This window comes from Blennius ocellaris, assembly GCF_963422515.1.
Source record: "Blennius ocellaris genome assembly, chromosome: 21".
Classification (NCBI taxonomy): domain Eukaryota; kingdom Metazoa; phylum Chordata; class Actinopteri; order Blenniiformes; family Blenniidae; genus Blennius; species Blennius ocellaris.
In genome coordinates, this window is record NC_137670.1 from 8,495,552 (window position 1) to 8,639,730 (window position 144,179).

General features: G+C 41.5%; 1 protein-coding gene across 1 annotated transcript; it reads right to left on the reverse strand.

The window, feature by feature from the left end:
• Positions 1-11,266: 11,266 nt before the first annotated feature.
• Positions 11,267-118,774, reverse strand: cacna1g (calcium channel, voltage-dependent, T type, alpha 1G subunit). Its single transcript, XM_080517362.1, has 30 exons — positions 118,620-118,774; positions 117,940-118,032; positions 116,920-117,820; positions 115,758-116,158; positions 98,379-98,530; positions 97,451-97,636; positions 94,929-95,043; positions 93,917-94,072; positions 85,329-85,422; positions 83,044-83,225; positions 82,304-82,642; positions 81,300-81,473; positions 81,036-81,136; positions 76,071-76,194; positions 71,031-71,099; positions 66,771-66,955; positions 57,497-57,623; positions 55,695-55,820; positions 55,513-55,602; positions 55,203-55,395; positions 36,872-37,023; positions 33,909-34,018; positions 31,567-31,700; positions 29,257-29,327; positions 26,304-26,382; positions 25,847-25,968; positions 24,519-24,941; positions 18,672-18,879; positions 17,516-17,685; positions 11,267-13,114 (listed from the first exon to the last, which is right to left on the reverse strand). The coding sequence occupies exons 1-30, from the start codon at positions 118,761-118,763 to the stop codon at positions 12,065-12,067; spliced, it is 6,471 nt and encodes a 2,156-aa protein (XP_080373488.1). The 5' UTR covers positions 118,764-118,774; the 3' UTR covers positions 11,267-12,064.
• Between the last annotated feature and the right edge of the window lie 25,405 nt (positions 118,775-144,179).

Consider the following 144,179-nt stretch of genomic DNA (forward strand, 5'->3'; position numbering starts at 1 on the left):
GGTGAAAGCATATCCATCTATAACATCCGTTTGTAACATTTTATAAACAAAATTAAAAAAAAAAAATTCATACGTGAAGGACCAAAGCAAGAACACACTGCAGCTGCCAGAGAATGCAACTGGCAAAACATTGCAGATTGTGTGGATTTGCTCTTCATCAGATTGACAGGACCCAAAACTGATTATCGTTATCGTCATTTAAATTAACCGATGTGATTGTGAGCATTCAGCTGTAGCTGATATTTACAATTTTTAAATAGTGGCTTTTGGGTTATTTATGACCCATAAGAGTTATTTACCTTTTTTTCCTTTACACGTCCTCCAACCTTGATTAAAAAGTTGCTGAATAGTTTATTCTTGTACTGAAAAAGTACAGATTCTTAAATATTTCCATGCCATTATTATTATTTCATGATATAATCACTGCACTCCCAGCTAACTCTCATTATTTCTCTGTGGGCTTGAGGGAAGATTGTTATCAGGTACAAGTAGAGAAACTGTCTCTGTGTGAGTCTGGCTTTGCACACCTACTTTGCTCTCACACGTGGCTCTGCACTGGTGTCATTGCATGACACGGTAAGAGAAAACATTCTTTTTCCGTCAGCGTCGACCTCCAAATGAAGTCTCTCCTGTGGTACTGTTTTTGTAAAAGCTAATTTAGATCATTCCATTTGCACAACAAAGCAACAAGCTGGTCCAGATTTGCAGAGCTTTGCATTTTTATGTAGATCTCCCTGTTGCTTTCTCCTCATTAAGCACAATGATGAAACATAAGAAGTTTTCCCTCGAATAAACCCCCCAAAAAAACGTTGGTCCAGCATGGAGAACAAAGAACTGATATGGGCTGAAGATAATGTTTTGAAGCTTATATGAAACTGAAAGTCAGAAGGAAGAGATTTGCAGCTTTGTCAATATTGCATAGTACATATTGTCTTTTTCATCACATTTTTTAAAGGAAACAGTTTGACAGAGTGCGGTTTCACTTAGTTCTTATTGTTTGTTCGTTTTTTTTTTGTTTGTTTTTTATCTGCATCCTAATACAGATACTGATAAAATCTCAACCTGACTGAGGCCCAATTAACAGGACACCAAGAATTACTTTACCTGGTGAAGGTATGTCACCATTTTCTGTGAAAAAATATAGACTCAGACTGAATTTGATCCTATTTAGACATTTTTTAATGCATAAATTATGCAATATAATGTAACTTTGGTTAGTTTTACACCATTTAACAGAAACAAATGACTTTTCTTTTTAATGTAAAAAGGAATAAATAGGTCAACATTATATATGCTCCTCTTTTCTTCTCTTCAGGCTTTTGCAACATACCTGTGACATATTTCGATTGGATTCTCTCATCTCCATGACAAAGCAATGCTGCCAAAAACCTATTTGCCTGAAAAGAAGTAAATAGAAAATGCAAGCGAAAGTCTAAATGAACTTAATTGAACTATGTTAAATTGAGTTCGAATGAACACTCCATGAAGGATAAAAAAAGCTATTTTGTGAAGCCAAATATAAAGCTGTTTATTGTTTGTGTCAAACAGCTTGGTGTGTTCCAGGAGTGCAGTTTGAATTACTAGCAACCGACTCGTAATCAAATTCAGTAAATTAGCTTATGCAGAGCAGGAACAGTAGTTTATCAAGTCCATTTACTGTTCTGCCTTTCATTGCCAGATCTATTCGTATTGATCAGGTTTCGTTCCTTTTACTTTTGGCCTGTGCCACCTTGTTATGAATCAATATGACAGAAACAGCTCAGAAACAGTCACCAGTGACTCCACAGAGCATTCAACCACACCGACACCGTCCTGACCCCACAGTGAACCCTCAAAAAGTCAGAGGTTCACATCCATTTCCTCTCTACCTCGAGACTCCGCATGCTCCCACATCAATAATAAACTTATTTCAGATGAAAGATTTCAACAGTTTCCCCCCTGTGAGTTCAAATATGTTCTCCTGTTTGAGAATCGATGGTAAAACAGTACGAGACAAAGGCAAAAAAGTTGATGCTCCTCAGAGAGGAACTGAGAAAGTTTAGCGTGGGGTTTCCTGACACTCAGATTAAATTACAAATAACTGTGAAATGATTCATCATTTAAGATGATCATTATGATCAGATGAGTTATTCCAGATGGAATGAAATGAAATATTTATGTGTAATATTATATTTTCTAAAGAAATTGTGTTTGTGATGTATTATTGGATTATTTGAATTAAATAGTGGAAATCAAAACAAAACTAATGTCTCCTAAAGTTGTATTACTTGTTGTGACATCACTCTATATATAGTATATAATTGATCTGAAATTTTTATTAAATGCTCGTATTGTGGAATTTAGTACTTTTGTGAATGAGTAGGCTTTCTGGCCCTAGCTTTGTGTAAATAGACGCCACTGTATATTTCTAAGTCTTATTTTGACATGGCAAATGCTCTGGTCATGCTCTTTCTGTGGCTCATGTCCCAGAGGGGTTCCCTTCAAAAACAACCACCAATGCCAGTAAACAGGGCCTTCTGTCGATGCCCTTCAGCAATGTGTTTGTCCATGTGTTGATCCATGCGCGTCACTAATTGCCATCCCTCCTGACCAGCAGAGAGACTGTTATCGTAATTGGGTTCTGATGGAGCGTTGTTCTGTGCGTTCACAGGGTGCAGCGCAGGGCTGATTATCTAAAGGGTACATGGAAATGAGACATTCGATGTCGACAAGGAAATTCAGCTCCGGAAGCACCCCAGCAGCATTCAAAAACAAACGTGGTACAAGAGTTGAGAGGATTCCCCACCAGCTTGCGTATCCTGCTGTCAGACAAGAAAGAATGAAATGAGGAAATATAAAAAGATAAAGACAGGTGAAAGAAGACACAGTAGGTGATCCAAAAGCAAGTTAAAATAAAGGTTGGAGCTTAATGGTTTCATCATGTTTGAAAGTATGTGAGACATAAGTGTGTATTTGTCTGGTTTTGTCAATAAATAAAGGTATTTCTTTCAATACACCCGCCTATATTGACTTGTTAGCCAGAATATGCTCTAGTCTTCCCCTCATACATTATCGTACACGTTTCTGGTATTATCACATTTGGAAGATCTGTGTAAGTTTGGTGCATTTTCTAATACCAGGGAGAATTACAACATTCATACCGAATGTCTTGAGGCAATTGTCAACTTACAAGGAACATTATTTGGTTGTTTCATTCACTGATCAACAGCACATCAAAAGGTAAAAAAATTATGTATTGCAATCCCACTAAAAGATTTGATCCGACAAGCATTTGGGTGTACATGATTTCAAAGATCTTGTAGAGCTATCAAGTGCAGAAAAATATTAACTCCTTGTTGTTGGTATTTGCTGAGTACAGGGATTGTACCTGCACATGCTGATTTCAGTGTTCTGCAAGTCTTTGGATGTAAATTCTTGACACTTACTGAAAGAAAAATAATCCCACCGAAATCTTGTGTGTGAACAACAGTAAAACATATTGCTCCTGAAAACGGCTGAAAAACAAAACACGCTGACTAATATTTGGGGCTAAAAAAACACTTTTACCACCCATTCACATGAGCACATCTTCAAAAGATATTCACTGGACAGTCTTGAGTCAGTGTCCAGCATTGTGAGAATGCGCTCCTACTCATTCATATGCAAACACAAATAAAATGGCTGCGACAGTCCTTTTAAGTTCTCGTGCATTTAAACAGGCATCTTTACATGCTTAAATACTTTTGAACATCTCACAGTCTTCCTTTCTATTGTAGATGAGGAACACCCATGCCTCAAAGACGTAGATGTTCTTTGAAAGCCATACAGCTTTACTTGGCCTAAAATGTAGCAGCACTGATGTATTCCAGCTGTTCAGCTCTTTGACCATTCATTTTACTGCAGCAGACAGATGGGCAGCCTTTAATAATGTGACCATGTCCATTCTTTTCTTAGCTTTGGATCAAACTGAAATATCTCTGTAAATGTTTAACAGTTGGCTTGATCTTCTGTGGACTTTTTCATACACATCTTACTTTGTTGATGGCCCCTGCTGCTCAGCAGGGTAAACAACTTTTCACATTTGCTTGTACGCATTGACAAATAGTGTTGCTACAATAATGCCCCAATTATCTTTGACTCACCATCCATATTCTCCTGAGACTTGGTAGTTTGATAACAGAGTCACACGGAATCCAAATTTGTCGTCTCTCCTCACGGATGGCTGCATACTCACAATTCTTAATGTTTATTAATGTATAAAAAAGTATTGTTCTCTGCGTGCATGTGTGTGTGTGTGGTTTTGTTACAAAAAACAAGCAAACAGCATCAACTTGTGGCCTGGCATGCTAACTACATTGTTTTCAATGTTTCTGCCAGTTTGCGTGAAAATGGACATCTTTGTTAAAATGTTAGCCGATTAAACACAAAACGCCTCTGAAAACACAGAAACCCAGGGCCTGGAATTTTTTTCGCTGTTGTTATTGTGGGGAGAAGCATTTCCGCAGCTGGCTACTTTATAGATATATAGAATTCTGTGTTGTGTCTCACATTTTAAAGCAAGACAAACGGCTTCCAGCAGAACTTTCCCGTGTAAAAAAATGCCTCAACATAACATGTGAATACGTCAGGGTTGCTTAGCATGACAGCAGAGGTTCATTCAGGAGGATATTACATAGTCTTCATAAAATTGCAAAGACATTGAATGCAATTTTTTAATCAAATTAACCATCACTCCTACTTGGTCCAGAATGAGTTGCAGTGTTTTTGTATACGTAGTACACGCATAACACACAACATCACAGGTGGAAGTCAGGGGGTGTCTGGACACTTGTTGCTTCAGAAATCAAATCAAGTTTGAAGAGGAAATAAATCTGGATGTGTGGGATTGATGTGATTAGGTAGCGACATGGTCGATGGCCCAGAGGGATCCAGTTCCTCAGCAGGTGAACTGATGAAGTCTGTAATTCAAAGAAAGTAACAAGGCATAGTGAGGAAGAGCAAAAAAAAAAAAACATTTTAAAGATGGGAAAAGAACACAAAATGTGAAGAAGCCAGTGTTTTAACACCAATTTTCCCCCTTAAATTTATGCAACTGCAACCCGCAAAAGGACATTGTGCTTTCTCTTTAAAGGCACATATCAAGGCTCAACATCGCAAGGTGAGGCTGCTTTATTTACAGAGCATGTGTTGCATTACTGAAACTAAATGTACACCACCATTAAAAAGATTCAGTCACTTTGCATTACAGAGATATAAGGAATACACATAGCGAAATTGCAAAAAAATACAAATATACCAGCGACAGACAGATCCGTGTAAACCAAACCCCAAGTTCAGCTTGCAAGGTATAAATGAACTAGAATGTGACAGAGAGCATGTAAACAGAAAATAAACATTCCTCCAATAGATCTTTTATACGAGTTTGTATGAAGCCAAAAGGATGTCTGTGGTGTGGGTCTCATGAGGACGTTGTGTCTGAGTAAAAAAACTCTTCTGAGGAACTGACCTTTCTCGCTTTAAGATAGTAAAATTAGAAAATGATTGTGATTTCTCAGTCAAATGTGAAGCCAGAAGAGTGACTTTGACTACTGTGATTATTCTCCCCTCTATGTATGAGAACTCCATGTTAATGTAACCTTTTTGAAATGCTGTTCTCATGTCAGGGTGTCTGTAATTTATGAGGTGAGATTGAAGACGTAAGTGAATTTTCTTTTCTATGATAACCACGAATGGCCAAATAAGTACTGAAGATTCAAAAAAATTAATTGACTGAGTGAAGAAATGTAGGGGTGCAAGTCCTATGCAATCAAATATTTGGCCAACACTCGCGTTTGAGCAGTGGGCCAAGAAACAACCCCTGTGGGACGCCTACAGATAATTAGTTGAATACAAAGAATAAAACCATTTTTTAATGGTCATATGTGAAAGAAGAGACGATAAATCACCATGAAACATCTGCGGATTAGAAGAACCAAGAGCAGTGGAAACTTATGAATAAATTTGCTCCATGATTCATTGTGTCATTACTTCAACTTGCACTCTTTCAATCATCTATGCTGCTGATTGATGCATTTATGTTGGTTGTTAATGTCACCCTTTTTTTTTCTCAACAGAAAGGCTCCACTATGACGATGTTCACATATCATCAACATACGCATTTAAGGTTTAGGCTCAAAACACCAATAACCATGCAAGTACTATGGCAAATAATCAAATGTCCATGTTCACACAAATATAAGATAACGTTGACCTGTCTTGTGATGTTTACATTTTGTTAATCTTATTTATATTGGAACCTGGTAGATAACAAAGGCTAATTTCCAAGAAAAAAAAAAATCTGTATTGTTTGTATTTTTAGGTAAAAGTGCTATTTCTTTTATGATCCAGCCCAGTCGAGATAGAATTATGACTCAATACTGAGAGCAGCTTGTTCTACAGTCTCACATCTGCAGGGAGGCACTCAGGTATGTATGTGGCCCATGAACTAAAGTGTGTTTGACATCTGCAATTTTCTTCTTTTTATTGTTTAAGCATGTGCAGTCAAAATGTCAAGATCCAAAATGTTTACATGTTTTAATGTACATATGGTGTACTTAAAAAAAGACATGTTGAGAAACGAATGTCAAAGCAAATATACACATGTCAATACGTCAACATTCAAGATGTTTATCCTGATGTAGTTTCAGACATTTTTTGGGCACATTTACACATTTTTGAACCACTTCAACCTTTTGAACCCCGAATAAACCGAAACAAAACTCATGACTTCACGCGTCAAAACGAAAGCTGATCTCAGGTTTTCGGTGAACTGAATGCATGAAGCAGCAGAACGTGGCTCAGTCACTATTTACTGGCTCATTATTCACATTCTCTGTTGGTGTTTGTGTTTGAATATCACTTGAACTAAAAGCAGAAGAGATATTTTAAGCTGCAGCCACATTTGTCTCCTCTTAAATCATGTCGCAGCGCTGGTCTCGGCACACACTGCAAAAGCTCATTGTGTTACATCACCGTTGTTGCTGTACAACTATGCGATTATACAACTGGGCAGTAAATCGGGGAGAAAATAGCAGTTTTTCACCTCAAGGTGAAGATTGAACTCACTTTGAATGTTTTTTTAATCAACTGAACCTCTCTAAGCTCATTTTGATGTCTGCCAAGTGACAAAAGGTGCAGCTAAGTTAGAAATGTCGGAAGTGTGATCCTGAAGTTAGATGATTAATACTCGCGGCGTTCACCTGGCTGACCATGTCGGGCTGTAAAGTACAAATTTAGCGCAGCATTATTATATCACCGTTACGTCACGGTGGACAGAGTCGAATAAAACAAGATCAAATCCTAAGTTTTACATTAGTGACAGTGCAGCACGCTGTTCACAGCTGTTGGGGAGATTCTCATGTGTCACAAGTCTCACTGATCTGCAGCTCCGCCGCCGCTGCTCACTGGAAATCTGTCAGGGCTGATTTATCGACGGCACACTGCCGTGGTAATGGCTGCTGGTCAGCAGCCTGTTCACTGGGAGTGATCATATTTTTGGACATTGGGGAGGTTTCCAACATGCAAAAGACTCGACATAAGGTCCTTAAAGTCGACATGTTTTCCAAGGTTCCTTGAAAAGCGGGAAGGCGACGTTCACACGACATTTTTAACTGAAAATGGCAAACCTTTATTGCATTTTGGCTGATTGTTTACATGCCAACAGCATTTGGAGCCACTGAAAACAGGAACTTTTTGAAACCTGTCGAAATATGCAAATCTTTGGAAAAGAGCAGGAGTGCTGTACACGATCCCTACTGCCCATATATGTTCAAAAAAGATTAAAACCTACCTTTTGCAAAAGCTTTTTCTTAGTGTTGAACTCAACAATCCTTACATTTTTTAAATTTACCTTTAAGATATTGTATCTGTTCATTTGCTTGTAGCACTTTCAGAGTGCATGTTATAAATAAAATATATTATTTTTTTCACTATTATTAGGACTGCTTCTTCAACAAAGTGTACATACATTGCCATCATCGCCAGACACATTTTTCACATCTACCACTGAGTCCAATTCAAAAAAGAAATACATGCATCTAATAACAAACAATACACTTATCCATATTCAGAAATATTTATTCACAGTTTACTGGTTATTTGCATCATTACAAAGACATGTTGAATTTGCACTTTTACTTAGGCATGGTTTTTTAACGCAGATTGTTATATTCTCTTTTTCTGTGTATTTTTTTTTTTTTCATACTTGTGTTTGCACTGTTTCTTATAAATAAATGTTTCTGTTTGATATGTGTCTATCTCTGCGTGTACTGCCACTGACAACACTGACATTCTCCACTGTGGCCATGAATAAAGGCTCAGCTCATCTCATCACAGCACCAACTAGTCCAATGACATATAAACCTTTTTCGATCCCAGAATACACAAAAGTTCTGAGATTTGTGTGCGAGAAATTGTTGCCTGAACAGAAAACTTTTTTGAAATGAAAATGCAATAACAGGATTTTTCATTTGATCATTGTTGTGTAAATGACCCTCAATGTCTCCAGCTTCGTTTTTTTAAGGAAATCAGGCCATTTTACAGTAAAGGAATTAGGTCCCATTAATATGACAGTGATTTTGAGTAAGAACAAAAAAAACTTCACTAGAATTTTGGCAGTCCTTTTACATGACTAATGTAAATGTGAATAATGAAAATGCAAGTTGTTGCAAAAACATAGCTCCCAAGGTGGGACTTTCTGAAAATGCTCTGGAAATGGTCTTTTCTGAAACAGGCATGTCATGACTCCCAGTCCATATTCTCCTGGGACTTACTAGTTTTAGTGTTGAGTCTCTCTCAATAGTAACCCAACTTCGTTGTCTGTCCATACAAACATTTGTGTACTCGCCGTTATTTTTGTCTACAGCATTTTCAATATTTCTTCCGTTTCCATATAAACGGACATCATTTTCCGAATGTTTACGTGTAAATATAGGAATATTAATAAAGGAAGTTCTGGGTGGATATTTTAGACCTATTGGGCTCTCTAAAAGCTTTTTGTTGTACCTGTGGAGTACATTTAGCGCAGCACAACTGCTTCTTCTACCTCAGCCCCAATCCAAGTTTTACCTGCACAAGACAATCACTTTAACTTTTACACTTCTTACAAAATAACAGGTGAACCTTTGGTTGGACTAAAAGCTAAGGAAGTCCATTTATAGACAGAATAAGCCATCAAATGGTTACTTCCATCTTTGGAGCATATTTCCAATCATTTCCTCTTTTTTGTATGAAATACAATGATAAAGGAAGGTGGGCTTTGAAAACACATATATAAGTTATTGCAAAAGTGATTGTTCCATTTCAGAAGTCCTATGGTTTACAATCACTTTCTCACCATGATAGAAATCTGTTATTGTTAGGGGATAAAGGCTTTGCGCTGTATTCTGACTTGTACAATACTGAAAAGATGAGATGCTGTCTTTCTTCACTTACCTGAAGGAAGTCTATCACATGGCGAACAATGCAGAGGCGAGAATGACCAGAGGAAGACCTTTGTGGATGTTTGATATGGAGACCACCCATCTTTATTGTCATTCCAGCCGATTCCAGCTGAAGAAAGGCAGGGAGCACTTTGGACCGGTCAGCAGTCAAAGGCAAACTCAAAAAAACACACATTTCGTAACAATTTAGATTGTTTTTGATCTCTGGGAGTAACGAGAGAACCCAAAGAACAACCAGATAAACTCTACACAGCAAGCTCAACCCAAACCAGACGGAGTAACTCGAACTCCACTGTGTGGCTTTGACAAGGAACACGTCACTGGAACTATGTCTGTTGGAGAAGGTATAAGACTTGGAAGTCTATAGAGCTACCAATTGTAATCATCCTTGTTCATACTGTTAAAATGTAGAATTTTTTTGTTTAGCTTATTTTCTTTTTGAAAAGGTGTTTCATTGTGTGTACTTTAATGTCTTCAAAGATACATATTGTCAGAAATTCTCCAAGAAAGATCTTTGTTTAGTCCTTGAGGATTAAAGATGAAGCCATTATGTAAAACATGTACAGGAATAATAATCCCAGTTATGATGAGGCGGAGGTGTGGCTTCGAGACCTGGAGACAATGCCACCGAACCTGTTGGGAAGGCATACGGGCCCAAAGACATCTTTTTTTTTTAAGGTTGAGAAAGAAAAGAGAACATAGGCAGATTATAATTGTGCTATATTATCCGATTTTCCCACTTTAAAAAATGTAGCCTGAAATGATCCCTACAACAACATATGCCCAGTGAATAGATTAAGATCCAAAGGCACTTATGGTTCAATCCAGCCCCAATCAGTGACACAAATCAAGCATGAGGATTGACACAGCATCTTTAAAAGTTTATCATAGACTATGCAATAAAAACCTTCAAAGAGGCCTGTTTGTATATTAATCTGATTCAAATGTGCTTAAAATGACAACCACTACCATTACCTGGGAAACAAATGTTTAGAAATTGGCTGTCAGGTCCCATGTCTGCTTCAAACGTCCCACTTGGTCTGGGTTGGCTGGTTTTCAGGAAGAAACAACATGCCTGTTATTTTATTTAGAGCAGCCAATGACACACAGGGGCGTTAAACATCAGGCCCGTGGACTAAAACCGACCGGCAAGAGGCTCCAATCTGGTCGACTAAACCACCAAGCAAACTCTAAAAATGTCAATGACACATGGAGTCTCAAAGCCTGCATGCATAATGCAACAGTTACAGCAGAAGCTTTCTTGACATTTCTTTGTATTTTGCTCTATGTTTCATTAAAATTGGCTTTATGTTGAGATTGTAGAGATTGTAGTCATTGTTTGGTTTTGTGAAAATATCTGTATTTTCATCACGTATACTTGGCACCACAACCAAAACAAACTTCAAAGTTGAACTTTTATCGGTCATTATGGCACTGTTTTACTGGTCTGGTCCACTCCAGATGAAATTGAGCCCCTGGAACAAAATGTTTTTGACTATCTGATATAAGGTAATACCCAACATAATCTAAACATTGTTTTCCTCTTTAATCATTTTTCAACATAAATTCTAACAAACCTTTTTTTTTTAAATTGTACTTACCAAAGGTGTTGATGACTTTCTTACTATTAGGCTTTCTTACTGTTTGCCAGATTTAAGATTTAACTTAACACAACGATCATCAATGTGAAACTCAGTTATCTCTTCATCTCATCAAATTGTGTAACATTTGAGTGAACTGAAGCATAGAAATAACATTTCTTCCTTCAAACAATGAAATCACCACAATCTAATGTGTGTGCTTAAAAATCCAAGCTCAGTTTAATGACTCATTTTTTTATATATATATATTTATATATTTATATATTATTCCTACAAATACATGGTTTTCAGCACTTTGAAAAACGTTCACTTTTCTCAGTAAACCAAGAAAGCTAGAAATATCCTACAGTGAAAAAGAAAGACAAAGACAAACCATTTTTGACACAAAAAAAAGTCACAAAAGAGACATGAAAATAACAATTGAATGAAATTAAAAACAACATCCTGTACAAACACTACGGCCCAATAATTTAAGAAAATAGTGTCTCTAAAACGTTCATATTGCTTTTTGCCTCCCACCGACCAGGTCCACCCAGTGCAAGCACCAGTTCCGGTGGTAGCCACAGAGGGCGCCAAATCCCAGGTGCTGATGTTCCCTCCATATGTGTCGGGGGCGGGGAGGCTCGAACCGTAGCCAGTGTCGTGTGGCCGTTGGTGGAAGAAAAATGTTTGTGGGATCACTTCTTCTCTGGTAATTTTGGCAGTAACAATACAAAGACGAGAGATGGTCACACTACTACAGTACTGCACTCCTCATGGAACCAAGGATGTTTTCACTGTTTGTTGTAGTTTTACCATTATTACTTTCTACAGCATTATTACTAGAACTATCACCATCACAGATACACAGAGTGCATCGTGTGTGTGTGTGTGTGTGTGTGTGTGTGTGTGTGTGTGTGTGTGTGTGTGTGTGTGTGTGTGTGTAGGTGTGTGGACGGTTTGTCTAGCTGTTTATGTATGTGTTTGTTTGTGTGTGGGGGGGTTGTGTCCGTCAAGGGTCAGTGTTCAGTGCTCAGAGCTCGTCTTCTCAAAGGAAAAACTGGGAAGAGTCAATAACTTAGGGTTGGCGCCGGAGTTAGGAGAGCCTCCTTCCTGCCCCAATCCCTCACCAACTCCCAGGTCGAATGAGTCCTTGGAGTCACTGGAGGGCGCCCTCCTCCTCAGGCAGGTGTCTCTGCTGGGCAGAGGAGGGGGCATCCCCAATCCTGCCAGCCCCATCCCTCCGAGCCCGCCCAGGCTCGGGTAGAGGCCGGACTGTGGCTCCGTCCCGTCGGGCGGATCCACTGATATGCAGGGCGGGCTCATCTTCTTCTTGCGTCGGGGCGAGGGCAGCGAGGTCTGGGTGGGGATCTGGCCGGAGATCTGCAGGCTGTCGGCCCGGGACACGAATCCAGAGGAGGTGGAGGCGGTGCTGCGCTGGGGGCTGGAGTCCGTTGAGGGGCACACCTCCACGGAGTGGCGCCGTGGGTCGTCCAGCCAGGAGTAAGGGCGGGGACGAGGCAGGAGGGTACTGCGCCCCTGCGTTTCAGCGCTGTGGAACCTCTTCAGCTGCCTCGCGCACGGACTCCGGCTCTCGGGGCAGCCCGCGTAGCTACCGTAGCCCCCATTGCCGCCGCTGCTGCTGCTGTCCTCCGTCGTGATGTCGTCGCTGCCCACCAACCCGGCCCGTGTGATGAGGGACACCTCTCGGTCCTCGCAAGCCTCCTCCTGCTGGTGTGACCTAGCTGGTAATGGCGGAGGGGGCTCGGAGGGGGAGATGAGGCAGTGATGGTCGTGGTGCTGGGTGTGCACGCTGCCGGGGCGCGGGGAGGGTTTCGGGGAGGCGCCGGGTGTGGCGGGGACCAGGCAGAGCGCGGGCTGCTGATGACGGTGGAGGTGGAGGTGGTGGGGGTGATGATGCTGGGAGCTGGAGGGGGAGGGGGAGGCGGAGGAGGAGGAGGAAGAGGAGGAGGTGGGGGACGGAGGGAGGCCCAGAGAGGCCACATTCACAAGTCCTTCAGTGCTCTCCGCTCCGTCCGAACAGAGGGCCTCCTGAGAATCAGTAGACACTGCAGCCTGGAGAAGGGGAGGAGCGGGGGACAGAGGTAGATGAGCAATGGGGAGGAAGGGGAAGGCCGGGGAATCAGAGAAGATGAAAAGGGAGGAGACTAGTTAGTGTGAGGTGATGACGATGAGACGTAGCAGTTTGAGTCAAAGTTCACAGTGGAGCCAGCAAGTTCTCACAGTCGTCTCAATGCGGAGTTGAACTCGGAGCTACTTTCTGAAAACTAAAAGGTAATTCCGGGGCATGCTCAGTATTCAAAACTAAAGTTTGACAGGGAGGGGCTGGGTAATCAACGCCTGCAAGCTCCTTTCAATAAAACAGAGATGGCATTATAAATTCAATTTGGACTAAAATTATTATTGGGCCACAAGCAGATTGATGTTCTCGCAGCATTTGATGTTCTCACATCCGTCAGCTGAAGGGCAAAAGAAAAATAAGATAATGCGAGTCAGTGGGGTTGTCTGAGGTACTGAGAGCTCCCTTTTTTGAGAGAGAGAGTCGGACATATAGTGCAGAGGACTGGGTCAGCTGTATGAACTGATTTTAGCTTCCTTTAAATAAGGCCCACTTCGAAAAATCAGAAAATCAATACCGACCTAAGATGGTCCTCTACAACGGGGAGACACCAAAACAGTCGGGTTGCTCTCTTCAAAGCCGTCAAACTGCAGACCCCTCTGACAAAATCTGTAATTTGACGTGGCAGCACAGAGGAACTGCTGGTCGACCGCTGCTCAATCCGTTTGTTTGCTTTATCGTGTGACTTTGGTGAAGTGACATCAAAGTCAACGGAGCGCGGGAGTTTGGAAAAGAGCAAATACGACAATGCAGCTCTTCACCTGTGACAAAACCGATTGGAGGCAGTGTTCTAAATAAAGCTTCCCCTTAAACTGTTATTGATTCGGTTTTAAAGAGGGCCTTCGGTGGATATAATGCTGACCCACTCCACAACAGTTTCGCTTTTGTGGCTCTCTACATATTCATGCATCTGAATAGATTTCTTTTTTCTTCTTTTAACTTGTTTGGTTAAAAGCTTGTAACTTGTAGTTAGTTACATGTTTTTGAAGTAGTTTTACCATAAAGTTTTTGAGATTTTTTATTAATTTCTTATTTTTTTTCCTATTATTTATTATGAATTGTTAATGAAATTTGTTTTCTTAATAGAATTTGCGTCAAAATGCATATTTCAAAACAAATTTCTGTAAAAATGTCTGGGAATTCAAAACCACAATTGAAAAAAACAACAACAGACAACAACTAATTTGACTTATTGCAGATTTCTGGTTGTAGGTTGCTTAATACTATTACTTTCTCATTGAGTAGTTTCATGTTACATCATCATCTCATTGTATTTCCAAGAGACAAGGGGCATAAAAAGGGAAATTCTCAGCTGATCGACTTCTGGCTGACACAGTAAACTCGGAGTCAGACCACATGACCCTCGGAGCGTCCCCCCCCCCGGAACAGACCAGCGTACAGGGTGTGAGGCCAACAGGCCGAGGGGGAACCATACATGAAGCCACTGTAGGAGAGGAAGGTGTTAGTAAGCACAGTGATCTCTAAGATGAGCACTTTTTCTCATCCCTCACATGAACTCTTTGAGCATTTAGCTGTGTTGGAATCAGGTGTCTGTCGGAATAAGATGTCCAATCGAGGGAGATGAGGAAACGAGGGGGTCATGCATGGTAGAGTTTTGGAGCTTAGAGTGGTGTTTGGATTTATGAGTGAATACTGAGGAGGCAGCCTGGTCGGTGTGACCACAGAGCCCCCTGGTGGCGAGAGACATCCCCAGGCAGTCAGGCAGGCCGGAGGCCAATCACCAGCCACAGCGATTCAACAAGCAGGTAAGAAACCTCAGGAGTGCACACCAGATGGAAGGATACAAAAAAATAACCACCCTGTAGGAGTATCCTGTCTTTGTTATTAAGCAAAACTGACTCAAGTACCTGAAGCACTGTCAGCAGGTTCGCACCGCCTCAGCAAAAAGGTCTCTGGTGCACAAGACAGCATGAGTAGAAAAAAATTGCCAAAATATTAACAATCCCCTGAGTTAAATAGGTTGTTGTATTTATAGATATTGAGTGCAATGCACTGTGGGTAATTGGTGCATTACAGCTACGTACAGCTTTCCATCAGTAGGTAAAAAGTTGGATCGTTAAGAGACTGTCTGTGGCTGATGGTTAGCTGGAGATGGGTGAATGAAGGAAAGATGAAGGAAGTTTGTGTGTGTGTGTGTGTGTGTGTCAGTTTGAAGATGATCACGGAGTCCAGTGGTATCGGGGTGGCTGGTGAGCACTGGTTTCAGAAACAGGAGTGTCTGTGTTTGAGCAGGAGCTCGGGATCGGGCGGCTTTTGGGTGACAAATGTTGTTGCAGCATCGATCAAATCAATGGTAAAGGCAGGAAGAGATGAAGAGAGAAAAGAGGGAGGAGAGCGAAACGGTTTAGGAAGTGCGAGACAAAACACTTCCAACCAATGGTTATGTAAATTCATTATGTAAGTTCAACACTTCTCTTTGGGGGGGAAAAAGGAAAGTGTCACTGCGTTAAAGAGAAATTGTTTCCGGTTGCAAACAGGTGAGGGTAAAAGAAAACCATAGATTGCCTGTAATATTTGTTCAACTCACGGACCTTGATTGGTCCCATTCACATGACAACATTTTTTGTTGCGTTTTGGATGTTCATTCACACAACGGTGCTTGCAGCCACTGAAAATGCAACTTTTAGAAAACGCTACGACTGCATATGACAGCCGTGTATTCACCATTGTTATTGTTTATTTACAGGTTATTGTCCTCTGCACGCATGTGTGCACATGGTTTCATTACAAGAACCAAAAACTGGCCTGGTGTTAAATTCATCGTTTTCAATGTTTATCTTATTTCCGTGTAAACTGATGATGTTTTCAAAACGTTGCCATGTAAACGATGCATTTTCACTTGAAACGTCACGTAAGCAGGGCTTTAGTGGAAAAGAGGCTGTGGAAAACTGCTCAGTGACGGTAGTGTCTGTGATTTTTATTTATGAATTAAACAAAAATCTTCAACAGGCTTAAAAACAATTTGTTGATGTTTCTCTGGCTTTCTCACAGAGTGTCTTATTATTTCTAACATGAGTCACCCACACTAATGTGTCAAAAGTGCTTAATTTGTGCTTCTTACCAAAGTAATAGTAATGGTATTCAGCTGCACCACAACAAGCAAATTTGCATCATTAACTTGACTAGAATTATTTATATATATTGCACTGGATGTCTTTTTTGCTGTTATCAAAACTGCTGCCCACTCATGACCAAGACTTAACTCAATGAGACATGAGTGGGGTGGAATGCAAACTACAACCTGAAAAACTCTCTAATGAGCGAACAAATAGCATGATCACATCTGTCAAGGCAGAATTTATGGCAGCTGTTGTGCGGATCACTTCAAACAGGACATGTGTACCTATTTTATTGGCGGAGGAGTGTAAAACACTCTGCCTGGTGGGGATGACCCTGTAATCATTCTAAATCTAATGTAAGACACATCATAAATTGTCATTTATCTTGGTTAACTCAAGCAGTTGCTCCTATTATATGCAATGAATGCTCTAATATTAAGATTCATAAGTAAGTGAAAAGGCAGCTTGTGGATCCTATAAAAAACAAAAATTCAACTTGAGGCGCCACCTGGTGGATAAAGCCTGTGCATTCAGTTCAGTGACATCTTCATAAACAATAGCTGATCAAAGCTTTTTATACACTTTTTAGGACAATAATACCAACCTCCACCCCCACAGAGTGTAATTCAAAGATATTTCAATAATTTAAGGTGATTGTAAAAATAAAGAATGATATGCTTACACATGATAGAAAAGAAGCTTGTATATGAATTTCTCACTGGCTTTCTGTGCAAGACTCACTACATGCTATTGAGCTATTCAGTCCGACTAAACAATGCTGTATTAACTGGAAAAAAAGAGTATTTTGTTATTAATACTAAAAAGCAATGAGCTTATTTTGTTTTTTGAAGATGTGAAATACACTGTTGAAACAAGCGGAAGGAAAACAGGACAAACTATACCAAATAATGTTTAACAAAATAATGTAGCAATTTTTATATGACTCTCATCAATTTACAAATAAAACTTAAGAAGAAACAACAAGATGGCTATTAGTGGTGGCAATACTGTGCTTGAAAGGACATGAGGAGTCCTTTCAAAGATCAGCATAGCATTTGCCACAAACAAAAAAACATTTCGCCCTCGTTTACGGAGACGGCGTCAGAGCGTTTTAAAAAATCTGAGTCTTCGAGCACCGTTATTGTGTAAACGGACACCAAAAACACTCTCAAACTTTTCAGTTTTCACTTGAAAACGTGAACGTGTGCCTCAGTTCCATGGGAAAAAGGACGAGAAGCATCAGTGTGGGACTGTCACCTGTCTGCGGAGCGTGCGGCTGAACGTGTGCGTGCGTCTCGGTGGCGGCTGCCGAGGTATGCTCTCTGAGTCTGAGTGGCTGTGGGGACTGATGGGTCTGAAGAGGTCTGTGGGGACGGTCAGCTGCTGGGTGAGCTCCTCAGGCTGCGAGCGCACCGAGCTGCTGGAGCCTGAGAAAAGACGAGGAAAACAGAGACGCAACAGAGTTGTTAAACCTCCAACAAACAGAGAGACTGATTGAAATCAGAAGCCTGTTTACTGCTGCTGATGCTTCAGCTCCTCTTACATGACTCTAGAAAAGTTTGAGGCCTCAGGAAACCAGGTTATAAAAGTGAAGTGTGACATGTTATTGTATACTTGTTATTCTTTTATGGGTGTTGTTCCTCTGTCGGATTACAGATGGCAGGTTGCTCCTATTAACACCTGGGTTCTTTTAGTTGAAGGTAAGTTGAAATATGAAATCCGGTAACATGAAACTTCAAGAAGAACACGGATTGCTTTAATGCTGAACCGATGTTGCAATAATGTATTTGTCTCGTTGTATTACATAGAATAATTTACTTTTTTAATATTTTTTTTCCACATGATCCCTTCCTGTATGTTGTTGCTTGTTTGGGTTGTATGTACATCTGCAGTGTTGAACACGTTAACAGACAATGGTTTTCAGAAGTGTCATCGAGTCCATGTTGTTACATGAGTGACAAAAACATACAAACGTTCAAATATTTGGGTGTTTGCGTCCGGATTATTTGTTTTTCAAATCTTAAAACCTCTTTGACAATTAAACCAGTTATTTGTCATCAATCTGTCCATCTTCTATACTTCTTCTTGATTCAATTCATAGTTGTGAGGTGCTTCAATTGATCTCATTTAAGAATGGGTACACCCTGAGATGATTTCCAGTCCATGACAAGGCACCACCTTTTGTATTATGTTGAGAATATTGAGAATACTCATCTTTATGGTACAAGTATAAATATAAATGCTACAACATGAATGCTAAAGTCCATTTTTTTGTTTGGACTTGTGACTTCTTAACCCCTGAGAGTTACATGACTACATTTAAATAAAAAGATCTTCACAGTTCCTGCTCTGACATTAGCAGTTTGGGATTGTAACAGAAGATAGGTATTAAAAACCAAATGTCCGTTGTTACCTGACGGGGCCCTGTGGGTACCAAGTATGTGCTGGGGCCCCTGTGACTGTGCTAAAAGCTGAGTTGGAGCCGCACACATGGGGCCGAATGGCTGCGGCGGAAGAAACATGTAGCTGTCGTTGGGTAGGGAGTGCGTGCGTCCCACTGCGGGCTTCCTGACGGTCAGCAGGTTGACCTCCAGTGGCTCCTCGGGGCCGAGCTGCTCTGGCTGCAGGTTGAGGTGGTGGGAGGAAGAGAGGAGCGTGAGGGTCCCATTGGAACAGTAAGGTCCTGGGCCGATGTTTTAAAAACACAGTCACTGTCACACTCTATCTGACACACATCTCTCAAACGTGAACAAAGAGGCAGTGATCATCAGCATACATAGACGGGATCTTTGCACGTTGACTGGTACAGAGCTGCCACAGATCACGGAAAGCTGTCCAATTCCCCCCCCCCCCCCCCCCCCCCCCCAATTTTTTTATTGTAACCCTGCCCCCTCCCACAATCTTGAAACTTGCTCCGTGATTGTGTATCAGTGAGGACAGTGTCCTGCAGCTGGACCCCGCCCACTACAAAACCACTCATCACCGAGCTGCTAGAGCTCTTAAACACACTTCAACAACCAACCTCCAAACACATCACATATCTGAGTCGAGCCAAAACTACGACACACTGGAGGACGGACTGGACACAGAGGAAGACTTGACAGGAAAGGACTGTCAAAAAGAGACGCGGACCCACGTGTAAAGCACAAAGGTAAAACAACAGAAAACTTAAGAGAAAGAAGAAGGAGAAAGAAGTACAGGAAGAGAGTAGTAAAAAAAGGGGAGAAGACTGCAAACTGGCAGGCGAGGAGGCGCACTACTCTACTGGACTGGACTGGAAAGTTACACACACCAGGCTGGAAAGGTGGAATGAGAAGAAAAATTGGGTGGACACATAGTTAGATTCACCAGGGCCTTTTAAAGCCACTTGCACACCTCTGCCTCTTCACTCCATGTCTTTCAGTTCTTTCAAGCACAAAGCTTTTTGTTGGCCTCCATGCAAAGAAATCACCGATCCAACCGGCTAGAAGTTGTTTCAAATCCCGAGGTAACATTGACTCCTTTTGATGAGGATTCTTACAAGCAGTAATGAGCCAAACTGGTGGTTAATCATCGTATGACAAGAAGTTGACGTTCAATTTATTTTCACATTGACGTCAGAGCCTCATTGACGTAGGAGGCTCATTGTCATATAGATTAAAAGTCACAGTGCGCGATGACAAAGAACACCAAAGTCTTGAGTCATTGATTTCCTTGTTGCAAGTAAAAAATATCTTTGACATTCATATTGCATCACTGTGTACATGCTCGGATCACTCAAACCAACTGGTTAACTTAGTTTTCTCAAGAGAAGACAGATCAATGAGACACACATTTGAGTCAAGTAAATATTCACTTAAATCAAGTATACTTTGAGGGGACGAGTTCACAGTTCACTGCTTTTCACTGCACATTATCACTGGGCCTACTAATAAGTCACAGTTTGAGCGTAGCAGAGGTGAAGGGGTGCCGGTGGCTTTAGAAGTGCCCAGGGAAAACGACAGTACGCACTACTGCAGGGGGGGGGGGGGGGAGGTAGAGAGATGGAGAAAGAGAAAGTGAGCAACTGTCAGTACATTGCATTCCAGGCTGCTTAGAAAGAGGGGGTTAAAATCGTCGGGGGCCGAGTCGTCTGTCAGAGCTAGGGACCAGGATTTCTCAGAGGCCAGAGACAGAGCTTCCATCTCCGCTAGAGGGATCTAGGCAGGAAGAGACAAGCGCTGGTGAGCAGAGAAAACACAAGCACTCCGTGCAGCACACAAACAAGAGGACGTTGCACAAAAACCCTGTGGTTCACAGGAAAATATATGTTGGAAACAACAAGTATAAACTGGAAGTATGGAACAAAGAAAAACACCAACAAGAATACAACATGTTGGACAACTTTTCCCGTCTCATTTACACTCTTGAATCTGCATTGATATTTAATTTTACAGTGAAAGTGTGACCACAAACACAGACACACACATAAAGTGCATACAGGCACATTATTCTAAGCAGAAGCTAGAAATGATGAGATTATCACACTCAGATTCACAGAAACAAACAAGAACACGGAAAGGACATAAGTTGAATTTTAATACTATAAGTTTAATATTTTAATACTACTTGGTTCAGTTGGTGGGGGGGGGGTTTTCTTCTAATTTTGAGGTTTTGACCTTGAGATTGAACAATAAAAGGTGCTATGAAAGTAAAACAGAACTAGAATTCAGACTGCTTTGACTTTCTTTTACTGGGCAGTCGATAATATCGAACAAATTTTAAAGTAATAGTTTTTATGTGGATCCAATCATAGCTGCTGCGCTTTTACTGATTTCAAACTGATGTTATCAGAGTTTTACTGTTCCGTGCGATTTCTGGTTAAATACCAGTTAACCATGGACATGCATGTGTAAAGCACATTCTTGTGGTTTGGTAAGCAGTCCTCCCAACTAAGGCCAAAAATGTATGTGACGACTTTTTAAGTGAAAAAGCATAATTTTTCCGTTTTTGTTTCAGAAAAGGTTTCGCTGTGACACTTAACATTTTTGAAAACACATTTACATTTACACAGAAACAGCAGAAATGCTAAAAAAAATTATGCAGTTTTCATGTTGGGCCATTAGTGGGACATCGTTGTGATTGTCCATTTGCGCTTGTTCAGAAGACCTATTAAGTACAACCATGGTGCGCATGTACAGCAGCAGTATTTCAGAAAAGTTGCTTATTGGAGTGTTTTCAAAAAGTTGTGTTTCCCCCCATTTCTATGGAGACAGAGCATTTCAAAAGGTTCAAAAACTTTCCAAAATGTGCATATTTAGTGGCTCCAGCATTATTGTTGTGTAAACTGACCCCAAAATGCAATTAAAGTTTTCTGTTTTCACTTGTAAATGGGGCCATAATTAGGCATAGCATAAGGTGATACTATGGTGACAATAAATCCACTCTGTGGATGTGCGACTACATTCAGATTATTTTGTATTTTTTCGTGCTCCCAGCCATGTCTACCTGCTGCATCTAGATCTTTGTATAAACAGGGCCTAAATTAAAACAACAAATACAACTACGGCAATATAGCTTTAAACCATGTAATGTGTTATTGAAGAAGGTTTACTATTAGCATAAGTGTTATCATGGCGTCAGAGTCTTGCTGTAATCTTGAAGTTTGTTTTTTTAAGCTGTTTTGCTGGTACACATTCAGCCTAGCAGTGGTATAAAAGGGGAAACTCATCCTGACATCCGAGTGCATTAAAATACAGGGATTAAAACCCCTTTGACATTATTTCTGCTAATGCATGAGAATAAGAGAGGTGGCCCATGGTGTCTGCCACTGACATCTCCAGCACATTTAAAGCTTTTAGAAGATGTTTTCTTTTTTTTTTGCAATGCTAATGTAATTGTGCAAACTTTTCCTTCCGCTGCAATTATCCAGTGATTCAGAGATCTATAGCTTAATAGATTTAGCTGTTCCCTCCAGCAGACTCATGTGCAGAGGCGTGATGTGCATGCTTCAGGAACGCTTTAGGTGGATTATCACTCTTCTGGGGGTGCCAGGCAGAGTACGTAATCATCCAATACATGAACACACGGATGTACCACACGCCCACGTACAGACACACAAACACTGACAGCGATTTGTGCAGGGGGAATGGAGCGAAACTCTAAACAGTGTCTGCTTAATCAGACTAACAAAACAAACCTGCAGAGCATGAATGAGTTTAAATGAATGAAAGAGGTGGGATGCGATTTACTGCACTGGGGTGTGCTGCAGTGCTGGTTAAAAGGTGAAAAATGTTCAATGTGGGGGGGAATGCCAATATAGAAATGGCCATGGCTGTAGGGCTGCTCTATATTTATTTGCTGCACATCACACCCGCATGCCTTTAGATGTAATTAAAAAGCTTTGCAGACATTTTGTTCGCAATGCAGGCCTGAAATTACATGTGCCGATTCAAACTCTTTTGCCATTCAAATAGCTTGTAACATCATTCTACTGTTGAAGCGGTCTTCTTTCTACCTACACCTACTTCAGTGATTATTTCCACAATCTATAATCAGGTAGTACAATTTTGGTCAAAATTCTTTTCCTGTCCTATTAAAATGCAGGTTAACTGAGTTATATCCATTATAAATGCCAAAGTGGGTGACCTGAGCCTTTCAAAAACCTGCTGGGACATAGAAAAGAATAACAATTATTCCTTGTTTGGAAAAGGTTGTTATTGCAGCCCTACATGATAAAAACCACTGGGAGGCATGAAATGGAAGTGAACCAACAGCAGGTGTTTCTGCAGATTATTGACCTTCTTGTCGGTGCTTGTGCTTGCTGGGCTTGGGGGGCAGCGCGTAGTAGTGGCAGATAGAGCCGGACAGGTTGTCCATCAAACTCAACTCCCCCTCCATTGAACCCTGGATGACCAGGGACACCGAGTCAAACAGAGCTCTTCGCTGACAAACTTGGATGATTTGGAGAAAAAAAGATAAAGAAAGAGATGGGAAGAGCAAAATAAAAAAGGGGGCGGGGGTGGGAGGCAAGGACAAAGGAAAAGGACAGGAAAAAGTTAAAACAAAGAGACAAAAAGATGTGGAAAGGATGAATCAGAAAAGAAAGAAGGGGGGGAAAAACACAGTCGATAAGGTAGACCCAAACAGATATGCGTTACAGATCCAAATTAATCGACCATTCAACTCCAAAGCTCAAAATTTGTTTCCGTTTTTGCCCACAAGGGGGCACTACAGCACTTCAGCACATCCATGTAGTTGGTGAAGAGCTTGGTTTGAACGTCCCATGTTTTTTGAAAGACGGATAACATTTTAGCGGGGAAAAGGAACGATAGGGAGACCTCTATTTCCTATCCCCCGAAAGTTCCCCGCCGTCTGGAAATAGCTGTCTGAGTGAACAACAAGACCCCGCTGTCCAGCTTTCCCATGGCACTGTGACCTGTCTATGACTGGCATGTCCTCTACAGGGACCAGCCACGCACACAGATGCACACACATAGATACACACACAAGCACAGGGCCACAAATGCATACCGACTGTAAACCATCCTAATGTGGGTCAGTATGGGTCTCAGAGGATAAAGAATTACCATAAAGTATTTTTGAAGGGATAGATTTTCTGTATCATGACCTGGAAGTTTATATAATGATACTACTTACAAACCTTCCTAACTTAAATGCAACCACATATACAGTATATATACTGCATTTATGCCAGACTGTCTTGTGAATACAGCCTAATATAGTCATGTCTGGGTTAGTTTATTTACATATGGACTGCAGTTATTATAGAGGGACAGTGCAGGAAGGAAGAAATCTATTATTTTGGATATCATCTGGTGCGCTCCGCAATCCTCAGCATGAACTGGAGAGCTAAGTAATAGCTTAGACTGGAGTCTGGACTAATGACTAGAGACATCGGGGTCATCCGAGTGGCATCACAGCTTGACCCCTTGCCAGACAGGACCTTGGAACATCTGTCATGTCATCCAGGAGGCCACTCGGACCCCCGAGAGTTTAACAATCTGACCTAGACATTAACCTGTTGTTCTGTGCAGTAATATGAATGTGAACCTCACAACAATGTGATTATGGTCTTTCTCAGGGACTATTAAGTCATATATATGGTACGTGAAGTGATTGGAAGTATCAAGAGGTCAGTAAAATCCCTCAGTCCTACCATTATTCACAAACACAAACAGCTTAGTGACAAAACTTTGGCTAGAAATAAAAACTCACTAACAGAAATCCCCTTCTGACATGAAACCCACACACATGCCGTAGAAGCTATGAGATGATTTACCTCCAGCTGTGGCTCCAAATACGAGGGGGGTTCTGCTCTGATGTTTACAGAGTCTCTTGTGATGTCAGCAGTGGGCGAGTCCATAGGACCACCCCTTTCCTGCTCAATGTCCCCTCCGCCAGTGGACCTCCAAGGGGACCCCCCTGAACTTGATCGGTCCATGCCCAGCGCCAGAGGGTTTAGCTGGGGCGACCTGGCTGCCAAGTCCCCGGCATCCATCTGCAGCTCCAGTTGTAACTCCGCCTCCAACTCTGCCTCCTCCTTGGCCTCCTTGTTGCTTTCCTCCAGGTGCTTCATCAGGACAGCGATCACCACGTTGACCAGGACAAACTGGGCAGTCAAGACGAAGGATACAAAGTAGATGGGGGAAACCACAGTGTTGTAGCAGGTGCTGGTGTCTTGGGCGCAGTCCCGCAGTGTGTCCTGGAGAGACAACGAGAGGCCAATTTTAGCATGTCAGTTGAAGCTTTAGCTGATCTGGGTAAGACCATGAGTAGCAGTACTCTCTTTTAAGCACTTCTAACTTGTTCTTTTGTGGCAAAATCTGATATGTACTGATTGTTTCCCACTACATCAAAGGGGGAAAGCTGCAGCTTACACAGCTTGTTCAGGAAAGAAACAAGGAGCTTGATGCAGCAGGTAGATGTGGGACAAAAAAAAAAAACGTGTCTTCAGTGTACAATGACTGCAGGTATTGTCATAATTACAAATCCAATTATCATTCTTTCACAATTGAAGTCAATGCCATTTGCTTTGCATTTTGTACCTCACAGGTCCACAGAAGAACTCAGCAGGCATTTTTTAGGGGGAAAAAAAAGGAACGATTTCAGTCAGAACTTTCACGAGCTGTGCTTTATCAATGTCCCATTTACCCAAAGTTCTCAAGTGAAAATTGGAAGAATTTTGTTGCGCTTTGTGTTTCTGTTTCCAAGGCAACAGTGCTCGGAGCAGCTAAAAACGTATATTTTTTAAAACCATGTCAACAAGGGAAAACGCAACTTTGCTGCAATGCTTCTTCTTGTCCATGGACAATAACAACAATTGCGGCCTCGAGAGTGTCATGATGCCAAGTAAATATTGTTAAAGATACAATTGTAGGCCTAAGTTTTTAACATCAGTAGTTCTTCCAACAAAAACCTCCTGACTTGTATTATTTTATTGTTCTCAAACGCTCACACAACAACTGCGTGGGCTTCACATTTACATTTAATGTCTGATGATCTGATACAAACAGGCTTAAAAGGCATACTGGGTGAACTTGAACCCAGAGACAACAGAGAAGCATCTCTTGTGCATGTTTGGGATCTCGTCTACAGAGCGAGATTCACCTTCATTATACCGTTCCAGTTGTCGCCGGTAGAAACCCTGAAGAGCAGCAGAAACGCCATCCCAAAGTTTCTGAATGTAGCATAACGACCCAGACCTTCGCACGGGTGGAGCTCGTCGCAAACTGATTAGACAACGGGGGGGGGGGGGGGTAGAAGGGATAGCCAGACAGCGAAAGAGAGATATTAAAATAGAAAGATAGCAACACTGGTGGCTTTTCGTCTGGCTGCACAATAAAACGATTATTACTGTGATACATTTCTATCACTCTGAAAGCTGTAAGACACAATTAGACAGATCAATACAGCTTTTTAACAAAGCATTCTAGAAAACAATTAGGATCAGCTAGACAGAATCCACAGAGGGGAGAATTAAACACTTGTTGCATGGCCAAGCTTGGCCAGAACTCCATGTGCAACTACGGATCTCTGCCTGTTTACACAGTGGAGCAGTTCTTACTCAGGTCGCCAAATAGTTCCACTCCAAGCGCTGCAAAGATGAAGAAGAGGAGCATGAAGAGAAGACCCAGATTGCCCACCTGCAGAGAGGAAAGAGAAGGGGATTAGTGGGAACAGAGCCAGTCCCAGGCAAAAAATAATCCCGTGAGGGGGAAACAACAAACAGATAACTCCAGGGAAAGGAAAAACAAATAGACAGTTGAGAGACAGTAGAAAGTGCAAGCTGTGGCAAATGACCGCAGAACCACTCCAGTACCAGGTTAGTCCACTTTTGGATAGTGCAGATCGAGAAATAGGATGCACAATTTATAATAGTTACCTGTGCATTTGTCTATTTAAAAACCAAATACTGACAAATTGTGTTCAGTCTTTTTTGCTGAACAATGTCGAAGCCAAACTTTTACTTATTCATATTCTTTACATCAGTCATTAAAGGACAAGCACAAATGTCATGTGATGACTTTAAAATGTTCTAGGCATTAAGCTTTAAACTAGTCTAAATCTACCCTAAAACTAGTCTTACATTACATTAGTCCCGACTTATTATTAAACATGAATGCAGCAAAGTAATTACCATGTTCACAATCCCATGGAAAAAAAAAAAAAACTTGAAAGAGGATTTCTTAACTGGCAAAGTTGACAAACATGCTCTAGTTATATACCCACGGTTCCTCTTTTCATGTTTCCATATGACAATTTACGGACATGTAAATAACAGACTGGAGGCACAAGTTTAACAAGAAGAAACTCTTCAAAAAAACATATTTTGTATACTTGCATTGAGTTACATCATTTCAGAGCACCCTTTGGTAGTGGGAATGCAGAAACAGAACTGTCACATAAACTTTTATTCCTGAGGGAACCCTCTAGAAGCAGTTAACCTTAACCAAATCCCTGGAGTCCAGTACAAGCACTGTGTCAAGCATCCCAGACTCTGGTTCAAATTTGAAACAGAATTCTTGTTTCAAAGAAAAGAAATGTTGTATCCACTCTATTGCGTATGCAATAGTGGATATACAGTGCAATTTAATGCAACATCCGTTGGGCCAAGTCACAGAAGGCGATACATTGGTACTTGGCACCTTCAACCATCTTTTGTACAGTTTTTTCCATGCAGATTATAACGCAAGAAAGCAAAAACCAGAGATATGAAAGGACTTCGTGCATAGAGGTGGGTTTTGGTCATGATAAATCGTCGGGTTTTCGGCACTCAATGCTAATCAACGTGTTGCAACCTGCTCACACCCCCGAGAGCACTTGTGACAAGCTGGAGGAGAGATTACCATGCAATACCATGGATACCGCCCAAGCAACAACAGAGGTGTCGTCAAATAATATGAGAGAACATAGGAGATTGCATTTCATCAAGAGTCTATTCAAACATTTTAGAATTTATTGAAATTCTATCACCCACAAATCCACCCAACTCTCTTCAAAAACAAATCCTCCAACTACCGTACATTCTCTCTTCAGCCTCTGCAGGATGGCGGATAATGCAAATAAGGGCCTCCAGAGTGGAGCAGAAAGCTCATGGGAGACAACTCACACTAAAGGGTAGAACATGGACTATAAACGAAATGCTCCTGGGATGTAATTTCAGGGTCAGCTTTGGCTTTGGCTGGGTGGGTTGGGATGTGAAATCTGTGAAGAAATAGATGTATCACCTCACAGTTGTATGCTTCTGCCAAACAGTGAAGTGTACATCAGTGTCTGTCCAGACCCATTCAGTATTTAGTGAAAACATGTACTTTTTGTAGAAATAAGCTTGACCTTTACATTATTATGTATAATCTACGGCGGCCTGGAAGTGCAAAACACTACAACACCAGCATTAAACACTACAAAATTCAGAACTGAAAGACTAATCAGTTCATCTCTTGCAAAACATTCCTGCTGTGTTACAAAAGACAGAAGAGACATCATGTTGGACCTGACCTTTGACTTTGCTCTAATAAAATCAAAATATTTGATTAGAATGAAAAGACACCACTCAAAAAAAATTTAACTATGGAGGATTGTTCAACACTTTCAGGACCTTTCTGGTAAACTGCAATTGTAAGAATTGAATATATGGCCTTTCAGCTCTGATCCCCAAACCCTAGACCAGGGGGCCCGAGGCCACACGTGGCTCTTCAGCCCTTTTAAAAGGACTCTTGACGCTCGGCTAAAAAGAAGCAACAAGGGAAAACAACTATACAAAATAAAGGTAAAACCACAAGAAGAGAAACAATTCTAAAACAGCTTAAGAAAAAACACTCTAGTTACTAGAATTTCTACAAGGAAAAAAAAAGTGCCTAAAAATGTAGGAAAAAAGGGTGAAAATGCTAAAATTCAGTACAAAAACCAGTCAAATGTATTGAATGAATGAATCTTTCATTTCAAACATACAAATCAAAAAAAGAATGAAAGAAAAAAGAAACATTTAAATGAATAAAGCAAAAACAAACAAACAACTTATTCTACATTTATATGAATGAAAAGGAGTAGGAGGAAGTAAACACTCCCATCCTTCAAGCACTCCTATTTCCCCGTCAACATCTCAGTGACAAACAATTTAATGTAACACAATGTGTAATGAAACGTTTACCATTCCACAATCAGAATGAATATTCATAAATGCAACATAAGATACAGTTTTAGTATGTATATCAAAACTAGAAATGATATAATCTGTGTTAACATAATTTTAAAGGTTAGTTTTTGTTTTGTGGCTCCAGTTAAATTTTATTTGGTGAAAAGTAACAAAAATGGTTCTTTCAGTCATACAGGTAGCAGACCTCTGGTCTAATCAGTTCATCCTTTAGTCTAAAATCTATTTGTAACCACTTTTATCAAAGATATAATAACTACCACGAGACATAATTCGGCTGGAGCGACAACCATCAAGGAGGCATAAAAAGCATAGAATATTCTAGAGTGATTATTCAGTGGATGTTATTGAGTCGAGTGTGTACCTGAGGCAGGGCTTGCATAACAGTATCCAGCAAAGCTCTCATTCCTACAGCCATCTTCAAAAGCTTCAGCACTGCGGACACACGAACATACAGAGAGAGAATGAAAACACACACAAAAAAAGTGCCTCACCAATATTAACATTTTTCAAGTCTTACATAACCGAACGGGGACTTGTGCCATCACGGCTTGTGTGAAATTGAAAGGACACAACATTTTCTTCACCGAGTGTCTAAACCTGCTGCGTGAGTGCAGACACAGACTTGCTTATATTATAGAACATTAGGCTCTGAGGCGGCGTGATTGAGGTCGCAGCCTCGTGACTCACGGAAGTTGCTGTTATGTCAATCAGGTGCCAACACAGTTACGATGGCGCCACGCTCGAGGACGATGTCTAATCTACATACAGAAAGGGGCCGACGCAACAAGTGTTTGAACAACCACGCGCATGCAAATTAAACATTAGTGTCAAATTCTTCACCTCTTGAACTTTTCCTTCATACTTGGGAATACAAATGAGTTTTCATAGGACACAACATTTTAGACTCAAACTTTATATAAAGACAATGAAATGGCGACAGTGAAAGTGGTTGGGAGGGTTAAAAGAATGTACAGAGAGCAGGTCAATTTCTTGGAAAACTGTTTGGAGAACTGGAGAGGGAAAGAAAAGGAGTGCATGCCGCAGGCCAAGGTAATTGACATTTCAAATCAGTCTGAGGTGAAGGTGGCAGCAATTTCTCATCAATAATATTTTGTATTAAATAGTTTCAATGGGAAAAATAAGAAAAGCAAAAGTACAAAATACAAATTCACAACTCTATTTTGTGTGAGCAGATTTAAAGGCAGGTAAAGACTACGGAGGTCACTATTGTGGTTATTGTCCATCTACTCGCACATGTGCAGGAAAACTATTTACTCCGGCCATAGCGCTCATGCGTAAGTAGCAGTGTTTCAGAAAAATGTGGTATTTTCCACGAAGATGGAGTCGGAAAATTATTCGGCTTTAAAGTTAATAAGTAGTAAGGGTTGTTGTTTCTTCAACTGATCAAACTGTACGAAAAGTTTAACTCGTCATGTCTGTTTAATTATCGGTGTTTATTTAGAGCATTTTTATCCTACTTGGTATTTTTTACTGACTGTTATTAGTAAAACACAACTGCTTCGTATACAATGACGATTCCCTTTTTGCATTTTTATTGTGTCAGAATCTTCTAATTTTCACATGTTGATCTCTTCATAAGCTTCCAATCATCCCGATACATCTAATTGGCACCAACCCCCCCCCCCAAAAAAAAAAAAGATTGTGCGAGGAATTAACATGGGATTAGCATGGCAACACTGTGCAAATGTAATCTGGTTGTATCAAATCTACATTCAGCGTGAATCTGGGAGGCATGTCGCCGCAGGGGAGACAGCTCAGTCGCATCATAGAGAGACACATGCGATCCGCACACAGGAAAGATGCTTGCAGTCGGCTGTGTGACGATAATCGAGTCTGACTTCCATGTTTACTCCTTTTATGACATGTCTGGTAATCACAGGCAGGAGATGAGGCTCCCCTCACGGTTGTTTACAATGAAACGTGCAAAAGAACTATTTGTTTTCAAAAAGTTGTGGTTTCAGTGGCTCCGAGCACCGTTGTCGTGTAAACAGACAAAACGCAATAAAAGTTTTCAGTTTTCACTTAATCCTCCCTTCTCTCCTATCTTTTATTACCTGGACAGCAACTAGCGCCAAAGGCTCAAGCAATTTTTCGCCCCTCTTCACTTGGCCAAAATCTGTCCCTCACCTACTGTCCTCAACTTCCTTATTCTGCACCTCCTCCCATCAATTGCCCCCCTTTCCGACTTCCTTCCATCTCCTTGTAATCTATTTTCAGGTCAGAGGGGATTCATCATCCCTGCCCGCTTCCTTTCAGTTGCCCCCCCCCCCCCACACACACTCTCGTCTAGTCCCAGTTTTTTTTTTCTCAGCTTAATTCACTTACTAAAGTGTCTTGCCTTCCCATATCTTCCTGCACCTCACTTCCTTCTCACTCCATCTCAACATTTCCGCTCTCAGCACCGTCGCCATCAGCTGACTGACTTCCCTGGCGCCATCTGGTCAACTCACACTCCGCCTGAACCACCTGCCGAGATGCACTGCACCCCAAAAAGTGACAAAGCGGGGAGTCCCGGGGATGAAGCTGTTTTACGTCTTAAAGCTGCTGCGGCATGAAAAAAAAAGAAAGAAAGATGGCAGCGCATCTGGATCGCCCCTTGGAGAGAAGCGAAAGCAGAGGGCAGGCCGGGCTGGGACGGGCGTGATCTTACCTCGTGCGATCCTGAGCACTCTCATGATGCGGATGATGGTGGGATTGATGGGCAGCGAAGCGTTGACCTCGATCTCCTCCAGAGTGATGCCCATGATGGACAGCAACACAATAGCCAGATCCAGCTGGTTCCACCTACACACACATACACACACACAGAGAATGAATCCATCGGTCTTTGACAGAAACTCACATCAAGTATTTCCTGTTGATAAACGGGACAGGTTGTAGAAACGGATCCAAACAAATCATCCATTTCTTCTCCAGGAGTCATTTCCTTCTGGACACACGTGAACTGCAGTTGTATGACTTGGACTTGAGTCAGAAGTGAATCACAAATCTGACCATCTAAAAATTGACTTTGAACAAATGTATCCAGCAAATATTATCCAGGAAACTCCGGAGCAGAACATTTACATTGAGAAATCAGTGTTTTGCATTCAAAGTTCAGTTTGAAATATATTAATATTCCACATTAAATGAGGAATCTGCATCATTAAATATACATACATTTCCATAATTTCTTAAAACTAATGGAAAAAAACAGGTTCCAAGGTTTTTTTTTATGACATACTGGAATCACGTTTTTAGTGAGCAGATATCTTTATATATTCCGAAGCATTAAAAACGCATTACTATAAATAAAGTCTTAGCATACATTTATGGATGATTTGTGAATGTTATGGGAAAATTATATTTGAACAAACTGCTTAGTAAAATCTTGTGGAGGAATACATTATAAGGAATTTGTGATGCACTGCATACATAGTAAGTATTGCTTTTTGTGCAAGTTTATTGCACGACACATTGAATAGACACGTATTGAGATTGAATGTAAAAAATATGATATTGTACTTTGCAAATTATAACATAAAGAATTACTTGAATGTCTTTGCATGGAAGGCCAAATGACATCACACTGTGATTTCCGGACTATAAGCTGCTACTTTTCACACGCTTTGAACCCTGTGGATTATACAAAAATGCAGCTAATTTATGAATTTTTACGGGTTAACATGCTTCATTCCACCAGATTCTGCTTCTGCATGTAGATACATGCTGTTTTCTGCTTTTCGTGACCTCGTCTTGTGCTGCTTTCCATGGTCCGGAGCTCCAGCAGCTGACGGCCGTCAGTGATGGGTTCAGGTGCATCACATAAAACCGACCTGCTGAACTCTGTAGCTGAGGAATCTTCCTCCTCAGAATCACAGGCAGATAAAATTTTGCGGGTGCAGTTCCTATTCGGGTGTGCTCAATAGCCCAGAACATAAAGTAATCAGAATATATACGTTGTTTATGTTGTTATGAAAAGATATCTAACACTTCAGGGAGCTGATTCAGCTCTAATCCTACAAGGAAATGAGTCATTTCAAACATCTATTTGGCAAATTACATGACAAATTGTTTGACATTACAAGGAAAAGAAAAAAGGGAAGTCATAAATGGTTATCGACTCTCATTAGATTGGTAACATCTTATTTTAGAAATATCATAAAGAGAGATCTCTTGTAAAGTTGGATACGTTCAGTTCCACATCAAAATGTTGGGACCAGATGAATTTTCCAGTTGCTGAGCAATAAATGTGGGCTGAGCGAAATGTTTGGAACAGAATGAACAAGTAAAAACTTAAGACTGTGGTGGGTGGTCGTGATAATCTGGTTCCATGGTTTCTCCTCAATGTGCAGGTTTCTCTGGACCTCTGATTTTTTTGCCCTGTATTCCTATCAAGCAATGTGAGACAATAACCTTCTATATTTTCATATTTGTTCAGAAGGAGCGAGTATTGCCAAATCCCCCACAAAATTATATTGGTCCATTCTGGCAAAATCAATGGGCATCTTTGAGTCCTCGGTGGTCTGTTTTTGTCCAAAACCCCGATGCCTGCACTGAGCTTATGTGAGAAGTTGTGCATCTTGTGATACGTGTTGCCATACAAGTGTGCTGCCGTGATTGTGTTTGTGTATTGCTGTGTGGTTTTGAGCAGGAAGCCAGGGATTTCAGAGCTATGAAATCATCTGAGGCAGTCGTGTTTTATGGGTGTTTAACGAGGCCGTTTGTATTCATACAGGCCTCGCTGAGAACCGTTCACTGGAGCACCTTCGAAAGAGCTCATTTAAAGCTCTACGAACGCTGCCTCACATTTTCCACATGACTCAGAGGTTAAGGAACGGTACCTTTAACCACCAATCTATTAGAATATCACGTCCACCGAAATGTCAAAACCCTAAACTGGGAGGTAAGTGCTTATTCTGGGTCTCTGGGCTGATTTGTACCGGAGACGTTTTGGAAAAGGTGGTTATGTAACTTTTTGGTGGGAGTGCAGCAGCGCTTCAAAACACTGACTTGTCCTTGAAGAAGCGTCGGAAGCCAAAAGCCACCAGCTTGAAGACGGACTCCAGAACGAAAATGAGAGTGAAGATGTAGTTGCAGATCTTCAGCGCCTCGTCCAGCTCCTGGCGGAGGAGTGAAAAAAAAAAAAATGTTAAAGATTCATAAACTGGAGACGGATCCATCTTAACAAGTTCGTAAACCCGGCATTATATTTTCTGTGGCTCCACCAAAGTGAGCTGCGGCTTTCAACAGCAGTCATTTATTAAAATATGCTGAGGCTGCACAGAACAAAAGCCAATGAAATGATCTCAGCATGTTGCTATCTTTTTTCATATTTCAAAAGGGAAAAACTCACTCAACTTTGGCTTCGCTACACTTAACTGCTTCTCGTCGTAGATACTTTTAACAGTGCCATAAGTAGTTTTCATGCATTTTCAACCCTTAGAACAAAATACCACGAATCCGTTTGGCAAACTCTCTCCCCCTTTTCTCCAGAATTAGCCATTCCATTAATAGATCCGTGACATCACCCCCCCCGCTCCGCCCCTCAGTGCCTCGTTCCCCATGAAAAGGCCATTAGAATTAGAGTGTCCATTTTTGCCTAAGGGAGAGTTCGCAGTGCCCATCTGCATGTAAAAACTGACCTTTACTCGACAGACACAGCAAGAACTGGATGTCAACAGGGATTTCAGTAAATCCTGACTGGTGGTCGACCAACAGTTAGTTTGAGTTCATGAAATGTTTTGCCGTGCCACCATTGTGTTTTTACAACTTAACTGCAGACATTAATATCTGATCCATACACCCGTTTATTCTTGTTTCACTCATTGTACCGATATATTTCATGCAAGAAAGTCAATAGAAAGTTCCAAAATGTCATTTTATTCTTGAAAACAACTTGTTCTATTTACAGGCTCTGTTTTACTAAACCTCTCTTCTTTTTTTTCTTTTTTTTTTATACAACCTACAAGTTCTGTTCTATTTTACCCACTATATGCTACTATGCTTTAATATCCGACAATCTTTTGCTTGGCTTCAGATCACTCTTCTCCTACCCCCCCCAACAACTTTGTCTTATATCCTCACAATCTAGTGATTTTACATGGAACATGAAGACATCCTATTATAAATTTGACATAAAAATATGGAATTGTGCCCAACAGCCTTCTGTTCTTATGAATAACGCTCTTTTCAGACACTCAACCCATTAACTCCACTTCGAGATGAAGCCACCAATCTTACTAGATGTAATGACTATTTTACCAAGAAAACTTAGTTAACGCAACATAAAACGCTGTATGCCAAACAACCTAATTTTAGTCAATATTTTCAGATAATTGGCAATAATTAATCAATCTGCTTAAACATTTTGAGAACTGGAAACCAGGAAATTTTGTCTTTGTCATTTTTAACAGGTCATTTTTGTTCTAATTCATGTATTTAATGGATTTCTTTGCTCAAGTGATCGATCTCCTAATTACTAAACCTGTCTGTCGAGTATGTTTTATTATTGACTGAATGACGTTCTAAAAAAAAATAGGGAGTAGTAACTATCATTTTGTCAAACACGCTTTATCTGCTATCCATGGAAATCTTATTTAACTGAGTAAATGCAATTTAATACACAAGTTGATTAAATCTATCGACCATCAGTGAATAAGCTGAATCCAAATGATTATACATGTTTTCATCTCATCTTGCATGTTTTAATACAATCTGCTCATCAATTAGGCTCCATTTGCACAATGCCGTTTTAAGACACATCATTTTATGTTTTGTGTTTTTGTCTGAGAAATGTTCTGTGTTTACACGGCAAAGCTTTGAAAATGATGTTAATTTACATGGAAACGGCAGAAAACAGCATAGTATATATACTATAGTTAGAAACAGTGTGTTCTCGGCTGCTCACAGCACCGTTGTTATGTCAATGGACACCCAAGGAGCAACGAAAGTTTGCTGTGTTATATTGAAAATGTTGTGTAAACAGTGTCTTGCGTAGCCATCATCCCTACCTCTTTGTCAGATTATCTTTACCTCCTTATGCCCGTTGACACTGCCTTCAGTTTTGTTGTTTTCTTGTTAAATAAAATTACTGAGTGCACTTCCTTTCCCCTTTGTTATGACTCTACTGATCAAGCAGGTGGCCAACAATATGACACATAAAGTGTTATGAAATATTTCAATCATGAGTGGAGGACAAATCCCAGCTGGCTTGGCCGAATGATGGAGATAGCGATACAGGCAATAAATTCAAAGTTTCCATACAAGACCTCAGCGATACTTTGGATACATATAATTACCTTTTGGGTGAAAACAGATGGTTGAGATTTGTGGTACCACCGGATAGCATTACCTCGGCTGTCTGGAGCATTATTTAAAAATCTTTTTAATGTGTTTTCTTCCATTCTATTGATTGAGCAATGGTTTTCTTTATTTATTGTTTCGACCTCCCTTTTATAGTTCATCATTGCGGTCCTTGCCAGACTTTTACAGTCCATATCTAACATTTTCTGTTGACCCGATCCGTTCCTAGTCCTCGTTTGAATACCTGGAAGGGCTGTTTTGAAAGGTTAATTTTTACGATTATTGATATTTTACTATCACTGGCGCTGTTTGTATACCTGACACTGTCTGAAGCTATGAACTTCATGTTCCCGGAAGATTAGACGCAAATTCCAATAACATTAATTTTTAAAGGCCAATGTAGATAGTGATGTTTCGCCACATGAGGCTTTTATCAGCCAACGGTTTTTAAAACTTTATTTGTGGTAGGGTGAACATGGATTGGAAGCCAGACTGCAGATCACCAGCAATAGCTGTATCTCGTATAGATACACAGTAACTAAGTCATCACACAATTACAATGATTCAGTGAAAATACCCTATTATTGAGGATTAATGACGAAGCCCAACTGGCACTGAAATGAAAGAGCTCATCATTTCCCCGATTCCCCATCATCTCCCTCACATCTGACCTTGGGCTGCTGGTAATGCTCCATGGACATGGTGATGACGTTGAGTCCTATCACGATAGTGATGAACAGGTCCAGGTAATGGCTGGTGCACATCTTGTGGATGAGCAGGCGTGTGGGAGAGTAATCTGAGTAGTAAGGCTTACTCTGAGCTTCTGTTGGAAGTGGGAAAGAGTGGGGGGGTTTGGGGTGGGGAAGCAAGGGGTTGATTGAGGAAAAGGAGGAGGAGGAGGAGGGGGGGGGGTGTTCAAAAAGTGAGACATGAGGCAATATACTGGACGCCACACAGTAGACCGGCTGTGTTGAAGACTGGAACCAGTGAAGCCTGGAAACGACGAAAGGTGATTAGTACAGTGTGAATGTGTCAAAGTTAGTCAGGATGTTTGTCTCACATCAAAAAGAAGAGCTTATGTAGAGAGATGGGAATAGATTATAAAAATAAATAAATAAATAAAAAATTATTATAATAATACTGTGAAGGCCAATCAAGTAATGGACATAGATTGAGTGAGAGAGAGACTCCAGCCAGGCACTCCTGTGGTCTGCAGTCACGACCAATCGAATCAAATCTCCTCTAATCAACAATTACTCAAATTAACTCTCCCCGGGGCGACTGTGATGGAAGATAAACAGCATTGCTTGTTACGGTCTAGCCAGGCTGTTGGGATGTGTTTTGGTCTGGAGATCTCCCCCCCATTCCTCTCTGTTTGTCACGTGACTCGGCCTCTCCTTATCTTGTCCACTCCTCTCAGGATAAGGGACGTGACGAGGAAGAGTTTTCCATCCTCATCCATCACTCATCCCCACCGTCCAGGGAGGATGGAAGGATGGATGAGTCGGGAGAGAAAGGAAAGCTTGCGCCATCTATCACCTCATCGCTGCATCAGTGAAGGAGAAGCTCTAGGTCACACGACTAGATAAGGGAGAGGGAATCACGAGCACGCAGAAAAGGCGGGGAGTCCTTTGGGTGTCGCGGGCGCTCCCTCTTTGCACAATTAGCACAGGTGTGCTGCGCTGGAAGGATCCCCGTGGGAGGCGGGCTTGTTTGCCTAAGTCTACTGGGTTCCCCATCGAGTCTGAGGAACTTCGCTCATAGATCAAGGAGGAAAACAGTAAAGCTGAGCAAGCAGAGTTCAGAATATATGTACACTCTCCATCTTCTGGGATACCTTTATGAAATCAGGCTTTTCAAGCGCAAGTTTGCTCTAAATATGGAGCACAGACTAATATTAATGGTGATGTTGTACAATTTTTCAAATCGGTGCAGTATGTTCATGGTTTTGTTTAATATTTCCAGCAGTCAGTCAAAAGCCAATACAAGCTGCCCTGAAGTTGCCTCATTAATACTGATTGTCTTTGCTCACTTAATTAAAGACTTTTCTTTTTGTTATTTGTTTTTCTCAAAGGCAATCAGTCACCAATACGCTTCCCTCTCCACAATAATTATATATCACTGTAATAAATTAGGAAAGTGAAAGAGAGTCGGGCTTTGCCCCATTTATTGGCACTATTTGAGCAATTGCAATCTGCAGTATAGGAGAACCTGTTGTTGCCGCGGAACTTATACAAACACAAGGCCTTTGCTCGTGCCATTGCCTTTTCGATCTAATCTGAGATGGTGTCGCAACAACACAATATAGCTGTGAAGAAAATTGATTTTCATGTCTCAGATTCCAGTTTTGAGTGAAATATTTTGCTTTTCATAAGTGGTCCCACTAAAGGCATTACAGAAATACCACTAAAAATGTTTATGTCATTTTGTTTGCTGTTCCTATAAAATGTAAAGAATGGGAGAAAAACAGCATATCAAAACATTTACACTAGAAGAATTGCACAGTATTCAAGTTGAAGCTTCATGGGTGATGGCTATTGAAGAAACAAAAATGTTTTTTAAAAAGGGAGTTTAAAAGGAAACTACCAAAAACAGTGATTATTTTGGGATAGAGGATGCATAAAGGGACTCTGATATGGGCCATTCGGCCACTATAGTAAAACGTTTTTTTTGAAATATACATATTAAATCATCTTTAATACTTTCCCACCAACTGGTATTATTCAGTGGGCATGGAAGCTTGTCAGAATGCTTGTTTAGAATACTGCTGTGAACATGTGCACAGTCAGAAATACATTGTGGTTGGCTGAGAAGAAATGCTGACCTGCATCCACAACAAATTAAAAAAGGGATCCCTGAGTAAGATATGATACAAACTGGGATCATGAGGAAATTAGGTCTCCCTCTGATGCAAAGCTACTCCGTTGCCTTGTGGTGTGTAATGACGAGTCGCCGAGCTTTGGCAGGGATCCTCGTGCCACCCAATCCCTTCAAGTTAATTATTTTACATTGGCTTTCAGGTTCATCTTTGCTGAGAGCTCATTTTTCACCTGCTGCTAATTATTGACATTGTTGAAAGGGGAGACGAGCCAGAATATTGTTGGTTGGAGCTAAACAGAGGGGTGACCCATGTTGGAATGTTACCACCATTAAACCCCGGCAGGCAAATACCACTGTTTTTGGTGGTCTGCCCTTTCATATGAATGTAATTAAAACAGGGCACAAACACTTTTTCTGTCACCTGCTTTAGGTTTTGTGCAACCCGGGACTCGACGCCACCTCCCTCGCCAACATTTTTTCATCTCATCAGCTGCAGGTTTTTTTCTTTATAAACGAGGCAGCAATTGGTGCAGACAGTGATCAAGCATGCTTTGAGTGAATAAGTTTGCTACAACTCTTATGGGGGTGGAACAGCTTGGTTCATTCACTGGGAGTTCATATTTTACAAACTCCTCCATCACTACTGGATGAGCAAACATTCATTTTACTTGCTCCACATACTGTCTGCAGGTGCACAGCGGAAAAAGCAGATGGACGGCTGGTTTCATGTTTTTGTCCTCCTCATTTAGTAGGTCTACTGTCCTATTTACCTTTGCTCAGTATATCCAGGAAAAACATTGTTCCAAACACGCCGAGCATCAAGAATACTATAGCTCAAAACTAATCTCAGGACGCAAGTACTTAATGGCCTTGATATTATGGATGGGGCAAAAAGGCCAAGATGGAACAGGAGATAAGGGGATAAGGGAAACGAATGAGAGACAGAAACCTTTTGGCTAAAGCTCAGCTGGTCTCTTGAGGAGCAGAGAGCAAACGAAGTGAGGTAAGCAACGGTGAAAGTTTTGCAAGCCGACTCACACCCTCCTGCTCTGACTTTCACTGCTCTTTCCTGTTCTCCAGAGAGAAAAGAATAGAAAGCTACTTTTAATGAGGCATAGCTGTTCCTGTATTTAGTCTTTTTTCTTTTTTTTTACCTCGTTAGATAGTAAACTGTCCAATGTATGACTTTTGCACATGTCCCGTGTTCTCGCTCGTCCTTCACTGATGCGGTGGGTGCAGCCTCCGCTCTGAGCTGAACAAGGATGGGCGCCAATGCACTCAGGGTTCAGAGCAATCCTCTTCACAACCCCACATTTCTTTTTGACCTCACTCTTGAGTACATTCAACAAACCATCTGGGGCAGTTATTCGGAGGAACTTAGATCTCATCATATCCGTTATATACTGTAACTACAATCACACTCTATAGTTCATGTAATTGGTATTTTAGGTTGTTTGCATAAAAGTGGAAAATTCTTCATTTTGGTCTCGGAAATCAGTTTACCGGGTCGATGTTGGGTTGACATCTGTACAGTATGTCTTCGTTATCCGGGGTGCATTAACTATCTCAGTCATGGCTATAGAAATGATTAATATCCACCAGCTCATTGATTAGAATAAATCATACTCCACTAAGCATCAAACTTGCCCCTCTTTTTTTAAAAGCAAAAACAGGAGGTGTGAATTAAGCCAATACTACTGCTGCTGCCGCTAATTTACTTTGACTTTGAGGCAGGTGACCATATCACATTCCTGACCTGGATAAAAACCAGTAAGAGTCATGGCCTATAAAACTATATTCTAAGTCAATCTCTCAAGCTGCTGAGCTGTGGTGCTATAAAAAAATGTTTTATTTATATAATTACTAGATAATTACTGACATTTAAATCCAAAGATCCCAGGAGATGACAAAAGGCTATTTTCCTAATGCCACACAGGTCCTGACAATAACTGTGCACTAACCGAGGGACAAAACGGTGGTTTAGTGAGGAAGGGTTTGAAAAACTGGGAGAAAAAAAATCTGAGTTTTTTTCTAAAGTGTTACCAATGTAGGCCACAGCATTCACGCTATGCAGCCTTGGAGGCCATCCAGTAATTGAAGTACAGCCACACGGCATCTGTTGCCACAACGAAAAAGAGCTGCAAGTATGTATTTGTTGAAATATTTCCTGTGGACACTTAAAGCCGCGACCGCGGCGTGACTGAGCCGCAGCTCAACCGTAAAGCGTAGCAGCCACATCCTGCGGACATTCGGCTCCAGAGCTTTAAGTGAATGACTTCATAGATTGATGAGATCAAAAGCTCCTCTCTGGTGAAAATCTGCCCCAAAGGTCTAATAGACAAGAAGGAAAATCACTATTAGAAGAACCAGGAGATGTTTGAAAGAAAGAAAGAAAAAAGAAAACAGAAGTATTCCCTGTCCGAAAACAACTCCAAGAGCCTTCTTTCCTCTTTAGGTGACTCTTGTTTTTACTCACCTGCTCGTCCAGTACACCTGCTCGAACTCTCCACCGCCCTGAAGCGACAAGCGGTGTTAAGAGCTGAGGATACAGCCTGGGAGTTGCTTTAGGACGTGGCCACGCTCAAAAACATAAGGATTACATTTCCGAGGCGGTCTTTTTTGGGAAATACAGACACAAGAAGGGTCCTTTGGTTGGGTGGACCAATGAGTAAGAATATCACAGCACAGCACTATGGGCAAATACTGTGGCCGTGTGGGTGAGGACATGTTGAGTTGGACTGGATATGTTGAGTATGGGGCTGGAACCAAGAGGAAACCTTTAAGCTGTTCAGAAATGCGGTGATCACGCGAAGGTTTCTATTGGTTGTGAGGTGGACAAAGATGAAGTGCCAGAGACTCCGAGGGAACGGAAGTTTGGCAATGAGTCAGTAAACGCTGCTATGGCTTTGATTTATCGGCGCAATGGCTTTGCTGGATCTGCCCTGAATGGGAGCGAAGGCTGGGTGGGTGGAACGGGTTCCCGTCAGAGGTTGACGGCCGATCGGTGTATCGGGGTAAGAGGAGTAGATAGGGGTAGATGAGGTTGACAGATGAGTGGAAGGGGACAGGGACAAACTTAACGCTAGACCACAAAAGAATGAGTGTGTGAATGAGAAGAGCAGGGCACGGGATGTAAAAGCAGCGACAGTGCATTGTAAAGGTTACAACTCTATATGGAAATAAGATAAATGTCAGTGAGAAACACTTATATTTTTCACATTTCTGAGGCAGTAGCTTGGTTGGGTGCGGCGGCTGCTTTTATGTCCCTGTCCTTGGTGGTAAATGGTTCAGTAGTAAAACCTCGAGACTCAATGTCTGCCAGGTAAAACGTGTCGACCTTCACTGTTGTGGTACAAGGTGTCCAAATTTTTGAAATCCGGCAAACACTGAGTCTAAAAAACAAAATAAAGGAAACAATTGTCAAAGTGAACAATTAGTGTAAACCAATACAATATAAAAGAAGGTTTAACTGGAATTCCCGAATGCTCTGCTGGCTTTAATATTGAAGGTAAAGACAGAAAGAGACACAGATATAGGAAACAGAGGCATAAAAAAAAAATGAGATCTCAAGTGCAGAACAGCAAAGACGGTCAGCAGAGCAAGTTGAGGAGTCCAGAACAAAAAAAGAGGCAACAGAACAATTAAACATGACAATCATTCAAAATGACCAGGCAACCGCTCTCATTGTGACTCACAAACACACAAACACAAACTTTTGCTGGTTCACATGGCAGACTTACACATCTTTCTGAGTCATACTTGAGCAGGATGGACCAATTGAAATGGGTGTGGGCGCTGAATGGTGGAGGCTTGTGATTGGACAGAGTGGATGAAGGGCGGAGCAGCAGGGATAACAGTGACAGCGAGGTACAGACCGATGAAAAGCTTGTTTAAAGAGCAGAGTGACACAGTGTTCTGAACGCCTTCCTCAACCGGGAGCAACAGCTTGAAAATAACTCAGTAGGAGTACCGTCTGGTTGCACGTTTAATTGGTACCTATTATGATACTTTTTCCCATCTACTAGACATTCATGAAACACTTTTGAGTAACACCACTCCACCGACAGCTGTAAAACACAGACAGAGCATTAATAAATCATTGTGACTATACAAACACATTTGTTCCATTCGAGCATGAAAAGTGGTAGAATATTTCCAAAGTACTTGACCTAGTTAACCCCTGAAATTTGCTAAAAAAAGATTACAAGATGGCTTTGTACTGACACAGGACTTACAGCAAATCAACAAGTGAAACATCTAAAGTGCTGAAGTGGAAATACAGGCTTTAAAAGGGTTGCTTGGCATTTTGCACTCTAATTGTTCATGACATAGTTGACTTAGAGGAGGGGAGTCTAGTCACAACTTTTGGTATCTTAAGCCAAGCAATGTTCTTTTCCATCACCACACTAACTGTTTAGTATGCTGGTCACTGATGCCCCCGAAACAAATTGAAATACAACATCTGGTGAGTCAAAACTACTTGTTATCAAAAATGCCTTCAGTTTGATTTCTAGACTTCTAAGGCCGCCGTATACCACTGCATCTACAGTAAATGTGCTGCAAATTAGTTCACCACCATAACAATTGGTCGTGAAACTACATAACCTGGTTGTGCATTTGTGGCCATAGTGAGCAATTTGACATAAGGATCTGGTGATGCAACATATTTTAGCTTCTGGTGCAAGCGAGCTACCCACAGAGTGTTGTCCAGCTTATGGGAAGAGTGCAAAGCCTTGTAGGCGGCACCACAGCCAGACTTTTAGGACGACGGGTGCAACTCTTGAACAAAGCCCCATGACATGAGAGTAGACCAATCACTGCCCTCTTCATCTGTGCATTTCCCTTTATGTTCTGAGCCGCTTCGCCATGTATTAAAAAATGGAGCCATATCATCTGTATTTGGAATACAAATTCGGAATTATGAATCACAGATTGTTCACTGATGCACATGTCACAGGCGCCTTACTTTCATCAATCAATCACTTTCTGTTGCTTCAATCTAGTAACACATCTCCAATGTGCCAAACCACTTTACCACGAAAACATTTGGTATAGTTTAGTCACACCTGTATTCTGAAACTTGCAGACAAATTCACACTGCCAGAGATGCTGCTTTGCACTGTGTAAATCCAATCCTTTGTTTGTTTTGTCAATATTTGTGCAGATAAGGTAATGAGCGGCAAATGACATGGACTGTGAACCCAGCAGAGAGTTTCACAAAGCCACTGAAAACCAATGAAGTGTATGAACAGTTCTCATTGAGGGGACTTTTTCACTTTCTGAACAGCACAAGCCCCCGGACTTGTTCTTAAGACAGAGCTTTGTGGGTTTGGCCCTCTGCATAAAGAACTGCACTCTGCCTTGGAGAAATAAGAAAAGAAAAATTCAGAGTCGTCCTCGTGTCTCTTTCATCACCACATTCAGTACAGGAGGGCTGTGCTACAATCCGAGGCTGTCTGCCACTATGCTCCACGCTGCTCCCTTCTTGACATTTCAGCAGATGAAATATTCATAGAGAAAGTTTCCAACATAAAACATTCATAGAGAATGTTGTTCAGGTTTTTTTTTCTTTCTTTTCCGCTTTTTCACTTTCACAAATTACAGCTTTTCAGTCAGACTAATTACAGTATGTTCTGTCACTGCAGTTAAAGTACTGATTAATGTTAAAGTCATGCCTGCTGTGGAAATTAATGAGCCTTATTACTCTTTATATTATTTTTGATTTTCCTTCTTGGGCATGCCAACAATGCCAACAATGCAGTGACTTCCCTTGTCATATATTCACTACATGTCCGTCATTAGTAATTCGTAGCACCGGGTTTGTAAATGAGTTAATTTATTTAATGTTTCCGGAAGGCAAATTAGCTTCATGTGCCACTGAGCGAAGCAACATTAATATAATATGTGACTGACTTGCTTGATTGAGGCAAAGAGGATATGACAAAGCTTTTGTTTGGACAATCTTCCACTTCTGAGCTGGGAACACATCATCGATCCACCTTGTGGACCAAGGGTCACCAATCACGGGCCAAGGACCAGTACCGGTCTGAGGTTCATTTGGTACTGAGCCGGAAAGAGTGAAAAAAAAAGGTGTTACTTTGAAAATGTACATTAAAGCAGTATAAGCATACATCAATAAGCCCTCATTAAGGCCTTTTCAGACACCATCATGTTGGTCCACGGCAAAAATATATTGTTTAAAAAAGATCCATGGTGCAAAACAGTTGGGGACAACTGGGTATCTATTGCCAACTTTTGTTGCGTTTTGGGTGTCTGTTTACACGGTGCTCAGAGCCACAGTGTGTGTGTTGTTTCATTAGAAAAACAACTAACAGCATTGTAACAGTGTAACAATATGAAAACTACATTGCTTTCTGCCATTTCCAGGTAAAATGGACATCGTTTTCAAAATGTTCCGTTTTCACTTGAAACAATGTGGTGTAAGTGAGGCCATAATACTTCTATAAAATGAAGTAAATGTCTATAAAAATTATCAACTAGATTATAACTACGCTGAAAAAACTACAAAAGTTCACTCCTGTTGATGTACAAATGTTGCGACTGCCTTAGCTGTCCAAGTGTGACTTTCAAAGTGTGACAACTTTCAGTAAAATCTTTACTGCTGCTTAAATCCAATTGAGCGCATTTTACATTGTTCAACCGACAACAGCTGTTTTGGTTCAGACTCATTCATGTTGATGAGGGCATGCTACGGTAACTGGTGATAGCTATTCAGCTTATTTTTGTCTCAGTAATTACAATTAAAGATTTATTGATTATTGATTACACGTAAACGCTGACATTTGGCATCAGGAGCTACGCAACAATAAGCAAAGCCTGATCTACTGACACGGCCCTGAACAGTTGTGTCACTGGTTCTGGCAACACAGAAAGGTTTAAATGCATTCATCGCATTCAACAATGCACAGCTTGTGCCATCCAACTTTTACCCCCCAGAGATTTGCCTCAAAAACATGGTGCCAGGGTACTTCACCATCTCACTTCCTTCCTCCCCCCCTCCGAGACTTCCCATTCGCCCTCCCCCTCTCAGTCACCGGCTCCCTGAAGACTCACTGTTATTAATTACATTTCTCCAGCAGAGGAATAAGAAAGAAAGAGGGGCAATGTGAAACTTCTGTTAGATCCATCTCTGTTAGCGCTGACCCAGATAGAGCTCGGGATTGGCACTGGCTGTCTTTTGTGTGTGTGTGTGCGTGTGCGTGTGCGTGTGCGTGTGTGTGTGTGTGTGCGTGCGTGCGTGCGTGTGTGTGTGCATGTGCATTAAGCTAATAGATGAAGAAAAAGCTATTCATGGAATGTGAAGCTGCTTTGCATGTACCCACATTTACGTTTTTTGATGTCAATGTGTGTGTGTGTGTGTGTGTGTGTGTTTTAGGTGGAACAAGAGGAACCGACATGTGAGGGGATGAACTTGTTATCCTCGCGTTGTTGTTGTTGTCGACTATTGGCCATGTACTGACAGCACAGATTAACATTGCAACATAAGAACTGACTTTGTTTACCCATATCAAGGTGACAAGGATTTATGAATCAACATGAACAATACAACGGGCATATTGTCCACATCAGCTGCTGGCTCAAAATCCCACAGAGCGCTAAGCTTGCTTTCTTCGGTTTTATTTTGAGATAAAGATACTTATTTTGAGTCTTTATGTCTTGGTTTTGGCAAAAGATTTACATATCCTTGAGGGGACTTGGAATGGGTTCAAAAGGTTGAAAAACTTTGTGAACCTCAAAGTAAATCTGACTTGCATCTGAGGATATTAAATTGTCATAAAGAAATGAGGGGAAATAAAGACGTGGAATTCACCGAGGCCTCAATGTGGGGCTGGAATAGTCCTCTGGGGTTTAATCAGGGCGACTGTCTCAAATTCAAACAGCTTTTCATCACTTATCAGGCTTTGATTTGCATTTAGATAGAAAAGAGAGACATATATGTGACTGGATTCAGAAATATTACATCTATAAACAAATATAAACTGTAGTAAATTAAAAAACATTTTTGAGTGTTGTATAAAAAGAAACCACTGTTGACACTTTGCAGTCTTTCAATTAGGCTCTTTAAATTCATCACTCGATATTTTTGTGCCTTCAATAAAAAGGTAAATTTCTCCATCTCTGAATGTCTGCTGAGCATTACTCTTCTGCATTGGGTTTGTTGTTAAATTTGCAATTGCCAAGACAGTCTATCAGCAATGTTCCCAAGGAATAATGATTATAATTCTTACAGCATCTACCGCACTGGAAACAAAATAGCTTTGTGGTCAGAGCCCATCTTCTTACACAGCCAATTGATTTTGCCGTGTCGATCATGTTGGCCATCGGCCACCCAGGGATAGTGCCCTCCACTGGTCAGACTAGCTAGCCTAGTCAAGGTAACAGCTTAAGCCACTTGGATAAGAGGCAGAGGGTCTTCCAAGACATATGACCAACTCCAGTTGACCTGATTGAACTAACATAACTATTATTTCTGGTGCCAACTAGTTAGGGGGCAGACTTTGAACAGTTTTAATGGCTGTTCACACACATCCCTCGGACGGAAGTGGCTAAAACATTTTAATACCTGTGCCTCACATTTGTGCTTCATTTGTGCTTCAAGTGTCGTCCTCGGCAGTCTCATCTCGATAGAAACACAGAAGTCAGTGGATAAACAGCAGAGCTGTTGTTGAGTGGGAGGCCGATTTACCAAGAGCAGCGGGAATCACGGCGAGTCCGGCGTGAACTGCGTTGGAAAATGAAACAGTACAAGCGACCAGTTTTTTTTTTTTTTAACCACTTTGTCTGGAACTACTGGCAATCAGCTCTTGAATAACAGGGACACCAGACCACCAACAGAGGTGGAACAAAGTTTCATTGCGGGGGACAGCTGCTGGAACTAACAAACAAGATGTGGAAGATGTGAAATATGACTGGTGTAATACAGGAAGCCAGATTTGTGTCGGCCGTGTATCTGTATCGTGTTGCCCTGCACTTGTATCCCTTGATGAGATGACTGTTTGGGGTGAGATATGATGACAGAGTGTTATGACAGAGTGAATTCATGTGGGGGCTGACCCAGCCAGAGCTGCTTGGGATAAAGTGTTGATCTGTTCAGCCTGTTCGGGAAGTCAACCGCCATCTGTTAACGTGGCTTCGCCACAGATTCCTACGGACCGACTTACAGGAGGACTCCAAGTGAGACACGCTTACAAACTCATACAAAATAATGAGACAAAGGTCAAATACAGAAATGAGGAGAAGTTCTGAACATCGTTTCTCATTTGCTTTTCATCAAGTTTTGGATGTGCAGGTGTTTAGCAGCAACAGAAGCCGCCTTTCAACACTCATCAAAGAGCAAACCGCTTTTTATAAACCAAACAAGTAAAACCCAGTGTTTGGGTCGAAGTCTGCAGATTTCAACACTCTTGCAAGTTTTTGACGCAGAAACCTGAACCACAGAATTATAGTTTATTTTGTTTCTTAGTCATGGTGATGCAACTTTTTCATTTGATGGGATTGAAAGGCTGATGAGGTTTAACATGGAAAGGGCCAATCATAATCTCGAAGCAAAACAAACTCAAGATGTAATCAAACATATAAACCAAAATTCCAGGTGTCCATGTTGTATTTTTGTTTGCCCTCAATCTATCCAGTCCAGCAACTTTTGTACCGCCTCCCACAAAAAATATAAAAGTAGCACTGAATCCTGCTGCTTTAACAAAATGTAAACAGCTACACAAACTCCGAAGAAAGAAATCAACAAGAAAAAGTGCTGGAGAAAAATACTTAAATAATAAATATCTGAACGGCCACATTTGACTGAACTAGTCCAGGATATATAATCCAGAGAACATTAAGGCTACAAGATATTAGGTGATCATGTGATAATACTCCAAGACTGATATATTTCATTATGAGTACAAAGGTTTAAGTAGATAATGTTGGTGTCTTTGTGCTTTGAGGTATGTTTTTCATAAGAACAATAAACTTTGCTTTTTGCTGGGCCATAGTTTCCACACAGCAATGTTTCTCAATCTTTTTTCTTTTTAAAAAAAAATCTTTTTTACTTGATTTTTATGCTTTTCCATTTCTGACTTCGAACTTGGCCACCAAGAAGAATCCTCTGCAGGCGGACCTGTTAGCACCAGCAAGAATCTGTGAGTGCTCTGTCACAACCACGACTCGCCCCAAAATATTTAAAGTGAAAATCACTGTTTTTTTTTACATTTTCAATTCAGAAAAGTTTTGCGGTTTGCGCACAGAGAACAATATGCTATCAGCATTAAAAACGGTGAGTACACGTTGTATGGACAGATGACCCAGTTAATTACAAACCCCTTATCTCTTTACCTTTCACCATGTCAACGCATGTAAATCTTGCAATTACAGTGTGGGTGAGCATTTAATGCTGAAGAGCACAATCCGATTACCCAAATGTGTTGACATGCAATGGATGAAAACATAATTTATTGCATTTCAGTCAGTCTTTTTCAATATGCATATATCACAAATATTGATATTGCAATAATGATTAATCTGCATTATATTGTGTTGCCCTTGGGTCCACATTGAACAGATTGTTAATCCATCACAGGGCTAACACAAAGAAAGACACACAATAATTCATGCAAACACTTACTACTGCGGCTGGTTCAGTCAGAGAATATTCCTCAAGATACACAACACATAGGAGGACCAAAGACAAGCACACTCAGGATGAACACATACAATTCACACCAAAAAGGCTCTTTTAGGACTCGTTTATACAATGTTTTCAAGTGAAAACAGGAAAACTGTTGTGTTTTGGGTGGCTGTTTATGTCTCGGTGTAAACTTGGGGGGGGGACAGGACTTTTAGATTACTGGGCTGCATTATAAACTCCGTCATGACCTGGACAATTAAATTGTTTTGTGTCATTACAAGTTTACAAAATGGGTGTTTATTCCTGTGGGTTTCTATGTTTGTTAGGTAAATGAAGTGAACCTTTTGGAAACTCTCATGATCAGTCCCTTTTTTTGGTTTGGATTTCGAAATTTGTCATGCATTCTTTAACTTGATAATGGCACCTTACCTCAAAAAGCTCCATGTTCTAAATGCTGATTGTATTATAAAGCTTACAAGGATATATGGAGATTTCTTTTCTTTTTTTGGGGGGCGAGTGAAACACTTCTGAATAAGTGCAGCTACTTTAGTGCAAATTGCTCCTTCTCCACACAGCAGCCGACAGCCACATGGAGCAGTGCTGAAACACTCCGAGCATCATTACCCTAAAAACGAGCGGCTGTTTGTCAAAATATCCAGGATGCCATCTCTGTGATAGCTCGCCGAGACTCGAGCAGGCAGGAAATAATGTGGAGCCGCTGTATAGTTTGCATCAGACATCATGTGCAGTGCGCTGTTGCCCCTCCTGATGTGTCTGTCACCCCTGGTTGCGAGAATGCATGACTCCACATAACAAGTCAACTACAACGAGAGAGGTGTGTTCCCATGACCCTGAGGGCGATCAAGACTCATGGATGTCTTTGACTGCTTGGTTGGCATTGAGTACACGCAGGACTAAGATTCATAAAAGTTATGAATCTTCTCTAAATGCTTTTGATCCGCTGCAATTTATAAAGGTCCTATATACTAAACTTATGCAGGGTGGTTTTTTTTTGCAATGGTATTTTAACCTTGTTACAAATTTCACAGATTTCTCCTGTTGTGGTTCCCCGCTTGAAGCTCTCTGGTGGCCCTACTTTCAAATCAACTGGTGTAACCTAACAATAGTACCATAAAACATAAAACTGATCCTCCACTATAGGAAAAGAAGTTTGGAATTTGTCGCCAGCCTGATCAAGTAAACCAGGGGCGTCAAACATAAGGCCGGTGGGCCAAAACCGGCCCACAAGTGGCTCTAATCCAGCCCGCCAAAACACCCAAGCAAATACTACAAATTTCAAAGAAAACATAATTTTTTTTAACAAAATTCCAAGTAGAGTAGCGTACACAACACAATACTGACACCTGAGTTAGGATATTCACATGAAAGCTACTTTATTGCTCAAATGCCATGCTGTAAGGGTGAGCTTGGAAAAACATCCATAATGCAACAGCTATAGGAGACCTTTTTTGGGGGGACATTTCACTGAATTTTACATTTGAAGGTATCATTAAAATTGGTTTTATGTTGAGATTGTAGTAATTGTTGGTAATAATGATTAGGTTTTGTGAAAATAGAAACCTTTTCATCACATATACTCTGTGCTACAACAAAGAAAAACTTTAAAGTTTAAATTTGAAGGTTATCATGGCACAATTTTTCCAATTGGCCACTCGAGATCAAATTGGGTTGCATGTGGCTCGTGAACAAAAATGTATTTGACGCCCTTGAAGTAAAACAGTTTGTTTTTTAATCTTGAAATTTAATATGAAGCCTCAAACTCTTGAAAAAAAACAAACAAATGTTGGCAGTATCTCCGTACATGGATACTGAAGCCAAAACTTCATTTTTATTTATCATATAAGCCAAAATCTTAATGCTCTATTACATCAGCTGTACTGTTTCCCCTTTTCGTATCACTTTACCCCACACACACACACACACACACACACACACACACACACACACACACACACACACACACACACACACACACACACACACACACACACACACACACACACACACACACACACACACACACACACACACACACACACACACACACACACACACACACACCTCTATGAGAACCGTATAGTATGTTTGATGTCAACAGTTCTGAAATTACCTTAGGGTAAACAATATAAAAATACCGCAGGCCCTCCTGACCAGAGGGAAAATATTGCAGAAGACCAACACAGGGCTGAGTATATCGGGGTGGAGGGTGGGGGGGCGTCCTCCTTTCGCTCTTAACAGAGACATCCAGATTTGAGTGGAAGAAGGGGAGCTCTGAGGATGATCAGATCGCTTTGCCTGCATATTTTACAACCTGTTCTGTAGCCATCTGCTGCCCAAAACCCTTGAGTACAAACACGTGGGCGTGCACGGAGGCAAGAAAACAAACCCAACGCAGGCCCAGCGGACCGTCAAGGAACGTACGTAGCTTTATTTAACAGCGACTCACTTGGTAAAATGTGCGTAAACCAAACAATGAAACACCTGAGAATCCCTTATCTATCATCACAACGCTTACAGCCGATCGCCATGGAAACTACATCTGACAAATCGCCGGTGTGTGCCAGAGAAACAGTCGTCCGAAAGCCCTGAGATGACCTTTACTGCCAAAAAGAGCCAACTGCTGCAGGGTATTGCTTCATGACAATCCACACTTGCTGCGACCTTTGTACTCTGTATTGTTGGAGTGAATCAGCCATTAGCTCCAAATACTTTCAAGCACATAGAGAAAGTTTTAATTCTATTTTAGGTCATGATTTAATAACTTTCAAATCTGATATACCACAAAAAGACAGTTTTCCCGCCAAGAGAACAATTTAAAGCCCCCCAGCGGAACAATATTGTGGTGCGATGTAAGTTGAAAAAAAAGTTTGCTGGATATTCTTTCAAAGGTTGTCACAATTTAATTTATAATGATCACATTCGCATATCTTGGCACTGGGGGTCTTGAATAAAGCTTTTAAGCCGAGCACGAACTTGGTGGTAAAATAGCCGAATGTTCATGATTGAATTTTTGTGGTCCAATGCTCTCTAATGAAGGCTACTGACCTTTAATGAAGGATGCCATGAGCGAACGTTGCCTACTGTGAGAATCATTCAATACGATGCCCCTTGTACAACCCAATAACGCACTCTAATGTGGTTCTGATCGACAGTAAGAGCAGTGAGAGAAGATTACAAAACACAAATTCTTTTTAAGTTTAAAGAGGCCTGATGTTCTTTTCCTAAAATTATTTAACATGTATATGATTAAATTGTAGAGGAATGTCATTATTATGACCTCTGTGAACATCTGTTTGGACATGCGTTGCAAAATATGATGTCAGCTTGTCATAGATTTCCTCATATGGCCTGCAGTTTCCCTGGTGCTGGACATTTTGGAGAGAGCAACAATTGTTGCCGCCCGGTAAACATTTTCCACGTCACTCAATCTCCATTTTTATGGCCTTGACATATGAATTAAACCAGAGTCGTCTTCTTTCATGTGGGTGTTGGTGGTGGTATCGCAGCGGTGCAGTGCTGTGAACAGTGGATGGATCGCGGACGAAGTGGAAGAGCTGTGAAAGACAAAGCCACGACATAAAAAAAACAGGTAACAGCATGTCCAGCTGACTGGGGGGTTGGGCTGATGGGAGAGAGGCAGGGGGGCGGGAACGCGGGATGGGGCCCTACCTCCCGTGAATCAGAGAACTGAGAGAAAAACCCTAGCCACCAATGTGGGTGGTCGTGGTTCGGTGGTGGTGGCGTAGGGGTTTTAAAAGAAGGGACACACAGAACATGCTAGAAACTCTGTACCTTTCAGTGTGCCGTCAGAGAGGGCCCAACTCACCCCTGGAACCATTAAATCTAGAGGAATGAGACCGTGTTAGTCAGAGAGAAGCAGAAGAAAGCAAGAAAGGGAAGGATGGCTGAGAGTTGGAAACAGCAGAGTCAAAGAGAAAGAAAGAGGGAAAGAGGGATGGAGTAAGGCCAGAAGGAAGCAGTGAGAGATTTAAGCCGGTTTTTGTGTTCCTATGTTTTGTCTTTCCAGTGATTCTGAGTCCAGTTCCTTTGGATTAACACTTTTGCTCTCTGCATCTGCAACAACCAGGAGTCGCAAAACTATGAACCTCTAAACGCAGCACAACCTATTGACCTGTGGTTTGCCTGTTTCTATGAGCCACGGTGTTGTCGCGTCGCGTTCCCATGTGGTCCATGAACCAACATCTCACCCATTTGGGCACTGTGGGTTTGAAATAAGTGTTTCTGCTAAAAAAATAAAAAGGCCTTTGGGGGTAAAAAAGCAAAAATGGGAAAACGAAACAAGAAATATGAAAGTTGGGAGGGTCACGGAGCATTTTGACATATAAAGTGTGTACTGGTCAACTGTGCGTGATCGGGTCAGGGGAAGTTCTTTCAAATGGGCAAATACTGTTGGTAGACATCTCCTGTGAAAGAATTTCAAATTCCATCTGTATTTCTCAAGAAGTTGACGGAAACATTCCGGTTATGAAAAAGAAAATTGACATTTTATCCCCCTTTTTTTAGCGTTAAGAAATGGTGTCCACTGCTCCTCCTACAAAACATCAAGAACAGAGTGCCTTTTTCCAATGAAATTGTATAATACTTGAATTATAGGTACCAAATTCTCAAAAAAAAACTAGCAGATGCTAGCATTGGTACTTTGGGAGGATAGGAGGCAGTGGAAAGAATTAAAAAAATAAACAACAAATCAGGCAGATTGTCATCAACTCCTATACAGCCGGAGGGGGGGATGCTACAGGCAGGGATTTAGCACTGACTCCTACGATTCTCACCCGGAGTGATCTCTGATCATGGCTACGGGTAAAGTCTCCCCCCTTTCCTTCCAGATTAAGGGTCTATCCCTGCCCCCGCGGCTGTAGTAAACCACATGCAAAAAGAGAGGAAGGGAGGGGGGTCATGTCCTTTATTCGATCAGGGCGATAAAATGATCAACAACTCCCCCTCCCTCTGGCTCTGTGTGCCCACCACCATGCAAGCCCCGCACTCACTGGGCATGCTCCAAGGGGCCATCCCCAAGCACGGCGTCTACGGTAGACCAGGCAAGGTAAGGGAGGAGGGAAAAAAAGGGGGGGGGGACTCTCGCACTCAGCTGTCCTTACTCGGCAAACCCAGCTGATCACGGGAGCTTTTCTCAACATCCAGCTTGGCTCAATTTGATGCCGGGGTTGAAGAAGAGCTTCAACAGCTCGGAAGAGTCTGCAGAGTCAGAGCAGGTGACCACCAGATGTAACAAAATCAAGCCCCAAGGCTCACAAGTAAAACAAAACCAAAAAAAAAAAAGTAAGAGAATATATCGATGGGAAAAGCAGGGTTCTACCGCAGAGGAGCAACTATAATTGGTACTAGCTCACTAATTGCGTTCTTCCGGGCTCGGCCAAACCAAATTAAAAAAGCAAAAAGAAAAAATAAATTATATTTAAAAAAAGGCTCAAGCTCAAATCAAGCAGGACTCAGAAAGATGTGGAAAGACTACCGACCAGTCAGCTCCTTCTCCTTACTCCGTCTCTTTTTCTCCATGCGTTTCAGTCTCTTCTCCTCCCTGCGTTTGGCCTCCTCGGCCTCCTGGTGGCGCCGACACTTGTGGAAGTTCTCTACCACCACGCCCACGAACATGTTGAGCACGAAAAAGGCCACGATCAGGAGGAAGGAGATGAAGTAGAGCAGCATCCAGGGGTTGTAGTTCATAACTGGCTGAAAAGGATAAAACAGGGTTGTCTTCATTATGAGGCATTTTAATTTGTGACTGATCTCTCTGTGACTTTTCATAATATGAGCAAACCTTTTGTAAGTGTTATTGAATGTATTTACCTGTTGATCAACTCCTACAGCATCAAGTCCATCGTACATAATGTCCACCCAGCCATCTTTTGATGCCAGAACAAAGAGCGACATCAACGCCTGTAAGAGAGAATGAAAAAATAAACCAATCCAGCACTTCAATGAAAGCATCGCTCGTTCAAACAAGAATCTGAAGTTCCTAAAGGTCTCACCTGTCCCAGGTTGTCAAAGTTGTACTTGTGCCTGACCCATCTGTAACTCGCTTGCAAGCAGTCCGACTTGTTGGTGACGTTCCTCACATCTTCTCCTTGACAAACGAAGAACTTCCCTTTGAAAAGCTGTGGAGAAACACACGTGCATGAACCTTCAAAGGAAATCATTACGCTAAATTATGCTGCTTGCTTTTTTGGCTTCGGGGCAAAAATATATAAAATCAGTCCAAGTGAGTTCGGACCTGAGAAGAAATTGCCTTGGCTCCAGTTGCAAAACGTTCTTCTGACATTGAGAATGTGCTTATTTATTCATGATCATTCATACTGTATTGGCACCAACGTCACCTTGGGTTTTTACTCAAATAAATCAAAGACAAGTTGAAATATTTATCTCGCCCAGGACATGGCCCGGCCATGTCCTAAAATTTTAGAAAGGTAATAATCAGGCTATTTTTGGTGAAAAGTATCACTATGAATAATAGGAATGATTATAAAGATAACTGAAAACCAAACTCAATGCATTCTTGCTGAAGGTTAGTAACTTTTCAAGGTAGCTTTCCTTGAACCTTGTACAAATACTTGTTTATATGCTTGTAGTACAAAAAACAAATTGTATTTTGGAGATTGTCTTTGTGTTAATTAGTTAATAGTAATCCAAAATTTATTTTTTCCCCCTATAAGTTAAAATTGCTCAAGTCCACATTGTTTCCTTTCGGCACAATAATTGATAACGTGACATACAGTATGGTACACTAAAATACAGCCTTATTCTAAGAGAGATTTAGCAGGGATGACTTGATAACCAAGGATAGTTAAAGTAAAAACAGTTTTGATCAACAGATCAAAATTCAAGCCAGACACACACATCTATTATTGAACTTGAACTTATTATTTACAGTGTCTTTACATGAACACAAGCATCAAATGAAGTATGGAGAAACTCTCGACTTTCCTTCTGAACCTGTGACCTTACAGCAAATAAAGCATCATCCCGTCCTTCATCAGCTCAAACAGGTAAAAGTCCATACAGCCTAAATCTGGCCTGTATCTATTTTATAAATGATTTGAGTGTGGATGAATACCATTTGGCTTTGTGTAACTGCCATAATTCTTGAATGAATTGTCTTCATCTGGTCACAGCAGCCTCTTTCAACCTCATTATTGCAACAGGTTTTTAGTATTGATTGTGTCATGCTTATCCGACAACTCAACTAAATTTTGGTCTACATGTTGTTGTCAGCTTCACTATCTTTCTGGTAACCTCAGGGTAGGACCATGTGACTGTGGTTTGAAACTATTTTTGATTTCACATTAAAGTTGAATTTACTGAAGAAACAAACTACTGGAAACTGAACTTCTTCGAGAAGGACATAACTAGGAATTGTACCAAAGCCAAGTACTTATTGCAGTCACAGTTAGAAAGTATCATCATGGTCATTAACTCTTCCTGACACTCCTTCATGACAGATGGTTTATGGACATAAATATACTGATGACTGATAAACACAGCTCATTGCTATATATTGGTCAATGGGCCAGTAGCCATAAAATTTCTATTGCAACCAGATGAGCGCGTGTCGGTGTCCCTGGTGCATGACTTACAATATGTGGATCCCATATGGGAATAACACACTTTCTGCGAGCATTTCATGATCCATGTGTCAACAAGGAAGGACAAAAGAGAGAGAGAGAAGCTTGAAAGGTCATGTGCCACACGTCAAACCAAGATTTTTTTTTTTCTTTTCCCACAGTTTCCCATTACTTCCATCCACAACACCCTCTCCCTGAACTCCTGCTCTCACCTGGACGCCCAAGATGCCGAAGATAATGAAGAAGGCACAGCAGATGACCACGATGTTGCCGATGGGCTTCAGCGACGACATCAGAGTCTCCACCACCAGCTTCAGCCCCGGCGCTCGGCTGATCACGCTACAACACAGAATGAAAGCTGGGTCAATGCAATGTGTGGGTGGTGTCTTCTTTTTGCTTTTCTTTTGTTGTGTTGCTGGGTGTTCATTTACACAACAACGGTGAGGAGAGTCACCGTGTCTCCCTGTTAACAAGGAAAAACAACTTTTCTGAAATGCTGATTCTTTGGGGACAGGGACCTCTCCATGTAATACATGTTCACAGGGTTTAAGTCCTCCATACAAAACTATTATCTTTGAGGTTGGGAAAAAAATAAGAACATGGTCAAGATTATAGATGAGAGAGAGATTGGGTACGGGAAGATGATGGCGTTTGGGGAAGGTGGGTGGAGCAGGTAAGTGAAGAGAATTTGGTAAATATGCAGCGCATGGTTAAAGACAAAGACACGGGTAAATGTAATAAATGACCTACATGGATCAACATATGTATTCATATCTCTGCACAATTATGTAGATGGTTCTATGTTTTATCATCTCCCATCATGATTGTCTTATTTATGTGTATAAAGCTTATTCATCAATGTTATTCGTGGTGAATAGAACATATTTCCTTTTGTGGCTTACCACCAACATACCATTAGGGGTCCACAATGTAACTTTGGGAGTTTGATTTGGGAGGGCTGGAGTTCAGATCAGGGTTAGAACAGCCTTTTAGTTCAGATCATGTAAGGGTGATGGGTTATGAATTGCATTGTGTGTATGGGAAGCCCCCCCACAAAGAGAGCGCAGCAAGGCTTTGTGTGTGTATGTGTGTTCATGGGGAAACACTGACTGCGCAGCTCCGACCAGATGGAGGAGGGATGCCTGCAAGCGTTCCAAGCCGCAACCTCCTCCTCAACCACCCTTGCACAACACGCCTCCAGGCCCTCACACATTCACACACATTTGTTTTTCCTGGCCTACCCTCTTTAAATTTCCCATCTTTGTCTCTCATTTGACTTTTTTCACCTAAAGACTGCTTGCTGGCTTTGAAATGAATCAACTTTCATTCCCTCTCGCTTCTCTTTGAAAACGAGCTCTTTCGCACCTCTTTCTGCATCCCAGCAGTCCTGCAGTTGAGCAAACAGACACGTCCGATTAAGCCAATGGACTGATGAGGATGTTTAATTAGTGCCAGCATGGCACCCGGCGCTACGCTGCAGCTGCGCTTCTCCTGAGGGGTAAACTTCTCAGCACTTCTCAACACAACACATTGATCCCCATGCAACAGAAAACACTTCCAACCCAGTTTTGGAGTAAGAACTATGTGATGTATACGATGTGACCATAAACACCCTGAAAGAACAATGGTGAGTATAAAAAGAGCTGGCTGAGGTGTTGATCTGCCCCTCCTTTGTCGAACCCTGTTTGCCTGCACTGTATGTTTTCCCGTGAGTGGACAGCTGAGTGAAGGAAGAGTCAATAGCACATTAAGAGAAGACGAGATAATGAGGATCCGAACCTGACCAAGACTGCACTGATCGATAGCCCTGATCAGAGGACGCCGTGCCCGAGGCGACACACTCATCAGTCTGCAGCTCATCGCACTACTTTTGATTCTCCTCTGAAAGATGTGTTGGGTTGTGATTCCGCTCCTGGCCTTTTGAGGGCACTGGTGTTCAAGTGCTGCATCTGAGCGCTCTCATTCAGGCACTCATATACAGCAAGACTATGAGGATATAGTTGCTACTTATTCAAAAACAAAGATGGAGATGAAAGAGAAGCTCATTAATTCCATACTTCACATGCCATGTTTATTCTTTCTGGGCTTTTAAGATTCATAAGATTTATAAAATGTATCAATCGAACCATGACACTATATTTAATACACTACTTCTTATGATATTATACCTTGGTGATTAAAGAGAAAACAGCCATTGGAAGGACACTGCTGCCAGTCCCAAGCCTGTACAGATAGATGGGGTTGTACCAGGAAATGCATCTGGCATAAAACTCATTGTTGAAGGTGCTGTTGACCAACAGGATGCTAAATATAAATTGGACTACTGTTGGCCAATGATTTCTGATGAAGGGAGATAATCCACTGTGGTGAACCCTGAAGGGATCAGCTAAAAAGCAAAGAAGAATCAAAAGCAATGAAAGAAAGAAAGCAGACGACGTACTAGAGAACAGCTGACACAGCATTCCCAACCAGCAGACTCTCTCACAGTGCAGCACATAAAGTGCAAAAATCCTTCAAAGGCTGCAGTTCAGTAGGTGGAGAAGCAAGTCCATTCCCCAACCCACCCTTTCCGTATGTGGAAGTGTCCTTAAGCAAGACAGTGAAGCACATGCTGGTGAGTGAACCCGCTGCACGCTGGCCATCAAACAATGGCGTGTTAGTGTGTGAATGAACACTGCACAAATTGGTGAATAATGCTCATTCTGTAAAAAAATAAATAATTAAAGGGATAAAATGGTCAAATTCAAGTGAATCTCAGGTAGACGAACACAATATTCCCTCAGTCATGTCCATGAATGCAACACGAAACAAAGAATTCCAATTCTTGTCTGTTCTGGGCCAAGAAGCCTGTTGCACTCAGGCGTGTTCGTTTCCTGTTGATATTTTCTTAATAGAAGTGTTTTATGGAACGGGATTGTTAGTCCTATGTTGAATCTGCAACTTGGATTTGGCCAATGGATTTAGCTCAACTCCAGTCACTGAGGCAGTCAACTCCAATGTAAGGCTGCGATCCTTTGGAGACACAATTTTACCGACCTAATGATTAACTTTGTCAGCTTACAGCTATTTAACATGCAATGCAACAATTGTAAACTATGTATGTGTGTGTGTGTGTGTGTGTGTGTGTGTGTGTGTGTGTGTGTGTGTGTGTGTAAAAACAACAACTATATTTTCAATTGAAAAACTTTAACAAGCAGCGGACAAGATGATTCCAAACAATGTTTAACAATAACGTGAAAATTGTCAGGAATTCTGAAACTACATCAAACATCCCGACTCGGCATGAGAGAAATGAGATACAGTGTGCTAGGAAACTTTTGAGAAGGGCAGAACAACATTATATGCACTGTACTCAAACTGCCTGCCAATTGTAAAAAAAAAAAAAAAAAAAAGTGTCTCTTCTTATAGGTGCTTTGCATATGAAAACCTAAGGGGAAACCCTTTTACCGCTCACCGCGGTGATCGCCTTTCCAGCTGACGCTGTGACAAATGTGCTGAAGTGAAAAGTCTTAATAGGGTGGCGAACGAAAGAGATGAGCCTCCTGTTTGAAGTCAATATGGCCCTGATGATGCCGTACATGGATGATGCACACTGCGACGGGCTCTCGTCCCGCACTGTTTATTTGCATACAACAGAAAATAAAGACAAGCATGAGGCTGGATGGAGAAAGCCAGTGGGAAAAGTTTGCTCTCGCTTCTTTTAATCTAACACCATGCATAAATTCATTGCGCCTCCCAGCGTGTCCTTGTTTTGTGTGCTGCACAAAGAGAGCGACGAGAAGCATACGGCGATGCTCAACACCTGCACGCACGCGGCGCCGGCGTATCCCTCACGCCGAGGGACGGAGAAAAACAAGTAGGGCAATAAGTGGGAGGAGTGTTCCCACAGTGAAACACTGGGTGTAATTAAGCAACGCAGAGCAATAGAGATGGGGGGATCCAGGGAGGAGGGATGGGCTGATGAGCTGCAGGAACACAGAGGGAATAGGAAATGAGGTGACTTCTATATGCTTGCTTTTTTTTTTTCTTTCATAAACTTTGTTTCTCGCTCTACCTAGCTGTATAAATGTATTTGTGTGCTCCCATTCCCCAGCCTACATCTCTGTCCTACAAAGGCAGACAACAGCAGCCAAATAAAATAATTGGTGTAAGGAGTAATTGAATTTTGCAAAAACACAAAATAGCAACATATCAAATGATCAATCAACAGCCAGAACTTAAGTGCAAAGTATATGTATTACACTGCAGCAATATCTACAGAGGTTTGCATGCAAAAGCCCCAAACATAATGATTTGCTGACTTTTAATACAACTTTACACCACAAGCTGGTCCTATGAGTCAGTTTGTTTGTGACAAAAAAAAATTGCAGGATTTCATAACACAACATTTTCAAGTAAAAACAGAAAACTCTCATTGTGTTTTGGGGGTTTGTTTACACGACGACGACGTTGGAGTCACAGAATTTTATTTTTTTTGAAATCGGCTCCCAAGGTAGAACTTTTCCGAAACACTCCAACTCTGCCTGCATGGAAATGTGGGAAAACACAACTGTTCTGAAACAAAAAAGTGCTGATATAAATAAATTTTTGTATTGGAAGATTCAGTTTGTTAAAAAAAATTAAATAAAAAATTGCTGAGCTCACTATAATGCAAATTTCAGACTGATGACAAATGTGCTATTGTAAACTAGCAGTATTTGCTACCATCGTATCAAAGTTTCATTATAAAATGGAAAAGCACTGTTAAATAGCTTATCTTACGACATTAAGATGTTATGTCAGGGACAATCAAAGTGGTTAGAATTAACTTTTAAAAAGCATTACCGCTTTGTATCTGGTTTTAGTGTGTCAATTACGACATCATACTGTGCTACTGCATGACATAATGCCAATGTGTTTGTGCCATGGCAGCAATATGCTTCTACATATTTTGACGCCAACATTAGCACAGTCTCCTAGTGGCTCTGGTAAGTACATGCTACATTAAACAGGTTGCCATTGGAAATGATAACGATAACTGAAAAAAAAAAAAGTGGTGAAAAATGGAAAAGACAAACAATCCAAAGATACATGAGCTCAGGCATTGATCTGAGGTCAGCCTCAGCGGAGGCTTATCGGTAAAAGAACCTGTTGGCCAAAGCCCTTTAGATCACACCGCCAGCACTAAGGCACGGTGGGGTGTGTGGCAGCTATAATTAATAGACACGCTGAGTTGGGGGGGAGAGAGAGAGAGAGCGAGCTAGTGGGGTTTCTGGGTTGTCGAAGGGCTGTTGATGACGTGTAGGTGGTAGTTGGCTGACATAAAAGTGCCATTTGGTGACACAGAGTGGTAAGTCGTGGGCCCTCCCTGAGGCCAACCCTTGGTTCAGGTTGTGGGTTTTGATGAATGGCTGCAGAAGCTCGTATTTGTGCAACTGCCCCCTAAACAAAGCTAATGAATCATTTTGTCACCCACACACTCTTTCCTGCACCCACACAGACCCCATTTTTCCCCGTGTGATGAAATACCGTCATTAATATCTCTAATGAGGAACAAATAGCAACAGACTGTGTCACACAAATACACACATCGTGAGAATAATCTCCTCGCTTGTTGCTATAACACGCGTTACACGTGTAGACATCTGCTGCTCAAAACCCGATTGCCCGGATGACGAGCTGCCACGGATTTCAGCCTGCGAGCACACAAGTGATTGGTGATTGATTACTATTCCCATATCGGCGTCAGCAGTTCCGACGCAGCCTGTGTGAACTCCACGCGCACCGCGCCGCCCGAGGGGACAACACAGACAAGCTCATATTTAATTCAAACACTGACAGCAAGCGGGATTCTGCTACAATTGAATTGGGAGGCTTTATGCGTGACAAAGCTGTGTCGGGCCGGTGGTAGGTTTAATACTAACTTTCTGGAGCTTTGCAGAGGGAAGCAAAGTGTGCCACCACTGACATTTTTTCATCTGCTAAAACATTGCTCTCCTCTCTTGATTGGTTTCCGAGTGTTGGTACGACTCATTTTTCATCTTTTGTTCTTTCAGTTGACTTTCTAAGGTACCAAGTGAAAGAACTGAGTTCATTTTCCATCCCTCCATCCATCCGTCCATCCATATTTAGCATGTGAGCAAAACTTTAAATTCAAGACAAAATCCTGGGAAGTATCCCAACATGTTTATGTGCTTTCGGATATAAAATGAAGGCTAATTCAGCTCTTACACATTCACTGTATGCATTATTTGATAGTTCCAGCATTTAACTGAAATAAGCAAACTCATATTCTTGCTGATTAAGTCAAAAAAACTCCCCTGTGCAATCCTGTCAAATGGACCCACCCCAAGCTTAAAAAAAATTAAATAAATGTCGTCGTCTGCCAGGCAGACATTCCACTCAGTGTAGACTGCACCCAATTATCTTTGGCAAGGTTTTAAGCACCTGCAGTGCACTAAAATTGAGATGTACAATATACCCAAAGCAGTAAAGTTAAAGCTTAAAATGTTAAAGCCTTTAAAAGCTGCGCTTCTCCTCTTGGATTAAAAGTTAATAACCATCTTTAAAATGATTGTACCGGATTGCCTTCCCGTAACTCGTGTTGCAGCCTCAGCGGAGAAGACAGGCGAGCTCCTCCGGCTCGGATCTTTCTCTTCCTCTTTCTTTTCCCATCCTCCTCTGTTTCACCATCCTTCAGTCTCTGCCTTGTCTTCCTAATCCTGTTTCTCCCCCTGCCATTTTGCATCTCTCACAAACTGAGGACGTCGCTCCCGAGTGAAATGCTTGCCCTTTGCTCCCGAGAATCTTTCCCCTCCACTTGAAATTTGTCCAATTTCCTCCTGTAATTACTTCATATTTTCTAATCTGACTTTAAAACCTCGCCTACTCGACATTAATACAGCCGCAGCCTTGCTGCCCTCCGGGGATTAAACAAGGCAGGGTGCTTTGCGGACTGACTTAAAGACAGGATTCAGACGGTGATAGCCAGGGACTCCGCTCAAGTATCCACTTTGTCACAGTTGCAGCAGATCTAATTGGGAAGCATCTTGTTTGACAGTAAGTTCATTCTTTAATGTCACATTAACATTTCACTTAACAGTAATAAGCACACCATTTTTTTTTTTTTAATAATGGAGCATCATAGCAATGCTGAAACAAAGTTAGGAGGTCATATGTTGTGTTACGAGCAGGAGAATGTGGACTGGGAGTCATGACACTCTGGAGGCAATCATTTTTGTTGTGTATGAGAACTATTTACTAAATCCGGAGTGCAAATCTGCAGTAGCGGTGTTTCATAAGGGTTGTGTTTCACCCCGTTTAAACACAGATGGAGTCGAAGCGTTTTGGAAAAGTTCCACCTTAGGAGGTGTTTGCAAAAAGTTACGTGTGCAGTTTTTCTGAGGACCTTTGTCGCGGAAAAAACACTTGAAAACACTATTGCTTAAACAGGACATTTGTCAAAAATACCTCCAGCAATAAAGAAAAACAAATGCGTTGAGAATCTTTGCAGACAAACCATGAAAACCCTTCCTAAATATTAATTGACGATTGCGAGCGTTTCAGCAAAACCACTTCAATAAACTCATTTACTGACAACTATTAACATGATGAAAAAACAGCCACAAGCCAACTTGATTCTGAGGGCTGCAACATGATGAAAATATACACAAATACAAGGTATGTTGACTTCCTGCCAACATGCAGAGGCAAACGAAGCATTTATAGTACGAATCAGAGAAGAAAGTCACACACTGTCGGAGCAAAAGGATCTTCTGCAGACGATTTCACTTTGAAGTCAAAGGTGAAAGTCGCAAGAAGAAAGAGACCAGCAGAGATCAGTGGGTAAATTTGGCAGGATGTATTGTTTTCTGCTCCTCTTGAGAATTGAAATAAATATTCAAGACGGGGGCAAAGCATGGAGAACTCCCCCTCTTGAGAAGAGATAGAGAGCAGACGACTGCTGGCCAATTCAAGCGTGAAGCCTCGCACACACACACAGACACACACACACGCACACGCACACACACACACACACTAAATATGATTTATACACCACAAAAAGACAGTTTTGTCTCTCGCACGCACAAATAGTTTGAGATGCGAGTCCACAAACAGCCTCCAAATTGGTGATTTCCGCTTTATTTCCACTCAAATAAACAAGCCTGTGCAATTGTGTGCAACTTGTGTATGAATGCAATCTGAAAAAAAAAATGCCTCAACACAAAAACACAAACATACACACATTTCCCCCAAACTTTCAAAAAGTGGCACATGTGAATGGTGAGAGAGAGCGAGAGCGAGAGAGAGAGAGAGAGCGAGAGCGAGCGAGAGAGAGAGAGAGAGAGCCCAGTTTGTTCCAAACCCTAAACCAAACATCCACAGACTGTATATTTGTGCCCAGTTTTGTAAATGATGCATTATGAAGTAACACATTACTTCAATAACACTCTTTTTTGGGGGTAATGTGCTAATTACTATGAGATTAGTATTCCAGTTGCAATTAATGAAGCTTCCTCATGATTTTTATTGAAGAGAAAAAAAAACTGTATAAGAGTTGTGTCTCTCTGTGTTTGTCCCATTGAATAAGTCCTCGCTTCAGTGTTAGCCAAAGCGAACACGAAGACATGAAGACAACAATGTGCTTTCACTTGAAATGCTGTCATATAAATGAAGCCTAACATTTAGCGTTTTTTGCACAATACCTTCGATTAGCATCTTCGACTTTGAGTTAATGTTGGCTTGCCTTTAAGAGCTGTTTGATGATGTCAACTTTTCTCTTAATATATTAGGATTATACATCATCCTTCTCCATCTGAGTGGAAGAATGAAACTTGAGCTAAATATTGTCAGGAATAGTTGATGATGTCATATTCATCAAATTATAAAAGTCCTGTTTTATTTCATATTGTTTTTCCAATTGTGGATTTTAGTCCTATTTGTGTTATATTTTAATGATCAAATCCAAGTTAAGTCAAGACTAGCTATGTTTTCTAATGTTGAGGTTCTTATTTCTTCTTGTCGCTGCTGGTCTTCTTGTTTCGGATCACATCTTGTCACGCCCCCTAGGTGTCCTACTGGTAGTACTGACATGCATGTCATCGTGCTCTGTATACGTCCTGTCTGCTCTCATGTCAGTTACAGTGTGTAAGTTGGTCCACTTTCCAATGTCTCGTCATGCTTAGTGTCTTCTGTTTTGACCTCATTCACTCATTTCTTGATAAATCCTCTCGTGAAATCCTTGTTTGTACTTTAGTATGTTGAATCCTGTTCGCTTCCAAACACAAATAAAGCCCCAAACATACTCTGCCTCTGAGTTGTGCACTCGAGTCCTGTCCTCAAACCATGTCAACAATAATGAGTGAATCAGTCATTAGTCTGACTGACACAGTGCTGACAGCTCAGCTAATGCGTCACAACAACACTACAATAATACAGCACTATGCATTGGGTGGGTGGGGCTGGGGGGGGGGGGGGGGGGGGGGGGGGGGGGGTGAAGCCACTCACCGGAGTGGCCTCAGAGTCCTCAGCAGCCTCAGCACTCGTAGCATGCCCAGGATCTTTGTCCCGGAGTTGGATATCAGCGAGACCAAGATGTCAATGACGGATATCATCACCAGCATCCCATCCAGGATGTTCCAGCTGCTCCTCAGGTAGGATTTGTCCCCAAAGCACCAGCCCAAAGCCACAATCTGGAAAAAGGAGACACAAGGGATTGTTGTGTCAGTGTTTATTAGTGATGCAGCATGTACACAAACTCCCACGGCCTGGATATTGCTTAAGAGGACTCTCTTTAAAAGTAGTAGACTGAAAAAAAAGACACAAAAAGCATCAATATTAAGCCACTTCTGTATTATTAAGAATAGATGCTTCACATCCCACATGCCCAGCTTTATTGACTCCATAGAGTGATTGTTTACTTAGCAGCAAGATATCATAAAAGCTGCATGCTTTCCAAGCCCCATTTCCAGTTCTATAGGTACCACTCATCATTTCTGCTGCCGGTAAATCAATTTGCCTTCTGGAACATAACAGAGAAGGAAGTACATACTTATTAAATGAAGCAAGCATTTTTTTTCCCTTCAACAGCAACAGCAGAGAAGTGAAGAAGATAATCCAAATTAGTTGATGCTAATCAGTGTATAACAGCATCTGCTCTGTATGTATAAGATGTAAAGAGAGTCATCAAAGAGATTTCTCAAAATATAAGGACAGACAGACTTTATACTGCAGTTGTTTGAAACAACAGGAGGTCAAAATTTGCATTTTAAGGTATATTTTTAATTACTGCATTATGTGAAAAGGCCCACAATGGCAATTATCTTATAGCATGAAACGCAGAAGTAGTTAAAAGTTTTTAAGTTTCAACGACCAGCCGACATCACCTCACCAACATGGCAGCCTTTTGTACTATTCTGCATTCTCATTTTCAGAATAAACAATTCATGAAAAAATAAGGATAGCCATATGTTTAAGTCCCTGACTCATTTCAGGTATTAACAGAGGATTCAGAAAGTTACTTTTAATTTGCACGATTTAACCACCAACTTTCTTATGTCACCAGTTGCTTTTCACGATGCTGGCGTCAAATCACAAGTGCTCTACGCCTGCAACAGTGTTGGAAGACATACTAAAGAAGAAATACTAAAGAGGTAATCAAATTATGCACATTATTTAGTAATTAAATGACCTTTTATTGTCTATTTTGAGATTTTTGCAAGTAGCTGATCTCCCTTTATTTAATAACAGGGGAATACACTCAACAACTCCATAAACATTTAAATAATGACTGCAGAGGATCATTAATTGTGGCTAAAAATCTATCATAATTCTGATCGGAACCAATATACCACGTTAAACAGTTGGTGGGGTAAACTTTGTGAAGGTAGGATTTAAGTCCAGGGTCACAAATCGGAAGAAAAACGTTAGTTCGTCCGGATACATAAATCTGTTTCTTGTTTTTGTGCTCATAAATTGCCAATTGCTAATTTTAGCTCCTGTTTGGGTGAATTATGCCTTTAGCCCCGGGCTCTTTTTGAAAATCCTCCACCTGAATAAACATTTCCTAGCTGAGTCAGTTCCTTTGGGATACGAAAAGTTAAATGAAACAACCTTTTATCTCTCCAGATAATAAATATTTGGCAGAATTTAGCAAAACAAAGAACTTCTGTGAGACTTGACATTTATTCTTACACTTAATCAGAATAATCAGTCTTACAACAATGAGTCAGGAAACCTGTTGTAAAAATAAAGAAAGAAATAAAGAGATTCTCTGATGCTGTTAATGTTACATGAGTGAATCACAAGAAACGCCATAGTCCCTTTAGTCAGAGTAGTACCAGGTGGCCTCCTCCTCGAACGTGCCACACTCTTCAAACCCACAAGGAAATGATGCCCTGGTAAGAAACAAAGCCGAATCCCACTACAAGAACTCTACGATTGATTTAATTGTTTCAAGAAAAGATTTTGAGGTTCATTAAAGAAAGAGGTACTGACTGCACCGTGAATATTTCTTCGACATCAACAAAACTTCATTCACCGATGCAAAAACAAGCTTGTCAATAGGATTACTTGACACCGTGTCTGTTATTGTGCAACTACAGTATTTGACATTGCTTTAGCTTCATGGTTGACTTTCGCTCTCCAACGATTCTTATTTAGATAAAATGGTCCAGAAGATGAATGGATTGGGTTTGTCTTTAAAAGGAAATTGGCGACTTAGAATGTAGAGAAGAGGAATTGGGATCAGAGGTCCCACAGGTCGCCACTGTAGGACACTGATCAAAACCCTTGACCCTGGACCACTGTGGGTCTCTTTGTTTCAGCAAGTAATTCATTACAAATAACACACTGTCGCAGTGGCATTAGAACTTGTTGTCAGAAACTTTCCCTTCTTCTTGATGTTTAGTGTCATCACTGGTGTGTTGCTGCACTGTACACAAAGAATTCCTTGGGTATTCACAACGGATGTGTGTGCGTGCGTGCGTGCGTGTGTGTGTGTGTGTGTGAGTGGAGAGGCGCTATGTTCATAAGCAGAGGCTTTGAATGAGTGACAGTGGTGAACCTCCGTACCCTCTGCCTTCAGTCCCATATCAGCACAGACCTCTACTTGGTGCTGGGGCCCCTTTGGAAACGGTTAAGAGAGTCTTCTGAGCATTATGAAACGTCCCCTCATCTGATTCTCTTGTTGTAATGCTCTGCTTTCTTTCTGGATGTCGGGGACGAGAGGGGGCTTCGGGCTGGTGGGTATCAGGTAGACTTTATTTTTTTCTTCGGCTTTGGAGCTGAGCGGTGTCTGGTTTGGGTTCGCCATTCTCATGCTGATTTTTCATTTTATGTTTTTTTGCATTGAGAGCATCTTGACAAACGAGCAGTGAGACAAATAGCTTGTTTGACAATAGGCAGCCGGATTTTTTTTTTTTTTCAGGAAAGTCATGACCTGCCAAATATTCTGCAGCACAAGAACGGATGTCAGGTGAGTGAAGGAAAACAGACGTTCAGGATGACTTCATGAAGGATTGCATGACAAAGTACATTTTCTTATGGGTGACTTAGTAGTATTCAGCAACCCATTATCAAAACACCAGGACGCCAGATTGAAGCTTTTAACTTGTTTGTCTTCTGGGAATTCATGCGAGGTCCATCCACTTCAGTCTTAAGCCTCGTTTACGCAACATTTTCAAGAAAAATGCAAAACTTTTGTGTTGTTTTGGGTGTCTGTTCACACAACAACGGTCATGTTAATGGTGCCTTAAAACAAGCCTGTGAATCCTTGCTACACCTGCTCCTAGGGTGATCAGAGAGGACAGGGTTCCACGTTTTGTTTTTAATCTCCTTTTACTTCTGAACAGGTTTGTCCAATGAATGACAAATCCTTTTGATTCAGAAGTTTTTCAATTCACAGCAATATAAATATTGTCAATTAGTTGGCACAACACAGCAGTAAAAGTGACACATAAATAGAGCCGCAGCCAATATTATCCTAATAGGCAAATGTGCAGGATCATTTTTCAGATAACTTTTTCAATTTGCATATTCAAATTGCAGGAAATCTTTCCCTCAATTTTTTTCTTATCCATTAACACAAACAAACCCCTTCAGCGTATATTTGTTGTACTCGGAGGAAATCAAGTATTAATCACAAGAGAGGAGCCTGAACTTCTGACTTTTAGATTTTCTTCATAAAAAGAAATAATTCACACTAATGTTCAGTGATTCAACAGATTCAGAAGTACGCAACCTTTTTAAGTTTTTTTGATTAAAATGTAACCATGAAACGAGCACATATGTGCTGGTAATTAGATTACAGTTTGTACAGGAAGATGCTCAATAATCTGTACATCTTAGTCTCACTTCTTTGTTCTTGTTGTTGTAAAATGACAAACTGTAACAAATGTGCTGAGATGAACAAGAAGCATGACGACAGATGCAGACTACTTTCGAAGAGGAATGTTTACATGCATACGGAGCCCTGAAAAGGACGTGGAGCAAAAATAATGTTCCAGAAGGCCTCATTTATACAACAATGCAACAATGCAATGTAAGTTTTCTGTTTTCACTTGAAAATGTTGTGTAAACAGGACCAAAAACGTGCAAAATGCACTGCTGCTGTCACATGCTGTGCAGCCACTCGAGGTCACTGTAAACACCCTCTGCTTCTGCAAATGTTGTTGCGGCCAACTGACCCATATCCATCAGACTGATAGAAAATACGAAACTGACCTTTAAACTGACATTTGAATCGGCAGCCTGTGGACATTTTCTCACCTTGACGGTCATCTCAGTCACGAAGATCGCTGTGAAGATGTAGTTGGACAAAGTCAGAAAGATCCGCTCCTGTAAGACCAAATAAAAAAAAAAAAACAGAAAAGAGACTACGTGAGTTAAAATACAATTTTCATTTAAAAAGCATCCTTGAGTTTGTTGTCTGCTTCCAAACGGATGCAAAGTAGAGCTGAATTATGTATGAGTTACTCATACACTATGTGAAAACATGTTGTACAAACACATCCTATTGCACTCTCTAATGATTGCTGGCAGGCAATTATAAAAGTTTGCTCTTTATTAGTACTGCATGAAGTATTTAAACGAGGCAGATAATTTGCTATTAAGGCTTTAAAATTGTATTTTCCTGTTGCACTGGTATGAAAAAAGCTCCAACATAACACTTTATGATTTCCTATGGGGGTGAACTAAAGCTGAACAAAAGTATACTGAATGATATTAAGCCTTTATAGGACACTCAAACAGATCAAATTGAAAACATGAACAAGTGAAGCATTTTGTTCTGAGTCTACCACTCTGAACCAGGAATCAGTAACCGAATCACAAAGTAATCCTCTTAGAAAGGCTGCAGACCACCCAACCAACATCTGATGTGCCAAAATATTACACTGAAGCCAGATATGACTCTCCAAGGTGTGCTTAAAGTCTATGGAGAGTCTAATTTTAGTTATCTTAAGCATGTTCAAATCTAATCTTGATAAACTCAAATAAAAGCCTAAGACCCTCCGTGTCATCTCCAAAGCCTCCATCATGAGGGTCCGGGATCGTCGGTAGTGAATTACTGTTTTAGGGAATCAAAATCAAAAAGCTTCAAATTGGGGTTTCTGGCATGAAACCCTTTGGATTTTCTTCAGTTTTGAAAACAAGCCCCATAATTTCATGATGCAACGCAGAAGCATCAAATCCAGCCTGTTGGACCTCCGTCATTTGCTTCACTGCGATCCACCCCCCCTTTCCGCCCGAGGCGTCACAGCTCTGTGTGTGTGCGTGTGTGTGTGTGTGTGTACACACACAGGACAGTTCGGGAGCCTGTTTTCTGAGCTAAACAAGAACCGGAGGAAACAAAATAAGCAGCTTAGCAAGAATAAGAACACTTCACCGACTGCTTATTTACCCTCCTTCCCCACCGTCTGAGGAGACGCGACCCTGCCTCGCCGCCCAATGTCTCTGCGAGTGTGTATGAGGCGGCCGTTCCCACGGCCCGTGACTGCCATTGCACATGTTCCGAGAAACACACGCACACACACTCTTACTGTATATATAAACAGAGATGACAGTCCTACGGCGATTTTTGCAAAGTCTCTGGGAATGTCGGGCGTGACATCACTGGGAAGAGTACTGTTAAAGACGGTTTATAAATGCCAGCAGCCGTTCCCGTTGCCCGATCCATTTATGCATTTTCATACTACAAAACTTTTGCGTTTGATGAAAACATCGATGGAAATGATATATGTTTAGATACACTGAAAAAGATGCTGGTATTCATGTAAAAAAATAAAAATAAAAATCTAAATATTTGGCTTTCTAAGTGTCAAAATATGCAAAGTTATGGACAAGAAAAATCTGGGAAATTTTATTATTACATGTTTTGCATTAGAGATTCATGTTGTAGTGTTTGCTTTTACAACTAGCTTGCAAAATGGACAAGTTGTTCTCATAAACATGTTAGTGTGTAATTAGATTGAAGGACAAATAAAACAAATTGTGAGCAGACTTTGCACTGTATGCATGAATCAAGTTTAGCAAGAAAGTATCAGAGAAATTTTTCGTTTCTTTCAGTTTTCATTTCTTATTTCATAAAAAGGTAGATTTGAGATAAATTCAGAGTAACTGTTATCAAAAATGTAATGATACATAACTGAGAATTAGCTCAGCTCTTTCCCTCGGGTGGTAGAAATATAGCTGTAATTATGTCTTTCCATCAGGAAAATACCAAGTGTAGTTTGATTTTCTTCATATATATACTTGATTGAGTTAAATGCAAAAATAACAAATCACCCTGAAACTGAGAAATAAAGAGAATCAATGAAAGAATTTGTCAAAGTGGTTCTCTTCCAGCCAGTGTCTTAAGTGATGACGGCATTTTATTGGCCAAAGCAAATTTCTCTTTTTGTGTGCTGTGGCTGCTTTTCTTAAACGCTCTTGTATATTTTTAGCTGAAGGCTAAAAGAAAAACAGTTTCTAACAGTTTGTGACAAGAATCCAGACCCTCTCTCTCCGAAAGTAAAAAACATTTCCCCGCTGCCGCTCATTCCTCAGCTCTCGCGATGGTGGGGGTTTTGTTGGCATCTTCCCAACCTGACCACGACTCGGGGTAGAACCGCAAGCAAATCATCCCGAAGAGTCTGGCCTGGTTTGAAGTAACTCTGAACGCTACACCGGAGGCCAGAGCGATGACTTAAACCGAGAGGCACTTTGCTCAGTTGCACTCCTGTGAAAACAACTAAACCCGGCACTAAACACGTCCAGTCAGTGATTTACATGGCATACCACTCCTGTGGGATTTCCGGGATACTTGAGGGGTGTCTGTGTCTTCCTTGACAGAAAACAGAGTCAACCCACACCTCTTGCAGACTCTCATCGGCACCCCGGGTGTGGCGTTGTCTTTTGATCTTGTCGCGGGAAACACAAGATCGACCATACTTTACACTCCCGATGCTGCTATAATTCAATTTGGAGCTTTAGACGGTGATGCACTGTCCCCGGGCTCAATTACAAGTAATAAATCATAATAGGTGGTATAATCATCCTCTATCATTTCCACCGAGCTAAAGGGCGGCGGTATCCAGGCAACGTCCAGCAAACCAAACCAAAACAGCCAGGCAACGGCCAGCCAAATTCAAAGTGCCTGACATAACTTCCAGGACAATAAACTAATTATTCAGCCCACATTCCACACTAAAATGTTATGACTGAAACGCTTTATATCCGTGACAATGACTATGTCTCTATTTAAAGTGTGTGTTTTGTCAGCTCGTTGCAGAGGTGGGTAATAGAGTTGCCGAGGGATGAGGAATTCAACTGGTTGTTATATACAGAGCAAAGTGGGAATCAATGAAAGGTGGAACTATTCACAATTGCACAGACTCCGTTGCCATGTGAACAGGGGAGAATGCAACTTTTTAAAACCATTCCCACTTGCTGCTACTGTACGTAGTTCTTCTGAACATGCGCAAGTAGAATGGACAACAACAACAATGCTGGCATCAAGTCTTATGACTCCCGGTTCATATTGTCCGTTTAGTCGTTTTATAGTTGAGTCACTGTAGTAACAATCTAACTTTGTCATGTTCATGTTTACAGTGTCTGTGTGTGGTTCTATTCCCAAAACAGACAATGGTATCAAGTCATTGCTAACGGCATAATTTTTTGCATTTCACCCATTTCCTTGGAAATGGACATCGTTTTTAAAATGTTGATGAATACATTTGAAACTTTTCTGAAACAAAACCACAAAAATGATGTGTTTTCAGTTGAAATAACATTGTAAACAAAGCCTAATATTAGACTAGTAAGTGGGCCGGCGTTTACCATCGAGCAGACTCGTAGCATGCATCAGGACTCGATACGTGTGTGCAGAGGTGAGAAATCAATTCTGAGACATGCACACCACGTACAGCCTCTAATTATTAAGCCCCTCCTTTCCTGGACATTAGCCAAGTAAAACAGCGCAGAGATAATAGAATCAATTACAATTACATTTCATCCATGCTCCGATTGCAGAACAGAACGTTCCGGCGACAACCATCCGCAATTAGGCCTGTCCGTGGAATACGCATGTTAATACAAAAAGAATAGGAGAGAGGGGAAAGAAAAAAAATAATAATCTCAAACTGGGATAATTATTGTGTCTACGCATGGAGCGGACAAGAGGCTGCTGGATCTGGAAGAAGGAAGAGGATACAGACAGACGTGTTTGTGCTGCTGTGAGGCATCATGCCAGGGAATGGTGCATTAAGCAGAGGAGGTGAGGGTGTCGATGCAGTGCAGCAGATAGCAGGGGTATGGCACACATTACCCACAGCTACTGGCTCACAGTCAAACACGAGGGCTTCCCTGCTAACACAACTTTCTGCTTCATTGCTCTGCAGAGGGAGTGACTCGGTTGTGTCCCAGAGTCCGTGTTTGTTTGAGCAGCCATCGAGGCCGTTGCTGCCGACGGGTACTTCCTTTATGTCTACCTTGTCTGGATGTTTTAGACGGAGCTCATACAGAGTTTGTTCAAGGCTTATAACGCACACATCTCAATGATCTACATGGCCATATGCTGTATTATGCCTTTCTTTGAGTTGGTCTTCCTCTGGTCCTTTTTGATTTACAGAGTTCTCACTCCAGATGTGGGTAAATTCTTGTCCAAATGTTCAGTTTGTGCCATTCTTTCATGGCAGTACCATCCATACCTCGGAGCATGTATTGTTCCTATTTCAAACAAATGTTAAAATTTACTTCACGCTGTTTTCACTCCTTAATAAAATGTACAAGCAATCACAAGCAATCCCCTCTCCTCATTTTCACAGTTTGTGAAAGTAATAAAAGTTCAGTTTCATAATATGAAATTCAATTCTGGCCTTGTAGTATGTAATGCATTTCCATACAACCCGATCCATTAAGTTCCAATTTCACATTTTCAGTCCATCAATAGTAGTCAAGTGTCAAACATCTCACGGACAAAAAAGGGCAGAAGGTAAAGTCAAGCCCATGGAATTACAAAGAAAACATCAACTTTGATATTCAGTGAATATTACTGTCCCTTCTGGTGTACTGGTGTTAGTGCATTGGTAAAAGGGAATTTTGGATGAGAATTGAACCTGCAACCTTCAACAAAGCCATGCTGCTAAACTAGGTCAAAAAATGTCACCAATATGTAGACTCCCCAATAGGAAAGTCTGAAACCTGAAGAAGCTAATTTGATGTTGGCTGTTGTGCATAGATCTACATATTATATATCACATTTGTTCTTGACGCCTTCTGTTTAGGATGGCTGCACAATAAACACTATATATGTCTCTTTTGTAAACTTACAGCACTGCTGGGATCAATGCGAGGCCTCTCCATCGCGATAGTGATGCAGTTGAGGAAGATGATGATCAACACAATGTGGTCGAACATCTTGTGGTTGATGATCTTATTGCAAATGCTCCGAAACCTGATGGAGAAAACGAAAACATGCATTTTCATTACAGGGAGACCTGAGAAGGCACATGAGGCGGCGTTTTCAAATGTTTTCCCTTCGAAGCGCGTTCCCAAAGCGACGCTTTTAAAACATCATGTCATATGGAGGATTGCCCAAAAATGATGAAGTTACATGAAATTGTCGTGCAGACAGGGCCTTTTGGGTGTCTGTTTAAATGACAATGATGCTTGGAAGAACTGAAATATTTTGAAAACGCTCCGTCTCTGTCTCCATGGAAACAGTTAAAAAACACACCATGGGTTGCATAGCTGGCATATTAGTACCATTTGCACAAACCAACACCAACGAACAGCATTTAATTTAAAACAATGGCCAACTACTGAAATCAAAGTTTTATCATTCATTCCTAAGGTGCCACATGCCTGAAACCCCTCCCCCTGGATGTATGCGACAGACAAATAGCACTTGTTCAATTGAGTCAAACCCATTGAATATAGTAAATTCAAGCTTATTTTAGCAAACTTCAAATTTTTGTAATATGATTTGCAGCAAAGGTTAATCTTTTCCCAGCTCTCCCTATGTTGAACCACATTTCAAGCCAATCTCCAGCAAAGTGGGAGTACAATAAAAGTGGCATGAAATGGGAGGGGGGGGGGACTTTCTATAAAAACTCCAAAAATATCACATTCTGCACAAGGACACTTTACAAGTACAACCCAAACTTGGTCAATTTGAGAGTGCTTGTCTAACTAACTCTTCAATAAAACCACCGTCGATTTAGAAGTCATTAAATACGCCTGACTTTCATTACTTGACATGAAAAAGTTTACAGGCTTTCAGGTCCTGACAACACAGAAAAAAGAGAGAAAAGAAGGGGAATGCCTATTATATATAGCAGCATAAGAGATTACACTGTGCATCAGCTTTGAGGGCTCATATCAGTGTAAGTGTACAGCATTGGGGCCAATACAAAGAGGCTCAAATCTGGATTTTTAGTTATATTTGTCAATATGAATATTATTCTGTCAACACTTGTTGAATTGGTATTGTTTATTTGCCCATGCTTGTTCATACATTGTAGAGAGCCGCTGAGCAGAAGGACACTCTGGTTTCAGACACTCTACCACATGAGGTTTGAAGGTCTGAAGTCTGGACGGAAACCTTGATGTCAAGATCAAATGGTCCCATGAAACAAGTACACACAGTCACACACACACTCACAAAAGAAAACACAACTCATGGGAAAAATGTCAGCGCAAGCATCCTGTCAAAAATATGGAACGGAAAAAAAACTCTCTGACATCTCAATGAAAAAGTTTTTGACAGGTGTTTTGAGGTTTCTCCCCCGTCTGATGATATTTACTGACCTTTCAAATCTCAAAACTTCAGCTGATTCAAAATGACAGCTGACACAATTGACTTCAATATTGATTGTAGTTTGTTCTCAGCTTTCAAAATGTCACAAAAAACGTACACACACTGGACGTTTTGAACAGAGGTCACATTAATATATATAAAAGTATGTACTTAGCTATGGGCACAGAGAAACAATATGTCTCCAAATACATTTTAAATATTTGTCTTCATAATCAACGACAATTGAATTTCAACACTTGTGCAATCAGTGACTTCCAATGGACAAATAAATGTATCGTCAGCCAATTAGTTCAGCTTTTCTACCATGCATCCAAACCACTGTTAAAGTGAACACAGAAAAGTTTTGTTATTTTTGGCAGTTGGTGTACATTATAATGGTGCCTGGAGTAACTAAAAATGCATTTTCTCTTAAAGACGGCTCCCAAGGAGAACATTTTTAAAAGGCTCCCTGTGGAAATTGACGAAAACACAACTTTTCAAAAATGCTGCAACTGCACATGAGCAACGCGGCGTTTGTAGATAGCTCTTCTGCACATGTTTGAGTCGATGGACAATAACAATGGCGGCCTCCAGAATGTCATGACTCCGAGTCCAGATTTTCTAGTTGAGTCACTGTAATAGCGGTCAAACTTCGTTATCCGTCCATACCATTGTCTTTATTCCCGCCACTGTTAAGGTTTATATCATGTGGTTTCATAACAAAAACGAACGATGGCGCAAAAACATGACCCAACATGAAAACGACATTGTTTTCAGTCTTTCTGTTGTCTCATTGTAAAGTCATTCTCCAAATCTGGCCGGTAAATACAAAACTTTCCTTAAACAAAAACACAATAACTATATGTTTTCAAGTAAATGTGACCTTACATGAATGCTTATATGTTGTCACTTACTTTATTTATTTTATTGAGGAAGTTACTAATTACTATTTACATGAAAATTATAGTGTTGGGAAAAATGTAAGACATCTTTGTTTCTCAGATATGTGTCAGAAAATCCAATCCACCTGCCAGCAGCAGCTGATCTGTTTTTCATATTTATGTCAGGCTGGGGACAGACAAGATGTTAAAGCAACTTGCCACATCATGCTTTGGTACTACAGGACATCACAAGACTCACCAAATTATCCTTATATTTGTATTTTCCTCCCAAAGGCAGTGCAGACTGTGACTCTTACTGAACCTTAAAGGAACTCCAACATCAGAAAAAAAAACCTAAACTCAGGGAGTGTGTTGAATGAGTCTTAAAGTGACTCTTTCCACTACCAGCCAAGATAGAAACGTATAATTTCAATACGAGGGATCAACCTGCAGTTTCTTGACTACAATTGTTGGCACACGGAGTTCCTTACTCGGATCTTTCTTGTGGCAAACACGTTTAATCCTGTCGATCGCATCGCGGTATGTCGGCCCACTCTGTGGTTCATTAAAACATTTTAATAACCCCCCCCCCCCCCCCCCGCAGAAGCAGCACTAACATCAGAAAGCACAAAAGGCAGGTTGAGGTGAAGTCAGGTCCGTGTGAAATCCGCCGGAGCCCCGGGGAACCCCCACCGAGCGGCTGTCTCTTGATGTGATTGTGAGCATGGGCCGGCATCTGTGGCAGTTCGAGGCCAGAATAGGCGCCACGCAGAGTCTGTGTCCTCGGTGTCACTCTCGGCAACGAGCAGACCCCGCAGCCTGCTGCGACTGAAAGCTGGCTGAAGTCCCGTTTGAGCTGTGCGCCTTCAGTTTTCTTAATACTCTGACAGTAACTATAGGGAGCTTTTGCTATTAACCTTTGTTCCAAATGATGTAGTCGGGCCAGCAAAGAGAGAAACCATCCAGCACTTTGAAAAGGGCTAACGCTCAGGTTGACTGCACCTTTTATAATGACAAACAGATAAAATACCCCCACTGATTGAGATATTGGCTGCCTTTCAATTAAATTAAATGACATTCAAAAAATAGCCCGAAACTTTGATGTGACAGTGCATTTTATGCTTTAAACTTTTTTTCAGGTATTTTCACGACTGACATTGGAGTGTAATCATGTCACTAGCTAAGGTGTCTAACTTCAGTTGATCCAAAATAATTGTGGATCAACTGAAGTTAGTTTACTGCTACTGTTACTATGCTATTAAAATGGATATAAGAACACTATTTTGAGAACACTTTGCCCCAGAAACCAACAATACCACTGGAAAGCACAGAGTTTAATCAAGTATTGCATAAAAAAAATTAAGTGGGCAACTGAACCAGCAATATACACCCATGCCATTGAAATTGTTTTCAAGGTTTCCGCCGAGTTGTAAAGGACTTTTTCCACAATTCCACAAACTCAAATGGTCAGGAAATCGAAAGCTCTTAAGAAATATTCCTGGCCACAAGACTTTCACGCTTCTTGCCAGTGGATTTTCGATAGAACTGCAATGATCATCAGGATATGAATTAGCGGGACCCCGCAGTATCGACCACTTTTGGACTGACTTTGGCCCTGAAGCCTAATTTATACTCTACGTGCAAATGAGAGGCAAATGCTTTGCATTGCATCGAATCACCTCCACAGAGTCTCTCTGTCGCCCGACGTGCACAACAATTTCTAAATAGGCGTCAAAGGTCACACAGAACGCAAGGGGAAGTGCGCAGACCACAAGGGCTGTGATTGGTCCACTCTACACTAGTGTACTGGAGCCTAAAGGAAGGAATGCAGAAAAGCCACTTTTATATTATACACAGAGTATTTTCTATGAACTCCAAGGGAAACTTATGATAATGAAGTTTATGAAACAGTTGACCACTTTTTAACTCAGTCTTTAAAGCTTTTCTCTGCTGCTGCCAACATCATTGACTTACAAGCGTTGCCCCAAGTTGTGACGGCTATGTCATGACACTAGTGTTGGCTCCTGCTACTGCCTGATCAGATTGATAGTCGACATCAAATTAGCACGTTTTAAGCTGAGCATATTGCTTGTTTTGGCCTCGGCGGCTGTATCCGGCACACAGAGCGCAAAGATACGTGGATCAAAGCCCTAAAGGCGGAGAGAAGGAGCGAAGGATGAGGACGGGGTGGGGAGGCACGTGGCAGAGATAACACACCAGCACTCAGTGGAAGAAACTCCCTTCCTCCCTCTGCTCCCGCTCACTCTCCCCTGACACGGCAGAAATGTGCAGACAAAAGACACTTCTGAAGTGTGAAAGGAGGAGGAGGGTTGAGAGTTGATATAGGAAGGGGAATAAAATTGCTGCGCTCACACTGAAGCCAAAAACACTTTGCCATTACTGTCAGCATTATGTGATGTCAGTCACAGGCAATGGTAAGAACCCTCTCGCTGTCAAGAAGGGAGATCGGCCTCTTTCGTACAGCGACAACTGTAGGAAGCTGTTCGTAAGCATTTTCTCTTTTGAAACAAGAAAACTTTGTCGGGCTCTGCACCAAAAATAACTTACCCAGCAAACAGGCAGAAAAATGGACATGATCAGAAGCGTGGATGTTACCTTGATTCTGGAGGGAAGAGGTAGAGTGACCAGGTATCTCTCTCTCGACACCACTCAGGCTGTTTCTTCTCCAGCCAGTGGAACAGCCTGGCAACACGACCCTGCACAGGGTAAAAACAAAACAAACAAAATAGCGCATTGAAGATTTCTCATAGTACTCTCATGAATTGTTCTATTGTCCAAGACTCGATTTGCACGGCAACATTTCAAATGAAAAGGAATAGTTTTTGTGATTTCATTCTAGAAAGGTTTTTTTCCACGGACCAGGTTCGCTTCCTCTTCGACATTCTCGTCTTCAGTGTTTTCTTCCAGCGACACGTGCGTTGGACCCAGGGCTGAGGGAGATCCCTTCCCATTGCAGTCGCTGGGGGGCCGTAGATGGCCCAGCGAGGGTGGCCGAGAGCTGTGCATGCTGGCTGAGCGGTAAAGATCGGGCACCTACACAGGACAGGGGGGCGGGACATGTTGAGTAAAGTCACAGAAACCACCTTTTGTAGGTTATCAATTCCATTGGTTGGTTGGATGTACTAGTTACAAAATACAAATCCAAGTTTCCTCCCATTTGATAAAGTTGGCTACCTTTTACTCGATTACGTTATTTGCTTTTCAATTGGCCATATCGATCTCGTGAGACATGTGTCCATCTATTTACATTGAAAGGGTAACAACCAAACATCTTGTCAAACTTATCTGGTTTGTGCACCAAGAATAGTTTGTTACCAACCAAAACATACATTCAATGAGGGGTAAACTTAGGATTTACACCAGCTTTTAACATTCAGTTTATTTTTTCTTGTGACTTTTTCAATCGTGTTCTTCCACCACCTGACTCTTTCTCTCCTTTGCCTCATCACACTGCTTCAGCTATAATTATTCTTGATATTAGAGAATACCATATGTTTAATGTCCAAGGTTCCGTGCAATTTACAACATTCTCAGAGATTATTTAGTTGAGCAGCACTATAATTCCCTGGTCCATGTATACAAATGGCGTTCTGCATTAGGTTTGAGGTGATTAAAACTAATCCAAACACATCAAAATGAACAGTCGTGAAGATTTCTAGTGGATGCAGTGAATATATTCTCTCAAGAAACTCAGATTTTTAACAAAGATCAAATCAAATTGCTGTGAGGCGTGTTAAGTGGAGAACAACCTGTTCTTCAGTTTTGAACCCATCTAAAAATAAAAGCGTTGCTTTTATAATAAAAGCGAGGTGTTATTTTTTGCCATGTTGGTACTTGGTGGGTTGTTTGTACACTGAATCTACCTGCAGCAGGGTATCTGGGTGCAAATCCATCGAGCTGCGAGTCTCTACCGACTCCATTCTCCTGTGTCTGGGCCCTCCTTGAGACTGGGACATGGAGTCAGTCCTGGCCAAGGATGCATCGTCCTCCTCCATTAAACCCTCTCCCTCTTCGCCGCCACCTTCTCCTTCCTCTGAGCTCGAGCCGCCATCCCCGGACAGAAGAGACCGCCGCTCTCCGGACTGCCGCTTTTGCCGTTTGTGGGATGGGACCCGGCCCAGGCTGTTCCAGCTGGACCTACGACTCGTCCGGCCGCTCCCAGTGCTCCACGGAGCATACGGAGAAGAGCTGCGTACACTGGTCTAGAGTGGGTTAATAATGTGGAGAACAGATTGATTGGAAAATGAGGGGAGAAATGTTGGCAATCTGTGCGGTGAGAATGTTTTGTATCTTTGCTCTGCAGAAAAACAAGACACGCTATACAAAGTGAGATCCATGCTGTCAGGCAGGAGCAGATGCAGGATCCTGCACTTAGTCTCTAAAGTCGTGCTCATCAGTTTGTCAAATAAATGTGGCAGTGGCAGCAGTTAAGTACGCTGACAAACTACACACCACATTAATCACCATCAGTCATTACGACCTCCATGGATCAGCAGGACACTTACAATGACTTCAGACTGGCACTCTGGGGGAACTGTAGTTGCACAAGAGAACTGCCACATGCTCTGGGGTTGTAAATCTGAATAATAATAAGAGTACCAACCGGTGATTTGTCATAGCAGGCTGGGTCTATGGAGACGTTGCTGCCTCGACGGGACTCGTAACCCAAGATGGGGTCGCCTGCCACGGGCAACTTTGGCACTGGCATCGGGGTGGCAGCAGTGTGAGTGATCAGCGGTGGAGTGAGGCTTGTCTTCAGGTCCACATGACCATTTACAGGCACTACTAGTAAAGGAAAGAGGGATAGAGAATTGTATTAGTCCTTGGAGAGTTTTCATATATCAGTCGACCTGTGAAGGTGCAGCTGACTGTGAAGGTATCCAGGCTGAGATAAAATAAAGGGGAAACCTTTTGAAAAATTTAAGAAAAATTACTCAATGTTACCATCTGAAGATATTACTGAGAATCTGAGTTCAACTGACCAGACCAGTTCCTATTTTAATCAATGTAAAGATGTGAAATTAATTCAAATATTTAAGTTATATTATATTAGGTTTTCCTAAGATACTGTCACTTGGCATTTGTATGCAGATGGCAAATGATTTGGCCAAATTTGGATCAAATATCAGAGAAATTGAAATTGGATACTAATTGCAACACTCCAATAAAACTGCTTTCAAATAAGGACATTATGAGGATGATGAGGATGAGGATGATGATGGTGATGATGATGATGTAGCCGATGTTGTCTCTATGACACTGAATAACTCATGAAGCTCATTAAGTGAATTATAATGTGCGAAATGTCAAGCCATTTATTTAAAGTATTCATAAATATGCCAAAAACAACTTTTGGGGTCACGAAACTTAATCTCCAGCCTCCAAGATCAGTTAATCTGAAAAGCCTCAAAGTATTCTTGAGATTTAGGTTTGCTTGAATAAGATTTCCATGCCTACATGGGAACATAAGTACACCCAAAAACCAACAAAAAAGTAATCCAACATAGTCATGACATCAGATTGACTTTGACCTGAACTGGGGGCAGCTGTGGTTCAATTGATGGACTGAGTTGCCCTTTAATCTGAGGTTCACAGTCTCTCAAAGGTTTCGCTTACTGAATGTGTCTAAGTCCATTTACCATAACGCAACACACTTTTAATATTGAGGAGCAAAGCTATCAAATTTCCCAAGATGAAAAGTCCCAGATGTATTCAAAATATTAGTAAAATATCACTTTCCCCAAAATGAATGAGGCCATTTTGACCATTGCTAATTACCTAATATGTGAGTTCAAGTCTTCATTAATGTCAACATTGGAAAAAAAATGCCTCAAGTCATTCTAGAAATATCAACATTAATGAGATTGTGGCGTGTGTGCCAAAAAAAACCCCAAACGCCTTTGGCCTACGTGTACAGGTTGTTGATCTGTGAGAAAACAAGATTGAAATAATGATGGCTTAAGACTCAAAACGTATCGTGAAAAAAGTGAGTGGAGAGACAGGGTGGATGTGACAAAAAAAAAAGTTGATTGCAAATGGATAATTAGGCTGACAGACGACAAAGGGAAAACAACAGAAGGAAGTAGCACATGGAGTATTGCCTTCAGATTGCAGTACTTAAAAATGGATGCCTCATACTGGTATTGAACGACATTAATATTTCAGCAGGGCGTTAATCTTATGGGATGCGTAGGAGCGAATATTATGTTTGGCAGCAACACAAATACATGACACGCGGATGGGAATGCGGCTTTAATAACGCTAATTCCTCCGTCTTCTAACCTTTACGCGGGGCCTAGAAGATGTATATTTGGCTCTTCCAGCGATGTAAGCAGTTTTAGACAGAGCATCAGAAGGCGCTGAAAGGGAGGTGATACAGTACATCTGGGAGTTGTACTCCATATAGTAGTGTTTCCAGTGGGGCTTTCAGTCTGCGCGAATGGTAATTAAAGGGGATGGGAACTGGCGTATGAGGAATTATGGATGAGGCTGCTGGTACTGGTTTGATGCTGCACTTGGAGACATCCAGACACGTGCCCGCCAAGTGTGGTTGGAAACCAAAGGAGGGCCGGGAAAAAAAAAAAAAAAAAAAAACAGAGGCTCAGACCACAGGCGGAGAGCAGGTCGGAGAATGTTTGCACTGGGCACTTTTTAAATGCCTGAGGGATAGCTTGTTGCTGTATTGCAGACAATTACTTGCATTTTTTTTTTTTTTTAAGAAATGCAACACAGTGTGTATCCAGGTGGGATCTACCGAAGATTATAGAGGGAACACCAACAGTTAACTGTTCAAATAGAGATGGATCAAGCTTGTGTTTGCAATCAAATGCTGAGTTTAGGCCTCCGGATTCTTCCAGTTGGATCAGTTTGTGTTTGCACACGCCTCACCTGCAGAGGCTGATAGATCCTTCTTGCTGCCGTTGACGTCCTCCATACTTCGTGCGAAGGAATCGATCTCCGAACCTGATTTAGAAGCGTCACCCTTGACACGCACACAAAAGGAACACACGCACACGCAAAGTGTTACACACACACACACACACACAAAAAAACCACACCTGTGAAAATATCTTCTTCTCAGTTGAGTTAAGAGAAAGCAGGTGGGCTGAAGTTGCCTCTAAACACAGATCCCTGTGTACCTACATCTACCATTGGCACTGATTTGGATTGGACCGTGGATCGGTCACTAGAGGCAACCTCTGGCTCCTGTAAGCAGGTCAGTTATGGTGTGAGTTACCTCTACATCCACAGTTTCACAGGTTTGGGAGTGAGGGCGAGGCAGCTTAGCAATGTAGAGTGTTGTCATGCAAAGAGAACTGAGAGGGTTTACTGAGAAACTGTAACACAACTGGGACTTTGTCCAGGAGACCTTGCTCATTCTGCTCAGTTTGTATGCTTTTTTAAATGTCTTGTTTTTGTCGCATTGTGGGTGTCCATTTACACGTCAATGGCACTTGGAGCGACTGAAAATGCAACTTTTTGAAAATGGCTCCCAAGGTGGAACTTCCGGGAAAATGCTGCAACTCTCTGTGGAAACTGGGGGAAATCACAATTTTTGGGAAAATGCTATACTCAAAAACACAACTTTTCTGAAACACTGCTACTGTGAGTAGATGGGCAATAAAAAATTTTTTTTAAATGGTGGCCTTCAATGTGTCTTAACTCTCAGTCCATATTCTCATGGGACTTGATAGTTTTATATTCCCTGTACCTGCCATTTTTAATGTGTATAGTGTACCGAGATTGTTATCATAACATCGGTGTGTATTACGTGAAACATTTCTGAAGTGAAAACACAAAAATGTTGAAGCTTGAAACGTTGCTTAGACGGAGCTTCTATGTGGTTTACTCGGGTCTCAGATTTTCACACACGACTCATGTTGCTCTTTCTGCTGCAGATCGCCGACCAAGCACGATGTCTGTCAATTCTTATTTGTTTGCCTTTTTCTCCATCGTGGTCCCAGAGAGGTACGTCGAAATGAGCCACAATTCCATATTCCTCCAGCGATCCTCACACAGTATTTCACAAACTTCTCATGAGCTCCTAATTACTCTTTTCAAACCTCCACTTCACGCTGCTTTCGGCTTATTAACACACTGCAGTGAGCCCCAGAGTTTCCGCCTGTATTTGTTGCACTTTGCCAAAGCCTGCAGCCCCCATTAATGTGTGCGAGGGTGCCAGGTGGAAGCGGGATTAATAGAACGCTGTCCCAGCGAGTCGGGCCTGCGTGCGAGCAAAGTGAATAAACAGTGCGCGCAAAAGCCTCAGGACCTAATCACCATGCACCTCCTCTTGAACTAACAAATTACTTTCTCGATACTCCCCATGAGTCTTTGAGAAAGACAAAGTGGGCGTGAATGAATTGTTTGTTTACTGCGTTGTGTGTCGAGTATGACATCTCTGAGACACCAATTTGCATCTTTTTTTTCCCTATTAAAGCCACTCTGCATGCCCCAGACTGATTTGCCTTGACCTAGTGGAGTATGCCAAAATGATCTAAGGAGAGTGGATGCTAATGAACCGGCAGGCCAATCAACTCAAGGGCTACTTGGAGCCCCTCGTGGCTGTTATTCATCACATTCCAGTGTGTTTGTCCGAGTGCTTCATTCCGACTTAAAAATCTTTGCTCAGCGCCGGAAGCATGAAGCACTGGAGACCCCTGACAGACATAAAACAGATATTCTAGTCTCAAAGAAAAGAGATTACCAGTGTAGATTTCTGCAAAACATCTAAATAATGAATGGTGCATTTTCAGGTGTTTGATAACAGATCAGACAAATGGCTACCTCAACACAAGACTCATTTAAATATGGAAGTTTGGTAAATTATATGCAGGTTATTGAAAAAGTCAATTTTATCCTAAAGACATTTAGGATGGGATAATCCCCCTTCACATAATCCCATACAAACTGGAGCACCGTTTCTTTGAGAAACATTTTCAAAATGATTTCAGTTGCTCGGAGCACCGTCATCATGTAACCGGGGCCTCTGTGACTTACCTGCAGTGAATGCTCACCACACTTCACCAATGATGATATAAGTCTAGCAAGAAAGTCAAGAAAGGCTTGTATTTACAGCAGCTTTTGTCAGCATTTGTAGCCATGTTACCATTTATGATTCGTCGACAGGTGGCACTGGCAGTCAGTAGAATAGTTCAACCTGTGCAGATCTGACCCATCATGTCAAAAGACCAACAATCTGTTCAGCTTTAATCCACTGATTGTCCGAGGTGCATCTCGGGTATCTGTGGTCGTCCAGATGTCGGGGCGAGGTGAAGTAAAGTCAATAAAAAGGCGCCAGACTGTAAGTGAGAGATTAACCTCGCTCAGAGAAGAGCCTGATTTCCTCTGATCTTTCCCTGTAGCCGTCTTTCTCTGCCCTATGTCTAATCTCAGTCTTGTCTTTTTGCATTATAGCCCCATTTTTGATTTGTACTACTTCTTCTGGGGCTGTCAATAACTAAGTATTAGTCCTTCAGGAAAGACATCTTAAAAGAAAAAGTCTGGACAACATGTATTTCACAGTAATGAATCAATAGAGAAGGCAAAGGTCTCTGTCACTCTTTGTTTTGGAGATTTTACTTATTCATACATGAAGTGAGACCAAATGTCTGCAAACCACAGCTGTACAGTCACTTCGTTTTGACACCAGACAATTTTTCAAAAGACGATTATCTGATGGCTCGAAAATTACTCAAAATTGCCAAAAAATAATAAGTGAAATTGAGCCAAAATCTCCTTTCCTGAGTTTCCATGGAGAGGAAGCATTTTCAAAAAAGTTCCACCATTGGAGCTGTTTTTAAAAAGCTGCATCTTCAGTGACTCCGAGCACCGTGGTCATGTAAAACCTTGAGCTTGTTTTGTAAACGGGGCCTATAAGTACAACTTGAGTTTAATCTTCATTTATCAAAGGATAAACATGTTTTGAGGTTTCAGAAAACTCTTATTTGGAAGGAGTTGCATAAAGATTGTCCCCACCATGAAGTAGGAGTAACTAAAGAACTATATATAGGACTTGGAATGTTTGATAAGCTGCTGTTGACCATAATTTTGATCCTTTGTCAAGCACTAAATGATGGAGGCAGCGCTGGAGAAAGTAAAGGTGGAGTTATTAGCTTTGAAGGAAAGAGGAAGCGACGGACTCGAGGGAAATCCCGTGTCCTGAAATAGTTGTTTGGATAGCTTGTTTACACTCTGCCACCCCAATTTGGGCATGATGGCGGAGAGCAGGAGATGGGCCAGACCAGGCCTGCTGCTGATAGCCAGACAATAATAGATACCAATGGGGGGGGGGGGTCTCAATTACACTGCTTCAGAAAGGGTAAAAATGGGATTCTGATGGGGGCTGTTGATGGGAGGAAGTGGATTAATTGTTTATGTGTGAGTGTATGTGTGTGTCTTCCTGCTCTATTTAAGGCCAGGATTGGATTTATTCGAGCAAAGCTCAGACGTACCACCAAGGCCTTAATGATGTTCATTTAAATACACAAATGTAGGAAAGTTAAGAGAGGGGAACAGAAAAAAAAAAAATGCTCCCGTCTTTGTTAATTTCCACATAAACAGACATCATTTTCAGAACACTGCGCCAAACCTTTCTGAAAAACGCAAAAAACGATGAGGGTTTTTGTTTTCATAAAAGCTTTTACTTTTTAAATCTGGACTTATGCACAATGTTAGAATTTAACAAAGTAATAAATGTTTCATGATGGTTAAGAATATTTTTCTTATTTTTGTCAAATTGTTAAAATGGACTTTTCTACTCAAAATGTGACTTTTTGCTCAAAATCTCATCACTTCACAACCAGATATTATTTAACTTATGAGTTTAAATTTCTATATAGGTTTATAAAAAAGAGAAAACTAATGTTGTTGAATTAATAAAGGCAAAAAGACATAATATATAGTGGAGAGTATGTAAAATATGGAGTAATGTCATAGAAGACAAAAGATAAATAGGTTAGACTTTCTTCAGTAGCTTCCATACAAAGTCTCCTGATAATGTTCGGGCCCATCTTCAGAAGACAGCTACAAGTAGACAGAAAGACCTGGAACATTTAGAATAATGCTGGCTGAGTTTGATTTCCTTTAATGTATAGGAGACTACAATTTGCTTTCTGAAAGCTTGATTGACTTTTTAAACCTGAGTCATATTAAGAGAGTGAAGTCCTTCCAGAAGAAACTTATATCTCCTATAGTCTTTTGGTTTTATCTAAACAATTTCAATATCTAAACCTTCAGCCTCTATTCCTCTTCCTCTCTATTGTTCGCTCCACATCATCTTTCAACCAGTTTACATAGACACTGCAAGAGGTTTTTGGAGGACCGATGGGAGCGCTGGTGCGTCATTCTCACTCTGAAAAACAAAGATCGGTGGATAAGGGTGGAGGTGAGCTTTCAGTATGTGCTCTGACATGGTGCTCACTCTTTCAGAGAAGACAAAAAGAATACAAAAACACACAAACACAGCATAGCGGTGCAAGTGTTCATACATTTCCATTGGCTCGCCCGATCAGCCACCCGACGGCTCTGGTTAGTGTCAGCAGCGCGGGCATCATGCGGTAAGCAGGTTAGATAGAGGGGCCCTCAGACGATGTGACACATCCTCTGGCGGCCACATTGGAGATGTTTTGTAAATTGATACCCTGTACTGTTCATTTCTGTACTCCATTTGAAGGAACCTGCTTGATAGGTGGTGGAAAAGCCATCCAAACAGATGTGTGTTGGTTGAGATCTGGGACATTACATCATTTGTCGACTCTCCAGAGTAACTTTCGAAAATCAGCATTTTTGACAACAATTTCAAGTGTAAAAGGAAAACTTTTTTTTTTTTTGCGTTTTGCATCTATCCATCTGAATACCAGTGTACAGCGCCAACTCATGGCTTGGCATTGTTTTTTAATATTTCTGCAGTTTGCATGGAATCGGACATCATTATCAAAATGTTGTGTCAGCATGAAACTTTCCAAAAACAAAATGATGCGTTTTCACTTGAAATGTTGTCGTATAAATGGGGCCCTAGCCTTCAGGAGCCAGGACTGGTGGGATGAAGCAAAGTGTATGCCACTTGAAGGAAACATTTCCAAATTAAACGTTCCTTGGAAAATGCCAAATGTTTCTCTTCCTATCAAAGAGTCAAATATTTCTAAATGCAGTTGCTCATCTTTTACATCTTGTACTTGTAATTCCCTCCAGGGACAATTAACTTCATCCCAGCCCTGGAAAAGCTTGTGATTTGTTACTCTATGGGATTGGACTGGCAGCAGCACAGATCTCAACAGTTTTACAATCTATCCACTCAACTCCAGGAGAAAAGTCTAAAAATAGGTGGGTTTTCCTATTTGGTTAAACATGTAGCGCTGGAAGTAATCATTCACCTAAGTATCAAGCTGTTCCGTAACCAAAACTCAAATGTTAGTACAGGAAAACTGCCATCAGCGAGCAGTATGTCTGCACTCCATCTCCAAGTTGTGGCCACTGAGAGATCTATGACATCACTGTGAAGCCTCTATGGGGAAGGGGGGAGGGGTGGAAGGGCCTGAGGGGTGGGTGGGGGAGGGCGGTTTGTCAATTAAAAGGACGGGGGTCGGGAGGGGAGGGGAGGGGAAGGCAGAGCTGCAGTGCTGTACATACCCCTGACTCTACAGGCAGCTGAATTAGGCTCAGCTGGACATGCAAGTCCTCCCGCTTGGACACTTCCTATTAGCAGGAAGTGATCGGTGCAGCCGGACAGGAGGAGGAGGAGGAGGAAGGAGGCACACGCGGGAGAGACGGAGGCACAGGAAGGTTCAGAGGTGGAACCACAGCGAGTAGACAAGAGCAGAAAGGAGAAGTTAAAGGACATTCAGCCTGTTGGAACATCTTTTCTTTTTTTTTTCTTTTTTTTCTTCTTCTTCCTGGAACTTTCGACATGCAACAAAAACATATCAAAGCGGCTGTCCTGGATCACAGTGTGCAGTCACGTGCTGCACATGTGCACTTCAGCAACCTGGATGAGCTGAGAGCATCAAGAAGTCAGGACAGCGGAGGAGTAAAAGTGCAGCACAGCCACGTTTTGCATCTTATTGTTCGTCTCGAGAGCAGATGATCTCAACATGTATATACACACATGTCTATATTTCATGACTCGTCGGGACATGGAAGCATTCGTCTGCGTGTGACGCATGTCGGCATGTGCTGTGGGTGTGAAGCGCATGTTTATTGTCATGCTGAGAGGTGCAATAAAAAAGAGGAACATCTTGTGTTTCTCTTCTGTTAAAAGGTCTCCGTAAAGAGACAAATGGCTCTGCTTGCACTCTCTGCAGCGGATATTGGATTCGGTCACACGGACACACTGTCACAACCTGACAAAGAGACACAACGAGGGGGGAGAGTCAATACGAGGAGAGAAGACATGCGGGGGGGAAATGTTGAGGATGGAGGAAGGAGTTAAGTCAAGAAAATCAAAGCAAAAAAAAAAACTAAAAACTAAACTAAAAACAAAACTGGTATGATGGTGATTTTCCCACTGTTTCCCACTATTAACATAATGGGTTTTTTTATACTGGGTTGTGTGTTTCTGTGTCTTGGCACCATCTCTCCTGGTTTGGCTCACGTCATTCAAGTGCCCGTTACCAGGCAACCCTGACGCAGGAAAAGTTTGGCCGACTAAAAATAAACTTACCGTGTGCAGAAAAGGATGTAAAAGTGAAAAGAGGGAGGGTGAGCATAGTGCAGGAAGAAGAATTAAACCGACAGCTCTGTGATAATACACAAAGGCAGAGGGAGAACAAAAAGATAGGCACAAGGGAATTGTTGTTAGCATCAATAAGGATGCGTGTGTACATATTTGAGCTGTACTAATTGATTTTTCTTTACTCTTCCGGGTCAATTAAAACCTATACATTCCAACAATATTTGCATTGTTTTGGGCGAAAGGCTAATAACCTGCTGCCACAAGAAATGCGTATTACAGGAACTGAGGCTCGACTTACCACAGTGCGGAAGCAGAGGTACACGACACAAGGCAAAGAATTACGCTTAAACCACCAATGAAATTGCTCTTGCCAAAAGTGTGTGTGAAGATTTTATATTGGGACATAAGACCAGTGGTCAAGTCAGACAAGTGTGTCCAGGTGACTGAAGACATGCAGAAGAGAAACTGGAAGGTGGCTTCTGTGCCATTCGCCATTTTCCATTAGGGAAATATTTGAAGCCTGTCCAATTTCAAGAATAATGTTCTAATTCTCAACTTGGCCTTCGTGTAGAGCGAAGGTGTCCATCAATACCCCTGGAAAACCCCTGCCCTGCATGTTTTTGATGTCTCTCTAATTCAATGGACTAACTTGATGCAAGCGCTCCTTATAGGGTTCTCTCCGGAGCTTTGCAATGTCACAATCTTTAGATTCAGTTGTGTTGAAGTAAACAGACCACACAGAACATGGTTGGAAGCCACTTGTGAGGAGCTTTCAACTCGTGAAGTTTGGGCAAATGCAGGTAACACAGTCGCAAGAGAGAGGCCCATTCCAATTAATCCATATTTTATAAGCCCGTCACCCTTTCTCTCCGCCTATCCCTCATCTATTCTCTGTCCTCTCAGCTGGAGAGCTAAAGAGCGTCTGAGATCAAAGAGCGGGTGCTGTCAACCTCTTAAAGAACGAGAGAGAGAGGAGGAGACAAGAAGACAGGCGCTGGTCGACTGGATGCTTATGTGATTTACCTGCTCCATCTGCTCTCAGCCTATATTCCTTTCTCTCAGTTACTCAAACTGTAAAACTGTTTAAAAAAAAATCATTGAGTTTCAACTTATTCAATTCCTGTTCGCCCTGAAACTGTTACCCTGGTTGCAAAGAGCCAACCATCAATCCACAGTCTCCTCTCTTTTTGCAGTCTCTTGCTCTTTTCTGCCTCAAAAGCATCGACGCAGCAACGGATACCATATCACTTTTGCTTTACGGCATGTAAAAACGTGTGCCGAGGAGGGGAAAGATTGAGAGTCGAAGCTCGGAAAAGAGCGCATCCATGCATGATGAAGCCAGGGATTTGGGTGATGTGGGCCGATGCACGGTCTCGCCTAGCGCGCATAGTTTTCCTCTGATGTCTTTTATGGCATTGGCAAATCAGCAGAACAATAATGAAGATGACTGCTGAGATAGTGGGGAAAGTGTGGGAGGAGAAAAAGGCTGATGGCAAAAGGACAGTGATGATGAAGAGGGGGAGAAAATATATGTGATCATGTCCTGACATACCCTGTTGCAAAGAGTGCAAGAGAAGATATAGGTTAATGGCTACATAGTTTATGGATCTATGAGTCAGCCAGGGTGGGAACACCCATCATTTAGTGTTGAAGGAATGAGCCCGTCACTGTGAAAAACCTGGAAGCGAATTACATGAAAAGATCTTTTCCAAACGACAGATTCCTTCCATTCAAGTGGTTGTAGGGAGAAAAACATTTCGAGAAAGCAACCAAACGCAGCCCTTCTGAAAAAGCAACATTGTACCTCCGTCTGGAAGCCCTCAACCAAGATGGCCACCAGCAAGTTGAAGAGCACGTAATTGCCGAATGTCATGAGGGCGATGAAGTAGAGGGCAGCAACGGGAGTGGTGGACGCCATGCCGTTGTATAACACCTTGTTCCAATCCTCCTGGGTCAGAATCTGAGCGAGAGGAAAGGTCAAAGATTGTAAGTAAGATTGCTGGGCAGCACAGGAACTTAAAAGCACTGAAAGATATTCACAGCTTAGATATGTTTTTTAGCGCCTTTCAGCTTCATGTTCAAAATGAAAAAAAAAATGGACACTAGACTGTAAAAATGGTTTCTCGACTAACCTCAGGGCCTCTACCCGGTAGAACGTGACTTGGATATTTCTAAAGGGAGGTAACCAGGGGACATCCTAAACAAATGCCTACATCATCTTCAATAGCTACTTTCAATGTGAAGGAGTAACACATCGACTGAGCAATTAAACAATCTGCCATATGAAAGATGTGCAGACTGTCTACATATTCCCTTATCAGATGTTGAGCTGAATAATAAATGGTTGCTATATTGGGAGTGATATATGCTTTGTACCACACGGAGGGAGTTTTAGTTGAATCATAGATGCAAGGTGCCATGATGCATGAGACTCGCCCACTTAACCAATGGCTGATGCTAGAAAATGCAAATTGGCGATTGGAAGAACACGAGGGAGGATAATTGAGGCTAGCCTGGGAGGGAGAGAGAGAATGGACCGCAGAGTGGAGGAGAAAATTCGATCTGATATATTTTATTTATTCAAGGAGGAAATTGTCTTGTTGCGCTCAGAACGGCGACGGGTTCAATCTTCACCAATGAAGCAGGAAGGTCTTAGGAGAGTGGCTTGAGGGCGTTCAAGTGGGTACCGTATGATCACTGAGGAACTTAAAGCTTCCAGACAGCAGACAAACATAATTGACTGGAGTTTTGCATAAAGCCATAGCTCCAGTAGCGGGAATATTCAACAGAGAGCAGAAAGTGAGTCTGGAGCTCACCTGGAAGACTGTCACGATGGCCCAGAGTAGAGAGTCAAAGTTCTTCCTGTCTGGGAGTGTGTCCCCGTCTCTCTCCGATCCAAACTTACAGCCAAACAGATGCATCCCCAGGATGCTGACAGAGTAGAGAGTGGAGAAAACAAACAGGAAACGGAGGAATAAATGTTTACACCAGGCCTACCCGTTGGATACTGTACAAATAAATGACCAATATTTTCAGAAAAAAACATGGTTTTCATTTTCTCAACAATTGCCGCTTGAGAAAGAAAACACATACAATGCAATATGATACAATGGCTGAAATAGATGTATTCATAGAAATGTAACCGTATGTTTGAGCACAACAGCTGCAATACTCATCGTGCAAATGCATGTCCCCATTTGAAAAGGAAAATACGTTTTTTTAAAAGGTAGATTAAATATTGAAAGACATTGCCCCAACAAAGAAATAATCTACGGAGTTTCTTTACTCTTGGTTCATTGTGCATTTTGATGAAGCATCTGGAAAAAAAAAAAAAAAAACATTAAAAAAATGAGTGCAGCAGGTTGACATCAGCACCATGGAGAGCGCCCAAAGTCACCTTATCTGGGTGAAAATAATTTTTAAAGTTTTGGAAATTGAGAAGTGGCTCCCACTCCATATTGTCTTGGGACTTGGTAGTTCTATAGCTGAGACTCATCGTAATACAATCCAACATCCTTATCCATCCTTACAATATCCATATACTTGATATTGTTCGTAGCGTATTGTTCTCCAATGGATGATCTAATCAAAAATGTCGTAATGTTTCCACATTGTGTGGCTGTCTTCTGCTCTGCTCTCAATATAGAAATAGGATAATGGTCAGCTTCACCAACTCTATTTTTTAACAAAACGTTTATTTTCCAAAATAATTACTTTAAAAGGCACTTCCGTTTAGACATATTTTTCTTTCCGTTGTTTTAGCGTGCAAAGAAATAGAGGCTTTTAACAGATAAGAGATTTGTCTGAGTACTACAGCTCTAGAACGTAAATCTACTATTCCACAAACATTCATTAATAATCAATAACGCAATATATATGGACATTAAATCAACAGTTTTATCTGCAGCGATCTTTACATATGTGATCTTTACATTCTGCTGAAAAGCTGAGAAATTAAATCTCAGCGATAGCATATGCAGACTCATCCACACGAGCTATGCATTATTATCATTAAGCATATCATCTAAATTTCATAATCATAATGAGTCTGGACGTGAAGACAGAGTTGTAACATAACCCCTTCAGGAGAACGAGGAGCTCTGCAACACATTGTCTCAACTAAGCTCTGGTTTTAGCATCGGGCGCACTGGAGGATTGTATACAGTGTCAGTATAAGATAGATTGACTGGCAGGAAGATGGGGGACATAATAAAAGTCTATGATGCATTGGGCAGACAATCAAGGGGGTGTTATTATTAGGTCTCAGCAGTGTGTCTGCACTGCCTTCTGCCTTTCAGTCAGAACCGCAGACGCCAAAGCTCAACTGGAGCTGAGGGATCAATGAACAGACCTCCACCGCGTCAACTTGGCAACTCTTCACTCAAATCAAGCCCTGTTTATCCAGGCATATACAAGGCCATTGGAATTTTGTGTATGTGTGTGTGTACACATACATGCAAACACATATCCACACAAAACAGCTGAGACGGGGCGGTTTATTGCTCAGATGTGCTGTGAGCATGGAAACACGCTGTGTGATTTTTCAGCTGCTCATCTCTTTTGCCTTTAATGTTACACTGCAGTGTTGCGCTGGTGTTGAATAGAGGGAATGATCACTGGCACAAATAAAAAAAACTTTACAACAGAAACACAAAATCATCAAGATATATGCATTTTTTTTTCCTTTTTTACTTGCGCTGCAGCCTTTGTATTCGTGTTGATTTGGCTTTTGTGTGGGATGATTTTGTTTTGTGACAATGTCATTTAGATTGTGTCTTTAGTGAGTGCATCGTGGCCTTTGTTTGTGCCTTAAAGGTTTTGCTTCTTTGTGGCTTTTGCGTTCTGGAATTTTGTATCGGTCTGAGGTGTTGTTTTTTGTTATTCCTGTTGTAGATTTTATTATTGTGTTGTAATATTTGCATTTTTGTGTTGTTGGTGTTCCTTATTTGGGCAATGGCTTTTGCATTTATGTTGTGACTTTTGTATGTTTTGCAGCTTTCACGTATGTTGTTGCTTTTGTGTTCATGTTTTATAATTGGTTCCCTGTTGTCATTAGCTTTTCTGTGTTGCAGCTTTTGCCTTCTGATGACCCTTGTGGGTGACTATAACAGAGTGTACCCATGGGGAAAAGAACTAGAATCACTAATTTAATATTTGTTTTTTCAGATCAAGTTGCCATGCATCGATTTACCAAATTATTTCGATGCTGTCTATCTCCATATTTGTCAGTGATTGCTGACTGAACACAATATGAACCAATCTGACACTGGTGGTTTGGATGAACAAATAACACATGATTGAGACCGTGTTCCAGCTCGCTCCTTTGTCATCCACCTACCTGAAGATGAAGATGAAAAGCATGAGCAGCATGCAGAAAGTGGCCACGTTGTCCATGGTCTTCATCAGCACCACCAGCTGCCTCTGCAGGGCCGGCATGAAGCGGACAAGCTTCAGCACCCTCATCAGCCGGAAGGTCCTCAGAACCGACAGGCCGCCGCCCTGCTGACCTACAATCTCCCACACACTGTGAAGAAAAAAAAGACAATCTAAAAGTGTACTGTTCACCCATAATGATTTTAAACATTATGTTTTATTATACTATTAAAACAGTGATATATTAAGCGTCATTATATACTGTAGTGATATATCATTTCAGATGAGTATTGTTTAAGGTTCAGTCATGACGCCCTGCTGCTTGCTCCATGTCCATTTTTACTCTTTGTAAACACAATGTGTTCCCAGGGGCAGAAGTCCAACGGCATAATTATAGTCTAAGACCGTATCATAATTTTTCTAAAACTGACAGTCATTTCAGTCCTTAGATCATCAGTAAGCTACCGAGTGCCATAAACGCAATCAACAAGTTTGTACCAGGGTGCGTCATGACACTTATTTATGTTCATAAATTACTTTTCTACAAGCACAGTACTTCCTCAAGGGGGTCCACTTCAAAAACAAGGCACTACAATTATGCTTCAGTTTGAGAAATGCAATAAAGTATTTGAAATGTAGCTAAATAGTGCATGGAGTCCAGTACAACAGGTACACTTTGCAAAACAAGGATCCCAAGAACAGGAGTAAACCTTTAATTGCACTCCTCTGAGGGAATAAGGCTGGACTTTTTGTATATGGCTGAAATTCCCTTAGCTGGACACATTATTTCGGTTGAAATCCCAGCATGGCATTGTCATCATTATTACAAAGGGATTTTGATGCAATCAATTTCACTTGTCATGTAAGACTGAGTTCGACACGGGTTCTCTTACCTGATGACCACGATTATACCGTCAAAGATATTGTAGGGGTTCTTGATGTAACCAAAGGGTCCATAAACCAAAACCTTGAGCAACATCTCCAGTGCGAACAGGCTGGTGAACACGATGTTACTGATTTCCAGGGCGTTGGTCAACTCTTCAGGCTGGAGAGAGAAAACAGAAAACAGTCGTTAGCGCATGTTGACAGCAGAAGCAAACAGCCCAGCGACTGTATGGACTCGCACTGGTAGATGTTCGTAAGGACACCAGGATCAACGTCCACTTTGGGACATGAGCACGAGGCATCAATACACATGGTGTGTGTAGAGAGAAACGGGCAGTAAGAACAAGCAGACATAAAAGCTCAAGCAAAAGGATAAAAGGCGCCGTGCGTTAAAATTCGACACGGCATGTAAATCGGACTTCTGTAGAGAGCGACTATAATTATCGGTGAGGAGAAGAAGAGCCGCTGGGAGTGCTGTTTTGTGTCTACAAGACAGGCTTCGCCAGGCCTTTCATCCCTGTGCAATGAACAGTTTATACAAAGTGAACAATGTGTAACACACACATGCAGTACAGTGGCTGGGCGGAGAAGATTGACGGTGTTGAAGGTCTGATGTGGTTTTCAATCTTCTCCATCATAAACCTGTATGTGCAACTGTGTATTTTACACTTACATCATTCTGTGTGTGTGTGTGTGTGTGTGTGTGTGTGTGTGTGTGTGTGTGTGTGTGTGTGTGTGTGTGTGTGTGTGTGTGTGTATAGATGGAGTCGGCGTCCAGAAACAGCTCTATCCCCGGGCTGACCCGAGAGGTAATGCAATGTAATGTAAACACAGTGTGTGTCATTAAAGCCTGTCTTGGTGGGCTGCCACTAATCACTACACACCTTCACTGTTTAAAGCGGCAATTAGTCAACACCAGCAAGGATACACACAGAAAGGAATACAGAGATTAGCATCTCCGGCTGAGTAACGGGTCCCTATGCTGTGTTATGGCGCTGCATTGTCTCAAGCCCTGAAGCAACAGTGCCGGCTGGTTTAAATGAAATACTGTCACAGGTAGAACCTGTTACACTGCCAACAGGTAGGGAGAAGATGAAAGCTAAATGGTCCTACTGACCTTATCCTAACTTCAAGTTACATTTTGAGAGAATACAGTCATACATTCATACCTTCCTGTGGAGATGAGTTTGTTACAGCCTCATATAAAAAAAATATTTTCGTCAAACTTTACATCGGTCAAGTACAATGTCCTTCGGTCCAGTAATAATTGCTGGACCAGTATCCAGTAAAAATTACCACCCAATTACTGTGAAAACGTCGAGTGAAAAACCTCTACAAGTAAAGAAATATTCGTTCAAGGTGTGTTCAAGATTAGAAAAGAAAGAAAGGTGAAACTGATGAAAAACATGCAAATAATCACAACAGCCCTCCTTTCTTTTAATTCTATAAATGCTACGAATGTTATGATTTGTAATGCACATAATATGGAATCATCAATATCATTTCGAGTTGATTATATGGGATAAAACAAAACTCGGGAAAATGGGCCAAACAGAAGGATTAACTACAGGTTTAAATTTGAAAAGAAAATTAAACTACAATATTTTTTCACTTTACTGAATATAAAAACTCAACGAATAAAATGTTACCCCTTTGATACTCGGCAAAGTGTTCCGACAGTAAGATCTGTCCAAAAAAACCAACATATTTCAGTCTAAAAGGCTTCAGCTGGTTGGAAATGAAGCAGACTTGACCACATAGAGCAGGGAACCACTCAGCCTGGTGTTGAATTCCTTTTCAACTTCAGCTAATACAAACTAAAAAAATCTTATATAAGATCAGGAGGCTTACAGAATTTCATTTTTAACCTGAAAGCCAAAATAGGTCATTCGCTCAGTACATGAAACAAAAGTAGTCAAAGCCAACTGCCATCAACGGCAGACTTCAGTCGGAGGCTCCTGACAGCTTGAGTCACTTTAAACAAGCGGACGCTTACAACTGGTTGCGTGTTGTTAAGTCATCATTCCCACGAGACTTGAATTTTACCACGAGGCCCAAAGGCAGAGACAAGAGGCCGACAACACCGAGGCCGAATATTGCACCATAACTCAGGGCTCGAAGCTACCCGAGCAGACAGGGCCGGATTAAAATGCGAGGTACCTCGAGGTGAACAGAAAATCTGTGGGCCCCGGTGGACCCCTTCATCCTCCTTGGTCTTTAAGTATATATCAGCACCAATGTTTATATTTTTGCCCACGGCCCATGAAACCCCTACACAGGAACATTGAGCAAGGTTTACTGTGTGTCAGAGGTCGTATTTACGTGATCGCCACATCGAGAAAAATATGAACTGAGGTCCCGCTATAAAACCGGCACTCAACTTTTAAAAGCCTCCAGCGTCAGATGACTTAAAAGTATCTGGATTGGAGTGAAATGCACCCCCCCCCCCCCCCTATAGAAGCATTATGTTAATTCCATTAGCGTCATAAATGGAGCGATAGCAAGAGGTCGAGAGCAAGGACAATGTAAATAGAAGATATTTCAGCAGTGCTGTTATTACAAGCAAGGACTGGTGGAAGATTATGAGGGAAGAAAATGCCCCTGGGCATTTACAGAGATGTAAAGGGCACCACTATGGCCTTCAATATTGTCATGATACATGAAAGTAGATATTTCAAGTTCAGTGACGGACTCATGTTTTTCAATTTCTAAGAAACTGTTGAGATGCATAAAATACATAAACATTAAAACACATAGCTCTTCTTGTGCAAATATAATGCTTATATGTATGATGTGAAAAATATCTTAAGAAACTAAAAAAAAAACAAAACAAAAAAAAAACTGCTCATCACAGTAACATGTGTATTCTGTCCCGTGTCTCTTTTTTTGGTTTCGGTTGGTGATTTATTTTTGCCTGCACTCATTGTATGGAGAACACATGATATACAGGTTGTTTTCTGTTCTATACTTCAAATTTGTCTCATAGTTTTTGCAACAGAGTTTGGTACTTTCACCACTCTGTATGGTCAAGTTCTAACCTCCCCAATTTCCCCAAATGTGAGTCCCTATGAGATCATTTTTTTTGTCATTTTTTTGGGGTTATTTTGTGTCCGATTTTGAGCATTTTCACACTTCTTTCCAGAATACAAAATTATATTCCCATGTAAGATCTCCCATATAATCTTCGTTTAAATCCCCCCCAAAAATATTCATTAGTGTTTTTAAAAGTACATTTCCTTTTAGTTGCATCCCATTCCGTTTTGTTCCCAGTATCTCATAGTTCCACATCACAGCATATTAGCATTAAAACCCCGCGCCATGCCAATGCACAGTAAGTTTTTGTGAGGATATGCAACTTGGGGCAGTTCACATTTGCTGCCACTGCTATTCTAAGATAAGCGGTCAACTGAAATAGCAACTAATTAAATGAGGAAATAATTGGGGACTCGTGTGGTTGCTGGTTTTGGGGGGGGTTAGCAGTGCTCCAGTGTGATTTGAGGACAAGCAGATTACACATCAGAGGCTCATCTTGATTTGCGGCTGGAGTTGTATGAAAGTGGTACATCGCATTTCTTTCAGAAAGGAGCCATGGATTTAAAGAGTTTAAAGCTGAATTGCAATGGCGCTATGTGTACAAAGAGTTCTCTAACAATATGAAAAGCTGAATTTCATACTGTTCACCTCCCACCACAGACGCTGCTCCTCTATTTCATCTCCTGTCATTGTGTCTCTCATATGTCTCTTGCCGGGCTCTCAGACAACGGGATGAACCTGTCCGTTTGATCCAATCGTTCCATTGTGCACATTCATCTGTGTGCAGATGAATGCGCCGGCGGCAGCAAATCCTTGATGTGTGCAAGAAGCGCTTGCGCAAAGATTAAGGGAAGCTCAAAGGGTAAACAAACACACATTGTCGTGTGTGTTCCTTCACATGAATAACCTTGCATGCAGTTACACTGAAACAAGCACGTATATACACACACATAAGTGTTCATGTAAAAGTGCGACAAAAGTAACATCAATAAGCCGATCAGTTTGAGTATGTTAGGTTAGATATCTATTCTTATCACCACCACTGTGAGCTGTTCAGCAACGCATGTCTGGAATTTATGTTCTGCCAACAGTATCGATAAAGGAACAATACACTTGTCACATATTTGTGTTTCATGCAGCTGATTTTAGACGTTTTATGATAAATTGTTGTGGAGATGGAGTAAGAGTAAGAGCGTTTTCAAAAAGTAGCGAGTCCCCGTTTTCATTGAGACAGAGTCCAAGCATTAACAAAATGCTTGAACACTTGAAAACGTTGTCATATAAGCAAGGCCTCATTGTGATCTCTTTGTGCCACTGTGGACTTGTTTTGCATCTTCTTGATAGAATCTCTTATTCAAAATACAGGTGACCTCCACTTCCACACACTCATGAACATGTATGCAGAATTTACTGTGCACACACAGACCTCGTAGAAGCACACATACACACACACATACCCAGGTCTGTAACTGATGCGGTTGATAAGCCAGAACAAGAAGTACTTTTCTTTATGAGGTGAGACTTGGACTGTAGACATCTGGCTTTAAGATTGAGGTTGGGATCATTATTTTTCCTCCACTGTTGCTGCTTTGCTATTGTTCCAGGTTGTACATTAGACATTCCTTAGACATCATGCAAGATTACCACAAAAGAACCAGGCCGTAAAAATCCAGTTCTCGCACACAGAACAGACAAGAACTTTAAAAGTACAACAACAACCAACCAACCAAAAAAAAAAAAAAAAAACATAACACAAACGTTTGATCGTGTGGCCAAAGTTTTGCAGCCATTACCTCATCAAACGGAAGGAAGGTCGAAAAAGACAAATGGCCGCTGTGTTGTGCGCTACCTACAGGGAGTTTAATCCATCCACATGCATGAGAGTGTATGTGAGAAAGACACTACACTTTTTTTTTTTTTTCTTTTTGATTGCTTCCTTTGATGGCTGTTTCTTGGGTAATGAGGCTGTGGGAGCATTAGGGAGGTGGAGTGTGTTAGATGAGGAATAGTGTAATCTGGTTAGTGCTAATGTAATGTCATCTAATCTGATGTGATCTAATCTAAACGGGATGCTGCACTCCAGACTGTCAATGATGCAGCACGGTGTCTGCCGGTGTGTGTCCTTGTTTTATTGCCTCTGTGAGGTCTAAAATATGCACGCGTGCTCTACTTAGAAGGTCAGATTTGCCAAAATGCTGAAATGTCATTGATGGCTTCAAGAACATGCTTGTAGGGCGGAGGTTTCAAATTAAGTATAGGTTAGAGTTATGATCATGGTTTCATGGTTGAGTTTGGGCACTTAATTATAGTGGTTAAGCTTAGAATACTGGCAAAGGAAATGCACTTTATGAATGGACGGTCCTTGCAAGGGATTCAAGACAATATGTCCTTGACTGACCTACATTGTGGTCAGGGTTAAACTGTCTTAAACTTGGATGAACACTACACTTGTGGGGACTGACGATGGAGGTGAAACATTGACCTAACTCAGTATCTGGGCTAAGATTATGCTGAAGCTCTTGGTTTTAATGGTGAAAGTGTTGGTGAGGATCAAAAATGTATTTTACCAGTGATTGGTCTTGACAACTACAGTCTCAAAAATTGTCCATAAGGTGGATGAAACAGGAAAACATAAACTCACAAGAGATGCAAGATGAATTTATGTGTGTCTGATCTAGGCCAAGAGTACATGAAAATATTTTCAAGTGAAAAGGAAAAACTTTGAGAGCATTTTGGGCTGAAAATTTTACTTTTTGAAAATGCTCCAACTCCATGTAAAGGATGCTACTACGCTTGTAGAATATATTGTTCTCTACGCACGTGTGTGTGCAATTTCATTACAAAAACAAACACCAGCGCCAACTGGTGGCCTGACATGCACGCTACATTTTTTCAGTGTTTCCGCAAATTCAGTGTAAACGGGCATCATTTTCAAAACTTTGCAAAAAAAGTTTATGAAAGGAAAATGCAAAAAAAACGTGCATTTTCACTTTTAAATGCTGTGGGGGCAAGAGTGTAGTGTCCAGATTTGTGGAGATCAACATGGTCAACTGGGTGGGAACACAACACAGGTCTTCATATTAGTCATACTTCTGAAAGTACGGTCATGATTTTAGGCCTCATGTTACATTTAGTTTAAGGATTTATGTCAGCTGAGGCTCATCACTCTTCTTTCAGGATAGGGTTTCATGTAAAAGCTGACAGAACATATTCATTCGATAGGTGGTCATCTATCGCTGGTGTGTGTCTGTGTGTTGTCCCATACTGGTGAGGATCTTAACCTGATTACACAGTAACTCAGGAGAACTCATGTCACCCTTGGGAAAAAAAAAAAAAAGAGGTCACCAGAAGGGAATTCAATATATTTTGAGATGGAGACGTGGTTTATGGTTCGAGTTAGGGACGTCCGCAATCTGTATGTCAATGTAATGTCTCAATAAGACATAAAGAACAGTGTGTGTGTGTGTGTGTGTGTGTGTGTGTGTGTGTGTGTGTGTGTGTGTGTGTGTGTGTGTGTGTGTGTGTGTGTGTGTGTGTGTGTGTGTGTGTGTGTGTGCGTGCGTGTTGATTAGAGTATTCTGTTGGATACGCGACAACAGAATACATTTCCAGCATTAATCCGATACACCCCAGACTGATTTTTCTTCTGATCTAATAACAACGATGAGGACATCTGATTCATTAGGAAGTCCATACTGGCACTTGAACAATAATAAAGTAAAAAGGTACACGGGGAGAATGACATGGGAAAACGCATTTTAAACCCAAACCAATTTGGAGAACATTATGCAGTAGAACTGCAAAACAAAATACTTCTTTGTAAACAACTCATCGGCAGGTAATGGTAGGTCATTCTACTGCTGAGGGACAAAAGCAGATGAGACACTGCATCTATGTAGTCCAAATAATAAATGCAAACATTAAGGGGGTCATTTTTTGATGGAGGTAGAGGAGGGATGTTTTCATTGTATGGGTTCATTCAAAAAATGAACAAAAACATATTTCACATAAGATGTTTAGGATTTGTATCAATTTGTGAGTATATTCTCAAAAAAAGAACGACAAAAAAAACAAAACAAAAAAAAACAGGTTCTTATTGGATGCTTAAACTGCCCAGCAGGAATCCAATCTCAAATTTTCATATGAAAGACTATGAAAGAAGATATTCTTTGCCAAAACAAATGTTGTTTATCATTTGAATTTACACCTCTATCAGTAATTTATGCTGATTTAATTCCCTGATGGTTGCCTGTACTTTTATTTTAAGTTCCAGACTGTTTTCTTATCAACAGGAAACTGATGAAAAGACTCCTGGCCGTTTGCCTCCTTCTGCACATCTGTTGTTTCGATGTGATTTTTTTAACCTATTGTTGCTTTTTACGTGCCATCTTCTTAATTTATATAAGTACAAACATTCCTGTTTGCTTTTTCACCTCATCATCCTCACACCCCGACAATACTTGATCAAACTGTAAACATTTTCTGCCTAAGCAGCTGCTCTCCAAGGCAAGCAAACACAAAGCAGCATCCAGATATTACAGGGACAATGTGGAAGGGATGGAGAGGCGACTGCAGCTCCGGAGCCAGAGACGAGAACTCACTAAATACAGGCAGCATGTTATTTGACATCCCAGTGAACCACGAAATAACTGAATCACTCATTTGATCACTTCATTGATTTCACTCGTTTGAGCAGCCCCCATTCGTTAAACCGGGATTAGGATCTGTTGCTCTGCCTTCTCCGTTTCACCATTGGACAATTTAGAATAAAACATTTTTCTTTGGCTTGCCTTGGAGGGAGGCCAGGGTCTTCAGATGCCAACATCAAATTCTTCCGGCAGCGCAGGAAAAAAGCTGAATAAATATTGTTTGAGGTTGGAGCAGGAAGAATGGCAGGAGGGTCTTTTGGTGGCAAAGAAGCAAATAATGCATCCTCATGTTGTATTGTCAACCAACAGCTATAGAAAAGAGACATGTCTTAGATTATAATTATTTAAAGGCAAAATAAGACGAAGACCAAAATCTGAATCACAGCAATAAGAATCACAGCAATAAGAACCACAGCGTGTGCGAGATACAGAAATCAAAGATTTTTATTTTTTTTTCTCTCTCTCTTTAGGCAAGGTGGCATTTTCAGCAAACCATAAATCTGTTTCGAATGGATTCTTCAGAAACATCATAGAAGTCGGGAGAATCCAGTCCAAACATATCAAAGGTTTCCTGCAGAAGCCCACTTGCCTGAAGGGAAGAAATCAGGAAATACTTATAAACTATAAAGTATAATGAACTTAATTGAACCAGGAATCAAAGCGCTCAACAAAACATAGTGATCCCTGTCTGATGGTTGCATGCAGTACAGTGCATTATACATTTTAGTGAATGTAAGTTATGTTTTAAGCTTTTTTTTAGATTAAGAGGCCATCTTCTGATGACGTGTGTTCCAGCGATCCTGAAGACGGATTCTTTAAGCTCAGTTGTGCTGCTTCAGAGAATAGTTTTTATTCAAACCACTCCAAAAGAAAATACAAAACTCAGAAAGCCACAACCTCTAAGGCTGGTTCTTGCAAAGGTTTCTTTAAGCTCAAGGGAGTTTTTCCTTTCCACAGTTGCTTATGTTTGCTGGTGTGGGTTTGTTGGTTTCTCTCTGTAAACAGCACTTAGAAATCACTAAGTATTTGGTGCTGGATAAGTAAAGTTGAAATGAACTTAATTAATTTAGAAAATTAATTAACATGCTTTTAACTTCCTTTAAATAGGGAGAATTTATCGATGAAGGCTGCAATAATCCATTTCCATGGTTTTATCATTAATTGGGCAGTAATGGGCCACCGAGTGGCCAAAGGAATTATGGCTGGCACCATGTTAAATTCGGTCCAGCTGACTGCAAAACATGATGCGCTTTGGCCATCATCACTACTCTTGATCGTTACTGACCGATACAGACGGGGAACCTCTATCTAGAGATGCAGTTAAAGAGAGGCTCTGACTCAATTGTCACTCATAAAGAGATGATGGGTGTTAATCGTGTCACCCATCAAAAGCATGAAAGAAGATGAGGAGAATTCACATCCTCAGCCATACATGGTTCTACTGTACTGTGTGTTCTGAGTCAACTTTTATGTTAGCCTACATCCATCTTGTCCCTCAGTTTCCCATCTCTCTGAAAACCCAAAGCTAAGCTGCACTCGCATTCTTTTAATCTGAAACCAAGGCCAATGGCACTTTCTTCAATGAGCAAATTGCAACTTTTCAGCTTTTGAACATTCATAAATGCGGCGAGTGGAATTCCAGATTCCGCTTCAACCTCCTGCTCTTGTCTCGACAGTATCCTATGTGCTCCTCTTTGTACTCAGCCAGGAAGTGAGAAAGAAACACATCGAATGCACGCGCTGCGAGCGAAAGCCGTCACGCACCGCCATTCCTTCGCACTCACAAGTTCAAACAGTGGCTGTGTGTGTGCACGGTCGTATTCAAGGGAATTGCTTTTGGGGTTATTAAAAGTCAAAGCGTCGCCTGTGGGAAATGTAACGTGGGCTACCCAAAGGTGACTTTGTTCTTGTGTAATAGCTGCACACGCCGAATCAGTATTCAGTAATCAGAAGCTTCCACTACAACGGTTGGGCTAATCCCCTTCCAAAGAACAGGAAGCCATGAGTTTCACCCGGTTACTCCCTGGACGCTTGAATCTTTTAGGTGCATCTTGACTTGTTCTCAAACTCTTTTGGCAACAGGGTCATTCATCAAGGGAGCACAGAGTGACAGGACAAGCTAAGGAGAATGATGGGCTGCCTCTGTGGCCATAAAGACCAGGGGAAAAGAGAGAGAGACAGAGAGAGAGAGAGATAGAGAGACAGAGAGAGAGAGAGAGAGAGACAGAGAGATTGACCTTCCCGAGTAAATAGACTATGGGCCGTGACACATAGTTGGCAGACCAGCAACTATTCCATCAGCTCCGCCATAAATGGTAACGGTCTTAAACTGCACGGGGATATAAAGCAGACACCCTCTCCTTACTCTCCGCTCCTCCACCTCCTCCTACATCATCACCTCCCGAGTCCACGCGCTCATCTCATCTCCATCCAACACTGTTTGATCAGCTTTTATCCCCCCCGTCTAAGCAACAAGTTAGCGTCTGTCGAGCTGGTCCCTCTCAGAAAGCGAACACGTGGAACTGTAAGTGTGTGTTGAAGAGACATAAAGCAGATTGGGGGTCTCTGTTATGTGTCACGGACGGAGGGGGTTGAGGCCCCGTAGCTCCAGATTGAACGGCAACATGTCTTCGTCTGAAGGACACGTGCGGATATACAGCATCTGTAGTGGCTCGTATACTCAAGAGGCCAGTTTATTTATGTGAGAGGTCAGTATGTATACGTGGAGTGCAGCGCAAGCCGTCTTCCTGCTTGAAGTCTCGAGAAAAAAATAGTCAATAGTCATTATTGCCCGACCAGAATTTACAGCTCTTGACTCACCGCCGAACGAAATACGTCTTCGTATTTAATCACAGAAACAAGTAAATATTCTGTGATGAAAAGATGAAGAATGAATAGGGGCCTTAATTTATTTTGTGCAGAAGAGTCGAGCTGATGTAAACACATTTCTGGCCTTTTTCCTATAGTGACCTGTTCAAAATGAACACGAGAATGCCTGCTATCCACAAAACAGTAAAAAAATAAAATAAATAAATATATATACATTTGAATTTATTTACATAGTCACCAGTTTCAGAAAATATTTGCAACGATATGGCAGCAAATGGAAAACAACATCTGTGTGCATAGCAACGTGTTGTGATTTCTTTTTCTAGAAAGACAAGCGATTATTTCTATTAATACTTCATTCTAGAAAGTTCTAAGTCATTTGTATATCTTTGATTGATGGTAGATCATTTTAGATCAAATAAAATCTCGCCTCCAGGAAGCCAATTTGAATTTGTGTGGTTGGTTAAACGCAGTTTATTATTTCCTATTAATACAGAGGAGGTATACATCCAATACATTGGAATGCTCAGACATCTTTGAGTATCTTTTAATCATTTTTAAGGTTAAATGTCCTCTTTGGAAATTGGAATATGGTCACCAGAGTTAAAATGCGCTTCTGTATTTCCAATGAATAAATACTAACTTCAGTGAAGTTTGTTCTCAATGCAATACTGTTTAAAATAAGATGAATTGTGTTATCAAAGGGAGCTGCTATTGATTCTCGGTGTGTGTTTCTTTTTGTCACGACATGAAGACGAGTTGTATTCCAGGAAACGGTGACGGCAGCTTGTTTTTCTATATATTATGCCTCAAACAGACAGTAGAATTTGGGAAAGTCTCCTTCGCACAAACGCAACGTGAGAGCATAAGTTCATCTTACAATGATGAATGGCCAGTAGTTTGCTGTGTTTTCGGGTCACCCATTAGTTTGGGTTAGGCCGAGTTTGCTGGAACCCTGCGCCGAGACGAAATTGTAGCAAAAATAGTGCCAAGACTCCTGTACCATCCAAAATATTCACCTAATGAAGAACCAAAAAAGGCAAGCTGAGTCACTGTGAGGGTGGAAGTTGGCAGTAGTTTTCATTTAGAGTAATGTTTTTGTCTATACCTTACAAAAGTCAGTTCAATAGTTACTCCTCTTTTAGCTCTGTTTGGATATGCATCTCTACCCATGACCCCCTACTCCGCCTTTTCTTTTTTTTTTTCTTTACCAGTTACTTGCATGACTGGTAAAAACTTAAAAGGATTGATGAGCTGTGAAATGTCTTCATGTTGCAAAATATGCGTTCACGTATCTTAAAGAATCACTTACAACCTTTAGCGCAATCAACACAAATTCAAACATTTAGCTGCAGATAGACCCATTCTTTTGATAATTACCTTCATTCATGATGGATAAGCACATTAAGAGTAATTATTTCCAGCAGAGATGGTGATTGGTCTTTACAAATAGGTTGTGCTTTTAGTTTGATTCACTTTGAGTAAAGAGTCTACTTTGTGGGTGTTTGTCTCCTCGTCAATTATTCATCGGAGAGGTTGTTTATATCTTCATAAAGTCTTGCTCGAGACGCAGTCAGAGCTGCGCAACCTGATTTGCAGCTGAATGATACATAATGCCCGATCCACTACGTGTGTGTGTGTGTGTGTGTGTGTGGTCTGCACACAAGAGCAGGAGGGGGGTTAGAAAACAGGTCATCTTGATCAATAGGCTGTCACACTGAACACCGACACTGACTCCAATTCAGCAGATGAGTCGCATGAGCTTTTCAACTCGATCCGTCAGAGGCGGATCCAGATTATAGGTTATGGCAACGATTATGACAATTTGGCGATACATCCGCAGCACAAGACCGATGGAACGATGGATGATGAATGAACAACAAAACGCCGAGCATTATAGTTAATATTTCTAACTGGCAGAATGTTTTTTTTTTTTTTTTGGGGGGGGGGGGGGGGTCTGTGTCGCGTTGTTTTTACAACCAGGAAAACAGGATGAAGACAGCGTGTGTTACAGTGCCATATATGTTCCGATCGCAAAATTGAAGCTACCAACACATTCTGTCCCTCATGAAAAGCTGATTCTGGCACTACATCGATGAAAGGATCTAATTAGCACAGCTAAGGCTGCTATATTGCATTCAATATGTTTGTAAGCTTACAATTCATCCATATGGAGCATCTTTTTATTTTTTCCATTTAAACATGGTCGATGTATGAGGCTAACGTGTCACTATGGATCAGGAAAACTTTGTATACTCTGTAGAGATGCTCAGTAGCCCGTTAAACAAGCAAACAACATATTTCAGAGTGAAAACTCTAAGCTCACAGCAGCTCGGAAGGCTTTTATATACATTTTTTAAAAGATATACGTCAAGGCAAGATAACCAACAAGATGCAGTGCAGTAAGTTTTCTCTTTAGTGTCGGCTTGGGAGAAAAACTCACAATAAGAATGTACAGAAGGAAGTGGAGTAGTGCTATACGCGAATCTAAAGTTTATATGAAGACATACTGCAGGAATACAGATGCTTCAGTACGAAGGTTATCTCACCAAAATATTTTCTTTGCTTTTAACAGTAGTCATGTAACACCAATAGTGTTGGTTGCAACGTGCTATAGAGCTGACTTTTATCATGGACACAGGGCCTTACAGTTGTGAATTTTCTCAACTCGTGTTTATTAAAGGAAGAATGCATCGCTAATCCTGGACACTCAGTTTTTCTGGCAACTACATGAAACACATTCAAGTGCATTATATGATAATATAGCACGCTGTATCCAAAGTACATGTTATGCATTATGTTACCTCCATAAAACCTACATGTTGGGAATTTCTCTTAGCTGCGCTCTGTGCTTAGTTTTCATAAATTCTTTTTTATTTTTGAAAATTACAAACATCAGAAATGTGGAGAAAATTACATCGTGTGAAACTGATCCCCGGGGTGCTGACAGCTCATCTAAAGTATCATAGCAACGCAACAATAATAGAGCTATCTGCACAGGATTAAATCAGGCTTATTTGAGAAAGCTACATTTTACGTTACAGTTACTATAATAACTTGATAGTTTTTATGGTCAGTAAGACGTTATATCAATACTTTGAAGAGAGGTAACTAGTAACTGTTTGAGTCCTGAGGACAAAGGCGCGGTTGGTTTTTGACCGGGCACCATATAACATCTTCCAGGCAGCATCAAAAAGAGCTTTAGACAGGGCATGACTATGATTGCTACTTTCAGCCTTTTTGACTTCTTTTCTTTAAAATATTTTTACTACAGTATAAGAGTGACATTGAAAAAGGGGACATACTTTGTGCAAAACTCTCAGATAAAACTTGGCGAGGAAATGTATGGAAACTAAATCCCTGCCCCTGCTCCATATGGGCCGAGTTACAGAGACATCAGAGGCTTAGTGATCCTTGTGTCTATTGGATGTCGATGGGCTTGGAATCAATGAAGCGTCTCACTGAAGTTTTCGGCAGCCTGTCTGGAGACTGGAGGGATACAGGCACTTAAAAATGAGGGCCAAGAGCCGAGGAGAGAGAGAGGGAGGTGAGAGTGGAAAGGGTGTGTAGAGGGAGATGAGTAACTGAGGCTCCAGTTACCCAACGTTTCAAGTGAAAATGCCTCATTTTCACATTTTCGTTTCAGAAAAGTTTTGCTTCTGGTGGGCAAAGTTTTGAAAACAACGTCTTTTTTCACGGAGAAGGCAGAAACGCTGAAAATGATGTACTTAGCATGTATGGCAACTCGTGGACGCTTTTGATTCTTTTAACGATGAAAACACACACAAAACACAGCACAATATGCAAAACCCCCCATTTGTATTATTGTCATTTGTATGGACAGATGACAAAGTTAGATTCGTATTTAGGGTTACACTGAAGTATATCGATTCAGTGTCATGCCACTCTGGAGACCACCATTGTTGTTATTGTCCATGTACTTGCGCATGTGCAGAACAACTATTCACCATGGCGGTGAACAGCAGAAGAGTTTTACTAAAGTCTCGTTTTCCACAATCCACACAAAGTTGTGTTTTGCCCCGTTTCCTTGGAGATGCAGTCAGAAAAGTTCCACTTTGACAGCTGTTTTCAAAAAGCTGCGTTTCCAGTGACTTCTGAGTACTTTTGTTATGTAAACAGATACCAAACTGCAACAAGTTTTACATTTTCGCTCGACAATGTTGTGCAAACTGGGGCCGGGTTAGACATAAAGAAAAGAAACTAGCGAATGGTAAAAGTCTAAGGAAATACAAGAATGCTTGGGGAAAATCTTTTGGGGGAAAAAGAAGAAAGGTGGAAAGTGGAAAGCTGCAAACCCTCCTCCCTCCAAGTGAGAATGTGTGTCTGTGAGTGTTTGTGTGTTGAGCATGTTGGCATCTGGATATGTTTATAGGCACTGGGTCAGGGACCAAAAGTAACCCCGTAAAACCTGGCTGGGTTTAATCCTACTACACACACACACACACACACACACACACACACACACACACACACACACACACACACACACACACACACACACACACACACACACACACACACACACACACACACACACACACACCACCACACACACAATGCTTGTGTCACCTATTTTGTAGGAGTTATATAACTTTACGTGGAATCGCACTTTGCCAAAAACATCACCCAAGACAATAGAATCAAAGACAACGTGTACCTTGACATTGAAACCTGAGCTTGGCAAACCCTTTTTATGTTCTTTGTAAAACAAAGAAATAATGATGACAACATCAGAGAGAGAACAAAACAGCCCACATTTTGGATATTAGCACTAATAAAAAGTTATGTCGTGAACGTTGGAGGGAATTCACCGGGGCATCTGACTCAACAAGATGTAAGGAAAGGGCATTTCAGGCAAACTATCCTGAAACCCTTCAGCAACAATAGCCCTGTGTCTCACAAGCTGAATATACTAGTCTTTTGCTTTGCCAAATACCATTAGTAGGAAACATAACTGGGGCTTGTGTTACGTTCACTGGCAACCTTTTTTTTTTTATGCCAGAGGTTTCTAAGATTGCGACATACTTGGATTCCACGTTTCGGAGACTCTCAAGGTAAGAGTTTCTCCACTTAATTGTCTGTAGCAGAGTAAGAAGGAGGCTCATCAAGGACGGAATGATATCTAATCTTCCCAGAGGTCGTGCTGTGCCAAACAAAACAACCAATCATCAATTGTTTGGGAACTCTCATGTATCTCCTTCATGAAGATCTCAAACTTCTGTAAATGCCCATCAGGTTCATTACACCTTAACTGCCCGAAAAAGACTCGAGAGAGTACAAATGCATTTGACTCATCCTGACTTTTCTCCAAACTAATGTTTCACATCAATACATTGTAAAAACTGTCGTATGTTGACAGATCTGTTATCACGGTTGAATCGATCCAGCATGTTTTGGTGACGACGCACGTTTGGGATCAGCTACAACATGGTAATGAAGATCATCATTGAACACATTCGATTTGGCTGGATTGCACTCTGGATTCTGGATGATGCCTCTTGGGGGTCACTTCACTCAAGTGTTTTTAATTTCACCAGATGCAGAGTGTTACAGAAACATTCCAGAAGTGACTCAGCAAAAAAATGTGACTGTTGTTTATTTTTAACTCACGCTGCATTGAGTCAAGCCAGATTGCAGAGAGCAGATTGAGCCATGCAGGAAGTCGTACATAGGACCACTGTTGAGGATACGTAGGCTCTGTGCTCATGGTAAAAATGTAAAAGCGAGGGGAAATAACTGCATTAGTGACTCAAAATAGTCAATTACCACTGTGAAATCGTCCCCATGGGATATGCGGCCATGCTGGAGGTAGAAGAAAACAGCATAGCAAATAATCATATGAGAAACCTGTGCCCAGTGAATTGCAGAGGTTAGAAAAATTGATTCACATCTGATCATTGACCAAATATAATGTGTCACATGTCTTTGGTCCCATAATATAATTTGGTCCCAATTGCTTCCATGTGGTGAGGAAAAATATATTTTATAAGTAAATTGGTGTCCTGCATTAAGGTGACCAGCAACATTTAAGTGATTTTACTATAACACTGTTCTAATACTCTAAAACTCTTCACAACTTTTCAAAGCTAAGGAACATTAACTCTAGAACAAAATGGACAGAAGAGATTATACTGTTTTATCCTGCCCATTGGCCCTTGAAATTCATCGCAAGCGTTGCTTGACAAATAGCAATTTAGCTCAATGACGCTGTCAACAAATACTTCTTTCCACATGAACAAGAGTAACACTACTGTACAAACTGTGCTTTTCAACAGCCATTTAAAAGACAAACAGCTCGAGGTAGCAGGAGAAGGTGAGCATGGATGACAATGTAACATATTCACTATGCTGAGAACCTAATTGCACCAATTTTCACGCCATCTCCCGATCTTTTCTCATCATGCTACATGCATTTACACCAAATGTGTGTTTTTAGAATCCCAGGCAAGCGTATTCAATGCAGGTTGGATTGCATATCAATACCAGGTGTAAATAGGGTCAAAGAGAACAAATCACAGAACTCCAAAACAAATTGATAATGGAAGAACGAGAACATCAGTGAGACGTCGCCAGGCCTTCCCCACCTGTCTTTCTGTACTGTTTTTTTTTTTTTTGTACTCCCTCTCTGTCTGATTTCCCTCTCACATAGCAGCAAGCATGCTTGTGTAAACAATAGACCAGAGAGACACATCAGGAATTCCAGTTGGGCCTGTGGGAGCATTGTCTGCTTAAACAATAGCACAGAGGACATGTAAGTTTCATTGGGCATCATCTTTCCGTCTATCATAAATTGACAGTTTGTTCCTCCTGTGTGGCATTCAAATTGCTATCAAAGTATAACATATGCACACTAACCTGCTCATGGTACTCGATTCCCATGCTCATGGTGTTGATGAGGATGGCGATCATAATCCCGCGGCCAAAGTACTTGCTGTCCACGATTTTACGGAAAGTGTCACACACAAGCCTCCAGAAGTGAACCACCTTCGCTGCAGTCTTGCCCAGCCTCCGGTGCTTCCTCCTGGGCTGCCTGCTGTCCCTGCGGTCCCTGTGGTGGAGGTCCTGGGTGAATTCATACACGCCTTCGCTGTCCGAGTCGCCGGGCGTCTCGTTGCCGTCTGTGCCGCCCTCTGACTCGTTGGCCAGGGCCTTTGCGCAGTAGGGGCAGTTCTCTGGGTCCAACGTAAATGTGGCGGTGTCCATGGCGCTGCTGGTGGTGCTGAGTTCGCGGGCCGACAGCTGGCGGGAGAGCTGAGCTGCAGACGAGTCAGGGAGGTCAGAGTGAGCAACTGACACAGCAGAAAAGGTACAACACGGCAGAATTGTGATAAATTGCAAATAAATGTCAAATCTAATAGAACATAGATTATCTGTTACGAAAACGGACATTTTTAGAAGTGTGCATGAGTGATGGAGTGTGTGACGTTGATGGGCAGAGTGTATGTAAAGTTTGGCTAATGTCTCGTCTCATCTCGTCTCCGTCTCTGCGCTGAGGCCTGTCTGGCTGCTGGCCAACTCCTCCCCGCCCTGTACAACCTGAACAAACCGGGCATTAATTCTGCTGAGCTTATTGCCTCTCAGAAGTTGGCCAGAGGTAAACAGTGCTGGCTGAAGCTCAGTCATTAGGGATTAACGTTTATTGACTGTAATTAGTGCTCTGTCCGTCATGCAGAGAAAGTCCTGCTATGTCCTACGTTATAAGTTTAAAGCTCCATCACAAAAGATTGATTCCATGCTGTGCCAAATAAGTGATTGGACAAAAAAGAAGCACTTTCACTGAAGTGTCACTTCATTTGCTTCAGCATCAATATGGAAATCAAACCTAAGTGAATAAGATATTCTCATTATTCAAACTCTGGTTTGCTTTCCAGCCTTTAAACAGATTAGTGAAGCAAATAACCTGACACAACTAGTACAAAACATTGCAAGTCATAAAAATAATCAAGAGGTTTTCAAGCCTTTGATTGCATTCACGATGTTGGTGAGCACAGTATTGATTGTTTGCTGTGAGTCTTACCTGTATTGTGCGTGTCCACGAGACTGGATGGCCGTCTCTCCAGGGGCACAGGGGGGATATTGAGATTCAGGTTGAAGTTCATACTTGAAAGGGTGCTGGTTGCAACGCTTCCCCGTCTGGATTCTGCCAAGGCTCGAGCCTGGAGGGTGGGGTAGTTTTTGGGCCCTGGGGCAGCAAAGGGGACTGAGTTCCTCTTCATGACCCTGGACGCAGCTGCTGGGACCAGTGAGTAAGAGCCGGGATTGGTGGGCGAAGGAGTACAACGAAGGATTTCTGTATTTAAAATGCTGTGTACTGAAGATGAATCTGCTCCTGCAGCAGGATTCGACAGAGTTGCGAGGTTTGCGTCGGATGTTGCTACTGCTATAGAAGATGGTGGAGCCAAAGCCAGATGCCCAGTGGCAGTGGTTGCCACGACAGTTCCTCCATTGTTGTTAAGAGCCCCCACTTCGACATCCCTCCCCTCAAGGCATCTGATACTCCCTGCCCCTCTCACACTACCATTCCCGAGATGGTAGTGATGGTGGTGATGGTGGTGATGGTGCACCATGTGATGAGTTGACACAGACCCCTGCCGGGAGGACTTCCTCCTCCTCCTCTGGCTCTGGCTGCGTTGGGGATCCGACGCCGGGGGCGATGCGGCAATATTCAGACCTGCACGACGAGCCAAGAACCTGCAGACATGAGCCACCTGTCTGGCCCCCTTACGAATGACGTGCACCAGGTATTTGAGCAACTCGTCGTAGCAGGAGCCCGGTTCGGAGAGGGAGGCCAGAGTGCTGGCATTGGACATGAAACGCACCCGCTGCTCCTTCATGAGCTGACTCTCCCTCTGTTTGGTCTCAGAGAATTGAGTTGCAATGACAACCAGGCACAGGTTGATCATGAAAAAGGAGCCGATCTAAGGACAAAAAAGAAAAGGTTGACTATACCGTTATTCACACACTCTTAAAGGACATTCACACGCCATGTCCCACCATTGTATCGACCCGGTGGTTAGCACCATGAAGTGGCACTTACAATGATGAGTAGGATGAAGTAGATGAAGTTGTAGAAGGAGTGCGCATCCATCACAAAGTACATAATGTCCACCCAGCCTTCCAGAGTAATCACCTAAAAACAGACATTAAGTACAGTAAGACAAAAAGGACAGATCAGAGAATAGAAAAAAAAAGAGCTTAGCCGAGTAAGATTAAAAATGGGATGTAAAAGAGGGTGTTCAGAATATCAGAGCTCAGCAGAAGACTAATCCCCAACATTCCTCTTGTCTGCTTTAGCCCACACAGGCTAACCGGAGCAGAAGCTAGACTTATGGGAGAACTCATCCCCAATCTGGCTTTCTTTGTCTAAAATTACCCCCCTGAGCTATGACAGCGATGAATGAAGACTCCCAACAAAAGGCATTTGAAAAAATGATGTGAAGATTGCAAACAAATGGTGTGGAAAAAATGAGCCTCTATTCTGCTGGTGTGACAGCGTTGACCTGCTAATCCCGTAAGCTCTATTTCTTTGATGCAACAGTCGCTGGGGCAATTACGATCCCTCTCTCATTTTACGACTGTATTTTGCATCACAGGATTGTGCATGAGTTAAGCCTTATTGTTTGTTCTCCTCTCTCTTTCCCAAAAAAAACTTGATTCAATCTACTGTCATGCAATCTAACATCTTTTTGCATGTCGCTCACAGTCAGTGTGACCAACCTGAAAGATGGCTATCCAGGCAAAGCAGATATTGTCAAAATTGATGGCTCCCTTGAAAGGGTTGATAGAACCAGCGGAGCAGTTGGTGTAGTACTGGTTCCAGTTGACGCAGGTGGTGTTGTCGGTGCTGTTGTAGGAGTACATGTCCAGGTTGCACTGCAGGACCCCTTCCTCGTACAGCTTCGGAATGGAGCCACAGTCCCTCATGCCATTCTCGCGGGGTTGCGAGCAGATGAAGGGATTCTCATCGTCGTTTTCAGTGTGGTAGTATTTTCCAAGCTCCACAGAAAGAGGACTTGATTGAGGAAGAGAACAAAAAAAATTGTTAGTCCAAGACCTTAAGGTGTTCTGCCAACTGATGGGAAAAATCTTCAAACTGGAAAGTACTACCAAATTGCCTGTGGTTGGCAGTATGTCATAGTGAAGCACATGCATTATTAGGTTTCGCTAAATTCAGCCATTTTTGGTACTAGAAAAAGCAAACAATTCACAATCACATTATTTATAGTACAATTTTAAAGCCACTAAAAAAACCCCATCTGGCTCAAAATTACTTTGGATTGGAAAAGTGACCTATTTTGTTTCGTTCCAAAAAGAAAGGGGAGTTTGCATCTTGCGTCAGGGAACTTTCTTTGTCTGGTAATTGTTCCATAACAGTCTGCTTCTGTTGACGGGTTGAACCACAAAAAATAGATCACAATTTTTCTTTGACCTTCTAATCCTACCTTTGGATTTAGGCGGACATATGAGAATTTTGCATTCTCATGTAAATATAGATCAAATCTATTTATAGAGCACCATTAAACACTGTGCATTGCTGTACAGTTGTCTGATGTTAAAAAAACAAAAACAAAAAAACCAGCACCTGATTTTACTGGTCATCACCAACAGATAGTGGAAACTCATCATTGAAGGCAGCTGTAATTGTGTGAAGATATCGAGAGCCAAAATACTAAGGGAGACCCCTGCATGCACTGAGAGATTTAGATTCATGAACGTATTTGCCTGCTGGAACACCTTTTGGCAAATCTGCCGCAGAGCACTCTCCCCCATCTGGAATAACCAGTGCGTGTCTGCTGATTGCGTAATATCTGGCGTTTCCATCTATGTGCACAGCTGGAGTTTTTTGTATGTCCCCCCCCCCCAATGTAGCATCACATATTTTAAGGGGACCAGACTCGTCCCACTTCAGGACCACTTCACACTCTCTTTTATATATGTTGTTAAAAGCTATTTCACACTTGGAGATGATCTACAAGAGCACTCACCGGTCGGAAAAAGCTGAGTGTGTTTGATTTATCACACCTTGATAATGTATGCCACGATGGATGTTGGTCCCATTGGCTACTGTCTAATATTCTTGATATTTTCAATAAAGGGCTCACTGTCATCCCAGTGAAAAGTTAACAGCTGTTGCTGAGGCACTGAATTATACATCGGTAATGTAAGTTGGAGAGAAATAGCTGGCGACACTAAAACAGATATGATCATATCTTTGGACAGAGCTTGTACGCCATTCATCTAATTCAGAGGTACGGACGTTCTGAGACAAGTCTGAAAAATTGACGAGCATCACGAAAAATATGCGCGTTCACCAAAGCCATTATGCATGAACTGAAATTACAGCTGTGAGGTGTCATAAATCCTATAGAGAGTAATGAAGCCAGTATGACAACGGGGAACATGAATAAGTCATGGGTGCCCGTTTTCTATATACCACTGGCCACACAGGGTCTTTCTCATTATTCTGGGGCCTGTCTCTGCCCCATTCATCACTGTGATGAGACTCCATAATCGCGAACCTCATTGATTTTCTGGCTCGGGGTCAGGGTTCACTCCCCTGAATTTACCTTGACCTCCCGTTGACCTGTATATAATCTTATGTGTGTTATTTGTCATAGCTGTGTTAATAAAATAATAAAGTAATAAATCCTGTTGCTGTGAGGAAGTCAAAAGATCAATAGGATTTGTTGAGGACGAGGATCTGCATCATTAGGCGATAAAAGCACTTTATGTGGAAAGTCATTGTTCTGATGAGGTGGAATTTCTGGTTGCTGTCTATTGCTACTAGGAATGGAACAGTAATCCTAAGTCGTGGTTGGGCCCAAACATTTTGAGAATCAAATTGTGAAAGAAACTCAAACCATAGAAAAATGTCTAGATTTATTTAAATTGTGTTGCACTATTAAGAACATTGCCATTACCTTTTACCAGTTCACAATTTAAAAAAAAATAACAAATGAATAAAATTCTTGTAGGTTTTAAACAAAAATCTTAGAACATTATTAAATGTGTTTAAACTCAAACATTTATTCTTTAAAAGACAAATTTGTTGTATGCAAAATGTTATGAAAACGACAAATGAATATAAAGACTTAATAATATAAACTAATTATATATTTCATACAGGCAAGAGTTGCGTTAACATTTAAAATAAATAAATAAATAAACTTGAAAAAAATAAATTGACTGTTGTTTCTGCATTTTTGCACCCAATGCAAAATATCATATTTTTTCAACGAGTGAGGTTTGTTCTTTATTTGCACACTCCACATCTTTGAAAAAGGACCGCCACATCACCAAGCCAATAGTTACAATTCCAAAGAGAACATAGATTTTTTTTTTTTAAACTAATTTCTTAAGAGTAGTGGACACAACACAAGAGCCGAGCTGAGATATTGGTGATGTTGTCATGAATGATTGTACCCAAAGTTAAAAAAAAAGCACATCAGCACTGCAACCGGAAGCATCGCTATCATATACTTGGAGATTGATGCATTTCTTCTGATGAATTCAAGTGTTATCAAGCCCTCCTGTAGCCTCCAGTGACATCTGCTCAGAAACATGAACTGTGATACAATTGCACTTCGGTGCTCCAACCAAAGTGCAATGGCTAGACACAGATTTTCCAGTCACACCACAAACCCTGACCCAAACAGTCGAAGGAGTTGGCTCCGAAAAATGACGCCATGTTTCTGAAAAGGAATTCAACACGGAGTGTCACCATATTGATGAAGTCGATGTTGCAGAGGGTGCTTGGCATGCTTGAAGAATAGACCATTGGACGCGTATGGAAAAAATTATGCTCGGGCCACGTTTAAACAAGACAGTTATTGAATGTGATAGTGAGCGCTAAAATATGATTGGAAATGTTCATGGGCCTAGAACTTTTTGACTGCGGTGTGTGAGTGCATACGTTTTGCAGAATTGTCATCAATGAACTGTCGTATACTGACTTTGTTCCCTTTGAAAGTTGGGTTGACACTGGAGTATTCCTATAAAAGGTGCATATGTGCAAAAACTATGTACTTGGTCAACTGAGGTCCTTGTCACATTTTCATATTCTGTCTTAAATCCACCCTACACAATCATACACACTGAAACTCCTATGGTGGAAGAAATACAAAGTACATGGACTCACAAGGAGAAGTTGTCTTCGACAAAGCAGCGGTTTCGGAGAAGGCCGGCCCAGAGCTGGACACCCACGATGCCAAATATGAAGAAGACGAAGAAGCAGAGCAGCAGCACATTACCCAGCATAGGCAGGGTGTCCAGCAGAAGTGTCACTAGGATACGCATACCTGAAACAAGAAACAAGGACCCTGTCAAAACCTTTAAGTTTACATGCATTGTGTGGACTGGTTACTCTCTGCCATTTGAATTGAAAAATAAAGTACATGAAGTACTGCAGAATACATCATAGGGGCCAAAATGTACAGTTTTAATCAATAGACTGGTCAAGTTATTCACAGATTTCAACCATTTTTTTTCCGTCCACCCACTGTAACACATTAATAGCAATGTAATGTTTCATTAATTTGATCAAGTACACTTGCCAACTTGTTTTACAGTTTAATAAAAATGAAATGATAATGATAAACATTTCAAATAAAACCCTTCTACATGCCACTCTCTTGTAATTATAGCCTCTTTGTGTTTCATGTTTTATATCTCTCAAGCACAGCTTAATGAAGGTCTGCCAAAACATGGTCATTCTTCATTAGCAGATGAAGAGCAGGGCTGTGGGTAACTTGTAAACAAAACTGGGCCTGGCTCTTAACACACATAAGTGATTCGGTGTATCAATTTGTCAAGGGAAGTGTCTGCCGGCGGCCAGGTTCTTAGAAATGAACATGATCAACTTGCCAACAAAGTGGTGGGGGTTCAAATCCACAATCAGTACCAGCTATTTGATATATGTCCATATTGATATACAACTCTGATGCCATATTCACAATTAAATGCAAATAAATAATCAAGTTTGTAAGAACCACATAGTTAATAAAAAGCTGCAAATCAGAAAGTCAGCAAAATTGTATACCATGAGTTTGCATGTACTGTGATACTGGTGAAGCCATTCAAAAGTGACACAATGACGTGGCAGGCTGTTGTAAACACCATTAGCACATGAGCTCTGATAAAGATTGTTAGGGAAGTACACATATGGCACTTTAACCAGATTGGCGCACAACCAAAATACCTGTGTGGAAGAAGCATGTGGCATTACAAAATCACTGATGAGCCAAATGCAGCACAGCCATGACATGTGGATTAAAATAATGACATGTGCAAATTAGTAAAGGCATTACGTGAGTGAAAAATTAGCCAAGTGCCAGTGGGAAATCAGTGGCAAACCATTGAAATAAAACCTAAATTGACACATCACTGCAGACGCATGACAGTGGCATCTGCCAATGGAAGAAAAAAAAAAAACTCAGAAAAGCCTTTTCAAAGTGGTGCACATATATAACAAGTCAACATAATCAGTGGCATATTTCTGTGGGATTATTTTTGCTGGTTGCAAGTGGCACTAATCAACTCAACATTTGTGATTTATGATATGTAAGAAATACAACCCCAGACGATGAGTCTGATGCAGCTGCATAAAATGCTTACGCAGTCGACACTGCAAGTCAAAGGAGTTTCAGTACCAGCAACAAAAAGCCTGTTTGTTGTGTACCGTGTCAGTGTGCTTATCAACATCATTTTGTGCATGAATGAGATGATGAAAAATACATTTGGTTGGAGACACGAGATTCCTGAGTCAAACGGAAGTACAGTGATTTCTTCACAGTTGGTGAGAGGTGTCGGCAAGACTCCCGCCGTGTGTTCTGAATTAAAGCCACGGTAAGAAAAAAAAAAAAAAGTTTTTTTTCCGCCTTTCAAGCAGTACATCTTTGATTCTGTCTGCTCTGGACAGTGTTCCCTCAACTTTCTGACAACACACACTTCCTACCGCCTACACGCTCCCTCTGCTAAATCTGGCTGCGTTCCTCTGCTTGTTGCAGCACAGATTTTAGACTTATATTCACATTGCTTTTTGGCTATCCATCCATCCAGATCTCTCCATCTACATCCACCCATCCAACATCCATCCGTCCACTTGCTCGTGCCATTGCTCCTCTGCCTCATTCTCGCTCTCTGTCAGATCGTTGCTTCTTTCTCTCTCACTCCATCTGCACTTTACAGTGTTTTAAATGATCTGTAATAAGTCTCATCTTTTGATTCGGGGGTTTTCTGGGGAACCATTGGCGTCACGTCGAACCCCCATCTGGGAGACCAAGAAAATGAGCAAACTGCAAGAGGGACGCTTGGTCAGGCACGAATGGTCACACAGAGAAAGAGGATTAAATAAACCGAGACATAGGGAATCAAAAGCTATCTTTGTTCCTTTGAGAGAGTTTAAAAAGACCTGGTGGTCATTATTTTTCCTTCTGATTTAAAATAAATAAATAAATTAAAAAATGGAGTTTGCCTGGTGTGTGCTATGCAAATCCATGACCTGACTGAGTGTGAGGCAAACAGGCTCGGCAGTCCAAAGCTAGAGGCTCAGTTTGATGTGACTTCTTTGTAGAAGCTCAAAGAGTACAATTTTGCAGAGCATCAAAAGCATAATTTTCCCCTATGAGGATGTCGGCTTGTGCCCCACTGAGGGGTTTTCACGGCCCTCATTTAAGTTGGAGTGCAGTTCAGGATCGCCGGGTGAAGTGGTCACTAAAAGATTAGAAAGATTAGAAAACTCTGGGGAACATTTCCTTCATATTACAATAGCTACCAGTTATGCAATTGGAAATGACTTGTATCAATTTGCATACCAGTGTACTGCACGGCACTTTTCAATGGTGGGAAGTCACAATTGATTTCAATTTGTCACAAGTAATGAAGGGAAGCAGAACACTTAATAAACAGCAAGTTAGTAAGTTATCATCAATGACAAGGAATTCATGCTTTACTTCCAAGTAAAAACAAAAGACGTTATCGGGCTTTTCCTTTAGTCACTCACACCAGGGAAAGAACATTACAGATGTAGGTGCAACTCATGTGAAACATGTAGTTACTAAATCCTATCGAACTGATATAGGGGGTGTAATATCCCGACAGACCAGAGGGAGCGAAGCCACTCTGTATGGCTGAATTTCACGCTTCTAATACTTCCTGAAGTCATTATATGAGAAGGCATGTGGAACGAGCTCAAAATGCGTAACGAGCTGGAAACAAGCATGAGGAAACACATCTGTTGTGAGCTTCATGTTCTGATTGTTTTGTTTTGTTTTGTTTTTTCTGGCATAGAGATGTGTGGAGAGATTTGAATCTGAAGCGAGCTGGGTTCAGTGGCGAGTCAGACCAAGAGACGACCGGGACATCTCGGAACCACGGTGTTGCAGTTGATCCGACCCAAAGATCCATAACCCCATTCCCCTCATCAATCCCAACAGATACGATCAACACGCTGAAAACTATCCAGGTAGCGTTAGATCTTCATTGAACACACACACATTACAGAGCAAATGAGAACACAGCTTTCAGCAATTTTGCAGGAGACCGTTTCACGATTACTGAGGCAATAAATGTCATCATTGTTCAACTTACCTAAGCCTAATCTTAGTGCCAATTGACTAGCATCATTGAGTTATATCGCCACGTTGGCCCTGACATCATCGTTTTCTGCAAATGCACTTTAAAGCCAATCCGGCATTTTAAAATCTCCCCACTCGAGAACCCGCGTTCCTCATAGACATAAACAAACGTTATTTTCCTAATGTAACCAAGCCTAAGAACAAACTTGACCGAGTACTGTCAATGTTGCCTTGTAGACTAAACTCAGCCCACATGCAGCATTGTCACTAAAGCTGATATTACTGTCACAATAGCAATGTCAATATTGGCAAAGTAAGTGGTCATAATTAGATAAATCCAAATCTCAGACAATTTGTTTTTATGTGTGTTTTTTGTTTGTTTTTTTTGCAGTAAAAAGTACAGAACATTTTTTGGTCTTCTCAAAATATAGTGTTCTAATGTATAACACTAACACTTTAGACTCAGACACATGAGGGACATGCTGGATGCAATCAGTGGACAGAGCCACTCAAATGTCAGCAATCAATGAACAGTGACTTGGTGATCATAATCTCAAATGTTTACCATGTGGGAGGAGCAGGCAGGAGGGCAATCACTGCTCTTGGTGGAGACAAACCGGGGAGGCCAGAGATCAGTGCAACCCCACCCCCAAAAGAAAAAAAACAAAAAAACCGGGAAAAAAACCCCTGATAACTCGAGCAAATGTGGATTGTATACAAGATTGTATGTAATGAGAAAAGTGGCAGTGTTGGGCTGTTGAGCAAGCACTGATGTTTCTGTGCGTCATTGGGATTACTTGTGGTTAACAGTTATGCATTTTTATTTAAAAAGAAGAAGCTGGGTCGGCAAAATGTTTTCACAAAAGTGAGCCTTGTGAAATTTTGGTCTACGCTCTCTTCTGCTGAATTCAATGAAACAATTTTCGACATGGTTTTCCACAAGCCAAGTACTACTATTTTCGGTTGATTTTAAGTGAGTTAGTGAGTCTAAACTTTGGAAGAATGAACAGTGTCTGGGGATGCATTGAAGTGGCATTTGAATGAATGTTGTAACCTTGGGTATTTCCTCGCAAAGCATGAAAGTAATCATTAAATGTTTCGGTTCAATTCAACAAAGTCAAAAGTGGATGAGCAAAAGCTTAAGAGTTCATTATTGATAGATGGATTTGATCAAATGAATGTATGAAAATGCACATTTAGAATATTCTAACCATTAAAAATTGAATTAATTTAACTTCTTTCTTTATCCCAGTTAATCTTTTTACGGAAATCATGGATTGTTTAAACTTTAAAGCATTATTTAAGGCACATTGTTGAACAGTAAAGTGTTCAGTGGCCCCCACTGAAATACTGTTTTGTTTGGAATTGTCACTTTAAATAATGGTAAAAATGTTCTTAAAGTCAACAAGGAAGGTTTGTGCTTCATTCAAAACACATTTCATGTATATTGCACCATCTGGGGTGTGGCACACCAAATTGCATTAGGAACTTAGCTTCCGAGTGAATTTTTTCCTCATGTGGGTGGGCACCGATGTCGTGAAATGCTTCACAGATTGAGGGGGGAAAAAAAACAAATAACAGAAGGTGTTCACAAACTCATTCTGATCTGGAGAACAAATGAGACAAATACAGCCGGGAGAGGCAGACGATGGTGGGTGATGAAGGGAGCAGGAGGGAAGAGGTACTACCAAAGGACGGGAGGATGAGCGACAGGTGATGATAGAATGCATCTGTTTTGGTTGTGTGTTTATCGCAGCCGCCCTCCCCTGAAAAGAAGAGATCCAAGAGGCACGAAAAGCGAGCTGGATATATGAATGTGACAGCAGCAGAGGGAAAATAAATCCCCAAAAAACAAAAAACTCTTGAGTGACATTTGTTGGTGCCGTGTCAGAATTCTTCCAATTTGTGTAATGAGCATCACATTATGCTCTGGGTTCAAAAAGAGTTTCCCAGTCTGTACAAGCACAGCAGATAAACGGAGGCCTCGTAGAAAACACCTCCGTACAGCTCCCCCCCAGCACACTGTGATGAAGTTATCCAGAGCTGTGCTAGGAAAAACAACCGATTACGGCTCTTTAAAAGCCATCCAGTGCATGGAAGTAAAAGTGAAACCATGTGGTGAAATTTGGCCTTGTTTGAAATTATCGCCCAGACGATACAAAGTCCTGACATCGCTCGCTGTTACTGAACACGAAAAAAGGCTCATACCTTGTGGAGGAGATGCATGAGCAACATTTCAACCCCCTTGGGTCACACGAGGTAATCAGGGAGCCTCCTTTTCCTGGGATTGGGCTCAGGGCGTAACGGGCTGAGCTGTGTCTGAGACGCTAGCGGCAGCTGGGATTAGAGTTGACTCGCGAAGATAGAATACAGCGCTTTATGTGGCACACCTCCGACAGGCTGCACCCATGCAGACAGGGAAAATTAAGTTACAAGAGCACCAAGTGTGACAGTCCTCATTATCCTGATCATGAAAAATGTTCTGACTGATTTGACAGCACTAAGACGTTCGGCTCAATTTGCGGATGTATTAATAAGTGGAGTCTTGAGACTCAGTTTTCAAGTGGACAAATGGCCTGAAGTTGTCATTCGCAAAAATGTGAGCAAATCGTGGCTTTTTTATGTCGGGCTTTGCATATTCACACTGCAATTCTTTTCTCCACCTATTACAGCTTCCTCTCACCTACCAAATATGTGATTGTTTGCTAATTGAGGACTTTAAATTGGCCGTAACTGCATGTGTGTGTATGGCTGGACTAAATGTATGTAATGGACTGATGACATCTGAAAAAATACCGAATTTTGACCCTTTCCTGGTTGGCATATGTTCCAGCCTCCACAATTTTAGTTAAAGGATAGATATTTTGAGGGTAATTACAACTGCAATGAACCAATTAAAACAGTATTACCCCAGTTAAGGTGGTAGTAGTGCCCAGCCAGCATCAACTGATGCTGAAAAGTAAAGGCCCCTGCATACTCCCACAAGAACAAAAAGAAAGTCCGGCTGCAAACGTCAGCCAGCTACTGATAAAAAAAGTTTTGTTCGGCTAGAGAGTTCATCCTCGGAGAAGCTGGGTGAACTTGCAGACCACACCCCCTCACAACAGGCACACTTCTGTGAAGCGGCGTTTTAGTTTTTCGACTGCACAGCTTAATTCTCACTTCAAATGTTTTCAGAAATACATTTAGCTGAACTGTTTCGGCAATAAAATAAAGTTTGTGTCCAGACTGCAATGTTGGTCTGGTTTTAATCGTTTTAACAGCAGGAGTGATGTGTTCAGGGGCATCGCGGAAAATCTTATCTGTGCTACATGCTAAACCACCTTCGGGGCTCACACAGCAGTGAGGTTACCTGCTAAACATGATTAAAATATGACTGATACACTTATTAATGAGCTGCAAACTTAAGTGAAATAACATTACTTATTTATCTAATGCAGTCACTGGAGCCAAGTATGATCTTTCCCTACACCTAATTTATTTTGGTTTTGAAATAGAGGCTTGGCTGCCAGAGTTTTTACTTGCCTGTGAGTGTGAAAATGTGTTTTTCTTTCAGTTTCTTGTTCAAATCTGTTGGTTTCTTGGCTCTGAATGGTGATACATTTTATTTTTTGGAGACTATAGAGTCAAAGAAGAAAACAAAGTTTGGGACCAAATTTCCAAATAAACAGGTCAGTCATTTGAGTACAACATTTGAATGCCCAGTTACATGATTATGTAGAACTACATTTTTTTAAAGGTGCAAAAGTTTGGATCTAATTTTCATATTCTCATTTATTGTACCTCATTACATAATGAGGAGTGGGAAAAAAAAAAGGAATATCAGGAACTCGAGTGTTGTCAGACTGGAAGTCATTAAATGGAGGGTAAAAAAGGTGTACTATATTTGTGGTCGCCAAAATTTGTTTTTGTCTGAGCATTATCTTCAGTTATCCAACGCTGCATCAAACAATACATCATCGAGACAGGCGCTGCACACAAGGACACATTTTCATTCAGCAGCGCAGACAAACATGAATATCTTTAAAAGAACCTCTTTTTATCTCTCAGATAAGAGAATCAATCCATCCGAGCCCCCCTCCCTCGACCCGAATAACGTGCTCATTCCAAGCGATCGACATTTCATATTCAATAACAATCATCGCCTCCTCTGCCTGTGCGCCCTCTCCAACCTCACCGTGGGCGGCCACTCCAGTCCAACATGGCTGGCAGGCGGGTTGCTGTGTGCGATCGGGGAGCCATCTGTTAGCAGGCAGATTAGGTCTGTTTCCTATGCTCTCTTGTCCAGGACCGGCCCCGGCCCGGCCAGCTTTGTAATCCGTGTACTGTGAACTAATGGGCTTTTGGAGACGAGAGAGTACACCTGCGTCTCCCCCGATTTTATCGGAGTGGATGGTAACGAGCTGCTTGTCAGAGACTCCAGAGGGAGATGACAAGACATCACCGAGATTGCTCAAACCCTCAGAGTGAACCGGCCATGTGATCCAAACACAGATACATAAGGGGCCAGAAGACTGAGAAACCATTAGTATTCTATTGTCATGACTTTTCGTGCACAAGATTGCAAATCACCAATGTGGTCTCAGGACTTAATTATGAATCAGCTTTGACAAATACGGAGCTTAGATTCTTGCAAATGTAATGACTTAATTCATCAGTTTGGGCCTGAACTGCCCGAATGACACCTTAGCTCGCAACCAAAACATTGTCAAGTATTAGGAGGTAAATATTTATCAATTTCATTGACTAAATCTATTTGCCTTACCAGGCACAACTTTGCTACTTTTACAAAGCTCTACCCTACAGTTCCTTACTTTAAGACCTGAATTCCATCTTAGAAAATCTCACTTGAAGAAAACACTCGGGCATTTTTGTGACATTGGGATTTGAAATGTCATTCAATGAATGGTTTGATGGTGAAGGGTAACAACATTCTGGCAAACAACGTACTCTTCAAAGCTCTTCCTAATGTTTTCTGGACGTTTTTTCTCCTGCTACCCTTGCAAAAAGAGAAGCCTCGTGGGTCATAAACGTGTCCCCTGGCTCTTCGCAGCTCCCTGTCTTGTCTCCACATCTTGGTATTAGCAGAATTCAAGGGGTGACTCAGGCTTTTGCTTTGGAATCCAACAGCTTAGAGAAGAATGGGACCTGGGACATTCTCCGCAGTTCTTTTAACTACAGTTCTGCAGCTTGAGAAACAATGTGGCGTAGAAAGGACAAGGGCAAGAGTGCGTAGGGGGCGGTGAGACTTGAAGAGGATGTTGTGTTTTGTTGCCTTCAAGGCATAGCTGGGCAAAAGTTCGAACACTGAACCCAACAAAGCGTAGAGTCTAGTGCAAATCGCCGTGTGATACTGATATGGATGAGCAGAAATAAAACAATGCATGTGCGTTGCGGGTCTGAGAACAAGTAAAACAGTGAAGGAATATGCGAGTGCTGCTTTTGTGTGTGTGTGTGTGTGTGTGTGTGTGTGTGTGTGGGGGGGGGGGGGGAGGGGGGGGGGGGGGGTCAGTTTGATAAGGCTCCAGGAAAAGGTCACATGGCACAGCTAAACAATCAGCAAGCGTGCGAGGGCTATTATGGGCACTGTCTTGTTAAAACAGAGAAGTGTGTGTGTGTGTGTGTGTGTGTGTGTGTGTGTGTGTGTGTGTGTGTGTGTGTGTGTGTGTGTGTGTGTGTGTGTGTGTGTGTGTGTGTGTGTGTGTGTGTGTGTCTTGTGATAATCACCTATTGACAGCTGCCTTGGGTTTATCAATCAACACTGCTTTAATCAAATGTGTCATACTCACAGAGCCAACATTTTCATCAGTCTAATGATTTGTTTGAAAGCGTGTGGCATGGCAACACCTTTGCCCTAGACTCTGCCGCAGCAGCTTCTTCAACTAGTTCTCCAATTGCCAATGAATAGTTGCTTCAGTTTACAATGATATCCAACAAGCTTTGGTGTAGGTTTATTTCTTCATGTGTTCTGCTGTTACACCCTTGTTTTCCTTACCTCTGCTTTCCTCCACTGTCAGGCTTTTTTTTTTTTTTTACCACGGCTCTAATGCATCTGACCAATTATCTTTCCGTCTGCGTACCATTCATGGTGCTCTACCGTCATCACTAGTCTCTAAACTCGTGGGATCCTGTCCAATTTCCTATCGTTAGATAGACCTGCACTCACTGATAAGTTACACAGTCGATATCAACCCTCTGGTTAACCTTCTATGCCCCCATTCCATCTCCTGGTAGCAGATCGAGTGCAGAGCTGGAGCGTTTGCTGAGATGAATAGTAGCCAAGCTTGGTTGTCTCAGTGATTCTTTTGGATGGATTTTGAGGAAAATATTGGTTCACGTTAATGTTAAATTGTTGCAGGTGAACATATTTTTCTGTTTTATCGGTCTAATCCCACTACCAAAAGAGTGATAATCTGACCAAACACAGGGTGTGGCACATTTAGAAGCACAGTATGTCATGATTCATGCTTTGTTTTTTGTATTATTTTGAGTTTCTGACTTTTTGACTTAGATTTTGGGATTTTTCATGCTTCAATAAAATGAACGCCTGTTCCACCATTGGCAGCGTCTTGAGTCCACCTTCCAGCTATCCATCCTCTGCGGCCTCACAGTTTATCACACTTGATGCTCGTAACAGAGAAATTCTAATGAGTGCTTTGACTACTTTCTACATTTTAAATGGAAGATGACAGTTGGTAAAGATACATCCACATGCAGCACCCAACATGGTTGTGGGAATTAGGTTGCATAATTGACTTCATAGCAGCAGTCTGGCATGTGTTTCATTAAAATCATTTGGTCAGATGTAAAAAATGCACAAGTTATATCATACAAATATGGCATAGAAATAGAGAATTGCATCTCAGATTTGAACAATAGTTATTAGATAAAGGTATAGTACAAAAAGTCAACTAAAGGCTGGTTATTTTGTTTGGATGTTGTAAACCACTAAAGCGCCAGTATCTTGTATTTAGAAGCATATATCAAATATTACATATAATGAAGGAATTTGGACTAAACCAACTGTGAACTCATTTTGATGGCAAGCAGTAAAACTGTGTCCTTTGTCAGTATTTTCAATGTATGATTATCACAATAGAGTTCAACACAGTGATCAATTGAAAGAATTGCCAGTTTTGCTTCATATATCTTAGTATTTGTTGTGTCTATGAAATCAGAAAATGTACACTGCCAACACATTGGTTTCCATGAGTTAAAACATATGATTTTTGTAGGAATACACATAAAGCCATCTGCTGCTTTTGTTGATCATCTTTATCTGCGTAATCAGTGCCTTAACTTAAAATGGAGACCGATGCCAAGAGCTTTTGAGACTTCAAGTTGACATCCTGCATTTTAATTCCCCCAAACGGCAGCCAAACATTTAGTTCCCTTGAATTTCTATATGCTCTCTTCCTCCAGCAGACTTCCTGCTATTAAGTTGTAGCCTCTTACCCGGTTGACATCAACAGGAGGCATTTTCTCCATGAGAAAAATAAAAAAAAGCTGCACTGCTTGTTTTCTCATGCTGAAAGGCGCTCCCCACGTCTCCCAGACTGACCTTTATTTTTAGGAATTCCTCCATAACTCCAGCTGTTGGTGATGATGACCAGAGTGAGAAAGAGCATTACAAGCCCAGCCAGCCACCGTATAACGAATTACAATAAGAGTTGGCTGGTGAGACCGCCACATATAAACAAGGCACTTTGGCGGATGATCCTCCGTCATTGCAAACCACTTTCCAATTCCAAAAACACTGTCTGTTGGATGGAGATTTAAATGTAGAACAGTAGCTTGAAGGACCCAAAAGGTTATTTTATTTTTAATTGTATTGCATCACCTTCACATTGACATACACGAGGCAAAAAAAAAAAAAAAAGAACGACATCTCAGCATTCTGAACTTGGTATTCTTGGTTTACTGCCTGAAGGACTGAAGCAAAATCCATTAAAGCAATTCTGTTTAAATAGTGTAGGAGCCGCATTAGGTTCAATTGTAGGATTTACTGACGGCGTGTTTGAAATGTTAAAATATGCAGGTTTTTAATACTTAGAAGCAGCACAGTTTGCGCTGAAGGCTACCTAAGGTTGATGGCACACATATTATATCATGTATTCTCAAAGAAATGCCCTCTGAAATGACTTCAAAATAGTTGTGTTTTCTGCTGTCTACACAAAGAACGGAGTGGGAGGGTTTTCAAAAAGTTGCGATTAAGTGGCTCCGAGCAATTGACCTCCAAAACACAACAGAATGTTTCCATTTTCACTTAAAAACGTTGCTGTGACTTTCTTTCCAGTCAGTCGTTCTTGTGTAAACAAGCCCCGAACCCGCTGTTGCAGAAAGTACACCTCCAAACGTAACATGGTTGAACAAATCACGATGGGAGTCAGACACAAAGTATGTTGTAAAGTATGTCGCTTCTGAGATTATTTTTCAGGAACTTTTGACAATTAAAAAAAATATATATATTTTGATTTGAAACAAAGTTGTTGTATTACCATTTATTTGTGAAGAGAGTTTAATTTGAAAAAACAGAGGTGCCAGCAAGTGGGGGCCTCCTTTATCTTTCATGACGACATGTACTGCCTGGATTTACCCTTTGAATATTACAACCACCTCAGAGGCTTGTCACAAGTCGTCATGTATGCCTTGGTGAACACAAAGACAGACTTTGGGTCACGAGGTCCCCCCCCGCAGTGCTCGGCGCTGAAGGTAGACGTGAGGCTAATAACCAATCAGGTGGTCAGACAGTGGGTGGCGATGTGGTGGTGGCACAGTGAGATTTCTTCTTTCTTGAATTATTTGTGATTGTGGGGAGGGGTGTGTTGGCAGCCCGTGGATCAAGCCTGAGAAATGTAACTGTCACTTCTACTGACAGGAGTGCCATGTGAGTGCATCAATCAGTGCCAGAGCCCAGGATGTGGAGGCTGGCGCAGAAATAATGTGTTCCTTAATGCGAGCATGTGTGTGTTGATGAAGGTAATATAGGTTTCTATTACAAAGGAGCTCGATATGAAGGGAAAGGAGGAGGGTCGGGAAGTAATCAGCAGTCGTGTACATCAGCTGGGCAGTCCTCATTTACATTTTTTTTTGGAGGGGCAACAGTGGACAAACACATTGAGAAATTCAAATTAGCTGCATGAAATGGAAAGTTCCAACCGCCATTGGACTGACATATCCGGTGAAAGCTGCTGACTCGCGCACCGGCATAAGCCATTTAATCTTCGCCGTCCATCAGCTGAGGTGTGCAGTTGCTGTCTCGTCTGCATCTTTAGTGACACGTCAGACTTGGCTCTGTTTCCTCGTGGTGCTAATATATTTCGACTGCGGAAATATCTGATTTAATGGATCACATTTAGGGCTTGTGTTGAAACACAGCTCAGTGTCCTGGATATGTAATGGTGCATTTCTCATAAATTACTTTTGAATGAGTAACAATACTTAGAATCGATGATCTGTCTGCGAGGTTTATCTATACATCTTGATTGTTTGATTTGTTCACATCACGGTGGCCCGCACTGTAAAATCTCCTTCCGACAACAGCTCCATTACATGACGTGAATGCTCATTGCATTACAGTGATTGCTGCTAATGTGCCAACTGGCTCCCTGTCAACCTGCAAAGTGTTCAGCTGCTCAACACCTGAACCCCAAATGCTGGCTCATCACTCAGGATCATTAACATTCCCATCAATGCCTGTACTATGTGGCTCTTAAATCCCCATTCAAGCCGGATTAGAACACCTTGGTTTGGATGGTGACATGGTTAGAAATTAAGTTACAGAGGAAATATACTGAAAGCTATGTCAACATGAGATTGGCCCGTGTGCAAAGAGGCTGTATTAACATCTAACAAGCTGCCACCAGATGTTCCACAAATCTGGGAAGGCACATGAATTATTACAATAAATATAAATAAATGAAAGCTGCATAACCCAATATTACACAGCCAGTGAGTCAAACTGGACTCGTGACACGTTTGGACATTTTTGATGAAAATGCACCTCTAAAACGATATCTATTATGAAAGTGTGCTGGTCAGAACTTCAGATGGTGGAAAAACTTTGTGGAAATATTGCCAGACCATGACATTTTTTGTGACATTTTGGCTGATTTTTAACAGATGAACAGAATCTATTCCAACAATTATGCAAAGAAAATGTGGCCATATCAAGTAACGGCAATCAGGCGATTGTTACGCAATGATTCATAACAATATCAAGCTGCAGCAGCAAATGGTGCTCGCGTGTATATTGTGACGACTGCACAGACACAGACTCAAGGGGTACATGTGAACCAAGGTCTGAAGTGCAAAGTATAAATTAAAGATGCTCATATCACGTCAGAATAAGCTGCGCTTCATTCCGATGTTGCTGCTGCACAGAGGACTTTTCAAATGTGTTCTTGTACTGCACCTCTTTTGCAACCAATTAGGCAGGCTAATTCTCTTTTTCTACTTGGTGAACTTTAAAGGGCAAACTGCAGCTTTGCCCTTTTTTTGTCCCAACTTGTTTCCTCCCAGCTAAGCTTAATGGGACAACATAGTAAAGAAAAAAACATGAGTAGAGGGGAAAAAGCCCCTCACGTTTTGCCATAAATCCAGTCAAACATGTCGAAAACAAACTCACAACATCAGCACCCTATCGTTCCGATAAGTGCGACTGAAAATAGCTACACAACAATCATCTCCACCCACAGCCGTGATGAATGCCACAGCCTTCTCCACGGGGCGTGATTAGGCTGCTGAGGCCTAAAAGGAGCAGGAGGCAGGGGGGTCGGGGGGGTCAGAAGATAGATGTCAGCCACGCCAAAGCCACGGGGACCCCCGCCATCGCTACCATGTCTGCCACTACTCAACCCAATGACATTTTCCCCACAGGACCCAAACTCAAACCGAATCACCCGCACACTGAAGCCTCGATTTGTCCAGTGATGAGGATATGGAATGCTCGGCCGCCTAATGAGCAAGTTTTTCCTGCATGGCAGCCCACCTCAGCGTAATGAGTGGCGGCAGAACCCTGCGATGGCTCTGATTGACAAGAGCGGCAAGATTATGGAAAAATAGAAGGATTAAAAAGGGGCTTGATGTCCCATTCATGCATCTACACAGGGGGTGAACATGGTGCATGTACACAAAGACATACACACTCTCACACACACAAACACACAGACTTTGCGATCGCGACTTGAGTAGCGAATGACATTAGGATCTAGATTCAAACTCCAACCTTGCAGGTGGAGGTTTCGAGGTGACGGACAAGGCAGCGATCCAGTTGGTGGAGAAATGCTTGTGATTTATTTACGTGTTAATGTGTGCCGTGGAGAGTCAATCTGCAATGATTAAACTCTAATAGAGACCAAAGGAAGACGCAGAGTAAGAAACTTTAGCGGGGTTGGGATAATGTGTACGTGTGAGCGAGGCAGGGCGGGACTGAAGTTGGATGATAGGTGTGTCTGCAAATGAACAAGTGTAGCTAAGAGCTCCAGTCCTTTAATAAAAGCCGGTGAGTTGGAAAATTGCATATAAATCTGTCTGGGTCCAAAGTTAGACTATACTCGGGCAAGCCAAAAACACTAAGACATAGTCCAGGCAGCGTTCCCCCGACGGCTCGCACTCGACTATGACCTACATTCTGCTGATGTGGAGGAATTCAGTCCACCTGCATGATCACCAATTATAGCAAGTGCCATTACAGGAGGGGCAGAGCGGAAGTCCGATATAAGATAAGGTAAAATTATACAGCTAATATCTTCCAAGCCCAATTAATCATGACAAGCGAGATATTACTCGCTGGCCAATCAGATGAGTTATTAAATGTCAGTGCCGGGAAGATTCTTTTGCGTGTGAAACCTGAAGCTTCTGAGAGATTTCTTGACAAGAGCAACTGCTGCTATTGTGATGTACGAGCGCTGATGACTCCATCCGTACAGGTGCCTCAGTTTGCCCTTTTACATGTTCTTGTGAAGTTCCATGATTCAGTATCTCTGAATGTATTATCTCTGACTGCTTCATATTTGATAGAAGCAATGTCCACACACTGATACACCCAACAACTAGCATGCAAAACGGCAGCCTTGAATTTTCATTGATGAGTCGATAAGTTTGGATTAATCAAAAGTTTCGGAACTATTCATAATAGCTTTTGGGGTGTTTTGGCATGATTTGATGTTGAAAATAATTAGAAATCTCCAAGACAGCTCAAAATGTAATTCACGTCAAGATTTCAAGTTTGTTTTCAATCCATTTCTATATCATTGTTGTCTATATGGATCTTGAACAACATGGGGGATGCCTTCACTAACAAGGCAGCAAAATCTTCATAAAGTCCACATGTAAATGGGTGTTAATGATGTTCAGGATATTCAAGAGTGATAAAAGCAATAAAAAGGCTAACTGTAAGTCACTGAATAACCATCAGGGCAGATAAATGCTGCTTGCTCAACTTTTCGAAAGAAGATAAAGTGGTTCGAATGGCTCTGTTAATTACCGATCAATGTGAAACATCAATAATTGCCATTTTGCACTAAAGGGACACAAATAAGGGCGACCACAATGATGCATGAATGTTATTAATCCCTCCCCACAAGTCTGGTTCTACAGAAAGTCTCTCCTTCTGAGTCTGGATCTTCGGATTTCTTCCTGTTATAAAAGAGTTTTTCCTTTCCGCCATCTTCTCTGCTTGCTCATTGTTGGATTTTCTCTGTAATAGTGCCTTGAAATGAATGTGTTGTATTTGGCGCGACGGAAATGTACTGTAATTGCATTTAATTTGTGCAAAATACACTCCATTAGTATCCCCAACATGCACCGCTACATCTCTTTTTGAAAATCATCACTCATGAACCTCAATAACTCCGCAGCCGCAATTTGGCTTTTGAACAAAATAAGTGCGTTTCTTTTGAGAGAAAGTCAAAACTGTTGTGACATTAGAGGACAGACCATCCATGGAGATGTAGTTAGGGAGCTGAAATGTAAGCGGTCGGTCCGTCTGCACTCACTTGGCACTCGGTTGATGGCTCTCAGTGGTCTCAGCACGCGAACCGTCCTCACAGCTGAAAAGCTGACGTTCTGCAGGTTCAGCGAGTACTCCAACATCCTGGAACATATGGAGGGGGAGACAGAAAAAAATCGGTGTAAATAATGAACCAAAAGCACTCGTAGCTTCCACAGCTCGCGCAGCGGAACCTGCTCGGTCAACTGGGAATACAAACACAGAAAAAGTAAAGGCAACATTATGGAGCCAATTATATGTTGCATGTATTACATGCTCCTGCGCTCTGAATAATGGGAAAGTGGTAATTAATCTTCTAGAGTTCTAAACCACATTTACATGCTTGCCTTCAGAGAAGATGGCAATGCATGTGTCCTCGCAAACGATGCGCTGCTCACTGGTGTGCAACTGAATGACCAAGACAGTTCTAAAAAATATAAAATATAAAATTAAAAAAAACACTCCTAAAAACTGCAGCTGCTTGTGTCTGTTTGTGCTTGTGCATGGGCCGTGGAATGCATGCAATGTTTACGCGCCCGAATCCGTGCGCGCCATCAACCCTCAAAGGAGATGGGGCGCAATCGTGCGTCTCCTTTGAGAGACGTCAAGAGCGGATGCGATGTGGCATTCACGGCACATAAAGAAACGCCATCGGATCAGGCTGCCTTGTAACCTTGAGACGGTGCTGAACAGCCTCTAATGGAGCTTTCCAAGGCTCTTTCAGGCTGCGACGAGAGGTTTCAAGGACCGGAAGGGCTATAGAGGAGACAGAATGACATCGTAGTATGCCTGAGAAAACGTTTTTCTTGTCCCTTGATCAAGTGTTTATCATCATCCTTTCTTGTTCTCCCTTGCTTGTGTGTGTGCGTGTGTGTGTGTGTGTGTGTGTGTGTGTGTGTGTGTGTGTGTGTGTGTGTGTGTGTGTGTGTGTGTGTGTGTGTGTAGCAGATGCTGAGCACATGTGCAGCTTGAAGGAGCGTGCAGATGAAGGAATTCCCTCCTCGAACCGACTCCAAGTCTGTCTGTCTGACAAATTCACAACACATGTTGGACTCTGTGTGTGTGTGTGTGTGTGTGTGTGTGTGTGTGTGTGTGTGTGTGTGTGTGTGTGTGTGTGTGTGTGTGTGTGTGTGTGTGTGTGCGTGTGCGTGTGCGTGTGTGTCACTTTAAGTGCAAGAAACCCCCTTAATGACACTATGAATGCTCCCCTTTAATGCTTTAAGACGTCCCAGGACGCAGCCTTTTCTGGCTTGTTACACCGAGGCGGCTCTAAAACTGGAGTGCACACACTCTTTCGTGTACTCGTGTATGTACAAGCACACTTAGAGCTGACAGATGGCTTGCAGGCCTGTAAGAGAAGGTAAATGGGTGAGCAGTTAAGGGAACAGCCCTGAGATGCCCTCCTAACTACCAGCAGAGAGACGCGAGGGTAAAAGTATCTCCCAGTCCCTGGAAACCGGCGCATCCCACCGACAGCTGTGTAATGTACTGTCATGGCCGCCGTGGCCATTCAAGTCAAAGAGAATTAACTGGCAGTTTTAAGAGAAAGTGACTTCGGGTGGGGGGAAAAGGCACCTAGTACTTCACTGAAAATGGTGCAATATGGGTGACATCATATATTAAGAGGAGGGAATAAATGGGATTAAAGTAGCACTCTGCCTATATTACCTGTCAAAGTCAATTTGGGAGTTATGCAGATGGTTATTCCATCTGTGAAACTGGTTCAATAATATCTACTGTAGCTCTGTAGGGAGCTTGATTGAGCACTGGAAAATCACTCTCAAGTAACCGCAGTTGGCACGGTGGAGGCAGGAAAGGAAATATTCCAAGAAGGATCTAATGCTTAGGATTGAGTGGGACCAATTAACAGACAGAAAATATGGTATTTTGAACTTCGTTTCCAACAGTGTATAATCACCAGTACTTCCAAGCTTGTATGGTTACCAAAAATGACAAACTGAAAACGGACTTTTGAGAGGCCCGACAGGGGTTTTCTGAATTTTTCAGAATGTTGTGACCATGGCAGGTTTTAAAACAGGAAGTTGTTTCTGCCATCTCCGTATAAATGGACATCATTTTTAAAACGTAGCGTAACAACGCAGTGTAAATACAATTTTTTACATAAATCAACAGCTTTCGGATACGTTTTCTGGACATCTCACTGCATTTTGTACAAGAAAGTATCATTAAAATCAACTTTATGTTGAGGTTGTATTCATTGTCTGAAGAAAGTTTTTTTGTGTGAAACTAGACATTTTTGTCACATTTACTCTGTGGCACAACAAAGATACATTTTCAAGTTTAAACTCAAAGGCTATTATGGCACTATAACACTGATCCAGCCCACTCAAGATGAAATTTGGCTGTATGTGGCCCTTGAACTAAAATGTGTTTGACATCTGTGGTCTATAGACTTCAGAAAAATAATGCATCACTATAAAAAAAAATAACAACAGAATAACACTTAAATCTAGTGTTATTCCAAGCCTCCAAATTGGCACTCAAGTTTCAGGAAACCAATAACACAGTAAGTAAACCGATTGTATCAATACAACAGTGTTTAAGTTTAATCTGGCTGACCCATGTATTGTCATCTAATTTTTTTTTACATTTTGGAAATCAATCAATCAATCAAGCTGTATTGACTGGACAAATACATCCATTTCTACATATAATTCAAATTAAATCATACAAAAGAATGTATGAAGAGCAATCAGACTAAACCATAAGGTAAAATTAAAAAGGAGCAATAGAATCTAATGACGTGGGTTCAACCGATAGACAATACAAAAGTAACCGGCCACAATGACAGTGTTAAATCCCTATGGGGAATATATAGTAATGATATAAGAATACCAAAGGGAGAAGTCATGTCTGAGTACCACAGACAAGCTATTAATCCTCAGAGCAATGTAATCCAAATATTGGGGTAATTTTTCGTTGGACAGAGTTACATAAACAAACTTAAAAGCGGATGATGAATGATGCCTGTTAAAAAATAGTCCATGCAAAAACACTTGCTGCCCCTGATGAGAGCCAGATGAGAGGTTTTGGTACGCGCTCTGAAAGCTGACCCATCTCTTCTCATCTGGAATGAGGAAACAGCTGAGGAGAAATGGAGTGTATCAAACAAACTGATGGAAACTGCAGGAAACTGTGTGCTTTTTTTTGGTCTTTTTTCGCCAAAGTCCGTGCCAGGACCCACGATATCGATACGGGTAAAGAGAGGGGAACAGAGGAGGCTGATGAAGAAGAGTAAGAGGGGGAGGAGGAGGAGGAAGAGGAAGAAATACAAATCAGAAGAGGACAGGGAAGGCCCAACCTTGGAGGGGAGTTTGCGTGAGGAGAATTCCCGAACGAGAGGCGTCCTTACAAGGACAAACGCGTACAAGTAATGGGATTCATGTTGTCCTGCATCAAAAACAAGGGAAGTACACACACACACACACACACACACACACACACACACACACACACACACACACACACACACACACACACACACACACACACACACACACACACACACACACACACACACACACACACACACACTTCTCTGAATATCAAGATAGCTTGTTTCTGAGTTTGCCCTATCTTATCATAGCAGGTGCGTGAGGGATAAGTATAAGTACATGTGTCGAGCTTTATGAAAACAAAAGCTTGAAGCAGACACACACGGTCTGAACATAATGCCACCCAGGAAGAGCTATAATAGGAAAAGCCTGCGAGGCAGCTCAGGAATGTAATGGCGGTGAGGAATGTCGTGCCCGTCCTGTCCTTGCCTAATCTTTATCAGTGGGTCTGATGACTTCTGTCCGGGTCACTGATGCTCCCGCACCTGATAGTTGAGAAGTCCCGCCTCTCCAACCTGACAGCTTGAATAAAGAAAGAGCAGACGACCACGGAGATGGGCTGAACGGCTCAATCAGGCTGAAATCAATGGCGAGGCAGATAAGAAAGGAGCCCTCACCGATGTTTATTGCTTCATCATTTTGCCCGGCAGGGTTTTCATCCGAGTATTTCTATGCAAATCGTGATGGATAGGCTGAGAAAAGCCGAATGGGAATTGACGAATTCTGATAGAGACCTCCTAGGTGCTCATGCATGCTCGATATGAGGCCAAGGGAGTTTGTTTTATCAGCGAGGAAAATTCCGTGATAAATAATGTCGAAAGTACACTCGCTGAATAACTGATGAGGCTACCCGGGGCGCTGCGCGGCACTTTGAGGAATGGCTTTTGGGATTGTGAAATGTTTTACGTAAAGTTATCCTGGCAGCCAGATACGTGCAAACCGCAAACACAATGCGTGTTCACAACAAGACTCATTGATCACTTCCTGCACAAAGCTGATAATAACCATTTGTCTTATTACCATAGGGGTTGCAACTGTTTTGTGATCAGTGCACAATCAAAACGCCAAATTTGATCTCAAGTGGAGCAATCCCAACTCCAAACGAAAATGCAAAAACGTACGCATTTTCACCTGAACCATTGTGGCATAAACAGGGCCTTGTGTGGAGTCATCCAGCGTGTCTTCTAGTTTACCGGCTGCATTTGTTTATGACCTGCTTTTGAATTGCCCTTCTTTGATTACCTTTGCTTGATTTGTTTGGAAACGGTTTTGTTTTTATTTATTTTTGTTGTTGTTGTTTTGTTTTTAAATCAATCTCTCTCATATAAATTAATCTATGATAAATTCAATGTGATTTTTATTTCCACAAAGAGTAGGTAAATAACTGAAATTAATTCTATGCAAAATCTAATTTTTTGAATTGCGTTGAAGGCTATTTTGTCTTATTAAACACTTGCATAGAAAGCAACCCTGGAGACAAAGTCCTCATTCATGAAATACTGAATAATGCATTTAAATCATCTTCAGGGTTTTTGGGAGCCGTTTCTGTTTTTCACTTGCAGCACTGCATTGATTGAGCAACATTCAATATACAGCTTCACCTGCGGAGCGATAACGACTCCCGCCGCTGGATTATTGGATTATGCTGCTTTACTTCACTCGCTCGTCACATCCTGTGCTGCCATTTGCATTTCGTAACCTAACCGGTGCTCTCCTCTGATACTGCCGTTGTCACATATTGTTGGCTTTATTCGCCCCCACTTCAGTGACAAGCAAGCTGTCACACTGGATGTCCCTCATCGAGTGACTTATGACTGATGGGTGGCTCTCAGTGTGTTGGAGGCACATGTGCATGCATATGTGCACAGACGAAGCCGCTCTAACAAACCCCTCATGTGCCGGGGCGATGTCTGCAGTTCAATTTGAAGCATGTGCGACTGACGACGATGAGAAGATGACGGCATGTAGTATCATTAAGGCGACGCGAGGAGAAGAGGAAAAACTCCAGGGAACAGACAGATGGAAGGTTTTCGTGCTGAATCAGACTGAAACCCTTTCATCATCAACACTTTCTGCCACCAGCCCACGCGGCTGCTTATCTAACCCAAATGTTAACCAACTTCACAGTCCTGGCTCATGACTGATGAGCCGTCTCAGATTCACATGCTTGCCTTCAAACAGCAGACCTCAACCGCAGAAGCAGAGGAGAATGTGCGCTAATTGTGATGCTTTGGAGTCAGAAAGTCTAAAATTGGAGATCTAACTCGTTGCCTTGTTTTGGTACAAACCCGATGGGCGACGGGCGGAAACTCAATCAAAGCCGGCACGATAAACAAGAGATGAAAATAAGACAATG

Coding starts and splice junctions, on each gene's coding strand:
- cacna1g (XM_080517362.1), bottom strand. CDS start 118,763: ATGTACTCCTACAACAGCACCGACAACACCACCTGCGTCAACTGGAAC. Junction 117,821..117,939: donor ACTTCATCCTACTCATCATT/GTAAGTGCCACT, acceptor TTTTGTCCTTAG/ATCGGCTCCTTTTTCATGAT. Junction 94,073..94,928: donor CCATCGTGACAGTCTTCCAG/GTGAGCTCCAGA, acceptor CCTCTCGCTCAG/ATTCTGACCCAGGAGGATTG.